The following is a 144,179-nucleotide window of genomic DNA, read 5'->3' on the forward strand; positions in this document are numbered from 1 at the left end:
GCACACTTGTTAACATTTAATGTGAGGTGTAAACTGCTCAACCAGTGCTCAAGAGGACTCAAATATGATTGCAACTGATCATAGAGGGAATGTATATCAGGCGCAGCCGCAAAAATGCTATGTCGTCCGCATAGACGTAAGTGCGAACATGGTGGTGGAGAGGAATGGAGCTCAGAAGAATATTGAACAGCACAGGCGAAAGCACAGCTCCTTGCGGAATACCTCTCGTCTGTTTGTACCTCTCGGATTTTACCCCATTATGGACGCAGAAGAATTCCCTGTTATAGAGAAACGCAGATATTCAAGCAACTAAATATTCTGGAAACTGGAGGGACTGTAACCTGTGTATTAGGATGGAATGCTCTACACTGTCATAAGCTTTAGAGACGTCGAGCGTAACCAAAGCAGCATACTGGCGTTGACGACGAGCTAGAAGAATACGACTCTCAAGATCTATATGTGCATTCCATATCGAACATCGCGGCCGGAAGCCGAGTTGACACGGGCTCACAGTCAGGGGACATTAGCTGAAAAGATACCTTAGCCTTGTGGCAAAGTTTTGAAGAAACTAACGTTAGCAAACCCCCTCCTCGTGACTGGCGACACGGCAGCCAGCCAGCCAGCGCGAGACACTTCAACGTCTTCAACGTCTTCAACTTCAACGTCTTCGAGGACACTTCAGCGCCACCTGAGAACACGAGGTGGCCATATGAAAGTTCCTTCACTCATCAACTCATCGATGCTTGTATAGTTTTCGCTGCAATTAAACTCTATTCATTTCACTCATTACAACTTCATTATCTCCGGTAATAACTTATTTGAGGTGTGCACAAAAATTTATCACGGAATAAAAGCAGAACTAACAAAAGGTATGCAAAGTAAAATGCTGGGGAACATACTAATGTAGTAAACGCTGACTGAAAGAGGGCGCCCTCGGCAGAGTCTAAGAAGCAAATCGTCCAAAGTAGCATCATGATGTTTAGTACGTCTACCCGCCAACAGCAGCAACTAACGCTTTATATTTTTACTATTTCTTTTACATTAAATTTATAGCCTGATTTTGGTATGACACTGTAGTAAGCTGTCTTCTAAGTTTGAGACACAGGGCTTCTATCATTTTCCACTGATTTTTCTAAATACTGGCTTTGTCCTAGCGCCGTCATTGATGCCTTGCACCGTTCTGCATTGTTTTCTTGTTATTCGATAAGCATTTCTCGCTTCGAACTAATCTCTTCACCTAACATTATTATTGACGTGAAATAAACCCGTAGACCTAACGCTAACTTGTATTTCACTTCCACCGCGTGAAATCTTGCATGGTAGCTTGCGGAGAAATCCAGACTGTTCGCTGCTTGCACTTGACACAGTGAATCTCGCTAAATGGGTATTAATCCGAACGACACCGCCCTGCAGCTGTTCATTCAGTTTCACACAACAAATAATTGTCGACCGAAATTCATGTTAGCTATTGATAAAAAGAGGTGATTTGGATGTATTAGGTTGTGTTCTAAGAAATAGGCCACCTAACACTAAAAACAGACAGAGCGACGTAACGACATAAAACAAGATAACCTTCTTGGAAGGAACGGGAAGGCCAAGAGTTTTCGTTAGCGTAGCCCAAAAATATTTCACAATGAATACCGTTCCATTCAACTCCTTGTCCGTTTCATCGAACAGATTGATGTGTTACATATAGATTCCTTACCCTAAAGGCATCCACTGGATCGTCACTCTTCTCTTCATTTCCGGTGGAGTACTGGAATGCAAGTGATCCCAAGATGCACAGCAGGCCGAATGAGTTCATCTTGTCCAGTCGCGGTTTGTGCGAGATTTGTCACAGCGCTCTTTAATATAGCCAAAGAGAAGTCGAAACATGTGGAGCAGCTGTGTGTGCCGCAAATCAGCGAAGCGTTTCAAAATTTAATATTTTTTAAGCCACGTGTTCTGACGCCAGCCCTCCAATATGCAGAAAACACCGGATATGCGGGGCAATGGCTTTGAGGAGCCATATTGTACCTTCATGAGAGAAAAATATAACCAAGCTTCATTCCATGAGCTATACAAACTTCAGTGCATAACTTCACTACATAAACTAAAACAATTTGAGGCAGACAGTGGTCCCCCATTCCCATACATAAAAAAAACACAACTTGTCGCCTTCTAACGTGGGCTGCCCTCTTGGTTCTACTAGCGTCATAGCCCAGTTATCTATTAACGAGACCCTCTCCAGGCTGTCTCTCATCAAAGTGCACGCACTCTAAATGTAGAATGTTCAATAAAAATGTGAATGTGAATGTTAGCTTCATCTTCCAGTGCGACAACGGTATATGAGTGAATATTCAAAACCAGTGCAAAGAATAGCTTAATTGTAGACACCTAGTTTCATTCCCACATGCATACAAACAATGGTACAAACCAACTTTTCATTCTCCTCGTTCCAAAACAACCTGCCAAGTTTATAACGGATTTACTAGTTGTTTTTTTTTGGGGGGGGGGGGGGGGGACAAAAAAATTGCTGAGGCTCAGCTTGGCTAAGCCTGGGGAATGCGAGCATATTAGTGGCTAGGCTTGGTAATACATGGCTTTCCTTGGTTGAATACTTGGTCATTTTAATACAACCACTACAAGCCTTCGTCGTGGGGGAAGACAACTGCATGGCTACAGCGGAACGCCGACTGACCCCGAGACGCGCGTTGGGTGAGCGCCTGGATTGCCACGGAAGCCGCGTCTCCCTGCCCGGTGGAGCGAGCGTTTCACCTACACCGAGTGTGAACGCACGTTCGAAATGCGCGGGAATGCGCGGGTGTGACGGCTAGGGGTCCCACGGCGACGGCGCGAGGTGGAGGCCGGCTCTCTCATCCGATGTCACGTGGTGTGACGTCACGGTGTCACGTGGCGTGACGGCTAGGGGTCCCACGGCGACGGCGCGAGGTGGAGGCCGGCTCTCTCATCCGATGTCACGTGGTGTTACGTCACGGTGTCACGTGGGGGTCCCACGGCGACGGCGTGAGTGGTAGCTCTAGCAATATGCTTCGCATAAAATGTTGCTATCAATCTTGATATTATCAGAGGGGAAAGTGACACTAGAGACGACACATATCAGAATGATCCGTTCTTATTTTTTCATCGAGGTCATCACGGCTTTGACGGCCTCAACCTATTCCTTTCCAAGTGTCCCTTACGCGCAAAATTGTGCGCTGCCAGTTGAATGTACCAGCATTGTAGTTAAGCAGAAATTGATAGAAAAACCAGATAAAACAAAATATGATTAGTATTAATGAGAAACTGACAGGCGAGCCCTGAAGCCAAAGATGTGTGCTCTCAAAGGAAAATTGCTTCCTGTGAGAGTATTACAAGAGTATGAAAGGCAACGCATACTTAAAGCTTCAAATATAACTTCAAAACACTTCCCAACTTCACCAGTAAGGCGTAAACCGGAAAAGGTAGCCTGAAGGTCTCAGACTCCGTTCACAGATCCACAATGCCGGTAAATCTGCAATGGGGGCAAATCAGGCAGGTAAGGGTACTGGAATATCTATTAAGTGCAGAAAGACAGCACAAGAAGGAACGAAGTTGAGAGGACATAGCGGTCTTCCCTTTCAACTTCGTTTCTTCCTGTGATGTCTTTCAGAGCTTAAAACCAATTCCATTAATGCACCAACAAGCCTTGAAAAACGTCATCGTAGGTAACATTGCGCGGTAATTTATCTCATCCTTTAGTAAAAGGCATAACTTCCTCTAATAGAGCGTACATCATGCGCATATTAGTAAGAGCAGATGCAAAAGGAAACAACAACGCAGTTGGAAATGAAGGACAAAACATGTTTTTTTTCTCAAAAACAAAACAACAAAACTAGCCGGTTGCGTTTCCTGGGAGATATTTTTTCACGCGGTGAGGAAGCGCTGCAAAACAGGAGATGTCGTGAGATTTCAGAATTAACGTAAGCGAGTTGTTCGCCGGAAGACTGGGCTCAAGTTTATGAATGATTACTTTATGGCTGAATAGGAAATGCCGGTGATCGACTATATATCGCCTGCGTAAAAAAATGTACCGGACATGTGGTTCCCTCTTGTTCCGTTCTGTACGACCATTTTGCCATCCTCACTGCTCCAAAACTCGCGAGCATCAGAGAAGCCACTATCCTCACTGATTTGAGCCCACAACTTCGACGGGTGCCACTAGGGTACGACTGCGCGCTTAAGAAGCAAATTTCTTTGCCTGCTTACTGTTGACAAACTAATTTTGAAATAGTGTTGCATAGTTTTGACATAGTTTTCCACATAAAGCAAATACAAAGTAGCGCACAAACATTTGAATGTTGAGCCCACGGTCGAGGTCGTTATGCCTGCAAACCAAAAATATTTGTTCTTTATATTCTTTTATATATATACGCACAGTGGTAGCTATGCGAGTACAACCCCCAGCGTGTATTTGAAGCGGTATGCAAATTCCTTGTTTTTTTGCTGCCGTCTAGTGCACAGTGCGTGTGCGAACGAATGAAAGTTTCAACAAGATAAGCCACCTCCAGCCTCACGCACGCAAACGGCATCAACATGCTATCACAATCTTCTCTCTTTGGCTCCGGATATGTGACCTTGCAGCCAAGTGCATGCCAGGTGGTACATTATGCACAGCGGACGAAGGCAATCACAGAGCGAGTTTTAGACTTTTCCTATATACCGACTGCATGCAACGTGTTCCTTGCCATCCAGTAACCGCCAGCTGCGAAATATTGGTTGCAAGTGGCATATTATACAGAGTGCTTAAAGGAAAGCATAGAGCGAGTTTTTAGAGTTATCCTTTTTACCGACTGCATACAACTTGTTTCTTGCCATCCAGTAACCGCCAGCCGCGAAATATTGGTTGCAAGTGGCATATTATACAGAGCGCTTAAAGGAAAGCATAGAGCGAGTTTTTAGAGTTATGTTTTTTTACCGACAGCATGCAACTTGTTCCTTGCCATCCAGTAACCGCCAGCTACGAAATATTGGTTGCAACTGGCATATTATACAGAGGGCTTAAAGGAAAGCATAGAGCGAGTTTTTAGAGTTATCCCTTTTAACGACAGCATGCAACTTGTTCCTTGCCATCCAGTAACCGCCAGCCGCGAAATATTGGCTGTGAGTGGCATATTATACTGAGCACTTAAAGGCAAGCATAGAGCGAGTTTTTAGAGTTTTACTTTTTACCGACTGCATGCAATTCATTTCTTGCCATCCAGCAACCGCCAGACCCGAAATAACGGTTGCAGGTGGCATATTCCACAGAGCGGATAAAAGGCAAGCATAGAGTGAGTTTTTAGTGTTCTCTTTGTTACCGACTGCATACAATTTGTTTGCCAGCCAGTAACCGCCAGCCCCGAAATATTAGTTGCAGGTGGCATGTTATACAAAGCGGATAAAGGCAAACATAGAGCGAGTTTTAAGAGCTCTCTTTTTTACTGACTGCATCCAATTTGTTCCCTGCCATCCAGTAACCACCATCTTAGAAATATTCGTTTACAACCGACGGTTTCATTCGCGGTTTGATCGAGAATTGAAATGCTGGCTTATTCTCGCGGCCCTTTTTTATAAACAATGCTTCAAGACACACGCTTGCCCAGTGAGATAGGGGTCCTTGATCACTGCTGACACGCACTGACGTCATCATAAACAAGATAAAAACGAAACCACAATAACTTAAATATTAAAACTAGTGAGTTCTAGCTTATTTACTTCCCTAGAAAGATAAAACTGTTTGCTTTGTTTCTATTTTTAACTAGAATTTTAGTGAATCTCCTTGGTTTGGGCGACTACGCATAAAGGCGGGAGTCCTCGCCACCGAAGTACAAAATGATTTTGGTCCGCACCGACGGTTCGAAGACAGTTAGTTCACCCATACGGATATTGCTGTTACTGCACTGAGACTGCAAGACCTGAGGGACGCACACTATGCAGCTGCTTTTTCGAGCAAGCGTACGGCAACGTACCCCATTTCGTGTTTTTGCCCATGCCTTTATTTCCCTGTCGGACATTTTATTTCATTCCATCTTAAAGGTGCTCTTGAAGAGTGGTTTATTAGCACGTTGAAGCGCCGGCAACGAAGACCCGGGCGCAAGTCGTCTAGGAACCAGCGAGGCGAGAGCCCGGCACACAAGCGGCAGTTCTCCAGCACGAGCCTTTTACGGGCGGCGCTAGCGCTTCGTCGTCGTTGGTGGCGATGCTGAATCATCATCTTCATTCCAACTGCCCCGGCGGAAAGAGGGAGCCATCCTGGCGACTCAAGGCGAGGAGACGACGAGAGGGCTGTAATAAGGCTTCAAGCGGCGGACATGAACGACGTCGCGACCACGGCGGCGATGGTCCAAAGAAGGTGTCACCGGTTCGATGATATAGTTCACTGGTGACGTACGCTCTAAGATGCGGTAAGGACCAATGTGCTTGGCCGAGAATTTGGACGCAGCCGGAACAGAGAGCCAGACCAATGATCCAGTGGAGAAGTGTGTAGCGGGCGTGTCTTGGTCCGACTCATGTTTCCGGAGCCCTTGACGTTCGGCGGTGAAGGAGCGAGCCAACTGGCGGCACTGCTCAGCATGGCGGGTAATGTCAGAAATGGAAGTATATTCTGAGCTGTCGGGGTTGTAGGGAAGGATTGTGTCCAGCAGACAGGAAGGCTCGCGCCCAAATAAAAGAAAGAATTGATTTGGTTTATTCGGGTTTAACATCTCAAAGCAACTCAGGCTACGAGGGACGCCGTAGTGAAGGGCTCCGGAAATTTCGACCACCTGGGGTTCTTTAACGTGCACTGACATCGCACAGTACACGGGCCTCTAGAATTTCGCCTTTATCGAAATTCAGCCGCCGCGGCCGGGATCGAACCCGCGCCTTCCGGGTCAGCAGCCGAGCGCCATAACCACTGAGCCACCGCGGCGGGGCAAAAAGAAAGAATGGGTAAAAGCCGATGGTTGCCTGGGATGCGGTGTTATATGCATAGGTCACGAACGGAAGGACTTGATCCCAATTAGAGCTGTCGGAGCTAATGTACATGGCGATCATGTCCCCAAGAGTACGGTTGAATCGTTCGGTGAGGCCGTTGGTTCGAGGGTGGTAAGCGGTAGTGGTACGGTGGACTGAGTGGCACGCATCGAGAAGCTCGCGAACAACTTCTGACAAGAAAACACGGCCGCGGTCACTGAGAAGTTCTCGCGGAGCGCCGTGACGCAGGACGAAGTGATGAAGAAGGAAGAAGGCGACGTCGCGAGCAGTAGCCGCAGGTAGGGCAGCGGTCTCAGCATACCGAGTGAGGTGGTCCACGGTGACTATAATCCATCGATTCCTGGCGGTCCTGAAGGGGAGGGGCCCATATAGGTCGATGCACACACGATCGAAAGGGCGAGCCGGGCACGGTAATGGCTGTAACGGGGCTGTCGAGGGTCGAGGTGACGACTTCCGCTGCTGACAGGCTGTGCAGGAGCGAACGTATCGACGAACAAAGTTGTACATGCCCCGCCAGTAGTACCTCTGGCGTAGCCGCTCGTAGGTTTTTAGCGATCCAGCGTGAGCGCTTTGAGGGTCGGCGTGGTAGTGCGCACAGATCTCAGACCGAAGATGGCGGGGAATCACGAGGAGCCACTTTCGGCCGTCCGGACGATAGTTGCGGCGGTACAGGAGATCGTCGCGGATGGCGGAATGGGAAGCTTGGCGACGAAGGGCCCGAGGGAAGGAGGACGTACAGTGCGCACGAAGGGCATCCAGCAAGGAAGAAATCCATGGATCCTGGCGTTGTTGATTGGGCATGTCGATAGCAGTGAGCGCTGCGAGTGGGGAATCAGATACGAGGGAAGAGGGCGCAGGAGAGGGCAGTGGCGAGCGTGACAAGGCGTCGGCGTCGGAGTGCTTGCGGCCCGACCGGTAGACAACGGTAACATCGAATTCCTGAAGACGGAGTGCCCAGCGGCCAAGGCGTCCTGAGGGATCTTTGAGGGAGGCCAACCAACACAAGGCGTGGTGATCAGTAACGACGGTGAACGGGCGGCCATATAAGTAAGGGCGGAATTTTGTGACAGCCCACACTACGGCCAGACACTCCTTTTCAGTAACGCTGTAGTTCGACTCTGCTTTGGTGAGAGCACGGCTGGCGTACGCAACAACGTATTCAGAAAATTCGGGCTTGCGCTGGGCCAGGACAGCACCGAGGCTAATTCCGCTTGCGTCGGTGTGCACCTCAGTAGGAGCACTGGGGTCATAGTGCCGAAGAATAGGGGGTGACGTAAGACGACGATGGAGCGCAGCCAAAGCTTCATCGCAGGCAGAGTCCCACGTAGACAGGTCGGCGGGACCATTGAGGAGTTGCGTAAGGGGCGCGACGATAAAGGCGAAATTAGGGACAAAGCGCCGAAAATAGGAGCAGAGGCCCAAAAATCGGCGCACCTGTTACGTAGAGGTGGGTTTAGGGAATTCAGCCACAGCCCGGAGTTTGTCAGGATCAGGTAGGACGCCATCTTTGGATACGAGGTGGCCGAGTATTGTCAGTTGCCGGGCGCCAAAGTGACATTTCTTGAGGTTAAGCTGAAGGCCAGCACGGGTGAGGCAGCTCACTATCTGGCGCAAGCGCTGGAGATGCGTCGGAAAATCGAGCGAAAAGACAACATCATCCAAGTAGCAGAGACAAATGCTCCACTTGAGCCCGCGCAATACATTGTCCATCATTCGTTCGAACGTGGCGGCAGCGTTACACAGACCAAATGGCATTACGGTGAATTCATATAGGCCGTCAGGGGTAACGAATGCCGTTTTAGGACGGTCGGACTCAGACATCGGGACTTGCCAATAGCCGGAACGGAGATCCAGAGAAGAGAAGAATTCGGCGCCTTGCAAGCAGTCTAGGGCGTCGTCAATACGGGGTAGCGGGTAGACGTCTTTGCGCGTAATTTTGTTGAGTCGGCGATAGTCCACGCAAAATCGTATCCAGCCATCCTTCTTCTTCACCAGCACCACTGGGGATGACCAAGGACTGGCAGATGGCTGAATAATGCCGCGTTGTAGCATGTCGTCCACTTGCTCAGCGATGAGGCGGCGCTCGGGAAGTGACACACGATAGGGGTGCTGGCGGAGAGGAGTATGGGTACCGGTTTCAATGTGGTGCTCGACATTGGTCGCACGGCCCAAAGAAGAGGACTGGTGGTCAAACGATGAGCGAAACTGGTTGAGCAGGGCAAGAAGCTGCGCGTGTTGAGCTGTGTCGACGGCGGGGTCAATAGAGCGGTCGAAAATGTCCGAAGGCAGTGGGTGATCGGGAGCAGGGGCATGTAGGGTGAGGGCAGCGATGTCGGGACTGGAGGAGGTCACATCGGTGTCTGTCGTGTCCGGTCGCTGTGTTGAATGCAGCGAAAGACGCACACGGTACTTTAAGACTTCGTTTATTTAAAGCCGATGAGGGTGCGACCAGCGTCGACCGAGGCAGGAGCCGAACTGGCCGCCCGAAGAAAGGAGGGAGCGGAGGCGTCCACGGGAGGGAGTGGCTTCCCAGAACAGGAGGAGGGTGCGGGGGCGCACCGTGGGGGGGCATCCGGCGACAGCGTGCGACGAGGGGCAAGCGGTCGTTAGGAGGAGGATTGAGTGGTCGTTAGGAGGAGGATGCGAACTGTCGTTAGGAGGAGGACGCGGGGGCGCACACACACAAAAGCAATAAGGGGACACAACACTTCCTTCCCCCTTAGAAAGTTGCCTGGTATCGTGCAGGGGGTCGGCGCTCACGCGTGGAGGCGCGCTGGCTTTGTGCGCTCGGGGGAGAAACACTTGTAGGCTGGCTGTTGTTCGCTGTGTCTCCTGGGTCTGTCCTGGGCGAAGTCTCTTCTTCCGGGAAGAGGTGCCAGGCTATGTGGGAAAATGGTGCACGTGTTCTCTCCGCTGGCGGACAGCTCTCAGACGGCGTCGTAAATCTACGCAGCTGGTTGAGATGTCGGCGTGCTACTGTGCCATGTATGTTGACGAGCCAAGAGCGCAGGCCTATGCGTCTGACAATTGTAGCTTCCTCCCAGCGTGGCTTTTTCAGAAACTGTCGGGCGAGGACGCGCTGCCTCTCATTAAGCGTGCCGCAGCGCGGAATTGCTTTTTCTTCCCGGAACGTCTCTGCCTTTGGCTCGGGGAGGATGGCTGTGAGCTGGGTTCGCATTTCACGCTCGAACATCATTTTCGAGGGGGTCTCGCCTGTTGTGCTCTGAACCGTCGTGTGCTGCTTGAAGAGAAAGCGCGCAAGGCGGCGCTGCAGCGAGCCTGTCTGATCTCTTTCAAGGGCGCGTTTTAGCTCGGCTACGTAGCGCTCGGCTTGTCCGTTTGTCGCTGGGTGGTAGGGGGCCGATGTAACTGATGAGATCCCGTTGTCGCGATAAAACTTGAGGATCTCCGCAGACACAAACGGTGTTCCGTAGTCCGACACTACCTTGCGCGGCAGGCCGAACGTTACAAATAGTGATCGGAGGTTGTCAATGACTGCTGCCGAAGTCGTCTGTCCCATTTGCCTTATCTCAAGCCACTTTGTGTAGGCATCTACGACCACAAGGAAAGTGCAGCCCTCAATTGGTCCTGCAAAATCAATGTGCAGTGTGTGCCATGGTGTGTCTGGCTTTTCCCATTCTGGGACAGGAGCTTTCGGCGGGGCGCTCCGGCTGCTCTGGCAAGGCTTGCATTCTCGCACCACTGTTTCGATGTCGTTGTCAATGCCAGGCCACCACATGTAGCTTCTGGCACACTTTTTCATTGCAACGATGCCCCGATGTCCGGCGTGGATGAGAGACATAGCTTGTGCGCGTAGTTCTCTCGGCATCACAACTCGGGACCCAAATATGATGCAGCCGCGATGGGTGCTCAACTCTGTAGCTCGCCTGCGGTAAGCGTCGAAGCCCCTTTGAGTTTATGCACGTTGCCTTGTTGAACAGCTGTGTAAACTAGCCGGAGAGCTGCGCACTTCTGCGTAGATGCTGCAACTGTGCCTGCTGTAAGCGGAGGTTCTGGCAGTGCTTCGAACATCAGAACGTCTCCTGGTGGAAATGGTTCGTCAACAGTTGCGTCTAGTGGCAGACGGCTTAGCGCATCGGCGTTTTGATGTTTACTCCCATTGCGGTAGACCAGAGCGTAGTCGTACGCTGAGAGTTTGATGGAATGCTGCGTCGGCTCGATGACACCTTGCTGCTCCAGTTTGTCCAACTCTTTTTCAACTGAATCTCGGAGAGCAAACGGCACCGGCCTGGCCTTCAGAAATTTGGGTTGCGCGTTGTCCAACAACTCCAGTGTGACCGGGGGCCCTTCGTTTCCTGGAATCTCTTCCGAGAATACTCTTTCGTATTTCTCTTGCAGTTGCTCAACCATGTTCTGGCTCGGCGTCTGGTGTATGCCGCATATCATCACGCCTAGTGGAGAAAACCAGTTTCTCCCTAGAAGGCTTGATCCTGTGCCCTTCACAACAAGCAGAGGTAGCGTATGGGTCTGGCCGTTGTAGTTAACCTGCACGTTGGCAGAGCCCAATAGTGGCAGATTCTGTCCTGACCACGTTCGCAGGTGCGTGTCGTCTTGTTGCAGGGCGGGTGCGTCAGATGGCCATGAAGTTCGGAACGTGTCCTCACTGATCAGAGTACAGGCTGCGCCGGAGTCCACCTCGAACTTAATCAGCTGGTGATGTACGCTTACTTCTGTAAAAATCTTCGGTCGCGTGCCGAGATTCATGGTGTTCAGGTCGTACAACACAGATGGTGTTGCTGATGTTGTTCCATGGAGATCAGATAGCGGCGTATTCTCTGAGGCGTTGACGCTGTGATTAGGCTGGGAAGGTGACTTTATCTTGGCAAGTCTCCGTTTCGTAATGCATGCTCTTTCGATATGCCCTCGCTTGTGGCAAAAATTACACGTGGCTGACTGGAATCGACATCCCTGGGGGTTGTGTTGGTCGTCACACCGCCAGCAGCGTTGTGCCTTTTTGACCGATTTTACAACAACAGAAGGCTTGCGCACCTGGTTGCTTGTCTGGTGTACCGGCTCGGTGTTCCGGCGAATCCCTCTCTGCTGGTGACCGGCGCTCTCCGCTCGAACGGCGATGTCGTAAGCTTTGCTGAATGTGAGGTCCTTCTCAGCGAACAGGCGCTGCTGCAGTGACTCGTCACTCAGTCCGCACACAAATCTGTCGCGTAACATCACGTCCAAGGGAAGCATGGTGGTGTTAGCAGAAGAAGCTGCGTCTCCCTCCTGCCCGGTAGCTGTTGTCGACAGCGTTCCAAAATTGCAGTCGGCAGCGAGCTTCTTGAGCGCTGCTACGTAGGCGCTCACTGTTTCTCCTTCCAGTTGATCTCGTCGTTGGAAGCGAGCCCGGCTGTAGACCTCGGATGGCCTTGGGTCGTAGTGCTTTTGCAGCGCTTTTACGATGTCGTCGTAAGACACTGCCGCTGGTGTGCTTGGCTGAATAAGGGCGCAAACAGTATCGTAGGTCTGCTCCCCGCACAGCGTCAGCAGGTTGGCCCTCTTCAAGGCTGGGTCTGTGATGTTGTTAGCTTCAAAGTAGAACTGAAGGCGTCCAACCCACGATGACCACGATGAGCCGTTGAACTCTGGTATCTGATTGGGAAACCCTCGCGTAGCCATGGCTTGTCAATAGCGTTGCGTAGCGCGGGTCGAATCCACTTTCTCGTCGCCACTGTCGTGTCCGGTCGCTGTGTTGAATGCAGCGAAAGACGCACACGGTACTTTAAGACTTCGTTTATTTAAAGCCGATGAGGGTGCGACCAGCGTCGACCGAGGCAGGAGCCGAACTGGCCGCCCGAAGAAAGGAGGGAGCGGAGGCGTCCACGGGAGGGAGTGGCTTCCCAGAACAGGAGGAGGGTGCGGGGGCGCACCGTGGGGGGGCATCCGGCGACAGCGTGCGACGAGGGGCAAGCGGTCGTTAGGAGGAGGATTGAGTGGTCGTTAGGAGGAGGATGCGAACTGTCGTTAGGAGGAGGACGCGGGGGCGCACACACACAAAAGCAATAAGGGGACACAACAGTGTCCAAGGAAGTGATCAAGGTAGCGGTTTCAAAATGGCCAAGGCACTCGCCACGGAGCAGGGAAAAGGCAGAGAAGGAGGTGTTAGAGACGAGGATGGCGGCAGTACCGTGTTGAATGTCGATGACGGCGAAGGGAACAGAGAGGCGTCGGCGAGAAGCAAGGATGGGGGAAGGCGGGAAGAGAACGGTGGCGTCAGAAACAGAGGCGGCGCAAACAGGGACAAGCACAGCACTGTCAGGGGGAATGTGAGTGTCCTCGGCGACAACAAACTTAGCATCACGGCGAATCGAAGGCTCGTCGAAAGGCGCATCACAGAGCGTATGAAAGACGACATGCGCACGGGCGCAGTCAATGACGGCGCTGTGGCGGGATAGAAAATCCCAGCCAAGGATAACGTCATGGGAGCTTGCACGGAGAACTAAAAATTCGACAACATATAAAACATCGGCGATGACTACGCGCGCTGTGCAAGCGGCAGACGGATGAACGGGCTCGGCGCTAGCTGTACGGAGGGAGAGTGCAGAAGATGGGGTGGTAACTTTTCGAAGCGAACGGCAGAAGTTTTCGTTAATGACAGAAACGGAGGCCCCAGTGTCCACAAGCGGAAGTGTCTTGACGCCGTCTACAAACACGTCAAGATTCGGCGGTGAAAGGCGAGGACTTAAGCAGGGCGATGATAGCGCAGTTCGTGCCCCAGGAACTGCTGCTGCTAGTTTTCCGAATCGGCGGGGACGGGGCGACGCCTCATGGGCGACAAGGAGCGGCGGCGAGGGGAGGGCGAGCGGTGGGAAACGTAGGGCGGGCGACCAAGCGCGCGGTCAAGTGAGGTCCCCTGATGCGGTGGTTCGAAAGGTGCGCGAAAGGTGCGATCTGTATCGCGGTAGTCCGGCAGGGGGTGGAGAGGCGCAGGCAGAGTGCGTCGACATAGGCGAGCGACGTGGCCTGGAAAACCGCAGGCGTAGCAGATCGGTCGGTTGTCAGCCGTGTGCCAAGGATTGTAGGCAGCGGGCGCGAAACGCTGTCGGGAAACAACAGGCGTAGGCACCGCAGGAGAAGCATAGGCATAGGCCTGCGGCCGCGGTGGTCTTCTGACAGCCTTGGCATACGTGAGAGGCACGGGTGCGGGCGCAGGCGGCACGCTTACTGGAGGGTCGTAGCTTAACGGGGCGGCAACTGGGGTGGGCTGGATCGGGAGTAGACCGGCCTGGGGAGCCAAAGGTGCCGGTTGCCGAAGACTAGGAAGTGCATCGGCGACCTCCTGCGTGATGGCACTCCGGATCTCAGGACTGAGGACGCGCGGTGACGGGTGTGGGTTAGATATGAGCGATAGCTGCCGGGCGACCTCTTCCCGCACGAAGTCTTTGATTGTGGCTAGCAAGTCGTGGTTGATGCCCAGGCCGGAGATGGACTCGGCAGGCGGGGGAGGGCGACGAGCGCAAAGACGTTGCTTGCGCAACTCGTCAAAGCTTTGGCACAGTGTATAAACCGAGGCGACGGTGGTGGGGTTCTTCGCCAGCAACATCTGAAAAGTGTCGTCGTCGATGCCTTTCAGGACATGCTTAATCTTTTCAGCTTCGGACATAGCCGGATCAACACGCTTGCATAGGTCAACTACATCTTCAATGTAGCTCGTGAAAGTCTCGTCCTTGTGCTGAGCTCGGACACGCAGGCTTTGCTCAGCGCGCAGTTTCCGGACGACAGGACGGCCGAAAACCTCCGCAAGTGTGCTCTTGAAAACGGTCCAGGTGGGGATGTCGGCCTCGTGGTTTCGGAACCACAGGTTCGCTACGTCGCTCAGGTAGAATATAACGTTGGTCAGTTTGACGCTGTCATACAAATTGTTATGGCGGCTCACCCGTTCGTATGATTCCAGCCAATATTCAACATCCTGGTCTCTGTGGCCGCAGAAAACAGCGGGGTCGCGCTGCCGGACGGCACCGGAGCAGATGAAGGGCTGCGGCGGGGGGGGGGGGGGGGGGGGGGGGCAGGCTGTTGACTGGTCTTGGACATCGGGATGGTGCGACTGCGAAGGTCCACGGTGATGGGGAACGGTGAACGCAGCAACCTCCACCAAATGAAGAGTGGTTTATTGGCACGTTGAAGCGCCGGCAACGAAGACCCGGGCGCAAGTCGTCTAGGAACCAGCGAGGCGAGAGCCCGGCACACAGGCGGCAGTTCTCCAGCACGAGCCTTTTACGGGCGGCACTAGCGCTTCGTCGTCGTTGGTGGCGGTGCTGAATCATCATCTTCATTCCACTCTGAACAGCAATCTGAACTCGTCTTTTTGCCAGGGGAACTCGACCTACACGTTCGGAGCATTCTTAAAATCGTCTAATCAATGCCCTGTGCGGCCGATTTCTTCCATTTAAATTGAATTAACGTGCGGTTCCCGCCTTTATTTAATTCCCCGCAGACAGTGGGAGGAGTCGATCAATGCATGGAGCGCATTTCAGGCAGTCGCATGGCGTCTTTGCTTTCGCTTTTAGATTGTTTTTTTTTTTATGTTTCCGTGAATAAATACATCTAGTCAGAGACTACATAGCTGTAAATTAGGCCAAAGAAATAAAGATACGCGTGGACTCTTTGCTTTCGCAGATCACTACGTATCACTCCGCCGATGGCCGAGCGGCAAGCCGCCACGAGACTGGTTGAAAGACTGGCTCACTCCTCTCACCGTCTACGGGGAATTTTTAAAAAAAAGGGAGGGGGGGGAGCCGGCATGTTTAATCCGATTTCAATTAGGGAAACCGGCCGCACAGGGCAATGATTTGCCGTTTCTAAGAACGCTCGGAGCGTGTAGATCGAGTTCCGGCGGTAAAAATACGAGTTCAGATTCCTCTTCAGTGCACCTTTAATGCCGTAAACACCCAGTGAGGGTATTACATAAAGGGGTGGGTACAAAATATCAACTCAAACATGCGTTAAAATGTGGTCGGTAACAGCTTCGGCGAATGTGGATGGGCACGAGATGGTAGTGATGTCGTAGGAGAGGCCGTAGCAGTCTACTGAAACACGGTAAAAAAAAAAAAAAACGGCACAGGCAACAGTACGGGCACAGGCAAAACACTTGGAAAGGCTGAAGAATATGGTGAGAGTTGCCGGCTGGCGGGAAAATGTAGGATACGCAGCGCAGTGAACTATGGAAGAATTTATTAAAGGGGTGGAGACACCAAATTTGTGGGTCGCGCGTTCTTAGGTTCAAACGCTTCTTATGGCTCCAGGAAGCATGATACACACTCAAATATTCATATATTCACAGTGAATAATTTATTATCGCATTTTTAGGTGAATGATTTTCGGTTTCGGTTTCGGAACGCCCAGTTGTACAGTGACGTCACAGAGGGGGAAGATGAACTACTTCGCCTGGTCACGTGGGCCCACAAAAGTTGTAACGCACCTACTGCTGCATCGTCTGCTTTCTCACACACGTGCTGACCAGCGCGTGAAAAAAACAACGGATGGCTAGCAGCTCGGATTCTGACGGATCTGATTGCAATGAGTGAGGACATCGACTTTTTTTTGCTCACACGCTAATATCGCCTTCGTGGGTTCGCGTGAGGATGCGAAACACTTTGCAAAATGCCAGTCAGCATCGCTGCGCCGCTCTACCCAAGCTGCGCCCACAACCGGTGTCACACTTCGCCGCCGAGCGCTGCTTGGGATGGTGTACAAATATCACAAGAAAAGACAAGATCACCTTGTTATCAGAACTGCCAGCTATACTCGAGCAGCGACAAAGCATGCCTGCTTATGTTCGGAGCTTTCGGCAACGGCACCGCTAGCGGGCGCTCCGGGCAACGATTTCTGCTGCTGCCTGGCTGCCGTGGTCGTCGCAAGGCCTAAAGCCTGTTTCGCAAGCGGCCGGCGCTTTGGAAGTCGCCAGCGCTATAATAAAAGGCCTACTTTTCACAAATAGCCTTAGTGCATCATCTCACAATAAAATAACAGTATGGTCAATCTCCTCGACGCCTTCGGCAGCGGAGCTAGCGGGCGCCAGGCGAGCCGGACCCGAACGTCGGGCCAGCGGCAGCTGCGAGGCGGTTGTAGCAAGAAATTTGCTTATATCACAGTTGTTACCTCTACCAGCAGCTCAGCTGGTATTAGTCAGCGATCCTCAAAAATGACAATTTTTTCACATTTCTTGTCCCATGGTTTATTATTTACGTCAAGAACGCCCTTTAGCTCGCTTTTATGACGTCGGCAGACGGTATCCAGGCTGACCTACCGGCCGGCAGACTCGGACTTCACGTCCGCACAAGAAAATACAAAACAGCCACTCTACCAGAAAGGACGCTTCCTATAGATTCGAGATACGACAGCATGACTGTGCTAAAAGTGCATCTTCGGCAACGACACTGCCTGCGGCAACGTCGGGCGACGACCTGCGCGCTGGTCCCAGACTGCCCTAGTCGTCGCTAGGCCTAGATGGTTTCGGATCGACTCCGCAGCTGAGGGCGCTTCGGGACTGGCCAGCGCTCAGAAACGTGCTCCGCTCGGCACACCTTTACTGTGAACTCGTCGCATAATAAAAGATATGTTCCATTTCCACGATGTCTTCAGCAACGCATCTAGCAGACGGCAGGCGAACCGCACCAGGTATAGCAGCAGCACAAAACCGGCTATGGGATGAAATTTGCTTGTATCGCAGTCATCACTTCTATCAGGAACTCGGTATTTGCCAACGATCGTCAGAAACGATGCATTTTTGATATTCATATATCCCAGGCGTTCTTCAGATGCCGGCGGTCGGCACGAAGACTGGCAGAGGCCGCTCGGCTCCAATGAGTGCGCCCTATGTCATCATGACGCTGCCGCTCTCCGCGCTCGCATTGGCTGCCGCTTCCCGTCGTTGAGTTTGCCGCGAGCGGCCCGCCGTTGACATCTAGCAGGCCGGACGCAGGCGGCGAGCTGCAATCGGACGTTGCGACGCTGTTCGCAACGGCGCGCCGGCAAACCGAGCGAGGGGCGGTTAGCAGCAAATGAGGCTCGCTAGTGCTACAGTGAACTAGAATCTAGTGCGTCGACTGCGCTCACGCGGCTGTGCCCCGCTCATAATACGTCACTGTATTTTGATATGACGTCACTAAAACTTTAATTTTTCTTCCCACCTAGTGACGTCAGCGTTGATGGCGCTAGCGATGGGTCTAGATCGTGAGAGTGAGCATTTAGGTAATCTTTGGAACCGAATTAAAATATTTTTTTAAACGTTTGTTGTGTCCAACACCTGGCTGTGAGTGCCCTTGCATACATAGGAATCCCATAGCAGGCTTTTTATAGCTTCAAAATTTGATGTCTCCACCCCTTTAAGTAGGCAAAGGCTAGAAATACAACAACGATGTGAAAGGGCACCAAAGTGGATTCCGGCTTGAAATATGTCACACTGTTGTATTAATTGGAGCGACTAATGATTCTGGCCGCTATATTTTGAACTGAATCGAGCGCATTGATACGATAAACTTGGCGAAGGTATCAAATGGGAAATGCATATTCTAACTTGTGCCCTAGAAGAGATTTATACGCTGGTAATATTATCTTTCGAGGGGTGTGGCGAAGATGGCGCCGTAAAACCCCAAGTGTTTTATTGGCAGAAGAAATAATGTTAGCAATGTGCGTGGCCCATGAGAAGTTGTTAGACAGCTTCACGCTAAGTATTTGTGTGATGAAACGGACTGCAAAGGTACGTTAGCGATTACATATGGAAAATCAAGCGGTTTACACAGGCGGTGGAAGGATAGACGCTTAAGTTCCATTAACCAACGATCGCACCGTACCTGTACGTGCTTTTGGTCATCTTGGAGGTATGTTTGGGCGGAGGCGTTAGTTCCATTAACCAACGATCGCACCGTACCTGTACGTGGTTTTGGTCATCTTGGAGGTATGTTTGGGCGGAGGCGTTAGTCCCGGCGCTGTAAACAACGCACTCATCAGAAATTATGCGAACATAAAAACACACGCTGATCAGTAAGTCATTAAAATAATTTAGGAATAGAATTGGGCCTAGGACAGAACCTTGAAGGACGACTAATGTCTGAAATTCTGCTATCCATTTTATTATGTGCAGGGCCGGCTCAAATGGGAAAGTTTTAAGAGTAAGCGTTTATGAGGTACCTTGCCAAATGCTTTTGCAAAATCCTGAAAAATGGCGTCGGTCTGTTGGTTAGAACTGACATTAGGATGTGAAACATGAACAACTACAGCTAGCTGCGTTTCACACGAAGAACCTTTCCGAAAACCGTGCTGTGACGAATGAAAAAAATTGATCGAGTGCAGGGAGTTTATGAAATTATTATAGATTATGCGTTTCATGATTTAGCAGGATACGCTAGTAAGAGAAATGACACTGTAATTTAATTGCGAATCTATGTTACCTGATTTGTAGAAATTGTGGATATGTAGACCTCTCCAGCTTTCCAACGTCAGGTAGTGTCCTGAAGAGAATGGCTGCGTAAAAAATAAGCATAAATCTGGGCACGAATATCTCTACTGTTCTGTAGAGGTTTTAAGTAAATTTTGTCTACACCGGATGAAATTCCACAAAGCACTGAATATCCCAAACGACACAGCACTGCATATCCCCAGAGAGCGCAACCATTCACCGCCCGCGCCATGGAAGTTAACAGTGCGGTCCAAAGAAACATAATAGAGATAGTTGCACCCGTATCCACTAATGTCATTGTGGGCACACTATCCACAAGCACATGTACCATGTTTTTCAACATAACAACTAAGGGAGGAATTTCCATGCGCACCGCAGAGTCTCCAGCGGCCTCACCTCCAGCGGCCGCGCTGACTAGTTTCTCGGTGAAGGCGATGGGAAATGTCGCCGGGGTGACGACGAACGGCGCGCAGTAGAGGAAGGCGGTGGTGTGAATCTTCGGTCGGAAACGGGAGAGCGACCGCTTTGTCCCTCGGGCAGGGGATAGTCGCTCGAGGTCAAGGGCCATTACTATGGAAAGTCGTAACTTACGGAGGAGGATGGACGGGCCACTCGTATCGAGCCCATGGACGGCGGCGGCAGTAGCGAGCAATGTGTTCCTCGATGCCGCAGTGGTGGCACACCGGAGCGATGTGACGAAGACCTTCTTCCCTAGAAGACTGTTACGAGGCAGAAAGCATTGAATACCCACGCGCGTCTTCAGGCCTTCTGGCTGGCCGCCAGAAAGAGCTTGCAGGCGGTCGTGAACGATGACCGTAATCGGGATCTAAGTGCAATTCTAAGTCAGCCAAGCATGAGCAGTAGTGAGGGCAATGATTAGGGCCACCGAACCTGGGCGTTAGGCCATCGGGACAGGCGCCAGTGTGTGCAGCATTTAGTGAACATAGCCCGGGCATCGAGGGGACTACAGATGGAGAACCTTTATAAACGGGAACGTCAGACGGCACGGATAGTGTGCACCGTGCATCAGGCACGAATCGCAAAAGTTCCTCGCGAAAGATCTAACGGATCGTCGTTGAGAGATCCGTAAAGCGCTCTTCGATGCTGGCCGCAGATGGGACGTTGTCCAGCCGTCCAAATTTTGGCGTAATACGACGAGTCTTCAATGTCTCGAATATGCTGACGTGCCGAATGGCGCGTGAGACGGCTCCAAGGTCATCTTTCATGATCAGAAAATTTTAAACAACTTCTGCAATGCCCTACAGAAGATGTACTACTTTGTCGTCCTCAGTCATATTAGCAGTCGTTGTTTTGCACAACTTGAGGACTTCCTCTGAGTAGATTGTGCAAGTTTCTCCCGGTAACTCAGTCGTGTGTGCAAGCCTTCGTTCGCCGTGCATGCGGCGCTCGAGGCCAGCGCCCAAACACTGTCGCAGTCCGTTTACGAAGCGGTCGTGGGTGGTGAGGGATCCTCGTGGTTTTGAAACCGGACCAACGCCGCATGGGTCAAAAAGAAAGAAAGCTAAATGGCGGCATCCCACCGGTTGTAGCGACTCACCCCTTGATAATGGGTCAATCGCTCATCGACGTCCTCGTGCCCAAAGAGGCCGGCAAAATACAGCAAGCAGGCAAGGAGAACGTACCCAACGACCCAATTAGCATATGGGCGCCCGCTCATAGCGGACTCACAGGGTACGAGATCGCCAACGAGGTCGCCCGAGGACTCACACACCGATCCCCAGCGTATTCGGCGCAGGCAGGCAAATAGCGAGACTTAACTTACAGAGGAATTCTAGAACACTACAAAATGGGCAGAACCCTCTCCCCCATAGATCTCTGAGAAAGAAGGGAGAATTAATCTGGAGAAAAATGCACACAGGTACCTTCATAAACCCGCATATCCTACTCAAATGGCATCCTGAGGTGCACTCTTCTAAATACAAAAACTGTGAAGGAATAGCGACCATAAATCACATGCTCTGGGCTTTCCCAGCGCAAAATGATCTACATGGTAACAAAGAGTCATGGGAATCCGCCCTCCATAGCCAGGAAGAACAAGCCCAAAGACAAGTCAACGGTCAAGCCCAGGTCGCCGCCGGAAGCCAACTGATTCCGGCCGAGATCTAGGGGGTAGATAGACGGTGCAAAGGGGAGCTGCGTCTCACCCGATCATCGATGCTCTCGGACGGGTGCAAATAAAGGGCTTTCTCTCCCTCTGTGTCTCGCCTGCTGCTCCGGCGAAACTTCGATGCTCCCGATTGTGCTGCGAGACACCGGTCAGTGCGCTCACAGGCCGGTGTACAGGTTGGACAGCAGCGTCACTTCGTGTTGCAGAAGGCTCTTCGGCAGGTTGCATGGTGCCGGTCAGCGGTTACAGGCCGGCAAGGGGACGACTCCGACGGGGCTCCGGTTACAACTGCGCCGATTGTAGCAGAGATCATGCCCCGCACCTCCACCACAACGTTGCTACTGTAATCTCGCAGGCGACGTGTACTAGCCGGTTCAACAGGGCAACGGCGAGTGGTTCAGTCGGTGAGGGGGAAGCCGCGTCCAACGAGACACAAAACTCCAACTTCTTTCTTTCTCCAACTTGCTCTTCCAAGCCCCTCTTGAAACCCGTAAGAATATATAATGCGGAGGTCGTGGGTTTGGTTTCCACCAGAGGCATGTGGTTGTTTTCCCCCCTGCTTTCTAAACATTTAGCTTTAAGCGATAACATATTCAGTAATATTCTAAATTGATCAACACCATAAATAAATCAGTTAATTAAAATCCGCTGCGTCCTTTGGTTTCTGTGGCTGTTGGCTTCTCTCAAACGTATAACGAGCCCCTCATCCCCTTCCCTTGTTTGCTTAATAGCTTAGCGAGGGCCTCGGCTCTGGCAGTGTTGACGCCATAGGAGGCATAAGAGGGTTCAAAACAGCTTCCACCCTCGCCGTTCGATGACGTACCACGTCACACGAGCGCTACCTGAGGACGTACTACGTCCGCCGCTTATGAAAGTGGGTGGCGCTGATGAACACTCTCAAGGTTAGGTCACTTGTAAACATAAACGCCCCCGAAATTAGAAGATTTCACAGTCGTCGCCGTAGCTAAGTAGGTAGAGCACCGGAAGCGTAATTCGGAAGTCGTGGGTTCGGTTCCCACCGTAGGCATGTGGTTGTGTTTTCTTCTGCTTTGCTAATCAATTAGCTATAAGAGATAACATATTCGGTATGTGGGGTTGTGTTTGTGTGTGTGAGAGAGAGAGAAGCCGACAGCCACGGAAACCAAGGGACACAGAGATTTTTTATTTAATTATTTTGTGCTGTTGATATATATATATATATATATATATATATATATATATATATATATATATATATATATATAACAAGGCAAGGGGAATGAGGGCTCGAAATATATATATATGAGAGAGAAGCCAACAGCCACAGAAACCAAGGGACACAGGGGATTGTTAATTGTTCTTTTTATTTTGTGGTATTGATCGATTTAGAATATTACTGAATATGTTATCGCTTAAAGCTAGTTGATTATAAAAGCAGAAGAGAAAACAACCACTTGCTGCCGGTGGGGTCCGAACCCAAGACCTCCGAATTATGCGTCCGGTGCTCTATCGCTGGGCTACGGCGACGGCTGTCAAATCTTCTGCTTTCGGGGGTATTTATTTTTAACAAATAACGTCAACTTTAGAGTGTTTATCAGTGCCACCCACGTTCTTAAGCGGCGGACGTAGCACGTCCCAAGTTACCGCTGATGTGACGTAGAACGTCATCGAACGGCGAGGGTGGAACTGTGTGAGAACCCTCTTATGCTTCTTACACTGTAAACAAAAATATACCCAAAAGGGAGCAAAAATGGTGGTGGCCACAATTCTTACTCCATTTGTGAAAACATTTACTCCATGAGTGGGGAGTAAAAAGGTGGACTGTCCTCCATTTTACCACGATGAGGGAGTAAGGGAGTAAAAATGAGGATTTACCAGCATTTACTCCAGTCTAGAAAGGGAGTTAATTGTGCCAAATACTCCATCTCTGCCGAAATGGAGAAAAAAACACCATTTTGTGCAATCCACTCCGCCGCCTAGCGTCTCGTCTGCTTGTGGTCAGTTGTCGGATAATGGCGGTGAGTGACGACCGCTTCGTTGCCGTCGTCGCTGAATCTCTGCTGACTTCTGCTCCTTCACGGGCGCCTGCCGCGGTACAAGATATCTACTTCTCGCCGTTTTCCGCTACAGTACGTTACATAATTGAATTGCTCCTGTGAAGCCTCCAGTGCTCTAAGGATACCTGACTTTCCATGGTTTGTGTCACCGCCCGGTTACAGCAGCCGCTTAGGCCTAATACTCGCAGGCTTTTTACAGTGTGATTCTCGCAATGTGTTGCAGAAGATTATGTGTTGCATTAACATGGAACTGTGATAGAACATAGTGTGAACGCTGAGCTCTTGATTGAGCTCATGAGGCCACATTTTTCCTCAGCCATGTTCAAAATCCAAGCCTTAATGAAGTGAACATGAAAGCAAATACTGCCATTCCAAACTACCATCAGGTGTATTTTCATCTTTTCTGCTCTGGTTTTGGATCAAATATAGCGGGATGCATGACCCTGAAAACTACCCAGCGTCTCCTTTTCAGTTTTGAACTACTGATTATAATGTTACATCCCTTTATCTACGAACACGGCCAACCAAACGAGCTCGTACAGCGAAAGTAGACGACAAGCAAACGACTCCTGCCGCGTACGCCGCCGCCGGGGTAGTAGACGCCGGAAAGTATGCGTGACGCGGGGTCACATTAGGGCAGCGCAGTTTCCCAAGTTGAGTTGCCGGCGGCCCGCAGAGCTACTGCCCGTTTTCGCCGCTGTCACTGCTGTAAGAATGAGCCTGAATGAGGATAAATAAACCTGACGCCATTTTTTTGGCTCCATCTCTGTGGGTAGTAAAAAATTCACTCCCTTTTCACTTCAAAATAACTCCCTTTATACTCCAAAAAATTCAGGGGGCACTTTGACTGTCTAAAGTGGGTAGAGGCGGAAGCGTTTTCCACACCACCTTCGCTGTTTCAGTGGCACTGGTGGCGTCACATATAATTGAGTACTAATTACTAAGTGATGACAAATCACTAATTAATGGTTAATTACTGATTAATGCCTTAATACTAATTAGCTGTTAATTAATGACGCTTAAGCTTTGCCTTTAGGAGTGGAACGCGACAGCGCGTTGTAGCGCTGCCAGGGAGTCCACGGAACGCCACCACCCGTTCGGCGCGATGCTTTGCCCTTTGAACGCAACGCTTTTTGAGGAAAGGAAATTACGCAGTAATTGTCTCACAAAATTCAGGGGGGGCACTTTTTGACCTAAAGTGTGGTCACTGATATGTGGTTGAGATGTTAAGCTTCGCCCCTAAGAGTGGAACGCGACAGCGTCTTGCAACGCTGCCAAGGAGTCCATAGAACGCCATCGCCCATTCGGTTCTACGCCTCGCTCGTCGGTAAATTGGTTTTTGAGGAAAGGAAATGTATCTGTCTCTCATTTGTCGGTGGACACCTAAACCTCGCCGGAAGAGAATGGAGGAGGATGAGAGTGAGTGAAGACACCGTATTCACTAGACGCGCCTATGTTCATTCCAAACCATCGAGCTGGCATGGCAGAGTGGATAGCATGCTCTTCTCTCACGCCGAAGACCGGGGTTCGATTCCTGAGCTCGACCAATTTCTTAATCGGTTTTATTTATTTATATGGCCTGACTGGTAAAGCTAATTAGGCTAATTGGATAATTAAGCAATTAACTAAGCTCAGTCCTACTTGGAGCATCAATTGGTTGCATGGTTACTAGCCAAAGTGCAATTGGCCCCGTTTGAAATTCGCGCACTGTGACGTCACGACTGTTTCCACCAACTGAACAGCGTGACATTTTCTGACGACAACTGCTGCTTACAACGATGAGACATTAAAGGCTTCCGCCTTAAAATAACTCCCTTATATAAGGGAGTAAATAAAAACACCATACATATGGAGTAAAAAAACCTCCTTTTGGTTGTGCGTTAGAGGACAAGGCATTTACTCCCTTTTGGGTGTTTTTTTTGCTAACATTGAACGGTGGTAAGGCCGCCAGAACTGAGGGCCTCGCTAAGCAATTAAGCAAACAATGGGGGAGGAATGAGGGGCTCGTTATAAATATGAGAGAAGCCAACAGCCAGGGAAACCAAGGTACACACGGGATTTTTAATTTATTTAATTTGCGGGGCTGATAAATTTAGAATATTAGTGAATATGTTATCGCTCAAAGCTAATTGATTAGAAAAGCAGAAGAAAAAACAACCACATGCCGCTAGTGGTATCCGAACCCACGACCTCCGAATTTCGCGTCCGGTGCTCTACCGTGGGTGGCGCTGATGAACACTCTCAAGGTTAGGTTATTTGTAAAACACTAATACCCTCGAAAGCAGAAGATTTCACAGCCGTCGCCGTAGCGCACAGGTAGAGTACCAGGCGCGTAATTCGCAGGTCTCGGGTTCGGATCCCACCGGCTGCATGTGGTTGTTTTTATGTTCTGCTTTTCTAGTCAATTATATCTAAGCGATAACATATTCAGCAATATTCTAAATTGATCAGCACCACAATGTTAATAAATTAAAAATTGCCTCTGTCCTTTGGTTTGTGTGGCTGTTGACTTCTCTCATACTTTTAACGAGCCCCTCATTCCTCTCCGCTCTTTGCTTAATATATATATATATATATATATATATATATATATATATATATATATATATATATATATATATATATATATATATATATATATATATATATATAGCACAATAAGGTAAACGTACTTGGTTGCTAGTTTAAAATAAGATGCGAAATTGAGAAACGCTTCGTTTATTGGGAGTCGACGTTTCGGACAGAGCCTGTCCTTTTTCAAGACTTGAAAAAGGACAGCCTCTGTCCGAAACGTCGACTCCCAATAAACGAAGCGTTTCTCAAATTTCGCATCTTATATATATATATATATATATATATATATATATATATATATATATATATTAAATAGTATTTCTAAATGGTATTCTTGAAACTCCGCGGGCTTTTCTTTTTCCCGAATAAAAATGGCCACGCTAAGTCTATCTGGTTGGAAGTGCCTGGGTTGAACAATATTTGTGGAGCTCCACAACTATCCTATTGACGCTTGAACGTTTCAAGCTATATTTAAAAAGTTAATTTATTTATCTCGAGTTATTGTCCGAATAGGGTGAGCGAAAAAAAATGCTACTGTAACTTTAGATAAACTCTAAAACATCCACGCGATTTCAGTTCTGAAGAACACTTAATTTTTTTATAAAGCTTGGTCGAAGTTAGCTGGGACACCCTGTATATTTTTGCCTCAAAGATTATTATTCTCAATTTTGTTGTTTATTTATAGGGACATACTGTCAGTCCCATGTGGAATTATAACAGGAAGGGCATAAGTTGAACGTCGTATTAAATAAGCGCAATATGGGAAGCTAGCATAATACGAAGGTAAACACACAGCGTTGTGGGAGTAAGATGACAAACAAAGAGCTCAAGAATAGAAGTAACTGGTGTTGTGCCTCAACCCTCATTCCGCTTGCCATACCTCTCTGGAAACCAGAGCCGTGGGCCCGCCGTCGCGAAAAGCAAGCCCGGATCACTAATGGTCTACTGGACAAGAAAAAGTTTAGGTGATGTTAAAAATCTCGCTGGATGCTTAGATTTTACTTATGAGCTGCCGAAGGGAAATAGTTTGCAGTTTTTAGATATTGACAGCACCATTACTGACGAAAGCGCATGCTGGAAGTATTGCCCCCGTGCCCGCAAGGAACTATTGCCGTACGGCTCAACGCATTCGAAAATGGTAAAGCGCGCCGTCCCCATGTTGTGCCTGGAATCCTCTCTAAAGAAGTCGTGTAGCCACAAAGCGCAGGAAAGCTTTGACGCCCAGATTCAGAAGCTAAAACAGGCGGGCTTCCCACCTTCGGTCTTGATCTCCGTCAGCGAAGCTTTGCTAAAAAAGATGAAGAAAGTACGGAAAGAAAAAAAGAGAGGAAAGTGGAACCTCTGAAAAGAAAATTAGAGCAGTAGTGATCCCATATTCGCATAAAGTTGCACATAATCTTAAGCATGTTGCTTCCAAGTACAAGGTGCTATTGGTTTTTTCTGCCCCCAGGAAACTCGTCGCATTGTGCCGAATGACTAACCCGGATAAGGACAAAAAAAAGTTTGCCAAACGAATCATGCTAATCGCCGCCTCGGTGGCTCAGTGGCTATGGCACTCGGCTGCTGACCCAAAAGACGCGGGTTCGATCCCGGCCGCGGCGGCTGGAATTTCTTTGGAGGAGAAATTCTAGAGGCCCGTGTACTGTGCGATGTCAGTGCACGTTAAAGAACCTCAGGTGGTCGAAATTTCCGGAGCCCACCACTACGGCGTCTCTCATAGCCTTAGTCGCTTTGGGACGTTAAACCCCAGAAACCAAACGAAACCAAACCGAATCATGCTAATCCTTTTGTAGATTGTGCGGTTGGAGTTGTGTATTGCACCCCACTGACATGTAGACAAACTTACATCGGCCAAACGGGGCGATGTATCAATGACCGTTTGAGAGAACACAGTCTGTCATTAAAGAATGGGACTGGGTCAAATCTGCCGCTTCACTGTAAGGATTGCTGGAAAGAAGAAGGAAAACAGAAGGCATGTGGAGCAAAACTTCTGGAATCAATTGTAATCTGCAAAAGTAAAGACACAATCGCACGCGAATTGATAGAAGCGCACCGAATATGTAAAAGTGGGAGTGCATCTGTTAGCACCCCGTCGATCAAGATATATAAAAAGAATGTCAGTTTTTAGATATGGCATAGTATCTGCGGAATCACCTGTTCTTGTTTTGCCACATTCGAGTTTCTACGCACGAGCTTTCAACTGTATTCTCCCCTACCTGTCTTTACCCCCCCCCCCCCCCCCCCCCCTTGTGTTTGATATTATACGCGGCGGTTTATGAAGACCGTAAAGTCTTGCAAGTTTGCGCCTGTCCTGTCGTTTTTCCTCCTCCTTTGTGTCGTCTTGTAGCGCTTTTATTCTTGCCAGCTATGAACCAACGTGCCCCGAGAATGTTTTACTGGAATTCCAGTGGGTCTGTCTTGTTTATAATACTGCAGGCATTTATATTTAGGAAGCTTATTTGAGACGGTTCGCTTGGCGACGGGTGCGCGACGCCGGTGCATCTGCCTGTTCCGTTTTTTAAGCATGAAATGCTTTTAGCTCCCGTTTTCGGCAGTGTGGTGACGTCACGCCGAGACCGAGAGCCAACATCCGGGCACTGAATTGCACTCATCCGGGCACTGAAACGAGAACATCCGGTCACCGTACGGTATTTATTGAGACAAGACGAGAGCAAGAGGGGAGCTCCAGGGCGAAAAGGGCTTTTGGCTGAAAAACTGCTTCCGCGACATCCCCAAGGATGGCGCTGTGGTCCCACACTCACGCATGTAAAAGACCGGTCGCTTGGCCTTCAGACGCGCTGCATATACATTCTTGTCAGTCCTGCGTCTCATCGTGTCCGCGTACGCTTCTGCATCGTCCTGCATTCCAATACCACCGCCGTCACTGCTGCTTGCTTAAGCCGAGCAATGGAGCCTGATGAAAGGAGAGGTAGTAAGCGTCTTGGGGAAAGCTATGGCTTTGCGAGCTATATGCCACAGCAGAAGACTGCTAGCCCCTGTCGACAACGCCATGATTATGCGGCTGCTCCCGAAAGCGACAAGGCCGCCACGGTTCGCGGCTGCCTACCTAAGCCCGCACTATTGCAGTCGATCGCTTCGACGCAACAAGAAGAGTGTGGTGTGGTGTGTTGAACACTAGACCCATTTCAAGATTTTGACTAGTACCATCTACAACCAATGTGTTCGTGCCCCCGGATAACAAGAATCTTTACTACCGCCTCCTATGCACAAATGGTTCGGCTCCTGCTATATACGGTCTACCGAAGATCCACAAGCCTGGAGTGCCCCTACGCCCGATAGTGGACTTCACAAGGTCGCCACTGTATCGACCTTCGGAGTACCTCCACGAAGTGTTCAGCCCTTTATCCGGAAAGACTGGGACGTACATTGGGAACTCTTGAAGTTTTGTTCAGAAACTGCATGACTTGGAATTGGACGCAGACGACGTAATGGTCTCCTTCGACGTCACGGCACTCTTCACCAGTGTACCGGTTGACCTAGCCGTTTGCACGTGCGAGGAAGCGTTGGAGAAGGACTGCAATCTGGCAAGTCGTACACCCTTCGACGTTCCGGAGCTGAGCACACTGCTACGGTTCTGCCTAAGCAATACGTATTTTTCCTTTAATTCAAAGTTCTACAGACAGACTCAAGGCACTGCGATGGGCGCTTCCATATCGGTCACCACAGCAAACCTCGTCATGGAAGCACTAGAGGACAAGGTATTGAATGCTTTCACTCCAGAAGCCAAGGTCTTCTACCGGTATGTCGACGACTGTTTTTGAATATTAAGGAAACAGGACGCGTCGCGGTTTCTACATGAACTAAACAGTGTCGAACCAAGCTTGAAGTTCACGGCCGAGTTTGAGCAAGAAAACCGCTTTCCCTTCTTGGATGTCCTGGTCGAGCGGAGGGACAATCGCCTTTCGTTCTCTGTGTACAGAAAACCTACGCACACAGCCCAGTACATAAATTTTCATTCAAATCATCCAGTTGCGCACAAAGCCTCCTTCGTCACATCACTGACCAAACGTGCAACACGTGTCTGGAAAGGCCAAGAAAATCAAGAAAAGGAGTTAAAAAGAGTGCACGAAGAACTGTCAGCCAACGGTTATCCGAGCCGCTTCATATCAAAGATACAAGAACGAGCTGCACATCCAGCTACCACTGATTGTAGGACGTATCGAACACGAGCAGGCACTCCATACATGCCTGGTATCAGCGAAGCGCTGTCTCATGTGTTCTCAAAATACGACTTGCGCGTGGCCCACATGCCTGCCAGCAAGCTGCAGAATCAGCTAATGAATGTGAAAGACCAACTACCAAATGAGCAGTTTCCACGAGTCGTCTACAAAATACCATGCCTGAACTGCAATCATGCCTACATCTGTGAGACAGGGAAGTTCTCAAGACGCATAAAGGACCACCAACGTGACGTGAAAAACGAAAAGCATGCCACAAATGCGCCGGCGAGTCATGCTCCCGACACTGACCACCAGATTGACTGGGGCAATGCCTCCATTTTGTCTAAGGAGAGAAAGCTGACGACGCGCCTTCTGCTGGAAACGCTATTCATCCAAACAACACAAGCAACATTAAACAAGAACGCTGGCCCCATGCCAGGCATCTACGCCCGATCTTTACGTCACATTCTCCGGATAAAAATTCGCCACCGCTCTTGTCCTGCTCACTGTGAACAAGAAACCCGTACGGGTTTCGAAACGTCTTTCTTTTTCGACTATGGTCAGTGACTGCTACTTCACTTCATTGCATTACTCTACTCTCGGTTACGGGAGAGGCAGAGATTTTTTTACTGGGGCGTGAATCTGGCTCCTGTGGATCCTGTGAATCTGTTTCAATGAGTACCTTATCATTTGCTGTGTCATCCCAACGATTAAAGGCTTCCGTTTATGTGTATTTTATCACATACCAAATATACTTTGTCTCCACTATCCGCACTTGGTTTCGCTCTCTGCCATAGTTTCCTCCTGATGTCGGGTACACGTACCGAGTGGTCTTCGCCAATTGAAAAGTCACTCCCTTTTAGTTTGTTGCAATTTTTCAGCACCCGAGCTTTATGCCGGAATCCCAGCAGTTTCATTATTATTAGTCTGCTCTTTTTCTTTCCTGGCTTTCCTAGCCTATGTAGCCTCTCGATTGTTACAGGTTAAATTGTGATGAGCTTGTTAAAGATTTCTTTGTTCACTAATTTATCAAGAGAGTCACTAATTTATACTGGTGTGGCACCAGTATGAATTCGTACCAACTCGCCCAATTTTCAACCCTTTTCACTAATTTATCCTCCGGGACACCGCAAACTGCTACATTGTTCCTTCTAGAGCGATATTGTAAATCGTCAAGTTTCAGTTCAAGGTCTGAAACCACCCCCTGCAGGCTGACTGCCTCGTTCAAACAGCGTGAGATCTTGTTATCGAGGATAGCAACATTTTCTAATTTTTCGTCTATGAAAGTTGGACGTTTCTCCTTGATTTCTTTGAGATCCGTCGCTATTTCTTGAATTTGTTTCATCACTTGGGCCATGTCGGGGCCAGCGCTTGGCTCGATGTCGTCAGCCAACAGAAGTTGCTTTCGTACATAAGATGCCAAATCATACAGCAAAGGACGCAGCACCTTTGGGCACGGCAGCACTACCAAGAATGGATCATCTGAACGCACACATTTGCCAAATTTTTTGTTCACCTGCAAAAAGTAGACGAGCGGATTATCGTACCGCATGCTTCCAATGCCGCCGCGCCCAATGTTGCCGTGATGCCTGCGGTGTTCTTTTATACCCGTCCGGTTTGCCGCCAGGGGTGTGCCGAATTCTGAGTCTGCGCTCTGTGTTCCTGGAGATGGGTAGTCATGGTCGATGCCGCGGCAGTTCAGCTTTGGTAAAGCCGTCAGCACGTGGTGTTCACATACATCCAAGAGTCGAGTTAATGATGGTTTTGTCGCATAGCCTTGCGGTCCGTAGGTTGCTGGCACCAGCAGCAAGGTGACAGCTATCTGCAAAAAGTAGACGAGCGGATTAGTGTACCGCATGCTTCCAGTGCCAACGCGCGTATAGGCCTCCTAGAAAACGTAAATTTGCTCATATGCCCTATTAATGTTTCACATACAAACGGCTAAACCTGCGTTGGTATGTGTGTGAATTCACTAAGAAATACGTGTGGTTTTCCCAAGACAGAAGTATAGACTTCAGCAAAGTGCGCATTTGAACGGAAGGGGACAATTAAAATCACACTCCGATATTTATATTCGATTACTTCGGCACTTTAGAGTGCGAACAGCAAGATAAAATTCAAAAGGAACAATCTGTTTATTGTGATGGTAAGCTGTTTATTATACATTTTCATACCCCAACTAATATCTCCATAAGAATATTCCGGAAAGGCGTTATAAGTGTGGAGTTGTTCTCATATGGCAGGATCTGAATGAAGTTTTGGTTTGGTTTAATGGGGTTCGACATCCCAAAGCTACTCAGGCTATGAGCGACTCCGTAGTAGAAGACTCGCGATCTTTTTGAACACCTGCGGTTCTTTAACATGCAAGCACATCGCACAATGCACAGATACCCAGCATTTTATTTCGATAGAAATTCGACCACCGTGGCCGAGATCGAAACCGCGTCTGTCGAGTCAGCAGCCGAGTACCAAAAGCACTGAGCCACGTGGCGACTTGATTGTGGAATAAGCACCTTATCTTTTTCATCTGCCTTTCACATTCAAGGAAGGGTCTGCTGTTGCGAGTGCCGTTGTCTTTTATACGTGTTAGGGCCGTTTCACATGCTGCGACTAGAACAAATATAGTCGGCCTAGTCGGTGACGCCGCAGTGCGATTTGCGCGCAGTGCTTTCACACGCAACGCGTACCCAGCGAATTCGGTCGGAGGGACACGCAAGGTTGCTCGATGTTCGCATAGGCAACCCACGATTAAACGCGACAGAAACGCTGCACGGAATGTGTTGAAGATGTTATGACCAGCGTGTTTTTAGATGCAAGGCAATATTTCGTATGTTTTGATTAGAATAAACAGTTTTGCTTACGTCGCGGGAACAGCTCCCACGTGACCCCACGCCGAGACGGCGTGTGACGTCACGTCACGCGCCGTATCGGCGTTGCCAAATGGTCAGTCGCAGAGCGAGCACACCGACGCTGCGACTTAATTCCAACCGGACGAAACTTGGTCGCAGGCCGTCTGCGGCTAGACCGACGGCCCTCCCCAGTCGCGGACCGACAGAATTCGCAGCGTCGTAGGCGAGCATCGCATGCATGTGAAACGGCCCTTAGGTGGCATATGCCTTAAGAAACAGGCAAATGCCTCAACAGCTTTTTGATTTCCTATGATCTAATGCCAATTTCTGACACCTTTGTGAAGATGGTTTAAAGCTGACTGATGAACTGTAGGGTGTCTGCTTTACCATGCAATGTAAGTCGTCGAAAATAACACTAGATAAAGACTACAATACAACAGAGGTATTGCACTGAAAGTGTACTAACAACGAGATATAAGTAATCAAAAAGAAACCCAATTGGTTCACCGGTCCTTGCGGCATTCCGAGAACCGGGGAATCGAACGGGGCCTTCCAAAGACAGGCGCGTGCTCCCTCGCTGATCCGTGGCTGGGAGAGAGGTGTCGAAGCGGGAGGCATTCGAGTGCACTTCTCTAAGGCTTCAACGGCGGACCGGCTCACTGATAGCATCCTTGATATCCAGGGTGTTTCATCTAAGACATTACAGATTTTTTTTAAAAAACGGGCTTTCTTTATAATAGCGCTTTTCTGGGCATAGTGATGTCAGCAGTGCAGTACACCACAATACAGCGCAGACGTGCTAACAGCTGGCTGGATACCTGAAAGTCAATAGTTAACTTTTAAACCATCACTTTGAGGCTTCTTAATTATGGGGACTCTTGTAGACCACAACAAGTTATATCCATACCAGTTTTATTAAGTAAGCAATATTACGACAGGTTTCAGCCCTTGGCGTCGGGGCGGCCGCGAGGCACGCTTGACATTAAAGGGCGGCGCGAGGTGCGGTGCACTACAGCTGTCGCCGCGCCGCTGCCGAGTGGAGGGACCTCGCCGCGCTCTCGCCAGCTGCGTAGTGTGGAGAGGAGGCTGGAGAACGAGGGGGGGGGGTTAAAATGCGTTCGCTCGCTTGCTGGCTCCGTCGTTATGCCAAACCGGATATAGAATGGTGGAGAAAGCTGGGCCCAAAAACGGTTTAGCGCGACTGCAGCACAGCTACTTTGGGGGGCCGAAACACTTATATAATGAATTCAAAAGCACAAATAAAAACGCCATAAAACAACAAAAAGAAATGAATATTTTAATGCCACGTTTAATAAAATAGGTAAATTATTTCAGAAAAACATTAGCCGATTTTTTTAAATTTTTAGCAACGCTCTAGTTGCGCCCCCTGTTGATGAGTGCGCGGTGCATTTGTAGCGCGACTTTCCAGGCCTTGTTTCGGTACCCGGCCACAGCAGGAGCTTACGAAGCGATTTCTTATCTCAAGCTGTCTGCTATGGCGCGCCTTGGAAGGCGTGAAAATTAAGCTCGGCGGTCTCGAAATGGCCCCTTTAAGAAGTTTTGTCGTCCTTGCTCGGCGCTTCTCTGTCACCGTTTGGCAAGATCTGCACCCCGCTGCACCGCTGCAGCAGTTTTATTGGTTCTGTCGTTTCCTTCGATGTACAGGGTCAATCACACTTCGAGGGAACACAGCTCCGCGTGGCCACGTACCTGCGGAGTGCCATTGCGTCTAACCCTCTGATGAATTCATGTAGAGTGGGACACGAGAAGAGAGACCTCAGTGTCGTGCTTCGTGCCATCTGCCGCTTTGCACAGGTTTGCCAAAGGCTTGGTCGCAATGGTGCTTTGCGTGTGCGCAGCCACGCGGAGCCGTGTTCCCTCTAAGTGTGATTGACCCTGTACGGCCGGTGCGAAACCTTTTCCCGGGGCTTCGCGCTCATCGTTTCAAGCGCTTAGCTGTGCATTTCAAGATGAGGTTGTGGCATGTGAAGAAACCTTGCTCCGTGGCACATTGTGACAGCGCGGGTTGTACCGTGGGTGTCTTACCAAGACTACACCGCTTCCCTCTGGACTTTCGCAAGTGGAGCTCTTGCCGTTGTCGTCTGCTCGATACTCCGTTTCCTACATCAGGTGCAACGCTGTCGAAGCTAGCGCTCTTTTTTGCGCAGCCTGCATCCGTGACAGAAAATAGTGCGCTGCTTGTGTTGAGCGAAAAATAACAAATGTATTGGCGTTAGGCTTCCTGGATAATACATTTGTCATCAGCGTGACAAAAAACGATGTTATTGCAAGCGAATTGGTCGAGATCTGTGATTTTGTATTTTGCGTTTGTCGTCTTTTTCCATTTCACGTTTTCGCTGTCCCCGCTGGCCGCCGTGTTTACTCTTTCCGTCCGCCTCCCTTTCACTTTTGAGAAAATGGCGTCCAGCTGAGCGGCCGCGTTCAGCTCTCCTGTACGCATTTTCCCGAAGGTTCGTGCACGCCAAGCAAGTAAAAGCGAATGTGTTCGGCCGCACCAGGATCCGTTTTCTGGAGCAGTCTGTTCGGGAAGTACTGAGTGCTGTGAGCGAGGACACGGGAGTATCTACCCGTAGCTTTGCCAAAATCAAGGCGGAGCGTCTGTGCGGGCCTTTGGCGTCTCAGAAGAAAAGACCTCGCGACGTGAAGATTTCAAGCTCGCGAATAGTCAAGAATGACAACTTCACAGTCCATGCCATCCGTCTGAAAGTGCACAGTATGTACGCGAAGAGGGAAGTCCCAACACTGCGCAGTGTGCTAAAGGCTGGCAATGAGGACGACGACCTGCCGAACTTCAAGAAAACCACATTGTGGAGGTTGATTCACATTTCATAAAAGAAAACGGAATCTTGCTCTGATCGAGCGAAGTGACATCATTGCCTGGCGTCGCAGATACCTGCGGGCGATCAAGGAATTCCGAGGACAGGGCAGGTACGGGTCATTCCTTGCTTATTTTCTTACGCAGCACGTATAGACTGGCTTCACATAGAGCTTGATGTTAGTTTTGCAACCTCGTACTCGGAACAGTGAGTGCTGCTTCAGGATAACACGTTTAGAAGAAATCGTCTTAACCACGTTGCTGTTGCCGACCTTTTGCGTAGTGGTGATGTTTCACGACCAGTTTTGCGCTACGTTTCGGTGGGGCTCGTGTCTGCATGGGTCAGATTAAATCGCTAAATCCCAATTGGTGCGGCAAGCAAAAACAGCTAAACTGCCAAATGTGTAGCACTGCAATGGGTAGCGCAATCTCGTCGTCGCCGTAGTAACGAATGGACACCCACTGTACACTGCCAGTTGCTCCGGTGGTGCGAGTTACTGGCGCTACTGCTGCGAACGTTGGCAATTTTTGTTCGCAGTCGCCGCGAGTGAAGAGATTTCAAACGTTTCCGAATTAGTCAAGTACCCCATGCAAGTAAGACATGATGTTGGGCTAGTCGGTTCATGGTTAGGGCGATACAAAACTGCGCGAAGACGACGGGACAAAAGAAAGGCACGAATACACACACACAAAGCGCTTTGTGTGTGTGTATTCGTGCCTTTCTTTTGTCCCATCGTCTTCGCACAGTTTTGTTGCACCCCATGCAAACATACAGTGAATGTAAACTGGCTACCAAATGCCGCCTGGGCGTGAAATATAAGCCCGAACAAGGGAGCAATTAAGCTGAGATAATCCTTTTCTCGAGTGTTTTTGAGCGGCTGTTTGTGAGACAGGGGTCAGCAGTGCGTTTGTTGCAGTGCATTGCCTACTTACATGCTGCAGCGTGTTTGTTTACTTACAAGCATTGACTCGTGTACTCGGTTGTTTTGCATTTACAGGTACATCGTATACCTAGATGAAACCTGGGTCAACGCAGGTCACACAAAAGAATACGTCTGGCAGGCCAAGACTGTAAAGTCATCTCAGGATGCCTTCCTGAAAGGTTTAACAACGAGATTGGCTGCGCCTTCGGGCAAATGGCCCCGTTTGATCCTTGTACATGGTGGGAGCAGTGCAACAGGATTCGTGGAAGACACTGCTGACTTCTTCAGAGCAAAAAAGGGAAACCACGCTGACTACCACTCTGAGATGGATGGCAACTACTTTGAGAAGTGGTTCACCGTCAAGTTTTTGCCAAACAATCCGGCCAATAGCATTGTCGTCATGGGCAATGCTCCATATCATAGCGTGGCTCTTGAAAAAGCACCACTGGCTGTTTCCAGAATAAACCATTTCTCGCAAACACTGCGGGGTCAGCATCTTTTATTGTCCTGTCTCATTTATTGTTTGCTCTTTCGAAATATTTTTACATAGCGTTGTACAACTTTTTTTTGCATTCTTACTTGACGCTCTTGGAACTTACTTGGAACTCTTTTTACCTGACTGCACGGGAAACCAGGCCATATCGAGGTGGTGTGTGTAAAAATAATTTCACCGGAAAGTTACTGACGGTCACTTGTTAATCGGGCCACGGCGGAGCACTCAGCACTGTGTTAATGAATTAAACCCGACGAATGAACGTCATCTTTAGCACAAACCTCTCGCTTGCATCTAACAATGCTGCATCTAACAATGCTGCATCTAACAATAGTAACAATGCTGCAGAATCGGGAAGGAAACCGCTATTGGTGACTAAAAGCCGGTGCGAGCTCATTGACAACGAATTTCGGACAGCTCACATTAACGCGTTATACATCAAATGAACAGATGCATGGAGTTCATTTCAGAACACGCCATAATACTCAAGCGATTCTAAACAAAACGAGTTTTCTCATTCAAGTCTCGCGAAATTCAACTTGCGATGAAAAAAAAATGTGCGAAAAAAAAAAAGTTTCACCGCCCGGGATTTGAACCTACGCACCCCCACTGCCTGTCGACTCCCCGGAGCGACGCGTTAGACCACCCGGTCACAAAACAGCGCGGAGTGATACATTTCTCTTTATTTTTTTCTGCGGACTACTTCCGTAGCCTTCACAGCGTTGCACATGATGTATGAAACGGAGTAAGATATGCTTTTGCCGGGCTTTTTGCGCCTATTCGTAGCTGTGACCATTTCATACGCACTTGGCTTCATGTTATCGGGATATTTAAGTAGACTGCAGGGCACGCAGTTGCAGTCATAAGGTGTGCAAAAGAGACCGCTCATTTGTCTTATTTATTGCTAGTTTCGTGCAGCCGAGTGTCACCAACGTGAACTTGATGCCGGGCTCTCATGAGCAACCACGTGCCCTCTACTTGCCGCATGGTCAATTTAAAACCAACTGCGCTGCCTAACAGCTCTGAGCATGACATTAATGGGTTTTGCAGCACCGTGAAGCCAATTTGAGGATCCCCTCGCAACTGACAGTATCGAAACTCAACCATTTGTATGTGCGCCGCATTGAATGTGCCTTAACTGAATTCGGCCAGCAGCAGTTATTGCCGTTCTACGTATACATGAACGTCAATGTAGTTTTAAACTAACTTCGCTGCATCGCTCTCGCCACTCTTTGAGCACAGAAAAGCAGCTAGCCGCGTGGTATCAGGAGAGCGTAACCGCACTCTGAAGCGCGGAGGCTTGGAGCGAGCCTGTCATAGTTATAACGTACTGCATTTAGGTGAGAGGAATCATGGCGTATGACGTTTGGAGTATATGGTATTCATTTGGGTGCAGTTGTATAATGTGGACGCTGCATCATGTCCAGGTGCAAAACGTGGGTGCAGTTCTGCCGCAACCTCAGCCTAGAGAAGACGTCGTGACAGGTGCGAAACCTGAGGGTTTCTTCAAGCACTTCGAACTGTCAGCGTATCTGCGGCCAGGATGGCTGTGTCTCGATGCAGTGCCTACGCGAGGAAGGAGTGGCTGTATTGAATGTCCTTGCACTTTACTTTAAACTGAACTTCATATATGTTTTAGTTTGATTAGAATTGCTTCAAATTATTTCGGTTAGCGACAAGGAGGAGGTCTGGAGGTTGTGCGCAGGCCCTATGTATTATGTAATGCTCTAGCGTTGACCAGTTTTGTTTATGCTAAAACTTGTTTTTAATATTGTCATACATGTGTAAACGTAGCTGCTATATTCTTTCAGTTGAAGAAATGAAATGTGAAGAGTAATACCAGTGTGCTGCATGGTCTATGTGTTGATGCGCCTACTTATGTCATGTCATGTTTGCCTCAATGAACGCTGTAGTAGCATTGTTTTCTATACTTTTCGATTTCGTACCTGGCAATGTTCGTGGAACTTCAGGGCTTTTTCCTATCCGCACTGAGACCATTGAGATCAATTGCCAGCTTAAAAAAACTACTTCTTGAGCTGACTGTGGCGCGCATTTTTTGTTGGTGTGCTTTATTACTTAATTCGTTTGGTTGCTGTAATAAACCATGAATATGAAAATCATACTTGCCGTACACTGTAATGCAAACTGTGCACTTGAGCCTTTGCTTTGTGCAGCATACCCTGATGAACTCAAAAGTACTGGCGCCATTATCTTCACCAAGGTTTCCACTAGGAATCATGCATGCTTAGCCAGCGTCTGAAAGTGTTGCTGCCTTTCTACGCTGCCTTCTTTGCCAGTCACTTTAATTGAGTTCTGAATTGCACTTTATCAAGGCCATAACTAGCAGGAACTCGAGCACATTTGACAGGCAAAGGTTGGTGCGCGCTGAAAGGCAACCTTCAAGAGATACCGGTTCGAAAATTCGGGTTCTATAAAAAGACCACTTTATAATTCGCGCCGAAAGCATACGTATGCGTGACGTCATTCAACGTCACTCATACGAAGGTTGCCCCCAAAAATAGGGGCGCTGGGGTGCCCCATGAGCCGCCATTTTTTGGACCAATGGGCGTCTACGGAGCCCTCCCTACCATGGTATATCTGCCTTGATTATTGCGCCTGATAAACAGAAAGGGAGGCTACGTCGGCTTGACGAAGCCAGGAAACGACAACGGGCTTCGTAGACAGCCGAAGAAGGCGAACAGCGCCTTGCTAAGCGGCGCACACAAGACGCTGCGAGACGGGCGCACCGCGCCTCTATCGAAATCGAATCGTCTACAACCGGTGATGATCCCGAATGGAGCGCTATGGATGCTTACGCAACCTACCAGGTTTAACGAAAGCTAAACCCCAGCAATTTGTTTTAGACTTTCGAACAAGCGATTGCCCTCGGCGATGTGGCGCAACAAATTGTCCCTACCTCGAACCAGAATACATGCGGTTTCGAAAAGCTTGCAGGCAGCAGCCTCTCCAGTGCACATAACTCGTTGCAATAGTCAAGATTTGCTGGGCCCCAGCGCCCAGGATAGCCGCGTATTCTAGATTATAAAAGCTTATATTGATATTATTTACGGTGTGCTACACGCCTCTCAGTAGTTAAGGAGCCTAACGGTAATAGTTAAAAAAGTTGACTATTCAATATTAGTCAACCAATATACTAATTAGCACTCCTTAGCTGTATTCTGATGTACTACACCACTGACAATGCTATGCCGCAAACAGCGCTCTTCTAACTCGATAAGCCTGTTAAAATAAACTGTTTGAAGTCTTAGGTGAAACACACTGTATAGGGGCACGCTGCGTCTTTTCGTTTAATTGCGCCAAAGCAAGGCACACATAGACACAATATCTGCCTCACAATTGCACTCTCACACTCGCGCCGGTCCTTCGTCACCATTGTTCAGGCATGGAAACAGGTTTCCAGAAAGTCCGAGCTCTTTCATCCGACCCGCGCCGCCAGTGCGCGAGCGAAGTGCAGAGCGCACCAATCAGCACGTCCAAGGCTACGCCATCTCTGTCTGCAATGAATAGCATTTACTCCAAACTTCTCGAATGATCGACAAAGGGCGTGGTGTATTTCTCGCCGCGCCGTCAAGCGAAGGAAATGGGGTATTTACGTACCTTTTTAGATAGGTACTACGTGAATAGCCCATCCCCTTGGCTTCAATCTTTCACCGACAGACTAAACGCTGGCTCAATGACACGACTGTTCGTTATGAAAAAGTGGTAAAGAGCAGCTTGTGTACTGACCACTCCTTTGGTTAAGCACACAAATCGCGTGGGGGCTTGGCTGAACGTGAACAAGGTACCGTTCGAAAGTTTTAGCGCATAATACTGTTTATTTGAGATCAACTGTTAACCCTTTATTGACGAGACTTGAAATAATGCGTTTAATTGTTTATTTTTGTGAAATTCACATCAAATGAATAAAGGAGAACGCAAAGAACCAAAAACAAAAACATTTATTTCGGTTGTCTTAGAGATATAGCTTTGTTGCCTGTAGGCAACATCAGGCAAAATGCCAGAACTTGGCTTTGTCACACTTTCTTGAGCGATTCAGGCACGAGTGTGAAAGTTATAAAAGCAGTTTTTTGCCGGCGTGAAGCATAAGTGCACGTGGCATTTTGTGCAAAACACACGTGTGATGCCAGAGCAGTTTGGGTACTTGCAGCGCCCTTTCTTCTCAACAAACTTCGTAAAGTGCCCGACTGCATCGAGGCGTACCTGTCTGCATGGGACCGGTGCCGCCGGTCCCCTGCACTTTTTAGCTTGAAGGCTGTTCTCAACTTGCGAAGTCCCCAGTGGTCGCCTCCTTGAAGGTGTCAACACTTTCCCTTCTTGTCTGAGAGCACAGGCGATCTCAGCCTTGAAGGCTAGCAAGGGCATCTGCTCTTTCTTGGGAATGTCGGCAGTTGTAGCATCTCTCCTGTAGATTATACTACCACAACATCTAGAAAATGAAAAAAAAAAAATTTGCGGTACCATTTCTTTGACCTCAGCGTTATCCTGTAGAGGGCCACCAGCATATCGGTAAGGTACACTCCACCCATGGACTCGTTGTACATCGCTATCATGGAGGGACAAGGGATCATGACACTTGTCTTCGTTTTCTTGTCATAACGCTTCACAGGCTGGGTTGGCGAAGCAGAGGCGAAAGTTGACAAGAGTGTAACATGGCGGTTATCGAACCACTTCACGGCTCTGAGCTTGACCCCATCCACAGTTGCTTCCTTCTCGCTGTATGCTCCACGACCTTTCTTTTTCAGTTGATTGTCAGATGGGAGAGCGCAACCCTTCAGACGGACTTCGCGGACTGTACCGATGGGGCTGATTCCGACCTTTTGCAGCACCACTTGCAGGGCCAGGCTTGTAAACCAGTTGTCGAAATACAAGATATAGCCTTTGTTTTGTGGCACCTCATTTGCCATGCGGAGGACAACATTGCCACTGGCGCCTATGTCTGGCATGCCTGGCTGTGGTGAAATCTTGCCTGTGTACACTTCAAAGTTGTACACGATCCCGGAAGCGTCGCACCGCAAAAATAGCTTGTATCCCCACTTTTTGGGTTTTTTGGGCAAATACTGTTTTAGAGAGCTGCGGCCTTTGAAAGGCACTAGCTGCTCGTCTACACAGAGCTTCTGATTTTTTGGAATGTCGCGGCATTTCTCAACGAGGTGGTCAACAAGCGGTCGAATTTTGTATATACGATCCCGATCTACGTCGCTCAGATCTGGTGCTTCCGTGTTGTCATTGAAGTGCAGAGACTTTTTTATGAACTCCCAGCGGTCCCTGGGCATAGTGTCTGCTACTTGTTTTACTCTGAACTCCACAGACCAATACATTCGTGTCTGAGGCAGTTTCATTATAGACATAGTAAGTATGGTGCCCATAAACTGCTCGAGCTCTTTACTTGTCAGTACCAAGACTTTGTTGGGGTTTTGCTGGGCACTGTAAAGGGTGGACTGCTCACAAATATGCTCCAAGATCGCTTCATCAAAATAGCTTCGAAAGTAGCCAATTGGTGATTGCACAAGTGACGTGGAAGGTAGCGTATCTTCCCATGTTGGCTGCTCTCTCCCCTTGCTGTCATGAATAGTTCTCCATGACGCAGACGGCTTTCTTGCATTACTAGGGGCATGGTGCGACGAGGAAACAGCGGTTCTCACAGTACTTGTGCCAGTGCTGCCTTCATCTCGATCATTGGAGTCGCATAAAAAACCTACGCAAAAATTAGGCAGCGAATTATTATTAGGTATTACCAGAAGAAATTACTGATCGCTTACCAGTGGAATGTGTGCCTGTGGAATCCACTTCATCGTCACTGGAGGACGCGAGGTCAGAGTCATCACTGTGCTCCGGTGGGACTTTTGCTTGTATCTTCCCATAGAATATCCCAGGATCCATGTTTTCAGCCCATACAATTGACCAGGTAACGTCTGAGGGAGCGAAAACATACCACAAATTAAAAGAGAACTTATTCAGTTCACGAACGCTAGCATAATGCATACTGCATAATGAAATACCGCGTATTGCCTGTTGTTGCCCACAGGCAACATACAGAAAATCGCTCATTTCGATAATAATTCACCTCTTCAAAGAGAATCCATTCTATCAGCATACCATGAAGAACTACTACAGCTTCTGTTAAAGCCGCAATAACCAAAAATGAGCACTAACCTGTTTTTTAGCGTGGTGAAGTTGACGAGACAGCTCCCACGACGAAACACGATTTGCGCGCCAAACTTCTTCTTCCTGGTAGTTTACTTGTGCATTCTAACACCAGATGGCGCTAGAGTAAGACTGATAATATTGTTGCCAGACCAACTGCTGAAAAAAACCGCACCGAAACCGAAACTCTAAAAGGAAAAAAAAAATTATTCCTGGTTTGTTGCCCACAGGCAACACCCGTCAATAAAGGGTTAAGTATTTTTTTTTCACAAGAGGCATAATTATTACCCTTAGCGCCTCCGCGCCCAACTGTTCCATCCAGCTGGGCGGGAAAATCTTCCAGCCATTCTTCAAGTGCACTTATTGCCCAGTTGTTCGGAGAGAGCTTAATCATTCAAATACTTGTGTGCAGCCCAAGCAATCAGCAAATACAGAGCGCGACTCATATATTTACATTTTCGTCCATCTGTCCTTGCCAATAGTTCAGGGCATCAGTCCTTATGATGCCAGTGCATCAAACAGCGCACAGGAAAACCATGCTTTGACGCAGTATCACATTCATATTGTCAGGATATGGTGGGCGGCTTGATGTTGGGTTGGCGCCGAAATTACAATTAATCGGGCCAACCTGCCCACTACTGCACTCTCCGTAAATTTGGAGGGGGAGGAGCGACAAACTTCTCCACCCCGCGTGCAAAAGACGAGGTTCGACTGCTGACCGGCGATAGGGGCCACGCCTGATTAGCCGTTGACCGGAGGCATGAAGCGTATAGGCTAGTTTCTTTAGCAACCCTTTCACTTGGGTAAGAACAACAACAAACGGCTACAAAACAAACCAAGCAATATTGCGGAAATACACAAGCGCGACGCAAATTACAAACACAGAATGAGAAAGCAACAAAAACAACTATTAACAAGACGAGGAAAACATCAGAGTGAGAGCTATACAGCAACGCTACACGATTAAAGCAATGTACAAAGAATTGGACGAGAACTGCGACAGAACAAAGAAAAGAGCAGAGCGAGTGGTGAGAAACGGTGGCTTAGCTGCGTAGTGGCAAGGTCCGGTCGCAGGTAGCGTCGGGCTGCGGAAGCGCGCGGTGCGGATGGGGGGTTGCGGATACGGGCGAACTTGGGCCACGGGTCACGCGTCTTCCACACGTCTTTCGGGGCCGCCGTCGCCGCGCTCTACACGTCAGACACCCGCCTAGGCTCGCTTGCCGACCACTTCCCTGGCTGACCTTACACACGTCCGCAAGCACCGAAATCTCCAGGCCAACTCCCTCGGTCGTGATTTTCCCGCCACCGCGTTCCCGTGACAAACAACAAAAAACAAACAAAAGCAAACAAATCCTCTCGGCCCCGTGCACCAACGATTTACAGATAGATAGATAGATCTTTATTTAGACAACAAGGTCTCGGATGCAGGGGCAAAAGGCAGATGCACTCTGCCTGACCGGGCCCAAGCACCCGACACAATGCTCACGACAAGCGGCAAAAGAAGCAAGAGCTTCATACACTCTCATTAGAAAAAACAACACATAATTATACAAGGTAAAAGTAGGAGGAAGGTGCATACTTTTTCAATGACATAATTAAAGTAAATATTTACAAGACACATCACAACAAGAAAAACACGAGAATTCAAAGAGTTGATGGAAAAACAGGGACATCAAGAATTTTAATCATTCGGGCGAGAAAGGAGGTAAGCTTTAGCATTTCTATAGAATGAATTTTGGGAAACAGATTTCTGAATAATTTCTATGGCCTGTGTATGTTTATTTAGAAGACTGGGAATTAAATATGAAAGCATTTCGGTTCCATAGTTAGTCCTTACAAATGGTACTCTGTAACTGACGTGCCTTAATTTATAAGGCGCGTCACTACTAGAGTTTAATTGAACATATTTAGTGGGATGATGTTTGAAATCGTTAAACACATAAGAAAGCAGTTTCAACTCAAATAATTCATTGACTTTTAGAATAGAATGCTTAGTGAAGTACAAACCTGTATGATCATTGTATGCAAGGTTTTCGACATATCGTATTGCTTTTTTCTGTAATGTTATCAGCCTCGTGAGGTTAGTTTTCGTTGTAGATCCCCAAACAAGTAAACAATAATGAAGATGTGATTGAATTAGGGTATAATATAACTGCCACTTCAGCCATTTCGGAACAAGGTCTCGAAGTTTATATAATACACATAATGACCTTGATATGCTGGCATGAATCTTATTAATATGCAGGGTCCAACTCAAGTGTTCTTCAAAGATTATGCCTAAAAATTTGTAGGAAGAAACACGGTCAATTACGCTATTTTTGAATGTAAGATTAATTTCACTGTTATCAGGCTTGTTACGTGCCTTAAATACAATAAGCTTTGTTTTATTAACATTTAACTCTAGTTTATTTATATTCAACCATAAAGACAATTCTTGTAACCATGCATTTGCCTCAGCCTGAATATTACTAAGATGCATGCCAGAAAAAAATACACTGGTATCATCTGCATATAAAATTATTGTGGGAGTTCGAGGGATGGCTGTTATAGCGTTGATATAAAGAATGAAAAATACTGGACCCAAAATAGACCCTTGTGGGACACCGTATATTAATTGACCAGGTTGTGATTGATGACCATTCAAACATGTATACTGAACGCGACCGGAAAGATAAGTACGGATCAGATTTAAGGCAACTCCTCGAATGCCGTAAAAAGGTAGCTTATAAAATAAAATATCATGTTTAACTGAATCAAATGCCTTCCTGAAATCTAAAAAAAGTCCAACTGTAAATTGTTTGTCATCCATATTAGAAAATATTTTTTCCTTTATACTAAGCAATGCCATTTCTGTTGACTTCTTCTCACGAAATCCGAACTGTTCGTTAACAAAAATTTGTCTGTCGTCAAAGAACTTACACAGTCTGATTTTGATCAAATATTCCAGCAGTTTAGAAAACAAAGGGAGTACAGATATAGGTCTGTAGTTGTTTATATTGTCATAAGGGCCACCTTTGTGTAAAACAACCACTCTGGCAATTTTCATACCATCTGGAAAAATACCTTGAACTAACGCGTTGTTACATATATGCTGCAAGGGCAAGCTAATTAGATCGGCAACAGCAATAATAGGCTCGGCCTTAATTTCATCTGCGCCTGCCGCAGTGGATTTGTCTAGGCTTCTAAAAAATGTGAATACTTCATGTTCGCTGCAAGGATTCAAGAATATGGAACTACCAATTGGAGAGGCAATATACTGAGCAATTTTATGATTTCTATCCTGCTTCTGAGATGATTCGCCAGAGGATAGGAAATGAGCATTAAACTTGTCTGCCAAAGCAGCGCCACTGTATTCAACACCATTGAATGTTAATGTGCTGGGAATATGGGTTGTCGCCCTTCCCATGAGGTCGCTCAAACAATCCCATATTTTCTTAGGGCAATTGGAGACTGCTGAAAATTTATTCTGATAATACTGTTTCTTAGCTTTTCTAATATCAGAGCCTAACTTCTTTCTAAGTTTTTTGTATTCTTTAAGTATGACTGGATCTTTTGATTGGATGAATTTGTCAAAAAGCCTGTCACGGGTTTGAATTCGTCGATATAACTCTCTCGTAACCCACGGCTTTCGAGACTTTTTGTGAGTTTTTCCCACTGTCAAAGGAAATGCGGTATCATATTTGCTTTTTACTAACTGAAGAAAGATATTGTACGCTATACTAGGATTTAACTCATTGTAAACTTCGCTCCAGGCAGTGCTTTCCATCATGGATCTAAACCTAGCTAAGTTTTCTTGATTGAAACTGCGATATACTATCTGGGGAGTTGGTACTTGCTTCCTTTTTTTATCGCCCGAGGAAAAAAACAGAATATAGGCAGATGGTCGCTCAAATCAAATGTAAGCACACCTGATAGCACTCTTGATAACTCATGATTTGTAACACATAAATCTAATAATGAGTCCCTCTCTAAGGTTATTCTTGTTGGTGACTGAATAACATTGGTGCAGAGAAATGCATCAATGGTTTCACAAAAAAGACGTCGCGGGGAGCTGTTTGTAAAAAGATCAATGTTAAAGTCTCCAACCAAAACAACAGGGATATTTACGATACAAGCATATTCAAGAAGATCACGCACAAACTTGATAAATTCGGTACTTTCACTAGATGGGGGCCGATAAATGCAAGCGATCAGTGTTCCATGACATTTTATAGCAACCGATTCGTAGTGGGTATCGACAAGAGAAAAATCTGATAAAACTTCATAGTCAAGGTTTTCTTTAACATACAATGCGACGCCACCTCCTCTACGGTTTTCTCTGAACACGCCTTCAAACTTGTAGCCACGAAAGAAGATAACATCATTTTGATTTGTGAACCATGTTTCGGTGTACGCTAGTATATCAAATCTGTGATTCAGGGAATCCAAAGCTGATTGCATTTCAAAGTGCTTATTTTTTAGACTTCTAATATTCACATGAAAGACTGACATCCTGTCATTTTCGTGAACAAGACAACTGCGCACCGCAGAGTTAAAAGATAAAGCATTGTAGTAAAGAGGCTGTGTTTGTGACGCCATCAAAGAAAAATAATGAAAAAAACTGATCAGTAAGGCGAAGTAGAGGCGGTGCCTGCTCAGATGATATTTTCCAGGTCAGCAACACACGCGATCCGTATTGCCGTTTCACCCTGGCACTTGCGTACAAAAAGCTTTCCATTACTGTGCCAAGCATATTCGTACTGCTTTTCTGTGGCCCTTGTCCTCATCATCCACATGAGCTTTTTGTTCTGCGCTGTTAAATTGTCAAGAAAGTACACTGTGGATTCAGCTTCCCGCATACTTTGCTTCTTTGCCGTCCATTGGTCCTTCATTACACGTGAGGAAAAGCGAACCAGAACTGCCGGGGTTTTGCCACGTTTAGCGGGCAGTCTATGAAGGCCTTCAACGTCGTGCTCAGTCAACTGAGGAAGCTCTAGGTCCTGGGCTATAGCATTGATTTTTTGGAACAAGTTTTCATTTTTGGTTTGCGCAAGTCCATGTACTTCCAAGTTATTCCGCCAGCTGTACTGTTCCAGACTGTTTATTTGCTGTCGTAGTTCGCAGACTTCGGTGTTAGTGTTCTCTGACTGAATCTGTGCCTCAATCTTTTCAACCCTTTTCGATAAAGTGACAATCTTAGTGGACTGAAGCTGCATTTTGGCCAGCACTTCATCATACTGATCTGAAAGATGCTGAACAGACTTTTCCATACTTTCCACTGTCTCTTTTACCTGGAAAAGGATATCTAACTTCTGTTTGATTTCCGGTAGTTCACAGAGCTTTTTGTTGATTTCCATTAGCATCCTTTCTGTCAGAGACTGCTCCTTCTGTACCTTTGTTACAATGTTTGAGCCTCGAGCAGCTGAAACTACACATGTTTGACACTTCCAACTTTTTTTATCGATATCTGTCATTGCTTTGTAGGCAGATTTCGTCGTATTAGAACAAGCGCCTAAGTGGTAACCGTATCGGCATTCTGAGCAGGTAAGGGACGAGCCCTCTGCTGGAAGTGGCTGATTACAAACCAGGCATATATCACAAACAGGATCACCCATAGCACTCGCGATGGAAAAGCATGCGGCACAGTATAAAAGAACTACAGCAACAGCACAGACTCAAGCGGCGGCGGCGTTTGGCAGAAGGTTTCTTATGACTTCAATAAGTGAAAGCACACCAACCTGCAAAGTGAAGGATTTGCAGTTACTCTGTGCCGCTGTTGCTTCCGCCACCGCCGCTGAGCAAGTGTGGGGGGCACAGGTGAGCCTTGTCCTTTTATATGCTCCTGGCTGGTGCTGCTTGTGTCGTTATCTTGCGGGGCCGATCGTCGTCGCTCTTGCCACTTTAGTTCACCACGTGTATCGCTGCAAGCCTGGCCAAGAACTGCAAAGTGAAGGATTTGCAGTTACTCTGTGCCGCTGTTGCTTCCGCCACCGCCGCTGAGCAAGTGTGGGGGGCACAGGTGAGCCTTGTCCTTTTATATGCTCCTGGCTGCTGCTGCTTGTGTCGTTATCTTGCGGGGCCGATCGTCGTCGCTCTTGCCACTTTAGTTCACCACGTGTATCGCTGCAAGCCTGGCCAAGAACTGCAAAGTGAAGGATTTGCAGTTACTCTGTGCCGCTGTTGCTTCCGCCACCGCCGCTGAGCAAGTGTGGGGGGCACAGGTGAGCCTTGTCCTTTTATATGCTCCTGGCTGGTGCTGCTTGTGTCGTTATCTTGCGGGGCCGATCGTCGTCGCTCTTGCCACTTTAGTTCACCACGTGTATCGCTGCAAGCCTGGCCAAGAACTGCAAAGTGAAGGATTTGCAGTTACTCTGTGCCGCTGTTGCTTCCGCCACCGCCGCTGAGCAAGTGTCTGAGCAAGATGTTGAGAAGGGGGGAGAAGAAACATGAAGAAACTGAAGGGGGCGCGAAGGAGAGCTACGGTCCTAACGAGAAGCCTTCGAAGTTCGGGAATAGGGGGTGGGGGCATTCAACCGGCCGCTTCCCGTCTGTACCTCGTGAAAGCACTCGCTTCCCGGCGATAATCCTGAGAAGGGGGCGGCACGGCCTTAACCCTCCAGTGTCGCGAGTGGTGAACTGGCCCCGCGAGGGGTGCAAAATTACCGCCGCCGCGTCGCGACATGCCCGCATACAACCGGCGCCGTGGCCAGCCGTGGCCACCTCGGTCGGAATAGAAAAAAGAAAAATAAGGCATGCGCGCACTTTGTGACACAACCCCCACAAAAAGAATGTTATTCTTAATAACATTTCAAAATCAAATGCACAAATGTCGCGCGTGCACAAATGCGTCTTGCCGAGCAAGGAAACACAGATAAAATACGCACACTTCACAGTCACCAGCGCGCACCATCTCGTCGCCTCATCTGTTTTCCCCGACGGCTCGCCGGATCGCGCACTGCACACCTCACGCAGTCACGTCACAGTCACTGCAGACTGTACTACACTGCACTTGGAATATAAACAGTTCAACACTGCACACAACATACGCACATTTTGCGTTGCCAAACATTCCAAGTCACTAGAACATCCACAAAATACGGACACAAACAAAAGGAATGGCAGCCCTCGTATCACATGAACGTCTAGGTACCGGTTGAGGTAATTAGCGCCGGCCTCGTTTATTCCCTTGCTACAGCATTGAGGGGGACTTCTCCGTACCTCTTGGTGCGGAACTTCCCGCGCAGAAATTTTCCTCCGCCTAGTTCGACTGTGCGGCAGTTGGCGCGAGAGATCGCTCGAGCGTCGACAGCATGAGGCCTCCACGGTAGTGTTCTAACGCGAACGCGTCTCTGGTCGTCTGGCTTTATGGATAGCTTTGTAGGACACATGCGAGCGTTTCGCGCCTTTTCTCTGTCGCCTTTGAGAAACCTTGCATCGGTTTCTCCTCCTTCCAGCCATGCAATAAATAAAACCGGGCACTGTCCTTTACCGCTAGGCTTGTTCGTCTTAGGTGAGCAGAAGACGGCCAGCGTATTGTAACCTGACCGCTCGTGGGAATAGCCACCCTGGCGAGAAGTTATTGACTGTACGTCATTTTCTGGTTGTGCCCTTAGCTGTGCCGAAACGGCAGTCTCGCTGCAACCGGGTCGCCCAACCCCCACGCATGCCTGTACTGCCACGTGTACCGCTGGCTCCTGGGAAAACGGTCCCTGCGTAAAAGTGACCGACCCTGTATCGGCCGCTTGCTGCGGTTCTAGCCGCGCAGGAACTGTGGAATCCCGATGATTCACTGATTCCCTCAAGCGGCACCACTGTGCTCCCTGCTCCCTGTCAGGCTCTACAGCCGACGCGTCCGAGCAATGCTTCTGAATTCGGCTGAGGTTACCGTCCAGCCTCTTCACTTCAGGCGTTCGCGAGTTCTCCTCTACTCGGACCGCACCGTCGAGCTCGGCCTTTCTTTCCTCATCATCATGAGGACCGGCGCATTTCACAGCCCGTTTCTCGGTCTGTCGCTCGGGAGCCGCGACATCGCCGGGATCTTTGTTCCCGAAGGACCGCCCCAGTGTCCCATTCTCTAGGTCAGGCGACACTGTTGCCTCCAATGTGACTTCTGAGGGTGGTGCCGGCACTCGCCTGAACCGCTCTTCCAGCGTATTCGCTTCAGGTGTTTCCGGACTCACCTCTACCCCGATCGCATGGTCGAGCTCACCACCTCGTCCTTTGACGATACAAAGTTCCGCCCCTTTGAACGTCTGCTCACCATGAGCGGGAGGTGTCCGTAAAACCACCTGGTCTCCTGCCGGTGCCATTTCTGCAACCGCCCTGCAGTCGCCTTGCCGGTAATTCCGTTCTCCGGCCTCAAGCACCTTCCGTGCTGCCTCACCTGGCACTTCGCTTCCGTTTGAAGCGTAAGCAGAGCCTTCGCTTCTGCTAAGCCTGCTCCTTCCTCGGAGAGCCTCAAGTTCTTTCTGCATCTCCAGCGGCCTGCGCGCCGAGCGCGCTTTGTCAAGCTCGTCCTCCTCGCGACGACGCTCGCGTAGCGCTATCCGCTCGTCGCACACAAATTGGCGAAGGGCTGCTCCCTCGAGACCTAACGCCTTACCGCGCCCGATGAGTCTTTCTAAGTCCTCCATCGCGGACCCACTCTCAGCTGGGACAGCGCGCGCTGTCTCACTTGAGCGCTATGCCTCGCGGTCAAGGCCAATCGTGGTCAGCAAGTGCTGTCCGCGGACGCCAGTTTGTCATGATATCGTGGGCGGCTTGATGTTGGGTTGGCGCCGAAATTACAATTAATCGGGCCAACCTGCCCACTACTGCACTCTCCGTAAATATGGAGGGGGAGGAGCGAAAAACTTCTCCACCCCCCGCGTGCAAAAGACGACGTTCGACTGCTGACCGGCGATAGGGGCCACGCCTGATTAGCCGTTGACCGGAGGCATGAAGCGTATAGGCAAGTTTCTTTAGCCGTCCTTTTACTTGGGTAAGAACAAGAACAAACGGCTACAAAACAAACCAAGCAATATTGCGAAAATACACAAGCGCGACGCAAATTACAAACACAGAATGAGACAGCAACACAAACAACTATTAACAAGACGAGGAAAACATCAGAGTGAGAGCTATACAACAACGCTACACGATTAAAGCAATGTACAAAGAATAGGACGAGAACAGCGACAGAACAAAGAAAAGAGCAGAGCGAGTGGTGAGAAACGGTGGCTTAGCTGCGTAGTGGCAAGGTCCGGTCGCAGGGAGAGTCGGGCTGCGGAAGCGCGCGGTGCTGATTGGGAGTTGCGGATACGGGCGAACTTGAGCCACGGGTCACGCGTCTTCCACGCGTCTTTCGGGGCCGCCGTCGCCGCGCTCTACACGTCAGACATCCGCCTAGGCTCGCTTGCGACCACTTCCCTGGCTGACCTCACACACGTCCGCACGCACCGAAATCTCCAGGCCAACTCCCTCGGTCGTGATTTTCCCGCCACCGCATTCCCGTGACAAACAACAAAAAAACAAACAAAAGCAAACGAATCCTCTCGGCCCCGTGCACCAACGATTTACAGATGTTGAGAAGGCAGGAGAAGAAACATGAAGAAACTGAAGGGGGTGCGAAGGAGAGCTACGGTCCTAACGAGAAGCCTTCGAAGGTCGGGAATAGGGGGTGGGGGCATTCAACCTGCCGCTTCCCGTCTGTACCTCGTGAAAGCACTCGCTTCCCGGCGATAATCCTGAGGAGGGGCGGCACGGCCTTGACCCTCCAGTGTCGCGAGCGGTCAACTGGCCCCGCAAGGGGTGCAAAATTACCGCCGTCGCGTCACGACATGCCTGCATACAACCGGCTCTCTGGCCAGCCGTGGCCACCTCGGTCGGAAAAGAAAAAAGAAAAATAAGGCATGCGCGCACTTTGTGACACATATGTACATAGGTTTACAGAGCGCATGAACGTTTGGAGAAAATACTAATAAATTAAGAAGAGGTGCGTACAGTCGTCAGCATTCGAAATATTTATGTGCGGAACTCTAAAGATTAGAGATTAAACCATGTAATTGGTAGGCGGCAAGATTTCAACAGTACACAGAGATGAAAATATAATAAAAAATTCGCGATGGACATAAATACAATATTTTAAAAGAAGTAAAAATAAATACAATAAAAATAGCTACTAGGAACTTTCTACAGCCCGGCTAAGCCTGGGGGCGTATGGGGATCAGTATGAGAAGTAGGTTTTGTGGACGGGAACCAAAGACATTATTTTTTTTTATTTATTTATTAATACTGCAATCCCAGGAAGGGGTTTTCGCAGGGTGAGCATACAGAAAATAGGTAAGTACAAATATTAAGTACATTACATCTTTAGTCACGGAACATTGAGGCAACCACAGTTGTGAACTCAGGCTAACCTCATTAGTCGGAAATTACATTGAATTTGCCGCCTGAGAGGGGGCTACTGCAGTTCCTTGGAATTCAGTCGCTTCGTAGTGCAATTGAGTTACTTATTCATCATCTCCCCTCGTCTCCTCCAGATTCTGCAAATTTCAAGGGGTTAAATTTCAAGTGCATAGCCGGTCCCGTAATGAACCATTATACATTGTGTTTGCTCATATGTTACACGATTTAAAACAAAATGTCACAAATTACTTCTTTAATGAAAACGGTCGCAAACGGGAGAAGGACGATTCCTCACATGTCAAAACGCGCTGTGAAGGGCCACGGACTACGGCCAGCACAGCTACCCTTCTAGATTCTAATTTCGATAAGGCGTCCATTCAGACAAACCGGGATGATGAGCCGAGAGATCATCACCGTATGCCGAAGGTGGTAGCACATTGATCAAGCCAACGATGAGCGTGTACGATCCTTAAAGCGCTTTCGAAAAACCAAGCACGAAATCTCCAGAAGCCGGTGGCGATGTCCAGATAAGTATTATGTGCCGCAGCTGGCGTCAAGCTCTGTCACCCTCCCCTTGACTTCTCGAGAAGGCTCGAACCATCTCGAACCTTAAGCTTACGGGTGCCGCTTCGCCAAGGCCGTGGAGAGAGCAGAATAAGAGCCCTGAGTAGAGACGCGCTAGCGAGAGGCCGAGCCTTCTACCGTGCGTCAGAAACTTTTCCATCGTTTTTCGGCGTCCGCCGCCATGCGTGACCTGCCTTCTCACTAAGGTTTCCTGCTGGTGCTCTCTGCACTATCGCCCTCTTTCGGCATCGTCGATGCTCTGCGCTCTCTCTCTTTTGTCATTCGACGCGCTTGTTTGCGCGGTTATGCCGAGGCCGGCTCCTAGGCACGATGCCCAACGCAGGAAGGGGCACCTTAGAGCTCCGCTCTGAACTAATGCACCACCTGAGAGCGAATGTGGTCCCCCGGAAAGCTGCATCTTCGTTGAAAACCTATCCGGAGTCTAATTTGAGGGATCTGTGCAAATTTTTGCCGGCTATAATAAGGCCTGCCAATGCTTTCACTCAACCGCTAGTGCCAGACAGGAGTTGACATCCCTAGACCATTCCCAAAGTTTCACATTTATCCCCACGAGTCGTTGGTAGCACCCAGCCCCGTCAGGTGTAAGTTTTTGCCCCTAAGGAGGAAGTTTTTTGCGTTTATAGTAAGTAACCGAGGGCATGCGCACGAAATAAAAAGTCTTTTGAATGCCGCAATCATTTTTCTTTCGTTTTATTTCCCTGAAATATAATCGGGCGCTTTGCTTGTAGTGGCTGTGCTCCGAAGGCTTCAGATGTCAATGGGTCGTTATTTTATTCGCAGGTTTCACTCTTGTACAGCACCACGCTACCGCCACACTTCTCGTTGAAAGCAGTGCTGCATCCTTCGGGAACATCGTTCACTGTTTCTGGTGTCACCCACTGAAAACATACTGAGAAAAAGAAGAAATCGGAACGATTTGGGTACGATGACTGTTTAATACGTTTGTATAGTTACTTTTTTGCATTAATATTTTGAAGACGCTGATGATAGAAGCTTGAAGTTTAACGAAAAAGCTTGGCAAAAAGTAGAAAACAGCGGAGATTTTCCTCTTAGGGAGATATATACAGATGCTCATTCGAACGCATTTTCAGCGGATTCTAAAAACACATTTCAGCATAACTGTACAACATGAACTGATCGGCTAGTTTGTCATAAATAATTCTTAGTGAACAAGAGCAACGGCACGAGGACAAAAAGGAGCGGAACGCTGAGTCTTGCACTCCGTCTATTGCAGTTGCTCTCCTCTTTGGAATCATGAAGTTTCGTTGGTTTTCTAAAAAAAAAGCATAATTGTGATTCACATTTCTATAAAGGGGTTTGCCCCGAAAACGTGTGCGTGGTATTTATATACCTGGGGTCTCTAGAAGTTCAAGACACTTTATAGGGCCACTTGGCAAGCGCTTATAGGACGCATGCCTTCAGCCAAGTCGTCGCTGTGCATTAAATGTCAACCAATGTCACGTTGCGCGTAGAGCCGTTGCGTGCAAGACGGGAATTAAGAGGAGACGGGAATAGCTACATAGATTCGGAGGTTCGTGGAGAGACTGCCCGGAAATCAGGACGTTTCCCAAGCCACCTTATGTCATCGGCTCTTTTGGCACCCTAGTTCGCTACTGATGTGGTGCTAAATTTGAAATTGAGACCCAATGAAAACCAGATAAATTTCTATTTACCAATCATGTACTTTACACATGTTTCAACGCACTGAGCTTGAGAGGCATTAAAAGCTATTCAAGAGGAGCGGCTAAATTTAATCATGGGTCTCATTCGGCGTACTCTATTTTATGCTTAAATTGTCAGGTACTCCGAAATAAAGCCGTTTCACTACAACGAATAGGCCGTCCAGTTTATCGGCCTCACACAGAAGTGCAATATTTGCTGGCAACTTTTGCAACAATAAATAGTTGTTCGATCACGGGAGGTGAAGCGTTGCTTCATATTATGATTCATTTCAGATTGACATCATGCAGATTTTCTCCGTCATAAGTTTCTGCCTCTTAGATAACCGTTTTGGTCCTGTTTTCTCGCGTTCGTTCCTAATTACGGAAAACAGGAGCCATGCAAGTAGTGAAAAAAAAAAAGCCTACGGCAGTTGGTGATGTCTTTGCGCCTGCTCTCATTTTATTCTATCATAGTTGTCCGCAATACTCGCTTCTATAACATCTCTGTGACTTTTCTTTGAGGCGATGAAAAGATTATTGAGATTGGAGCACATCTATACTAATTTCGAAGAATGCCACCAGATGTATGTGGAAAGCATCGAGCACGTTGCACGAAGCAGAAGAACACATCCGCTATTATGTCTATAGAGATCAGACATATAGATAAACCAAGCTCAAGAGTGCAGCGTGTTACACATTCGATTATCGTCCCGAAGCCGGCTAGCAGCCAAAGAATTTCCAACTCAGAGATGACAAACTCCAGTCATCGCAGAGCTCTTCGTATCCCCTACTCGTAAAGCAAAACGTTCGTTGTCTATTCAAAAAGCGATAAAGCTTCATAGGGAAAGCAGTGTGCAGCATTTCCATGAAAAGCAGCGTAATACAATCGAGTTAAAAATAAGTCTGAATCCTTAAGAAGTTTGGTAAGAAGAAAGGCAACAACGGCACCAACAACAAACAACACACACATTTTGGCCCCGCAAGTTTCAAAACAGCAAACAATGTTAAAAGAGTAGAAAACTGAGCTAGTTGGTTCATACTTCTTGGTGGGAACAGCCGAAATAACAAAATGCGGACACAAAGGAACACACAGAACGTAGACGAAGCTTCGTCTACATTCTGTGTGTTCCTTTCTGTGTCCGCGTTTTGTTATTTCGGCTGTTCCCACCAAGAAACAAACAATGGTTTCTTGAGAGCATCATGTCATCATAAAAAAGCTCACTGGAACGAAATTTTCAGCTCTTCGAACAACTGCAAAGTGTCGCTAACACATTTTCTTCCTTTTTCACTAGTCAAAAAAGCCTAAATTATTTGGCCTGCCACCTGGTCGCGACTCCTGCCATTAGTCTTAAAAATACTTGTATCCTTTGCAGTGCTGTGGCAAATTGGGCCCAGCTCAAGGAGCATAAAAAATCACTAGAAATCGGACGCGGGTCGAATTTCTAACCACTCTGATAATAATTAAATTGTGAGCCAGTGCTAAGTGGTACTGGGATTCAAGGCAGGAGTCATGATGAAATGGCCCGCGGAATACCTGCAGTTTTTAGATGCAAGAAAAGGCAGCATATGTGTTAGCGACACCTGTGCAGCGTCTCGAAAAAATAACATTTCCTTTCTGGTAAACTTTATATCACGATATGATTTGTCAAAAAAACTATGGTTTTCGGTTGTCTAGCTGGAAGGAGGGGGGGGGGGGGGGCGCAGCAAAATGGGTGTTATTTGTTGTTGCTGGCGTCGCTATTATTGGGAACCTGAGTTTTATTCTTAAGGGTCCAGAATACTTTCGATTCATTTCTAAGGCTCTGGCCTTGCTACAAATGCTTGGCTTTGCTTTTGCTAAGAAGTGTCCTCGGTTTTCATTGAACAACAATTGCAGTATCAACATAGAATAGTGGGCGAGTTTGTATTGCATCCTGAAAGAACAAAACAGCACAACTAAAACGTTCAGCAGGGAACGCAACGACAAGTACAAATATAGAGCTTACAATTGACTGTTTAATCGGAAACACACCGTTAAATATGTAGCTGCCGCTGGACAAGCTCAAGTCACCTTCAAAAAAATAAAAAAAATAACAATAACTTTTTTGCTGATTCGTAAACACCGACACGCCTCCATCTCGTTCAACTGCCCCATCTCACTATTAGCGAAGGCCACTGAAGTGATGCGGATGCACGAGTCTGCTTCTTGGAAGATATGATGTGACTCTAATATTTAAAGAGGACATAGTAGTAGCGCTAAAGAGCAGATACGAAGGGAGCCTAGCGTTTGTGTTCATCTATCATCTTTCATCTATCGCTACTACTATGTCCTCACTATATGAGCTCCAACTAACGAAGCTTTCTGCCTTAAATACCTTCACTATTTACCGCATAACGTGGTCTTTCTGGCGATACGTTTCAACAGTGATGTCGAAATACGGTGTGCGTTGGCAGGTTTTGCAATGTGCGACTAGTTTCAACAAACCGGAGCGCCGCAACGAATTTACGGTTCTGCTAGACGTTCGTTGACGCACCTGCCTGTTTGGTCCACAATAGAAATGACCACGCGAAAAAGGATCCGGTATACCACACCGATATTGCTCTGCCCTCCTTCGTTTTAGTTACAACGTTTCGTCGTTTCAAGTAACAATAGCTGTGCTTTACGTTCCGAGACAAAAAGGAGCTGCGAGACTGGACGTTTTTGTATCTATGGGTTCAAATTATTTCTAGCTGACGTTGTGTTTCGGCCAATTATGCGACGTCTCACATGATTTAGTTTGGTTTATATATATGGCTCATCGCTATCGAGTAAAGAGTTGGTATTGTGCGCTTGTGATCTATTTCTTGGTCCGTCGTTGCGCTGACGTTCTCTATCAACATGGACCATCTCGCCCAGCAGTTTGCTATTCCCGACATCTAGAACAGGGAGATTTCAGAGAACAAGCCACCTTCCTTAAACTTCAGCGGCGCCGTCCAAAATAACATTAATTTATTTCTTCGTCAGCACAGCTCCACTATCCTGATATGTTTAGAGATGTCTGCCGCGTAGACCTAGTGGACGGGTGAAGACTTCATGACCGAAATATTCCGGTCCCATTCACTGCGACGACTCCATTAATTGCGCAGAGATCCGCGAATCGTCTGCTAGTTTGGAACCTGGCTTGCTAGCGGCAACTTCTGCCACTAACATAGTCAAAGAACCTACTTTTCAAAATTGCAGCACACTCGCTCACCTTCCTGCGAATCCAAAACCAGCGTCAAAATTGAACAAGTCGCGTAATCGCTGTACACTACCTGCCCGGGTATGGGGTTCGAAGTGTCTGAAAAAGAAATTAAAGGTAGGGCGTCCACGTTCAAGGCCATGGCGCGCATGGGAGAGCAATAACGCACGTTCAAAATTGTGCCTTTCTTATGTATTTGCCGAATATATTTATCATAAAAAAATGTTTTTGTGTAATCTTCGACTCCGAAAAAGATTGAGAATTGCGGCCTTGGCTGTCAATTCTGATTTCCTATCACGATACAAAAGATTAATCCAGCGCGAGGGAACAGGCACGTGGGAAAGCGTACAACACGCGACGGGTGCTGACTACCAGCCGTTTATTGTTTTATAAGCCAAGCACGATATACAGCCAGTCACTCTGTAACACGTGACGCGGTTGGCCGATCGACAATAAGTACAGTGGGGCGAACTAAAATAATGAGAAATAACAGACCCTGCTTGCACCACGTATGTACAACAGGCTTAATCCAACGGTAATATACAAGAGGAGGCCCAAGAGCAACTGTGATTTTGCCACCCGGAGGTGGAAAAAATAAAGGAAGAGGAAGAGGAGCTACTAAGCGATGCACCGCTGGGAAAGCGGTCCCGGGAAGACACGTCTGATCTCCCCTGGGAAGAAGCGTATGGGGATGGAATATAGGAATGAGGTTATGAAAATTAGGATGGAATGGGAACTGGCGAATTTTTTTCTTATTTCTCGTCTCTTTTAAATCCTTTCCAGGCCTCTGGAAAGGGCGAGCACTCAGTATGTAACCTACAGGGCGGCCCTCGGCCTCCAAGCAAACTTTCATACCTCAGAGTACATTGCCAGGGTCTCCGGCCGTCCAGGACAGGTTAGCCTAACAAAAACTGGACTGAGATCCATCCCCCAAGCCGATTTCCGGCACACCGAATGTCCAATAGTACTAAGATAGCAGTTTTCGACCGCCCGTTCAGTCTCCGGTTCTACCTCTAAGGTAATTGCGAACCCTTTCACGGTTTTCGCCGGCGTCGCACAACCGGCCTTCACCCCCTGACGGTGAGAATTAAGCCTCCTAACGCTCGACGATATTTATAAAGCGATCAACAAAGAGCAAGAGTCCCCGTGCCCATGCGCTTACACGCTATATAGCAAAACCAAAGTAAAGACAAGCGAAGCTCGTGAGTTCACGAGCTTCGATCGGTGAGTGTTCGCATTGTCGACTGGGAAACCGTATCACCTGTCCCATAGTCACAGGTATATGTCGTGCTGATTTATGAAATAATCAAGAATTTATAGTCAGCGCCCGTCCTGTGTTGTGTGTTTTCTGGTGTCCTTCGTACGTTGCACTGGATTAATATTTTCTACGAATTAACCAACTAGCCCAGATGAAAATCCTGATTCATCTTAAACAGAACATCGTGTACGTTATGCACTGCGCACAGACACACTTTATTACTTATTTGCGAACATTTCTCACGCAATAAGTTAGTTACTACTTTCGCTGCATTCTCGCATAGAAAACAAGGATAACGAGAAAGCGTATGCCACGAAACATCGTACGGTAGAATGAAATATATTTTGAACAGAATTAAACTTGTTGCCCCTGAGTCAATTTGCATATTCATTTAGTGGTAGACATCTTTCATTGCGTTGAGAGAAATTTAAATCGTGCTGTGTTGTTTGTAAGCCATCGAGGACAACCAAAAAGGGTCTGACTTAGGTCACAAGCAAGAATTGTCTGAAACTGTGTTTGTATCTAATAGCATTTGTACATATGTTTTGGAGCTTTATTTTTTCGCCTCCGCGCAACTTGCTTGGTTTCAAGATAAAATTTTGGGTGCGCCCTCTCCTGACAAATATTAGGAAACGTCCATGCCCCACTCACCTCTGAACCTCTAAAGCTCTTTCCAAAGCTTGTATCAGAAAAGTAGGTGGTCGCTTAAGCTTCGCCTTAAGAGCAGACGCGATAGCGCCTTTTACTTCTTTTCCTCTTTTTATTCCTTTCATTTCACATCTCTCAACGGTTATAAATCCAGAATCACATTACCAATCGTGGTCTTCAAATACAATCACAATTACCGATCACATTGCCGATTACCAATCACCATTCACTATTTAGGTTACACTGCACGACATACTACACATAGAGACCAATTGTTTCAGTACAGGTAAACGTCTCAACATTGTCTCTTAACTCCACCCAATTTCCGACGCCTAATTAGCATAATATTATGTGGTTCTATTTTTTATTTTTCTATAAGATCAGTACACATCCCAAACAGACCTCAATAAACCATACACACCCCAACCCGTTCACTAGGGCTGGCGCTGCGTGCACGCCAGGCACGGAGAGGGCCTTTGTTCGAACCCCAATGTCGGCTATTTTATTTTTCTGTATTAGAATTTTTAGAAATTTTGGGATTTTTCCCGACTGACGCCGCACAACAGGCTACACCGGGTTTTGAGCAGAACGGGCTTCTTGTGCTATAGAGTAAAAATATAGCGCTCAGAGTCAATGCATCGCATGGGTCGTGATGTATGCTGTGGCGGAATAGCGAAGACGATCTGGGGTTCTTCAACCTGTTTTGAAATCGCATAAGACAAGGATGTTTTTGCGTTTCACCAGTATAAAAATACGGCAGCTGTAGCAGGCATCGCACACGTGACCTTTACCAAAAGCTTAGTGCAAAATCCACTGAACCTCCACGGAGCGAGCTAGGGCCTAACCCACGGGCTACAGAAACCTACTGGCAGTGGACGCCGGAAGAACTGAGTTAAAAGCGCGAAAAACAGTATGTGCTCTGGAATGGCCCCTACCACTGTGGCTCCGTTTTTGTGCATTCATTAAGCTTCAGAGCTGAGTTTCACTTACTGTTATGAAATGGTCTTTAACCGTCGCCATTAGCGAGAAGCTACGCAAAACGTTCTCGCCCTCGCCGTTCCTGAAATTACACATTTGCGAATGGCGCACTACATGAGCCCTTGCGAACTCCTAAAGCTCATGACTCTGATTTAGATTAGTGTTCTCTTTCACCTCTCCAGTATACACCCATTAAATTATACAGCATTAATATGTGGCTTAAAAATGGTTTACTACATTCTCTACATCGTGTACATGTAGAGAATTTAGAACTGCGGTATATTGAGAAAGAAAATACCGCATATTTCACACTTAAAGAGAGTGCAGAAAGCACGATATCAACAGCCTAAAGGTGCGCAAGTTGGATTCTCATGTCTTAAGAAAGTTTCCTGCTGGTCTAGTACGTAGAGCATACCGAAATATCAAGTACAGACAAAGAACAGCACAACAGGACGGCCAAGCTCTACTCGCAACTAGATTTAGTATGCGGCGAACAGACCGATATTAATATTCGAAGTCTGCATAGACTGACGCAACGTAATCGCCGAAGGAAGAACAAACAAAGCAAATACATTGCCAAAATGAAAAAAAAGGAGTGATATTACAAATGTGAATCACTTGATATGATAACATAGTGCCTCTGAGAACCACCAAACCTTTCCGCAGGTAAAGGTTTATCATAAAAAAGAGGAGACCATAGTTAGTGCACTGCTAAATAGACCATTCGTGCACTTCAGAACGTGCGTACTTTGGCCAATCGGTCTTTGTGCGAATGACCACTTGAGTGAGTAGGATGCATGGATGCGGTCATCACTGCCAAGATTTCATGAATGCACGGTCTTGAAGAAACATGGGGAGCAGTTCTCGCGTGATATTATTTAGGCCTTTGCAACCGTGCGGATTGCGTATGTGCATTACTGTCATCTTGCTAACGACACCCACAAAGTGAAAAAGAGAGGGGAAAGCCTGAGGGTGCTTCTTAACGTTTCGGTAAGAGGACTTGCCTTTGTGTGGACAAAACATCCATCATTGGTGTGGGTTAATTAGGGCCTTCACTTCTAGTAGGAAGCCCGATGAGGAAGAGAAGGGAGTGAGGTGCATATTTTAGTTTTAGATCTTGTCACCAGACGAACGCTTTGTGCTGACACACAAGCAGCTTCAGAGTGAGGTGCATATTTTAGTTTTAGATCCTGTCACGAAACGAACGCTTTGTGCTGACACACAAGCAGCTTCTTGCTAATAACACAGGCTTTGACTGTGTAGTTTGTTTCTGGAACTTGCTAAAAAAAGGAAACAAGAAATCGTAGTTAAAGTGATCATTGCGCAGACGATAGCCACAACTTAAACAAAAATGAATTTTTTGAGGGGGGTCCCGCATGTAAAATATATTCTCATCGCGAAAGTTTTCTATGTTACTTTTTCTAGTCATCTTAATTTGTAGCCACAGAAACATGGCGGTCGTTCAGTTTCCTTTAGCCGCCACAATGGCTCAGTGGCTTTGGCGTTCAGCTACTGAGCGCAAGACTGCGAACTCGATTCGTGTCCACAGCGCCCAGATTTCTGCGGTAGCAAAATTGAAAAATGCTTTTTCGGCGTTACCTGTTAGTGTACAAAACAGAAGCCCCGTTGGTCAGAATTAATCGGAAAACCTCCGCTATGGTGTCAAGTTCAAGTTCATTATGAATTTAAAAGTACAAGGCCTTGGGGATGTACAATACTGTATTGTCCAAGATAGCCCACATGCAGCTCCTGAGCGTGAAGCCCAATAAACGATAAACCTCCCTTTCTTTGTTTGCCAACAGTCTCTGCTGACCGCCCAAAAAAATTAATTGTTCATATTTTGCTGGTTAGTGCATTGTGTTAAAAATGGCGATTGTTATGGCGTTTGTCGTTGTACCTGGCAGTGTACTTTGCCTTCCCTTTGTTGTGTTGCCTTTGATTACGTTTTCGTTATATACCCACCCTGTTAAAATCTCTTGCGGATTGCAGTATCTGTAAATAAAAATAAGAAATAAATAAATAAAAATAAAATTCTGCACTTCAGGACAGCACAGGCCCCAGGCGTACCCACTAGGTGCAGCGGGGTCGCTGCCCATGTATTACAGTGACGCGCCGATGATCGTACGATCTTCGTGGTGGTACTGAAAGTGCTAAAAGACTTCGAGTCATGTGCAAAAAACGCGTCTCCGACAGCAAAGCCCATTCTTGACCCGACGGCAGGCGTACTGAATACTCGCGGGGGTCTTTTTTACGCTTGTGCGCATTGGTTCCTATTTTGGCTGGCGCTGTTCTGTGCTCTTCTGAGCCTGGTTGTCTCCCAGCGATATCGCCCCGTTAAAATTTCCTGCTTCCATATTTGTTCCTAAAGTCAAAACGAAAGCGATAAGCAGTTAAACCTATTACCGTGAAAATTAGCCCATTAGATAGGGGCAAAGTATAGCTTACCTGAATTTAGAAAACCAACAGCCATGTCAGGAATGTCTTTGCTAATGATGTAGTCGACGGGGAAGACTGCGCTGTAAAGAGAAAGTACTTCTTCAGCAGCTTCTTTCCAGTTTGCATAGATATAAGTCATTACAACGGTCTACGCCAGTACCGTGGCGAGCTTCTTGTTTTACTTCAGGGCGGTCAAAAATCATGAATACTTGGTCACTTTTGTGTTTGTTCCGACTGGTATTGTCATACATCTGGCCTGATCTTTAATGCAATAAAATTAACTTAATGAGAAGTCATGTCCTTCGTGATGCAACAGGCTTGATGCGGGCGACATCTGCGCTTCTTGTCCATGAGATTGTAGCTAGTCACGTATTTAAATTACTACACCTGTGAACCCAGCATTCTGCGCAGTACTGTGGTGGTGCGTGTTTTAAGATTTCGCCAGCCTAGCTTGTTAAAGAATGCGAAAACTGTGGCTTCCTGCAACAGACAAATACTGCTACCCCTGTAAACTTAATTGCTAGTGCGTAAACCTGAAAGGCCGCACAAAACACTCGCAGTGCTACTTCCACCGTTATTTACTAAAATGCATGCAACAATGCCGTCTAATACATTCCCTTAAGAGTTGAGCGTAGAGTCTCTAAATAAACCCAAATAATAGATGAGCAGTCCTAACACTGGATCGGTGCTCGGCGGCGTTGAGAAATTAGAAGAATGGATAATAGTAAGGAAACTGGGAGTGTCCACCTATTCGGGGGTGACGAGTTGGACGCGCTCACGAGAAAGTATGTCGGTGTCTTTTTGCTAATGTGCAGAATTATAGACGATGGTGAGGTCAAACTCTTGCAGGGGAAGGCTATAGCGAGCCAGGCTCCTAGATGCGTCACTTAGGTTGGCCAACCAGCAACAAATTTTTGGTCAACCAACAAATTACGCAGCGGCCGAAGTAATGGTGAAGCATTCTTTTCTGAGTGCGGCTGCCAGTAGACCCGTTCGATGCCATCTTGTCGTTGCGTGAGAACCGCGCCAAGCCCAATGTTGCAGCCGTTGGTGTGTGTTTCAGTGTTACCCTGCTCATCAAAATGGGAAAGAACAGGCAGCATATGAAGAAGCAGGCTTAGCTTGGCGGAAGCCACGCCATGCTCGTGGGTTCAAACAAAAGATGCAGCGTGGCCGATGAAATGTGTCAGTGCTTCAGCCAGATCCGCGAAAATTTCGACAAAACGCTGGCAGTAGCTACAGAGACCGAGAAAGCAGCAAACACCTTTCTTTTCACTTCGGGTTAGAAATACCGCAACCGCTGCAATGGCATGGCCGACAATATCGCCGAGAAATTTCATCTCTTGGCAGCCGAAGTGGCCTCAGTTTCAGGTCAACTGAATGGAGGTCTTCAAGAACCGTCCACAGGCGTTGAAATATTGAATGAATGATGCAGCGAAACCACCACGTTGTCAAGATATATACAAGGCAACGCCGTCATTTAAGACAACCGAGGACAGTGTCCGTCATCCGCTGAATTGTGGAAGGCGCAAAACAAAGACAAAACGTAGAACTTTGATGCGCGAAGGCCGTCGGGATAGATAAAGGTCGTCTTCTTACCACCAGAATTTGCCAGTATGTACTTTTAGGTCGATGGACGAACAATTCCGAGCACGCCGAAGGTGGTCTAGAGAATCGTCAGTGCGCGGTAATGGATTAATGTCCTTCTTGGTGGCTGCCTCCAGCCTCCGGTAATCGACGCAACAATGTAACGTGCCCTCTTTCTTTTTAACGAGGACTACCGGCGAGGACCGTGGCCTGTTGGAAGGCTGGATAACCCCATCTTTAAGCATCTCCTTAAAGTAGGACTTAATGACGTCGCGCTCCCCTGCCGAGACGCGGTAGGGGTGTTGACGGAATGTGTGCTCGTCATCAAACACCACAATGTAGTGCTTGGTTATGGTTGTGCACTTTCGACGGGGAGGCGAAACCCTCACTGATTTCGAGCAGCAGTGCACACAGCTGTTCCCATTGGCTGGCTGACAGCGCGAAGCTGACGTCGAGACTGTCGACGGACATGGTAGACTGCACTGTTTCTTAGGAGAAGCACTCGGAAACATTGGAGACCGGTTCGGCACATGTTACGCAAGTGCCACGAGACGCAGAAAATCGACGCTTACGATAACGTTTCGCGAACAGTTGTTGTGAAGAAGGAAGCAGACCACAAACGTGGACCCCTGAATTTGAACTCGGGCGGTGCGTATGTCGAGAGGGGTAATCAGATCATCACTCGCGGTGCGAACGTGTGCGCCAGCCCTAGGTGCGAGTCCTTTTTTGCAACTGCGGTCAGGTGGCTGTTTAGAATGGAATAATCAGCGCCAGTATCTATACGCTCTGACGTGACGACCATCGAGTATCACTGGTATGTTCGAGGAAAGCAGCTCGCAAATTTCAAGCTGCGGAGGCGGTGATCGTTCACAGGTGTGGTTAACTGCAGGCCTTTCCACCGGTAACTCGTGGGCGATGCGTGGACGATGTAATGGCTTCAATGTGTTGGAGTGATCGGTGACCACGGGCCTTGTAATCGTCGATGCGTCGACATGATGTCTCAGCGTCGACTTGTCGGAGTGGTCGGTGACTGCAGACTTGGTTACTGTTGATGCATCGTCATGTATCCGCGTCGATGAGGGTTCCTCACAACCATGTCCAGCTAGCCCTGCCCCGATGTTCACTGGCGTCAGTACTCCCGCTATGGGTCGGACGACCAGCGCGGCGCTGCTCAGAAAAAAACTCGCGATAGATGATGAACACCGACCCCTGAGGCTTGAAGATCGAGGTTGTAGGCGACGAGACTGAAACAAGCGCACGTCTTCAAGCAAATGCGCGATGGCATGGGGTCGTTCCTCATAGCGGGGTCGAGGAGAAACGGCGGGAAAACCTTCGAAGGCTGGACGACGGCAGGGGCGGAGCCGATAGAGGTGACCTGGTTCGCTGCAGTGAAAGCAGAATGGGCGTCGCTCCGGGCGCGCCACACGTCCGCTTTCCGCGCAGAGGGTCGTGGATCTCCACGTACTGCAGCATGGGCGTAGGCGGTCATGGCACGTCAGCAGGAGCCGGAACGAAGGACGCCAAAGCAGGAGCAGGGCACCGCAGAGCTTCGGCGTAAGTGGGATGGCAACATTCAGGCGAGACAGGAGAAGGGGATTGGTGAGGCTCATCGGCAGGCAAGGGCGGCCGGAGTGCTTGTTGCATCTCGCGAAAAACGCTCACTAAGCTGTTGGTAGCCGTGGGAAATGTAACGTACAGCTGCAGGAGTTCGTGGCGCACAATCGAACGGATGAGATGTCGCATTACAAAGACGTTTTTGCCGTGCAATGGTAACTCGCCGTAAACGGAGGCGGCGGCCACGGTGCGATTGTACGGGGACGCTCTTTGCTGAAGCACCTTCTCTGTAGTGGAAGACACTGCGAGAAACTCGGCGGCAGTTTTTGGAGGGCTTTGGACAAGACCAGCAAAAACTGGTCTTTCAGGCTGCGCATGAGATGGCGCAGTGTTTTGTCCTAAGACATGGGAGGGTCTACGTGCTTAGAGAGGTGCGTCAAGACTTCGACATACGCTGCGAGATTCTTATTTTAGATCTGAACGCCAGAATGCAGCGCGTGTTCTGCTCGTTCGCGACGATCCGAACAGCCGTAAGTTTTGAGGAGACTAGGAGACGAAGCCTGAACTTACTCCAGGAAGAAAACGTTTGTCCATGCCCGATCACGTCCGAGCGCCGTCGTCAAGGCTGAAGCAGATGATCCTGAGCTGGGCGGCATCATCCCGCTTGTGTAATGCGGCAACTCGCCCGTAGTGCTGCAAACCAGTCTTCCCGACTTCAAAAATGTCGCGGTGGAGCGACTTCGGTATTCGGGCGTTATTTAGCGTGAAGTAGCGGATGTTGGCGCCAGGAAATTGGGCGGTCCCGTCAAGCATTGAGCGGGCGCCATATTGTTCTATTGACACACACGATTGTGAAAGCTCGAGTGGTAAGCCTCGTAGCCGGCGGCTGGTACAGTGAACTGGTGTCTCGACGTATATATATAGGGTTGGAACTCGGGCTAACCGTTGGAGTACGGGATATGGGATCCGACCTCCACCAGATGTGTCACCGTGTTGGCGACAATAAATAGACCCGTCTGCTTGGCAGCACGCCTTTCAGGAGGGAAGCCGGGGAACTTCAACGTCCATCAGTCCTACGGCCATCAGCATCAACGTCTTTCTGCCTGACCACCATCTGGCAATATCAATAAAGATAGTTGACGGTTTCCTAGGAACTACAGTAGTCGGTCAATTTGTTCTCAACCTGCAATCTGCTTGCTTTCCTCTGTCAGGGACAGGCGCTGTCTCCAGTAGGTTCCCCAACCAGCACAAATTTACAACCTGAAATTTAGGTCAAGGCTGCGCAGCTTTCCCCAAGTTTAGGTGGATTGTAGTGCGTAAGTATGACGGTTTTTAAAATCTACGCAACTATGGCGGATACTACAAGACTCCACCCAATTTTCTGCTGTACTCAGAAAAAATGAAGCCTTAAACACAATGCGACAGGAGAATCAAACTACAGCAATATTCTTCATCGCCTTTGTCCCCAGCTGTTCGCCAGCGCACCCTTAAGGCGCCTAGTTCGTAAAGCGTTGGCTGAAAGCCATCAACTTCCAGTGGCAGGATTGCTTCCAATGGTGAAGTGGGGAAGCTTACGGTGCTGCATCGGCGCTGCTTACTGTCTTCTAATGCACAAAATTTGCAATATTCGCACAGACAAGTCATAGAGGAATTGCACATCACGTAGCACACATTTTCTTTTCTTTCTGTTTCCTTTCGGCTGTTTTTCTGGCCGACGTTCCTCACCAGGCAAAACATGCTTAACAATTGAAACTTACTCTGGCTGCCCATTCTGTGCTTTTACATGCCATGTATAGGTTAACGTCTTAGCAGAGGCATTTAATGCTGTGAGATCAGCCGTCACACAGTGCAACATTGATATATCTGTCGTCGCTGCTAGTAGAACTAGATGGGGCATCGATTCACATGCCTGCAAGAAATAACAAGACTTTAATGCGCTGAAGGATGTGCTCCTGCATTTGATGAGTACTTGATAAGAAAACTAGAAATTGCTGAGGAAGTTCACTGGTCAACGCCCATAGTCGAAGAAAGAATGACGTTTCGGGAGCACTGCGGTTTCTTCGCAATAAGGCACCCTGCGGACGCATGCGGGTTTTTAAAGCACCCAAAAGAATTGTTGGTGATTTAGCGTAGGCAGAATACAAGGTGCCATCGTTCTTGTTAAATGTTTCAAACGTTGTCTGGATGGTGAGTGAATGATGGTTTTGGCGGGCTGATACATTTTTTCAACTATAAGCATCTGAGCTCCGTCCCAGTTAATCTCGCCGCCAATTGGCATGTTGGGCGATTGCGTTAGCTGCTACATTTACAGCGGTAGCTCTGCTCCCCTCTGAAGTCGCTCACTGTACCGTGCCTGAGTTGACCTTGGTTTAACCTTGAAGATCCCAGCATGGCAACAGATTGATTTTAAAAGATTTACCTCGGCCCATTTGGAGAAAAATTGATGTCCAACCATGACTGACCGTTCCCGACACTATCTCGACCTCCAAGCTAGGCCATGGTCATTCGCAAAATTTTCTCCCCAATCGATATTTGTACAACCGTTACTGACGGTGCCAGAAAACATGGGGAACATCCAAACATAATCTGGGTCATTTTAAAAATTTGCCACTCCCCAAATTTGACCTCGCCAAATTTGGGCGAAAATCGATATCTAACCGTAATTGCACCGTAGTGCAGTTTGAAGAACTCCAGGTGGTCGAAATTTCCGGAGCCCTTCACTATGGAGTCCCTCACAGCCCGAGTCGCTCTAGGACGTTAAACTCCCATAAATCAAGTCAACCATAACTGAGCGCGACCTACAAGTGAAATAATGGCATGAAAATTGTTTTTTGGGGAAAGTAAATGCCGCAGTAACTGTCTCACATCTCGGTCGGCACTTGATTGGATTGGATTGGATTCTAAAACATTTATTGCATCGAGAGCAGGTTGAGGAGGCACGTACTAGATGGCCGCTAGCCCATGGCTAGCGGCGACCTCGTTGGCCCGCTCGATTGCCCGCACTTGGATCTTGGGGTCCGAGCTGACCAGCACGGCCTCCCACCGCTCGGGAGAAGGGAGCTGTATCAACTCCGCCGGAGGCGGATCATCTGCGCAATTCCACAGAATGTGGTCGTGGGTGGCCCTTTCACCACATTTATGGCAGTTTCGATACCCCTCCGTTTGGGAAGAGAGAAATGGGGGTATTAAGACAAAGATGAGGAAAAGAGATGCCGTAGAGAGCGGCCAATAATTTCGACCCCCTGGTGATATTTACGTGTACTTAAATCACACAGGACACGCGCCCTTTTGTTTCGCCTTTGTTAAAATGCAGCATCTGCTGCCAGGTTCGAACCCCGGAACTTCGGCTCGGTAGGTAAGAGTCGTAGCCACTAAGGTACCGCGGCGGTTAACGGCCATGTAAGTGGCCTCAAAATTTGGCCCGCACAATTGCCAAAATGCTATCGCTCGATCTTTGGCTAAGACCGTCGTTAAACTCTAAGTTTATTTTTATTATTGCATGCCACTTCTGTGTGCTTTCAGGCTGTACAGTGGTGAGCACCCTTGTCTAGAGCGCTCGGGCGGTGCAGTTCCTTGCAAACAAATCCAGATTTTGTGGCAGCCTCTAGGGTCCAGCTGCAACGCTTGCACGGAAGTAGCGCCAGATAGCCTCGTAAACAAAGCAGGCACAAAAACTTTGCCCTGTAATGAGGGGCTGCTCTTTAATTTCCGTTTTTGTTACCAAGTGCGCACTGCTCAAGCGCTCTAGACAACGCTGCTCACCGCTGTACGTAAAGTGCTTCTTTCGGCTATGTGCATTCATGATGAACTGGCGCAATAAATTTATCTAACGACACAAAGAGACTTGCCACGAAGGATCTGGTCTTTAAGTTACCGAGCTCAGTCTCATATCTCGCTCTAGAACAGTAGCGATATTGACCCCTGCATGCGGGAAATGCGCGAAAGCGCCTCGATGATTTCTCTTGCATACAGGACAGGGGCTCTTTAATTTTCGTTCTTTTTGGTTTTTTCCGCGTTCCTAGGAAGCAGGCAGTTTTGGTCGTTTCATTCTTGTTTCAGTGTTCCGCTTGAATAAAGCAGATTAGCCGTTTATTCTCAAGTCGAATTTTATCGTTTTCATTTCATCTTTGAGAATCCCATTTTAATTGTAGACATCTCTGGCACAGTAGGTTACAGATAAATCACTGACCACCTGTCATTTATTGGGTGCGATCATTTAAAATCTAGGCATTTTCCAGAATGCATTCGTTTTTGGTCGACACCTTACAATGGTGTTAACATGGCGTCGAGGAACGGAAGGCAACCGTCCGTCTGTTGCGCAGCAGGAAAGTCGAATGAGGGCTGAATAGCGTTGAGGCCGCATAGAGAAGGACGAATGTGGTTCCGGTATGCGACACCGAAGCAGTAGTCCGCCGAGTTGAGCCGTTCGTACACAGTAGGTGATAACAAACTCTTTAATTGATGATGCAAGGGCCTCGAAAACTTTCAGGACCATTTTTTGAAGAGCTGTCTGTACCTTAAACATGCGGCCTTTTGGGAGCCGGCAATAAAAGCTCTTGTCTTGTAGCAAGGCCTCCATTTGTTTCTTGGTATAAAGATCGGTCATAGTCAAGGAAGGCAAGCCGGAGCCTGCACGCCAAAAAGGACATAGCCAGCCTAGCTGCGAATAAGGAAAATGTCACGGTAATACTTCGCCGATCATACTAAGGAAAAACTGGGACCATGCTACAAGACAAGAAAACTTCCTGCCCGCTCCTGAGAGACTATGTGCCTGCCTGCCTGCTTCCGCAAAAACCGGAATTAACAAAAAAAAATTAAGGAACATATGTCCCGTATGTACTAGGAATCGTCAAGGCGCTTTCGCGTATTTTGCGCAAGATGGGCTGAATATCGTTAATGTTCCAAAGAGAAAGATAGAGACTGAGGTTATTAACTTGAAAGATCAGGTCTTTCGGGACAAGTTTCTTTCTGCCGCTAAAAAAAATTCACTGCGCCAGTTGTTCAAAAGTGCACATAGCGGAAAGACCCTACGTGACACCTGGGAGGATACCGGAACGATGGGAGAAACTAAAAAGGAACAATGAACTCAATCGCCGAACATGCGGAGAAAAGAGGCCATGAGTAGTTAGATCTTATTGATGTTTCGAAGTAAGAAATTAACTATCAGGGGTCCTCCCGATTGGTCTGCAACAAAATGTAAGAGTCAGTACGTCGCAAATGATAAAAATAAAGCATGAGCAAACCACCAAAAACGGACGCCAACAAAAGAAAACATCGCATGAAATTAATATCATTACAAAAACGCGTGAACTGCGTTTTAATTCTTGTTCTGTCATGAACACCAAAAAGAAGGAAAAAAATTTGGCTCGAAAGTTGCATATAATACAGACTACATGCAACTACAATCCATTTACCGAACTCATGAAAGCATATAAAAGTTCATTCACTCATCAACTCATCAACACTTGTATAGACGCACAGCGCCGTATCATGGGGGCTGCCATCTTTGATGACGTGATCACTCCTCCATTACACGCCTGCTGACTGCTCGGCGCGCGCCTCGTCGCGACGGCTGTTGCGTCTGATGGTTCAGTTCCGACAGGCAGTGTTTCAGCTGATACGGTTGTAAAGGAGTTGGCATACGACAATATGGTTTGGCCAAAACTTGGAAGGACATGTGAGAACCCTAATTTGATCACATGCGGCGTGAAAACATGAGCGGCTTCATGTCGTGGAGAGCCGCAGAGTTCTCTGCCTCTTTGAGTCAATGGATGGATCGTCTTAATATTTGTCTTTGCATGCTTTCAAGGATTTGCTTGATGATTTTTATTGTTATTATCTAAAACGGCAAGCTTTAATGCTCCTGCGGCCGCGCAGGTCGTCGTATTCTGTACGTGCATGCGGACACCGCTCTAAAACGCTCTAATGCATATTGTACGCATTTGTTGACACCCTGCTCAGGAAACTTCAAAAATTTCCTGCTGGTTTCTTAAGCTCAGAAAGTCCACAAAAGTACACACGCAAATGTTAACCAACCATGTAAGCAGTACCATGCATCAAACAGCCTTCACAAGCTGGCGTTCAATCGTTTCGAAGGATTCCGCGATATAATTGTCATAATGCGCGCGTGGAAGCGCTGTCGCATACACGAAGCTCACAATTATGTCAGCCTCACATATAAAATTGTGGTGTGCTCCACGTCGATATGCGGACATGGAAATGCTCGAGGTCTCGTTGGTTGTAATTAATCAGCTTCACTCTGAGCGTGCGAAGTCGCTTTTGTGACTGTCTCGCATGAACCGCCAGCAAGTGACAACCACCCAGCACAGCAGCCGTAAAGCAAATTCTTCATTCCGAACATGGTCCACGGAAACCGTGCTACTTGGAGCGAAGTTCAACAGTTCCACCAAGACGGCTTGTAATACGCGGACTGACAGTAAGCGTTGTCCATTCGCCTGGCTGTGCAGTGCATATTGAACAGTAGCAGTATGCAGGAGCGTAAGCCGTCTCTTTTTTTTTTCATTCCTAAGTCCGCCTCAGGCGCTCCTTTTCCTAATGGCCGCTCACCTTAACTTACGATCAATGGGGTCTCAGCACAGCGTACAGCAACCGAAAGCACGAAATAACGGTTTCGGTGGAAGAACAGCTTCTTCGTGCGGCTGTGTTGTGCACTTACCCTCGCAGATTTTTCAACATCGAAACCTTGCTTTCCATATTGGCTATCTAGCTCTGGCGAGCGTGTTTGTTGCGTTCGCCCGTTCAGAAAGGCTGCATGGCGAACGGGTGCTAACCTTGGCGTTACCTCTTCGTAGAGTTCGGTTCCTTGAAGCTCGCAAACGATCGCACCCCGCACCTTTAACTCTCTGTCGCAATTCTTGCAAGCCACAACACGGCACGTATTTCCTCTGCCCTTTCGCATCTGAGAGCACATTCGGAAGCCACCCGCAATATTTCCACTGTTCCGTCGAGGCAGCACGCCGGCGACTTACGAGGCCCGTAATGGCGCCGGGTTCCAAGCGCACGTGTGGCACCACCTGGTCTCAAACGGAGGAACTGTGCGCTGTAAATGGTCTATAGTTCTCGTGAGAATTCAATTCTATTCATTCGACTCCTTATAACTTCGTTACGTCCCGTAATTTCATTTCCTCTTTATTTCCTTTCGTCTCAAAAAGGTAGGAGCCGGGACTAAAAGCTGTAAAAACAGCCTGACAAGGGCCCCGGCCGACTACATGGTGGCACTGCAGCGTGTCGGAGACAACATCACCATAACAAAGGAAAAATAAACACAGATACATATTACAGAGGCAATATAGCTAAAGCGCAAGAAATAAATACAAGTTCAACATCGCAAGGCAACAGCAGTTTGTAACGCTTCGGACACAAGACAAATTAAAAAAAACGGATGAAGTACAATGAGTTGGAAATTTCGGACACACTATATAACAAATTGAAGCAACAGTAAATTTCTACAAGGGACATGTGTACAACAATTACCGCACAAAAAACGCCTCACATTACAAGATCTAAGGAACCTGTAGTAATTTCTGCCGACAGAACAGACTGATGGTATGTTTAGGTTCGTATGCTGGATCGAAATTCGACGACTGTAAACTACTGAGAAATGTGGGAGTAGTACATTTCAAAGACTGCGTATCGTATGAGGTGCGAGTGCAGCTACAAGCCATTTTTTCTTGTGCCTTCTTGTAGTTGGACTAAAAATACTAAAAAGTTACGTTTTTCTTTAACAAAAGATTTATATATTAGCATTAACCTATAGTTATGTAGACAAAACACTGGGAGAACATTATTTATCGAACATTAATAACTTAGTTAAGGTGCACACGAAAAGTTAGCACGGAATAAAAGCAGAACTAACATAAGGTACGCAAAGTCAAATGTTCAGAAGCAAACTAATGTAGTAAACGCTGACTGAAAGAGGGCGCACTCGGCAGAGCCTAAGAAGGAAATGGTCTAAAGTGGCATCATGATGTTTATTAGCTTCAACGGCCAACTGCAGCAACTAAAGCTTTAAATATTTATTTCTTTTATATGAAATTTATAGCCTTTTCTTGGTATGACACTGTCGTAAGTATTGTTCTAAATTTGAAACACAGAGCTTCTATCATTGCCTACATGCCTACTGGCCTTCAAAGCCTACTGGCTTTGTCCTAGTTACCTTCATTGATGTTTGCACCATTCTTTTTGCGCTATGTGATGAGCATTTCTCGCTTTGCACTTATCTCTTAACCTAGCATTAATATTGACGTAAAATGAATCCGTAGACTAAAGCTAACTTTTATTTCACTTTCATCGCGTGAAGTTTTCTGTGGTAACTTGCGGAGAAGCCCGGACAGTTCGCTGCTTGCACCTGACAGTGAATGTCGCCAAATGGGTATTAATCCCAACGTACACCGCCCTGCACCTGTTCACTCAGTTTTACTCAGCAAAAAAAATTCAACTGCAGGTCATGCTAGCAGCTAACAAAACGAGGGAATCGGGAGGTATTCGCTTGTTTTCTCACCGATACGCCACTTAATTCTTAAATACAGAGAGGGCGGCGCAACGACACAAAATGAGATAACCTTCTTGGAAGGAATAGGAAGGCCAAGAGTTTTTCGTTAGCGTTGCCCAAAAATATTTCACAATAAATACCCTTCCATTAAACTGCTTGGCCGTTTCATCGGACAGATTGATGTGTTACAGATAGATTACTTACCCTGATAGCGTCCACTAGATCGTCGCTTTTCTCTTCATTTCCAGAGGAGGACTGGAATGCAAGTGCTCCCAAGATCCACAGCAGGCCGATCGAGTTCATCTTCTCCAGTCGGGCTTTGTGCGAGATTTGTCACAGCGCTCTCTAATATAGCCCAAATGAACTCGAAACATGTGGAGCAGTTGTGTGTTGCAGATACGCAAAGCGCTTCTGAATTTATTATTTTTTAAGCCGCGTTTCCGGACGCAAGGCTTCTAATATGGTGAAAGCACCGGATATGCGGGGCAATAGCCTTGAGGAGCCTTGGCGTTCATGGCTTGTACCTTGATAGGAGAAATATATAACCACACTTCACTGCATAAACTATAAAAACTTCACTGCATAACTTCACTACATAAGCTAAAAAAAACTGAGGCAGGCACTGGCCCCCATACATGAAAAAAAAAAAAACTTGCGGCCTTCTGACGTGCGCTGCCCTCTTTTATGTACTAGCGTCATAGCCTAGTCATCTAGTGACGCGACCCTCTCCAGGATAATGCCTCACGTCATAGTGCACGCACTATGAGGGTAGAAGGTTGAATAAAAGTGTGAATGCTACTTCGTCTGGAAGTGAGACTCTGCAGCAAATATTCAAAACCAGTAGTGAGAATAACTTATTTGTTGACACCTATCCATTATTACATGCATACAAACAGTGGTACTAACAACCTTTCTTATTTCACTCGCACTAAAACAACTTGATATGTTTTTAACGCAATTAGTAGTTTTTTCGGGGGAGTAAAAAAATATTCATATGAATCTTGATAGTATCTGAGGGAAAAGTGACACAAGAGACGACACAAGTCAGAGTGATTCATGCTGGTTCTTTCAGTGGCGTTGTCATGACTCTGACGGCCTTCTTTTCCAAGTGTACCTTAGGCGCAAAATTGCGCGTTGCCCGTTGAATGTGCCGATATTGTAGTTAAGCAGAAAATGTAGAAACAAAACAGATCAAAGAAATGATGATTACTATGAATGAAAAACTGGCAGGCTAGCCCTAAAGAAAAAGGTGAGTGCACTCCCAGGAACATCGCTTCTATAAAAAAAGTAAAAAGGAAACACGTACTTAAATTTCCAATTATAACTTGAAAACACTTCCAAACTTAACCAGTAAGCCGAAAATGGGGAAAAGCGGTTTGCAGGTCTCATACTCCGTTTACTGATCCGCAATGCGGGTAGGAGACGACGCAGAAACGAGGCAAGTAAGTTTACTGAAATTTCTTTTAAACTCAGAAAGACAGTACAAGAAGGAACGAACTTGAGAGGACATAGCGGTCGGCGTTGACAACTTCGTTTCCTTCTGTGATGTCTGTCGGCGCTTAAAATTAATTCCATTAACGCAGCAACAAGCCTGCAAGAACGTCATCGTGGGTAACATTGTGCGGTAATTTATCTCATCCTTACTAAAAGGCCTAACTTATTCTAATGTAGCGTACGTCATGAGCGTATTAGTGAGAGCAGATGCAAAAGGAAAGAACAATGCAGTTCGAAAAAAAAACAAAAAGTGTTTTTGTTTTCTAAAAACAAAATAACAAAACTAGCCCGTTTCGTTCTCTGTCAGATAATATTTCACACGGCAAGCAAGCGCATCAAAACAGGAGAGGCCATGAGATTTCAGAATCGGGTGTCTGCGAGTTGTTCCCCAGAAGAGTGCGCTCAAGTTTATGAATGATTACATTATGGCTGAATAGGAGATGAGGGCGAGCGGCTAGAAACCGTTTGCGTAAAAAATGTAGCGGCCATGTGGTTCTCTTTTGTTCCGTGGTGTGCGGCTAATTTGTCATCCTCATCGCTCCAAAGCTCGCGAGCATCAGAGAAGCTATTATTCTCACTGTTTTGCGCGCACAACTTCGACAGGTGCCACTAGAGTACGACTGCGCGCTTAACAAGCGAACTTCTTTGCCTGCTTACTGTTGAAAAATTAGTTTTGCCATAGTTGTTTTTACATAGTTTTTCAAATAAAGCGAATACAAAGCAACGCGAAAATATTTGAATGTTGAGCCAAAAGGCAAAGTCGTTCTGCCTGAAAACCGAAAATATTCGTTGAAGTAAAACAGTTACATCCTTTTACACACACACTGGCGGCTATGCGAGTACCACTCTGAGTTTGTATTAGACGCGGCTAGCAAACGCTTGCTTTTTTGCTGCGATCTAGTGCACAGTGCGTGTGCGAACGAATGAAACTTGCAGCAACCAGACAAGCTAGCTCCAGCCTCACACACGTGCTGTCACAATCTGTGCTCTTTGGCTCCGGATAAGTGACCTTGCAGATGCAGGTACGCCAGGTGGCATATTATACAGAGCGGATAAAGGCAATCGTAGAGCTAGTTTTTAGAGTTTTCCTTTTTACCGACTGCATGCAGTTTATTCCCTGCCATCCAGTAACCACCAGCCCCGAAATATTGGTTACAGGTGGCATATTACACACAGCGGTTAAAGGCAAGCATAGGGCGAGTTTTTAGAGTTTTTCTTTTAACCGACTGCATGCAATTCATTCCTTTCCGTTCAGTAGCCACCATCCCCGAAATATTGGTTGCAGGTGGCATATTACACAGAGCGGATAAAGGCAATCGTAGAGCTAGTTTTTAGAGTTTTTCTTTTAACCGACTGCATGCAATTCATTCCTTTCCGTCCAGTAACCACCAGCCCCGAAATATTGATTGCAGGTGGCATATTACACAGACCGGAAAAGGCAAGCATAGAGCGAGTTTTTAGTTTTCCTTTTTACCGACTGCATGCAGTTTACTCCCTGCCATCCAGTAACTGCCAGCCCCGAAATACCGGTTGTAGGCGGCATATTACACAGAGCGGATAAAGGCAATCATAGAGTGAGTTTTTATGCTTTTCCTTTTACCGACTGCATGCAACTTGTTCCTTTCCATCAAGTAACCACCAGCCTCGAAATATTAGTTGCAGCTGCCATGTTATACAGAGCGGATAAAGGCAAACATAGAGCGAGTTTTTAGAGCTTTCCTTTTTACCGACTGCATCCAATTTGTTCCCTGCCATGCAGTAACCACCATCTCAGTAATATTGGTTTCAAACCGACGGTTTCATTCGCGGTTTGATCGAGAATTCAAATGCTGGCTTATTTGCGCGGCCCCATTTTATAAACAATGCTTGATGACAAGCGCTTGCCCAGTGAGGTAGGGGTTCTAGATCACAGCTGACACACAGTGAAGTCATCATAAACAAGATAAAAACCAAACCACAAAAAACAACTAAAATGGTAAAACTATTGAGTTCTATATTATATACTTTCCTACAAAGATACAATTGTTTGCTTTGTTTCTATTTTTAGCTTAAATCTTCGTGCATCTTCTGGGTTTAGGCGGCCATTCATGAAGCCGGGAGGCCTCGCCATCAAAGTACAAAATAATTTCGTCAGCACCGATGTTTCGAAGGCAGTTAGTTCGCCCATACGAAGATTGCTGCTACTGCACTGAGACATCAAGACGTGAGGGACGAACATGTGCAGCTGTTCTGTCGAGCAAGCGTACAGCAACGCAGCCCATGTTGGGCATTTAGTCATGCCTTTACTTCCCTGTCGGACATTTCATTTAGTTTCAATTTAATACCTTAAAGGCCCACTGAGGGTATTCACAAGGGGCGGGTGCAAAAAATGAATTTGAACAAGCGTTAAGAAGTGATCGGTAACAGCTTCGTGAATGTGGATGGGCACGTGAAGGTAGCGATGTCGTAGGAGAGGCCGTAGCGGTCTACTGAAACAGGGTATCAAAAAAAAAAAAACCGGCACAGGTAACAGCACGGGCACGTAGGCGAAGCACATGGAAAGGAAGAAGAATATGGTGAGATATGCAAACTGGCGGGTAGATGTAGGGTGCGCAGTGCAGTGAACTGTGGTAAAATTTATTCGAATAAGCAGAGGCTAGAAATGCGACGACGAAGCAAAAGAGTCAATAAAGTGGATTCCTCTTTAAATATGTCACACTGATGTGTTAATAAATGAATCTGCCCGCTCTGTTTTGGAGACATTCGTCGCATTGATAAGGTAAACTTGAGGGTTTGTAATGGATGATAGATATTCTAACTTTGAATTGCGAACAGATAAATATGCTATTAATTTTACCTTGTGTGTGGCGTGGCAAAATTGGTTTTATAAAATCCCAAGTGTTTTGTTTGCAGAAGCAATAATGTTAGCAATATGTGCGGCCCATGACTAAGCTTGTCGCTTAACTGATGAAATGATGAAACGGACTGGAAAGGTACGTTAGCGACTACGTATGGAAAATCAAGCTGCTTACGGGAGCGGCGGAAGAACAAACGTTTATATTTATGAGGGTTAAGTTCCATTAGCCAGCGGTGGCACCATACCTGCATGTGGTTTAGGTCATCTTGAAGGTGTGTATTGGCGAAGGCGTTAGTAACTGTGCGATAAACAACGTAGTCATCAGCGAACATGCGAATATTAGAGCACACGTGGGTCGGTAAGTCACTAATACAATTTGGTAAAAGGAGCGGGCCTACGGCAGAACCTTGAGGGACGCCTGATGTCAGAAATTTGGCTATCCATTTAGTATATCGCGGGGCTTGTTTAAACGGCAATGTTGTAGGAGTAAGCGCTGATGAAGTACCTTGTCAAATGCTTTTGCAAAATCCGCAAAGATGACCTTGGCCTGTAGGTTATAGTTGACATTAGCATGTAAATCATGAATAAATACTTTTAGCTGCGTTTGACAAAAGACCCATCCGAAAACCGTGTTGTCAAGGTTGAAAAATTTGAACCAGTCGAGGAAGTTTATGATATTTGTATAGATGACGTGTCGCGTGATTTTGCAGGGTTCGCTAGTAAGGAGAATGGGACAGCAATTTAACGGTGAATCTTTGTTACCTGATTTGTAGCTGAAAGGACCTTTCCAGTTCTTCAATCGTCTGGTAGCTGTCCTGAGTAGAACGGCTGTGTAAAAAATAAGCACAAAAACTCGGTACAAATATCCCTAGTGCTCAGTATAGATTTTGGGTTCAATTTGTCTACACCGAATGAAGATGAAATTTTGGTATTTTGTATTAAGGACCCAAACCCCGCTGAGGAAAATGCGATTTCCGGCATAGCATGCTCTGGGAATAAAATAGGCGCAGGAAAATGTATTTCTGTTTCATTAGTAAAGACGGATGAGAATGCTGCGTTGAATGAAGTAGCCCACTCAGAGTCGGTTATAAATGCGCCAGATTCATCTTTGAGGGTAACTGCGTGCTCATGATGAGAGGTAGCGGCTCCCGAGACCATCCTGGCGTTATCAGTGAGCATATTAGTAAGGTATTGATAAAACAAAGGTGTTCTTCGCGTCATGGATAGTAATTTGATATGATTTTTCTACAGTGCAGTATTTCGCCCATGCGCTATGCGACCCATGAGATCTTTCCGAGCGGAATAGACGCTTGTTTTTATTTTCAAACCTTTTAGGAGTTTGGTAAACCAGGGATTGAGTTGATTAGAGTGAAAAGTTTTTAGGGGAATAAAAGCATTGACTACGGCGTCCAGTAGAATCTTAACTTTTAGCCAGTTCTCATGAATTTTTCGTAAATAAAACGAGAAAAAACTTTCGAAAAACTTTCCACTCAGTTAGCCTCATTTGAAAAAAAAAATAAAAAAAATACACTCCCTACCTTTAACCCAACTTTCAGTACTACTTTGTTTTCTATCTTACAGCTTGTCCGACAGGTTGCAAAGTTGGAGCTGCGGTCCTCGAGAAAACCCCGGTTCGCTCACGAGGCCACAGAGACAGTGCAGCACAACAACCAGGACACAGAGGAGTTCGGTGGCAGTGCTCTCGGAATAAGGGACTCAACTTTTTTTTACGCTTGCTTTTTCAGCCTTCTGTCCGCCTGCATCTGCTTTCTTCGATGACGGCGTTGCTTCCATCTCAAGACAGCTGCGTACAAGACCTGCGTATCGCCGACTAATAAGGACCGGACATCTCGCCCACTGCGCGAATTGGGACGACGCCCACTATAAATGTGGAAAAGTGCCTGCAGTCACTTCAGTTCGGTGGCGGTGCGCTCGGAATAAGAGACAACTTTTGTTACGCTTGCTTTTGCAGGTGAGTTATATTTTGAATTTCATTTCCATCCTTCATTTGTGCACCGCTGCCGAACACAGCAAGTGATATTGTGCTATATTTGCTATTTTAGTGCCAACGGTTGCAGTGATGACAAAAGATGGTAAAGACATTGCTAAACAACTGGATGAATTTCGAAGAGAGATGCGAGCTGAAATGCGGTCTCTGAAAGAAGGCGTGAAGATTTGCTCGGATGCGTGTGACGGTGTCACAGAAATTCAAAAAGATGTAAAAGAGCTGAAGCTAGACATTAAAAAGCTTCTTGAGAAAAACCAGATGCTTGAACAGGAAAACAGTTAACTGCGGGATAAGCTGGATGAAACTGAGCGGTAAAACCGGCTCAATAATCTCGAAATCATGGGTTTGCCTGGGAGTTGTGATGAGATATCAGTCGTCAAGGAAATTGGTGAAAAGCTGGATGAGGTAATCGATGACACTGACATTGATATCTGTCACAGAGTTGATGTACCAAACTCAAGGGCAAAGAATATAACTGTCCGTTTCACGCGCACAACTAAGCGTAATGCGGTTTTGTCCAAAGCAAGGAAGACACGGCTAACGACTGAAAAGCTCGGTTTCGAAGGGACAGCTAAACCGGTGTATATAAATGAACACTTGACGCGGAAAAACAAGCAGCTGCTCGGGGCTGCTAACTCCCGCAAAAAAGATGTGGAATGGAAATTTGTGTGGCCAAGCAATGGAAAGGATTTGGCCCGTGGAGCCGAGGCATATCAAGTCTTGCATATCAAGTCTTGCATATCAAGTCTTGCATATCAAGTCTCGCATATCAAGTCGGTGGCCGATGTGGATCGCGTGACACCGAGCTCGCCTATCGCACAATAAAGTGATAAATCTGGAGGGCAAGAAAATGGTGGTTTCTCGCCGGGCGGTTAAACGGCTGTACCGATCACATGTTTTCATTCCATGTACACGTTGTGTAACTTGATCTAACGCCATGAATGGAAAGATGTGTGATTCTAATAGCTTTAAGGAAAACATTTCGAAGAAGGCCTGGGTGCGTAGATCACTATCTTTGTTTCACTTAAACACCCGCAGTCTCCGAAATAAGCAAGACCAACTAGCATTGTATTTGATGTACTTTGCTTCACGGAAACTTGGTATATGAATTATTCTGATGTTTATCATTTTGACGGTTACAACCACATGGGTTTATTTCGCTCTGCAAAGAGAGGTGGTGGGGTTTCTTTATATACAAAAGTTGGTTTAAATTGCAGTTTACTGCGTGACTTTTGTGTGATGACCAATTATTTTGAAGTACTGACAGCAGACTGTAGAGATAACGTTATTATTGTTGTATATAGACCTCCTTATATATATAGACCTCCTTATATTGTTGTATATAGACCTGAAAACAAAGGATTTTTTGAATACTTTGATGGAGTATTAACGCAGTTGTCAGTTTCTGGTCGGTTTTAAATAGCTGTTGGAGATAGTAACATTGATCTGCAAAGCGTTAGTAGTGTACAAAATGAATTCTATACTATGAGGCTTTGTTATGGCTATGAAAATCGTATAGGCAGTGCCACACGTGTTACTGCAACATCGTAAACTGATTGATATCTGCTTCACTAGTCTTGTTTCAGGCTGAATTGTTTCTGGGGTCCTTGCGGCAGATATTAGTGATCACCTGGCTATTTTTTTGTATTTTAGAACATCTTTCGTCTGAGAAAGTTAATGAAACACAATTTAAAACGAGAAAGATTAATAACGATACCTTGCAAGCTTTCAGAGAATTAGTTCAGGAGGTCGACTGGTCTCAGATTATTAACGAGCAAGATTCAAACATTAGTTTCAATCTATTCTACTCTAAGATCAAAAAGCTCTACTCAAAGGCGTTCCCAGTGTATTTTTGGCAAAAACACAAAAGGGCTCGAAAGCCATGGATGTGCCCCGCGCTGTATGGTAAGATCAAACAAAGAAATAAATTGTTTGAAGACTGGCTGAAACACCAAGATGAATTAAAATTTAAGGAGTTTAAAATATATCGCAACAAAGTTAATGAAGAGCTAAGTGAAGCTAAACGTGAGTATTACAACCGTAAATTTCACAGCGCGGATCAACCTCAAACATTTTGGAAGGTCTACAAAGAAGTCACCAATATGACACCTGAATTCACTTGTCTCTCGGAGTTAAACACGCAGGGTGAAACACTGTCTGGTGTTGAACTTTGTGAAAGATCTAATAGACATTTTTTGACAGTTGCGATGGACCAGATGCGGGATAGATCAGATTTATATCCAATAACTTACATTAATACTTGTACACAAGGCATACTTTTCTTACACCCTACTGATGACGTCGAGATCAAACAAGTTATTGATTCTTTAAAAAGCAATAGTGCTTTAGGTCCTGACGATATTAAGCCAGTGCAAATTAAGTCAGTAGCCTCAACTCTAGCCTTCCCGCTTGCACATATATACAATAGTATCCTGCGCTCTGGACGTTTTCCACATGAGCTTAAAATCGCACGGGTAACAGTGATACATAAAGGCGACTCAAAAGACGATCTTAACCACTACCGCCCCATATCGCTATTAAGTGCTTTTGCGAAAATATTGGAATGCCTTTACAAAAACGACTTTGTGCATATGCAACTGATTTTTCACTTAATCTCTCCTAAACAGTTCGGCTTTTCCAAAAGTAAGTCGACTGAAACAGCACTAATTCAGATTAAAGAGAAGATAATCGAGAATATCGAACAAAAGCTGTTTACAGTTGGTATCTTCCTCGACTTAAGAAAAGCATTTGATTCCGTAAACCATCACATACTAATCGAAAAACTAAATGCTCATGGAATTCGGGCACATGCCAATAACTTAATTCAAAGCTACTTAAGTAGTCGAAAACAGTTCGTTAAACTGGGCGATTTTGTGTCCGAATTGAGGACTATAAATAAGGGTGTACCACAAGGGTCAATTTTAGGTCCACTTCTCTTTTTTTTCTATATTAATCATATTGAAAATATTCCTTTCACCCAAGACATACTCTTGTATGCTGATGATACAAATGCTTTTTTTTCCGGATCAAAATTGAAAGAAATAGAAGACGCAGCCAACACTCCGCTATGTAACTTATCGAAGTGGCATATTAGTAAAGCCCGCCGCGGTGGCTCAGTGGTTAGGGCGCTCGGCTGCTGGCCCGAAAGATGCAGGTTCGATCCCGGCCACGCTGGCTGAATTTCTATGGAGGCGAAATTCTAGAGGCCCGTGTGCTGTGCGATGTCAGTGCACGTTAAGAACCCCAGGTGGTCGAAATTTCCAGAGCCCTTCACTACGGCGTCCCTCATAGCACAGTTGCTTTGGGACGTTAAACACCAATAAACCAAACCTTATTAGCAAAGATTTGCGGTTAAACATCAAGAAAAGAAAATATATCTTATTCAGAGCGAGAAACACACCTATTGACTCCGAGATTAATCTCACCTTCCACACTGAAAGTCTGCCACAAACAAAAAGCATTGAATTCCTCGGTGTCCACTTTGAAGAGTTTCTGAGCTAGAATGAACATGTACATCATTTGAAATTAAAAATGTCGAAACTAGTTGGAGCATTATGGAGGGTGAAAAACCTGATTCCAACTAGGTACACAATAAATACATAATATGCAATCGTCCAATCCCACTTAACTTACAGTCTTTTGATCTGGGGGAAAACAACTCGAAGGTAACTTGCAAATGTTAACAATGATGCAAAAGGGAGCCATTAGGGCTCTGGAATGCTTAAATTATAATGAGAGCACAAGGCCTTTTTTCAAGAAACATGGAATTTTTTATCTTCAACAGCTCTATTTATACAAACCTGCACTCTACATATACACCAAAAGGAAACAAAATTCTCACAGCTTTGATAATAAGTATCTCATGAAAAATGACAGCTTTTAATTCAGGAAAATAAATTACATATTACCACGTGTACGGGCAAATTATGGATTACAAAGTATGAAATACCTTATTCCTAACGCTTTAAACGAGAACGCGGTGTTAGCTGAAGCTATCAATTATCCTTCTGTTAATACAATAAAAAGATTTTTGCACGAAATGTTAATTGTGTACTTGTATTTGAGCTCCCAGTCTTTGTGAATTTCTACAATGTGTACTTTCGTTTCGAGTGACTTTTCTGTAATGACTTCTTTTGAGTGGAATGAACTATATTTGATTTATGTTCGCCATACTTATTTGTTGTACATTATTGATTATAAGTGTCTCTCCTGATGGATTCTGTATTTTTCTGATGGTTTCTGCACAGGGTTTTGCTCAAAGAGTTTATATTTTGTTTAAATATTGGCACGAGTGTTGTGCACAACTTCAAACATCATGTTAAATTGTTCTCGTTCAAAGTGCTTTGTTTGTGTTTCTTCGTTAGTTTATGATTTGTTTATTCGGAATGCATCGCTATCAGCTTTGTTATGGGGTCAGGGAACCCAGCCAGGTACCTGTTTCGTACCTTTTGTTCCCGGCCTTTAGTTTTCTGTACTGAGAACTAAAATGTTATTGAACTCAAACCGAAACACAAATATACGCCGTAATTATTTTCTGCACAAACGTGACCGCAATTGAACTAGGATGTTATCTTCGTGCGCATAAGCGGAATAATATGAAGACACAGTGAAGCACATCATAAGGCTTGTCCATTCCCTTCTAAGTATTTTCTATCTGACCAGGTGAATCTCAAGACTTCATATCAATTGGAACAAAATGTACCTAGACCATTGATTCCAATGAGAACCGGAAAATATAACTTATTGGAAAAGTTAGTGAAAAATATAACGGTAGTTTGGATCACGATATCAAGTTTTTCTCGCGTTTTGATAACGGTTGAACATGACACCTCAAAGGAGCAGAAGCGTTATTGCGACTGCCCACAAGCGCGGCTGACATAATACGATATGATAGGGTACGCGGCACTGGTTTTAAGCATCAATGCCAAATCAGTTGTAATTGTGTCTTATTCTCATCAAACAGCAAGCAGCATTGACTTAACCACATTGTATTATAGTGTTGTTGAGGGCGATATTCGGGATCGCGGGTCGACGGAACCACGGTCAGCACGACGCCCGTTCCCACCACCAGGAGAGGATTGCCGGTGAGCGAAGGAGTTCGAAGGTGGCGAAAGAAGTCTGAATTTATGCACATTTATACATGAGTCAGGATCAAAAGTGGGTCTTCGCCTGCATTCGTCGCCGAGTATTTTAGCGTCCTTCTTCTCCAATTAGCCTATGTCGCGGATGCTGTCGCCAGGATGGGAGTGGCCTGTAACTTTAACTCGTGGGCACAAACTCACACTCCGGCATTTGTGTACACGCCCCCTTCACGTCTTGAGCCTGGGAAAGGAGGATGCCCCCGGTGTAAAGTCGACTGCTGCAGGCTACGTTCTCGGATCTGCCGATGGCTCCCTAGGACTGGCGACACTTATCCGTCAGATGACATCCGTTGCGAAAGGCGTGGAATGCGAGGTCATGAAAAAGGCGGAAATAGTCCTTTGTCCTGGGGACGTCCGCGAAGGTTGCGGAAGTCCCCCGCCAGCCCGCCGCGGTGCTCGGTACGAAGAAGAGCCACCGTAACGAGGGTCGTTGACTTCCGCCATGGTCGCTGCGAATTGGGAGAGGTAACGTCCACCTGCTCGATGTCCACCCGCACCTGAGCCGACTCCGGAGAATTGGGCGCTTTTGTGTGCAGTTCTTCTTTTGGGTCCCGCACGGAGACGCAGCAAAGCTCTTTGGCTACGCCTCGCGGCCAATTCGGCACGCCTTGAGGCAAACGTCGTCGAGTCGACAGGGGTTTCTCGGAACCACCCAGGTGAAACGTGCGTGCTGGCTTCTTCCTGCTGACGCCGTTCTTAACAGCTCCTCCGCAGCCAGGATAATGTCGATCAGACAGTGGTCCCAATGACTTGCCGAGGACAGATGGGCTTGGGTTGTAGAGTTTGATGCCTGTCTTGATTTTCTCTGCGAGCACACAACAGAGTGCTAAACCTCGCACAATGGAGGCACTAGTCGAAACCAATCACTCAACATAGTGTCACTCCCCACTGCAGTGCTCTAAATTCAACCGAGATCCGCCATTGTGTTATGCGGTAAAATGCGTTGTAAGCATAAAATTGAAGTCAAAATTTTGCAGTTGACAACAATAATCGAGGCCATAAAGCGATACTACAGGCAACCTCATAACCGCAGGAGTCAAACCGCCACGTAGCACGATTTATGCGCGGTCTCTCAAAGCCTTGTCCCACAACTAGAACTTCGATGACCAAGGAAAAACTGAGATCACCCTAATATCCCCTGTCAACTAAGAGAATTTCCGTCAGTCCAAGAGCTTTCTCAGTTTTTCCTTACACGATATTTCCGAGGAAATGATGTCGAAAAGCCTGCTATATCGAAATTGAGACACTACCTGGAAACGAGCAGATATAATTCTACATCTTGTTATTCAAGCTACGTGCCCTTACGCTATGCTCTGTCGGCTTCCTTCCGTTAGAGTCTATGTACACTGTCGGCTAACAATCTTAAAACAGTCCTGTGCAAAAGCGCACCTCAGACGCCCTCAACAGAAAAATTGTGTTTTACATTGTATTGCCGGTTATCACTAACTGGCAAAACATCACTTACCATGACAGCTCACTACACATGTGACTGATCTAAGCACTTGGCAAAATGAACTAACTGTACCTTTCCCTGTTGCCTGCTTTTCTTCCTAAGGCAAAATCGTAAATACAACTAAAAAGAAAGCTATTGGTCCTAACAATTTACTCTCCAGGACCTAGCAGAAACTTTCACTCAGTTGTAGCTTCTCATCACGTGTTCAAGCCATGCAACGAACTCCTTCAAAACGCTCACAGAAAAGAAAACGACAAGCATAAGCTCTTTTTTGTGCTCAATGATTAATATTGCCCCCGTGCCCTTCGGGGTCACGTCCGTCTGACCTTCCCTCCAGCTGATGAAGCGTGACGAATGAAGTCACTGCTCACGTTAGTCATTCCTTGACCATTGTATTCGTTACTCTTTCCTGTCCAGACACCGCGAAAGCCTCGATAGCGCGTGTAGTACCGGACCCTACTATAAAACAATGGTCTGCGGTCAAGGGAATTCCCTGTCCCCCTTCCCACTTGGAGCCAGCTGCACTATTCTCCTTGTGACCCATCTGCTGACACAGCAGACGCAGACGAGTTTGCCGTGCTCTTGCCTGTAGCCTGGCGCCACAAACTTGCGCATCGTGGCTTACGACGAGTCAAGATTCGAAGCCGCTTCCCAGCTCGCACCCGCCGTGCTCGTCGCAAGAGGCGGTGGTCTTTTGAGCTTCAGGCCTTCGAAGAGGTCCTCTCCTCACCCGCCGTGCTCGAACTCGCTGACCGGCGTTCTGTTGGGGTGTGAATGCCGGGCACCTTAAAGGACTACTAGGGCGCTCTACCAACAGTTCTCACTCGTTTACGCACTTAGATATCTCCCAAAACACCAAGACCAGTCATGAAATAGCCTCGCCAGACAAAGAACATCTAACCTCGCCAATCAGGCGCGAGGTTCATGCATCTGGCTCCTCAGTCAGTTTGATCACGAATCCCCGAAATCTGCAACCCCTCTGAAATCGACAACCCGTCCCAACCACTCTAACTACCCAGCACCTATTATCATCACAACATCGGAGAGTGCAACCGCGCGCTCACGTGCAGGTGGCCTTCTGAAATCACCCGTCAGGCTAGCACAGCGCTCCGAACCCTACGAGAAGCGTGACGGCTCCCTCCCCCTTCACAGTTTGGTAGTGGAACTGCAGGGCCTTCAAGAGAAAGTGCCAAGCCTTAGAGCACACCCTGCAGGCCCAGCCGCATACCCCCCAAATCATCGCCCGTCACGAAACGTGCATGGACTTTAAACTTACCAGCTACGCCGCATATAGCGAAGAAACGACACCGGACCTGCGCCCACACACGGCCATCCTGGTACAACGAAATTTAGCAGCCAATCAAATAGACCTAATTGGCGTTGTCGGCGTTGTGATACAGGAACCTCCAAACGAAAAATGCTGTGGAGATAAGGATAATCGAACGGAGATCTTTGAAATTGCGAGGCGAGCACGCGTACAACACGCTACGAATGCTCTCTTTTTGTCTTTATTGCCTGTTTTGACAGATTACAACAGATCACAAACATATGTTCTGCGCTGCACTCTCAAACATCAAGAGCGGACGTGTGTTTCACAACTTTCCAATAAACTCGATCACTCGATAGGCCAGGATGCCCGGAATAACTTTGCCGTTATCTTTAGGATACCTTTATATGTTAAGAAAGTAAGGCCATATGTTTGTCTGGGTGAGCTGGGCTCTAGTGCGGTATATTGAGTTCCCTTGCTGTCGCATCGGCATGGATGTGAGTGTCAGGATTGTCAGGCACACACACACACGCGCACGCACACACACACAGACGCGCGCGCACGCGCGCACGCACGCACACGCACACGAACACACATATGCCTAGAACCCTGCCGACATTGTCAGGCAGCACCTCCTCTGATCGTGAGAGGCTGCTCGGGAGGAGCAGCCTGGGTCGCAACCCAACCTCCAAGCAACCCAAGTCCCACAAATGGCAGCACGACCCATAGAAGTGCAGTGAAGCTGCCGCGGTGGCAAAGTGTTTACGATGCCCGGCTGCTGACCCGAAAGACGCGGGTTCGATCCCGGCAGCGGCGGCCGAATATCAATAGAGGCAAAATTCTAGAGGCCCGTGTACTGTGCAATGCCAGTGCACGTTAAAGAACCCCAGGTCGTCGAAATTTCTGGAGCCCTTCACTACGGCGTCCATCATAGCCTGAGTCGCTTTGGGACGCTAAACCCCATAAACAGAACCATAAACCAAGAAGGGCAGTGGCGTATCGCTTGACTGCTGCAGCACTGCGGCGGGAGGGGTAGGAAGACTCCCGGTGATTTATGAATGGAGAGAATTACATTGGATTAGAACAGCTGAACCGAAGGTCTTGTGCACCTAATTAGCAATTGGGTTAACTATGTAAACCGGCAATGATTTTTTGTTGAAATATTTTTATCTCAGTGAAAAAACAAAGGTTTCGAGAAGCGCTGCTTTCTTCTTAAAAATATTATGTGTTCTTCTGTCTACATTGTAGTTAAGGTGTTCGCTTTCATTTGGCGCTGCTGGGGAAGAGGAAAAATATCGCGACAGGTGGAAAAGCTAGATTTTCCAATTTTACAGAATGGCAGATTTGAATCTCTATAGAATGAAAAATAAACATTGGTAAAAGGAGAGTCAGTTTTCAGCAATTATAAATATATTTCGGTATTGGTAGCAGCGCAAAAATTTGCACCTTTGGGACTTCAAGAAATAAATCGTGAACATTAAAAATATAATGCTTCCCAAGAATTGCGGTTTTCAAATGCGATGATATGACTAGAAGTATGAGGTCGTTAAGAAAGAGTAGACTGAGAGTGAAAGTATTTTCTGTTGACCTTAGGATAAATTTTTGTTACGTATTCAGCAGTCATTGTTGTTAATGCCAGAGAAATTTGTTTTTTTTTTAAGGGGAAGTTAAATTTCGTTGCGGCAAACTGATCTCATCGACCCTTGGCTGCGTGCGTGGTGTCCCGGAGACACTTTAGCGCTGCGGAAAACGACATCGTAGTCTAACCGATTGCATCGGTGAAAGGCTGCGTTTCCAGCTAACCGGGCCAAAATTTTCACACAGCCGTTGGCGGCGGAGAGCAGCTGACATCCCCAGACCATCTATGGTTTCGCCATTTGTATCACCAAGCGTGTTTACCAAGGCCCAGCAGCGGTAAGCTTCATCGCTGAGAGCCGAAGCTGAAGAGGGTGCTAGCTCGTCTTCGATGCCCAAGAGAAAAATATAAATGAACATGTCACTAAATAGAGATAACATATGTTTCGTCCAAGCGGCTATAGGAAAATACCGGGTGTTTCAGGGAACACTTTCAAAAATTCTCATAAGTAGAATTTTCTCGGTAAAGATATGGCTTTTGCAGCATGGTATTACCAATGTTGGCGGACACCAGAAAACCGGTAAATGATAAAACGTAGTAAACTGGTTCACTAATTTTTAATCATTAACTTTTTAACTATTACAGTTAGGCACCTAGTTGCAATTAGATATTTGCAGCCGGTCGTTAGTAATAGCCACATCAGTTTTTAGAATTTCTAGAACGCAATTACCCTCACCGCTGTGGCTCGACAAAGCCTGGCTGTTTCGTGCGAAAAATACAGGCGCTATCGAAAGCATGCAGGCAAAGCAGCCCCTCCAGTGCACGTAACTAGTCGAAAAAGCCAATTTTTGTCGAGCCACAGCGCCGAGGATAATGGCATTTTCGAAATTCTAAAAACTGATATGGCTATTACTAACGACCGGCTGCAAATATCTATTTGCAACTAGGCGCCTAACTGTAATAGGTAAAAAGTTCATTATTAAAAACTAGTGAACCAGTTTACTACCTAATATGATTTACCGGTTTTCTGGTGTCCGCCAACATTGGTAATACTATGCCGCAAAAGCCATATCTTTACCAAAAAAATTCTACTTATGAGAATTTTTGAAAGTGTTCGCTGAAACACCCGGTATGTTTAGCCGCAGTAAATCTGTCGGCACAGTTACGGAATTAGCTTTTATTGATTTGTGAGACCAAAGAATCCCTCATTTTATTTCTAAGTGTGCAGAAGGCGAAAGTGTCCTTCGGGTAGGTATTTCATTTGCAGGTATCCTCATTGTACAGCACCACGCCACCGCCACACTTCTCTTTCATCGCCGTGATGCATCCTTCCTGAACAGCAGGCACCGTGTCTGGGGTAACCCATTGAAAGCATACTGAAAAAAAGAAATCAGAAGTATTTCAGTCTCACATCTCTTACATGGGTCCTTCTACAATTGTTTTCACAGCACTAAGGTTTGGTTTATGGGGTTTAACGTCCCAATGCGACTAAGGCTATGAGAGACGTCGTAGTGGAGGGCTCCGGAAATTTCGACCACCTGGGGTTATTTAACGTGCACTGACATCGCACAGTACACGGGCCTCTAGAATTTCTCCTCCAAAGAAATTCAACCGCCGCGGTCGGGATCGAAACCGCGTCTTTCGGGTCAGCAGCCGAGCACCATAACCACTGAGCCACCGCGGCGGCTTCACAGCACTAAGGCCGACTTATTATTATAATGGCGGAAACGTGGAGGTTAATGAAAAGTGGTGAAATTGAGTTCAGGACTGTGCAGCGAACCATGGAAAAGAAATGATTGGTGCTGGAGAAAAAAATAGGATAAGAGCTCATTTCATCAAAAAGCAAACACAAGTGTATGATAACGTAGCTGAAATGAAGAGAAGAAATGAGCATGCGCACTTCATGTCATGCGAAGCCGCAATACCATGGCCTTTAAGAGTGAAGCAATAGCTTCCAAGGGAAGGCAAGAATAACTTGTTGCAGCAGAAATTCAGGCGGACGCATAACATTGTTATCTTCGCTAGGACGAGCTGTACACCGCTGGCGCAAGTTAGATAATTATGGGAATATCGGAGACGGTTTTGTCCTGCGCTGGATAGTATTTTGGCTGACGGTGATAATACTGAAGATCTCCCTGCCCGAGTGTACGCCGGTGTCCCACAGTAAATACTTTCAAGTTTCTACATGAAAACACAAATAGTAAAGCAGTATTCACTCAACCTCCCGATACATTCGGCAAAGTGACAAGCTTCTTTCTTTCCCACTGCGCTGCGCGTTTTGCAGTTTTCATTCATAACTGCATTGAACACTTTGTTTCTCCTGACAACCCGGCTCCTGAGAATTAATCTATGCTAATTAAAAGCTTTCTCTCTCTCTCTCTCTCTCTAGCCTAGTGGGAAACGTGCGGAGTTTGGGGCCGCGAAATTTAGTTTTCTGCCAAAAATGGGGCGAAAAAGTTTTTCTACCTCTTCTTAAGGCGATTTAGAGATATATTCATTCAGTTCCATCTCCTGCGTCTCCAATAAAAGACGTTTAGGCATAATTCTGCTTGGAACCATAAAAAATGCTTTTCACTACTTTTAGTAATTACTCCCTTATTACAAACCTACTCCACCATGGCGGATTCCCCTAAACATTTGGTCAACACTGTTCCCAGTTCGAGTTATTGATCAATTCGCCCTCGCCCTACCATAAGCTTGCCGTCCCGGTTAGCTCAATTGGTAGAGCGACTGCTCCGGTGAAGCGGTGGTCCCGGGTTCGATCCCCGCACCAGGACGAATTTTTCATTAACTACAAAGTTTCTGAGAAAGCTGTACAGCTTTCCTTTGTAGCCGTATGGCTGCGCTCGGGTGGACGTCAATGAGTAATTACTCCCTTATTACAAATATACTCCGCCTTGGGGGATTTCCCTAAACATTTGGTCAATACAATGATCCTCTTTGCAGCTGAATTGAGAGCGCTAATTCAGAACGACTATCTGGGAAAGTTTCTTAGGTGCACTAAATAAAGGCTGAAGGCGCATTCGGCTTTAGGCTAATGCTCACAGTAAGAAAACAAAAGACGGCAGTTTGCAGTGCGATTGCTAGAGAAATGAAGACAGTTTCTGAAATTGCGACATTTCCCTTGGTATATTGTCACGACCCAAGCAGCCGTGCACGCAGGCGTTGTGGAGAACTTAAGATATACGTCGGTCTTTTAATCCCAGAGCCAAGTCCACCCTGAGCGCTCCTGACACCGCAATGCCCAATTCGTCATCTTTCCGTCTCAGCGCAGAGGCTGCTCGGTGCTAGGTGCTAGGCACGCGTCATGATTTGAGCAATTTTTCTAAAATGTTAGTACCCGACACACGCCTTCACAAATTTCAAGTTAAGAGGCTGTGCTTATGTAACAACACGTGGTTTGCTAATAACGCACTTTATATATTATTTAATGCTTCGCGTTCGAAACCCTCGCAAATCAATTTGAAAAAAGAGTGGCTTTGCTTAGTGAAGTAATATGCCGATAAGAGGTTCTGTCTTTTTGTTGCGTAAGTTTTGAGGTAAAGTGACACACCGGTCCTCAAAATTAAACTAAGTAGAAGGCCACTGGGTTAATGACATCTTAGTCGAAATGAAGAGGAAGAAATGGGCTTGGGAAGGGCGTGTAATGCGAAGGCAAGATAACCGCTGGTCCTTAAGGGTAACGGAGTGGATTCCAAGAGAAAGCAAACGTAGCAGGGGACGGCAGAAAGTTAGGTGGGCGGGTGAGATTAAAAAGTTTGCGGGGATACAGTGGCGGCAACTGACAAAGGAGAGAGGGTTAATTGGAGAGACATGGGAGAGGCCTTTGCCCTGCAGTGGGTGTAGTCAGGCTGATGATGATGATGAGAAGGCCACTTCATCAAAAACAAATAATTTGTTTGCATAATTTTCGACCAGTCGCGGAATTTTGTAATATTCAGAACCGCATTGAGGCTTCGTATGACTCTATTTAGGAGGCATGAAATGAAAGCTCTGATATGGAACTGCTTTGCTAACGCAGCCTTCCATCGACATTGGAATGTACCTCTACTGCGGACGAACTGCTACAAATTGGTCTTTCCACGTACTAGTTGTTCCGCGCGGACAAGTCTTGCTCGCCGCGTTTACAATAGCCGCAGGTAGAGCCATCGATCTTGTGATAAAGAGACATGACAATCTCGTGTTTGCCGGCGTTCATTGCCCTTCAGCACGGGTATCGGCGTGTTAACGGCAATGACGGCTTTGTGGTGACGATTAATAAGCTCTGCCACACGTAAAGGCTGCTGCAAGAGTTGATCACCTAATGCAATCTGACAGCACAGTCTGGGAAACAAGGCTATTCGAAATACTTTTATAGGCGGTGTTAGGGATGGGAGATAGAGACGGCTCTAACTGTAGCCTTACTCCCAGCGCTGAAGCAATTAGCAAGAATTACTCAAACTGTTCTGTGAATATTTCGAATGCCGTAATTAGGTTACCATGAGAGGGTACAATATCGGTATACCATATTTCAGTTTGGAGTGAATAAGTCTTCTGTACAGCAACAACTTAAAATAAAGACAGCGCCAGTAGCGGCTGCTATAAAGTTTCTACGATGTGTACTTGTGTTGCTGTAATTCAAAGAGTTGTTCACGAATAGCAAAACATTGCTTCAAACCATTCAAGGCTCTTGAAGACCGAACTCGCGTACACTTTTCAAATCCATGATTCTAGCGTTTTCGATATATTGGCTTGAAGAATGAACCGTACTTTCTACCGGTGCGCCAATATTGATTATGTTTGTAGCTTAGTATTGCCAACGGAGGAAGCGTTCAATCTACTTCATGTAAACATATGTAGCTTGCGAAAACATTAGAATGAATTCTTGGCTGTTGACACTACTAAGAGTACTGCTGATGTACTCGTACTTACCGAAATTAATATGCTTTCTGTACTTCTCTCTTTCCTTACCTAGTTATTGCGGTTTCTCTTTCACACACTCAACTCGAATATGTGGCGTTGCTTTTGTTCATAGCAATAGAATACCTACCATTTACAAAAAAAACTGCTTTGCTGAGTGCGATGCATTGCTGATATCATCCTCAAGCACGGACATTACTCTTCTATCAATTCAGCGGCCTCCTTCCCAGAATGTGAAAGAATTACCTTCAGAGCTCTACCATATTTTGGGCTCCGGACTGCGAAATGATACTATATGCCTCATTGGAAACATGGGCATTGACATCTGGTCCACGGCACGTTCGTCTGTGTGCGAATACCTAAACACCTTGGCTAAACGTGATATTGAACCTGCGATGAAAGACTACTCAAGAGGAGAATACCAGGGAATACCAGGAGAATAACTTCCTGTATTGCTAGCTTTAATATAAGAGCTCCATTTGCCCAGTCCCTCTCTTCGGTAGTTACAAACTTTCTGATCCCTGCCTTCTAAGTTGTCATATCCTCCTTAAGATAAATCGCACCATAATCACACCATAATTCCATACACAGACACTGCCACGTTCGATAACTTTATAGCGGACTTTAACTGGGGCTCTCTCCTCGAGGAACCTAATTCTTTTAAAGTGCATGGAAGGTTTGTGCAGGTTATCAGTTCTACAACTGCCTCATCACGAGCGGTCAAAGTGATAAAAAAACGCAACCCTTATCTTCCTTGGTTAACACATAACATTCTAAATGTCATAGCAGAAAAAGACTCCATTTGGACACGTTGCAAGCGTAGGCTCAATAACATACGTCTCAACGATTATTTCGAGGTTGCTTAGAAATAAAGTTACTGCTATGATTCGAGGCTGTAAATGTAACTACTTAAATACGGCTTTTGATAAAATCCAACACTTTTCGCCTAAAACTTGGTCAACAATTAATAGTCTTTCTGGAAGAAACCAAAAGAATTCATTTGCGAATCAATTACTGGATCCTTCAAAGACTTTCCCTCTGCGGCCTCTGAGTTTGTTTTTTTCTCAGGTCTCCAGGAAGTTCCCTTACCCGACTATGAGCTTCCGCAATTTTTGTATTGTATAGCCTCTTCAGCAATTTCCCCACCTATTCCACCCCAGGATTCTCACAGCTTAATCTTTGGCTTGCTTCAATAGCAGAAAGCTGCACACATTTTAAAAATTGCTACAGTTAAATCATTCCAGAAAACTGGCTCGTTAAAGGTTAAATTCGAAATCTTAGGCCTAATTCAATTTTACCTCCGATTGCACAAATTCTGAAAAGGCACCTATTTCGAGTTATCTAGAGTTTTTCTCTCACAAATAATATCCCATTTAGGCGTACAGTTTGGCTCCATTGAAGGTAAAGAAACAGTTTTTTTATTACAAAGTTTTGCTTATATCATTTACTCATGTTTCGATAATAATGAAGTCTCATGTGGTCTGTTTTTGAACGCCAGCAAAGCTTTTGTTTGTGTTCGGCATCACCTGATGCTTCGAAATTTCATGTCATGGAATTTGGGGTCCTTTTTATGATTTGCTGAAAGACTGTTTTTCTAATCGGGCTCAAATTGTCGAAATAGGCGGGCATCGAAGTGCAGTCATTTTTGTCCGCAGGTGTTCGACGGGACTTTGTTTTATCGCCTTTGCTTTTCAATATATTTGTAAATGATTTATGAAATGCTGTAGCAAAATGTTATATTTTTCAATACGGCAATGACACGCTTTTGTTAACAAATGCTTCGCTGCCCGTGGCCGTGGATGCTCTTGGAACGGTTGTGGTGCATGTTATGGACTGGTTTTTTAATAGTTCTATTTCAGTTAATCAACAAAGAACTAAACTCCTCTCTTCGTAAAAGCACCATAAAGATCTTCCCTTTGATGAACCTTTGTTTTTATATTTTTCACGACGTCTGAATTTTTGTTGGCGGCCGCGGTGGCTCCGTGGCTATGGTGCTCGGCTGCTGACCCAAAAGACGCGGGTTCGATCCCGGCCGCCATTTCTAGAATTTCTTTGGAGGAGAAATTCTAGAGGCCCGTGTACTGTGCGATGTCAGTGCACGTTAAAGAACCCCAGGTGGTCGAAATTTCCGGAGCCCTTCACTACGGCGTCTCTCATAACCTTAGTCGCTTTGGGACGTTAAACCCCATAAAACCAAACCAAACCGAATTTTTGTTGCTTTCTATTTATTTTTCAAATAGGGTAAAATACCTTGGTATACTTTTTGACCTAGATATGTCTTGGAATAGTGCTCTTATTTTAGTACGTAACAAGCTTCGTTGTTTATCATGTGTACTGTACAATTTTCGATATTTATTACCTTTTCAGGCCCGCAAGCTTATTACAGACTCCCTTCTTTATGCTATCCTCAGATATGGAGTCATTGTATTATATCACTGCTCAAATACTTAGAGAATGAAAATAAATGCAATGCTCAGGGAGATTCTTCGATCCCTGGCATACAAATATGGATTTTTCACCTGACTTCAATTTATTTTCGTTCTTCAATTGCCCTCTTTGATGCCCATTTTCATCATGTAGTTATGTGCTCCCTTTTGGGAAGTCAATGATTGGTGCCTTTCATTTTTGCCCATTCTTTTAGACATCACCCTCGTTTTACTGTCCCTCGCTGCTACACTTATTATGCCACTTCACCCGTAATTATTACATATCCTAAATTTTTAATTAATTCTCTGCCTGAGTCTATCTTTTCCGTTTCTTCCCTGTGAAAATTAAATACTTCCTTAAAAAATCCCGTGTCGGTAACTTTAACAGTCTCGTATTCTTGTTTAATTTTGGTATTAACACTATTTTTGTTTGCTTGTTTTGGCACGCCTGATTTTCAATATCTCCCTCATTCACCGGCTGCCGGCTTCTGCCCTACAAGCCTTTATGGCTTTGTCAGAGCTGCCTTGAAAATTCAAAAATATTTAAACAAGGAATAAAACGACTGAGCTCGAAATTGCTGTTTTTTTTTCCTTTTTACTTACCTTTATGTCCTGTTGAAGCATAGATTTAAGTGCTATTTTCTCCTTTTTGTAGACCCACACTAATTGGATGAACCACGCATGTGTGGTAAAATCCCCAAAAGTTCGCTATTGTATTCACTGCATGTACCTTAATCCTATTGGATTCAATTGATTCTCAATGCTTTCCCCTCTGTATCCGTCTGACTTCGATGTTTCATTCCTAGGAGGCAAAGCTTACTCGGATGGAACGCCAGTATAATGGCTCAAAGAATGCTGCCTGAGAGTTGTGCAGGCCAGGGAAGTATAGCATATGGCACTTTTAGCGCGCGAATTACCGTTATCAGATTTCCACGCACTGCTCCAAGATAATGCTTACGAATATATGTAGGGAGGCGCTATTCTGGTATTCTCGTGGAAGGAGGGCAGGCGCGATTCAACCAGCAGATGTGCGAAATATTCATGATCGATATGTTTCAGTTGCATCCGCTGTGGTGAAATCCGTTATTGCAGACACTACGATGAAAGCTTCTTGAGTTTCAAACATATCTGGATAGCATACATTCCTGCCTAGTTTTTAAGTCAAAGTGAACCGGAATCTCTTTTTTAATCACAGAACATTCACTCACCTTCTTGTGACCCCATATACATCTTGTTAATCACGCAGCTTTTGTAATCACAGTAAACTGCCTGTGCCGGTATCGGGTTAGAGGTATCTGAAGAAAAAACATAAAAGCATGAATGTCTACATTGGACATCTTGACGGTAAGGAAACAAAAACACTAACGCATGTTCCCGAGGCATGCCTCTCTCGTGCCTCGGTGGATAATTGAGGCGGATATTCCAGAGTTCTCCATTCTTGGCCGCAGTCAAAGTGAAAGACTCGGTACTCCCTCCCACTTATTACTTCCTGTAGAGGCACAGCGTGCGTTGGGCATTGCAATGTAGAAAAAAAAACCCTATTGCACGCACAGATAACTTCGGAGATTTCTGAGTGATTACTCTTAGTGAGGTTTCGTAGCAAAAGCACAAGATAGCCACAAAGAAATAAAACGTAGCAACAATCAAAGAAATAAATGTTTCACTGAACTGTACTTTCTTTCCCTAACTTCCATTCGCAGAATGGCAAATCAGACATGAACTCTTGCATTGGCAGACTGACAATTGTCCACCGATGTTTCTCCGGCAATCCGAAAAACCAGCAATGGTTGTTCATACATTATGACGACCGCAAAAGTGGCGTAGTCGTTTGAACATCCGCCTCGCAGGCGGGAGCAGGGGTTCAATCCCCAGTGCCGCCGGGTACCCACCGCTAACTGGTGATACGATTGCTACAAGCTTTCTGGTGCCTGGTGCTCGTCTTTTTTAGGATGAAATGCTTGCGAAGGGAGTCTTGAGCATAAGATTAAAAACCTTATGCCATGACATTCTTTCGCAATAGGTGCCCTTTCGCCATAAAAATGAATCATCATCATCCGGACGAAACTTCAAAATACTATAGTTGTAAGTGACTACACTGATCGGCGTTACTGCTCTAGCTATTCTCAATTTCTATGAACTTTGACCTCCTCTTACTTTCTAAAAACTTTGTGCGCATGCACTTTGACACAATTTCGCAATGATCCAATCTCAGAAGTCGAAACTGAACCTAGAAATTTGTTCACTAAACTAGAATCAAACGTACTGAAACACAGAAACCTACTTGCAGCACAAGTTGAGAGCGCTCAGCTGAACGCGAGAACTTCATGTGTAGACGAGAATGCTAATATCATTCACGCTTTCATTATGGCCTTTTATTAAGCTGAAGAACCACCTATTCTGTTTAAAAGATCGTCAACCATCGGCATCGGCGAGGAGCTTGGACTCTACTTGGGCCTCGGTGCTGTCGCTGTTATATAGCTGTGGATGGCACTCATTTGAGCGAAGACCTAATTGAGCTTGGCTCTCAAGCAATCAGTCGTGTTTTGCATAAGGCAACCAATAAACTCTGATTGTATCATACGCAGCGTGACATCCTTTTTTTTTCATAGCAGCTTTCTGAAATACCTTTATCTTTCATTCACCACAAAACCCAGTGGTTCATGACAAAAGCATTAAAAGCGCAGCACGTAAAGCTGCCATGTATTTTAGTTTCTGAATAACTGAAAAACAAAGAGTTGGTGCTGAAACAGAAGCCTTTTTAGGAGATGCCGGCAACGTCCCTCTACCTTCATTCAGGCATGTTCCCTGCGAAAGTAGAGATGGCAGGGAGAAGAGAATATTTGCCTAGGAATAGCCTCAATAAAAACCATTATTACCAATTAGGCCGCCCATGAAAGAATACATTGATGCCACCAATTACCCTTCTCTTCCTTTTTACCCATTTTTACTTATCTCGCCTGAACTCAGCTGTGTAATTCCGCAAGCTGTGGTGGCCCAGTGGCCTTGACGCTCCGCTGTTGAATGCAAGAATGGTTGGTTTATTGGGGTTTAATGTCCCAAAGCAACTCAGGCTATGAGGGACGCCGTAGTGAAGGACTCCGGAAATTTCGACCACCTGGGGTTCCTTAACGTGCACTGACATTGCACAGCACACGGGCCTCTAGAATTTCGCCCTCATCGAAATTCAGCCGCCGCGGCCGGGATCGAACCCGTGTTTTTCGGGTCAGCAGCCGAGCACCGTCACCATTGAGCAACCGCGGCGGGTAGAATGCAAGAATGCGAGATCTAATCCCAGTAGCGGCGCCCTTTCGCCATACAAATGAATCATCATCATCCGGACGAAACTTTAAAATACTATAGTTGTAAGTGACTACACTGATCGGCGTTACTGCTCTAGATATTCTGAATTTCTATAAACTTTGAACTCTTCTTACTTTCTAAAAACTTTGTGCGCATGCACTTTGATACAATTTCGCAATGATCCAATCTCAGAAGTCGAAACTGAACCTATAAATTTGTTCAATGTTGCAATATTCGTATACAAGGCACGACAAATTCAGTATAGTCGATGGAGCCTTTTTTATACGGCCCATTTCATAGCCAAAGTGCAGTGACGGAATGTTATACCTCGCATACTTCATGCAACATTTTTCTCTTTTCTAAGGACCGGAACAGCCGCCTTCCGTATGCCGAAGAGACTGTTAGTAAAAAACTGCAGTGACGCGGTGTGATTCTACGGTGTTCGTCGCCCATTCTGAAAGCTCAAGGATGTTTGCATCTGAAAACACAACCAACGAGTCAGTGCAGTTGAACCAGATGATAGCTGTGCTTGTCAGCGCCTCCGCTGTCGAGATTCTTTGCTACATTTGTTATCCTCTATCCGCTTAATACTTTTTCCACCTTTTGCTGCCTTCGTTCTCTGTACGCCTACGGCTGCTGCTGTACCGGCAACGCCATTGCATGTCAATTTTTCCTGCTTCTGTGTTTGTTCTAAGTCAATAAGGATGCATGCAGACAATTAAGCAGTATAATATCCCTTACCCGAATTTATGAACGCCACACCTCTGTCAGAGTCTTTGCTGAGGACATAGTCAACGGAAATATCTTGCCTGGAAAAAAGAAAATGAAGCAGTAGTAGGTTCCTACTGAGTACAGGAATCAGCCATTAACTACTCTTGGCCACTCGATTCGTTGGCTTTGTGCTATAGAAGACGCATGTTCAGTAATTCACAACACCTTACCAAGCTCCTCCCTAAACCACCTGAAGCCATTTATGTAGATTTCTACGCTTTTCAACCCACTGCTGCGCGCACTAACCTAAAGCAAGCTCAATTAATCCATAAGAAAAGCACTTTCTCAGCAGCGTACACACAGTAAATTCTGCAACAGACTTATCTGCTGCTTGCAGAACTATAGCAACGTCACAGACCGTGTCATTTTAAGGCAGAATAATAAAAACCTCCTTATGCAACGGCTACGACATTAACTTAGAAGTCATATGTTTTGAAAATCTTTGTATTGAGCATTGTTTTTCAGCCGTCTTATACTATTTCATTCATCGAGACGAATTTGGCACTGATTCTTGCAAAATTTCTATTGGGTTATTAAATAAACTTTCCAAAAAGTTCATTGATTTACCTTTCTTGCATATCTGAACAAATATGCAACCCACCTCCACTCTCTTGAAGCAACCGCTGAGAATCGTTGTTCCCTAATTAGGGTTTTGGTTTTTGACGTTTCACGTTCCAAAGCAACTAAAGCTATAAGGGACGCAGTAGTGGAGGACTCTGAAAAACTTGGACCTCTCGGGGTTCCTGAATACAAACTGACATTTCAGTCAAGGGTCACATGCATTTTGTCTTCATCGAAATGTGACCACCCCGGCCGCGATTGAATTCTCGTCTTTCGAATCAGCAGCCGAGAAACATAACCATTGAGCCACCGCGGCGGCTGTTCCTAATTAGGACAGACGCAGATACAGAAAAGAAGATACGAAAAATGTGAATTATTTAGTTCAATACTTACGTGTAGTAGTGCGAATTTAACTTGAATGAGGCCAAGGATTTGTGTGTTTTTAAAATGACTCCCTACACCTCTCAATTCTGCAATCTCAGTGCTGTTTTCGTATTTCAGTCCGTGATTGATGCTAACGCCACGATAATTTCGTGCGATTGCTATATCCAATTATAAACGGCCTGAAGATTTCTTCTTGAATCGGTAGGTTGTGATAATTAACGGTGTTTGCAAATAATGAACTCGACATTTGTTCTTCTTAAATTTCGTTTACAACATGCGACCATAGAAACAACTCCACTTTCCTCAAATGAATATGAAATGTATTCTGTAAACTGCGGTCGATAAAACTGCATTATTTGGCGTCATAATTTTTACGAGCCCCTAATTTCAACAGCGGATTTTTTTTTCTCTAAGGAATACTGTAGCTGAAAATACTGGAAATGCAGAAGACGCACGCTAGTTTACGTTTACAGCTCACTAATTTGCACCGATGTCCTCTGCTGCGTTAGGTAAGCTGTTAAAATATTAATTATTTATCTGAGGCCAAACAATATCCAAACCTAAGTCATCAAAATCCTCCACATTGCTTCATGCCTAAAAATTCGTCTACTGTTTGCGAATGAGAAAAAATGGCCAATATATTGTCGCGACTGGAAGAAAAAGACGAGGAGTGTTTGCCGCGCGTAAGTAACATCTGGACACTGCCTTCCAGAACGCCTACTCCACATGCTGTTGTATCGGCTCGGACCGGCAGGAAAACTGTCGACAACGGCGGCAAGTGGACATGGTCGGCATCAACTTTCATCGCAAAGCCTGTGGCCCGGGGCGGTACTGGCGATGAAGAACGTGCGCGGAGGGTCAACCTGTTCTGCCCTATGTCGATTACGGCGCCATATTCACGGAGAAAGTCCATGCCCAGAATAACATCTTTAGAGCAATTCTCCAGTATCACGAAAGTGGCGGGGCACGTCTCACCGTGGATCTCGACGCGGGCAGTGCACTTGCCAACAGTGTTTACGATGTGGCCGCCCGCGGTACGTATGGGCGGTCCGTCCCACTGGGTGGTAACCTTGCGAAGACGCCGAGAGAAACTGCCGCTGAAGACCGGGTAATCAGCGCCGGTGTCCACAAGCGCCGTTACGTCGCGCCCGTCGATCAGAATGTTCACATTGCTAGAGGTTACAAAACGGTTTGCGTTTCCAAGGATACCATCGGTCGAGCTGGGACACACTAACGTAGTCGGAGGTTCTTTGCTTCGTGCGACTCCGGCAACGCCACCTCCAGGCGTCGCCGTACTCAGTTTTCCCGAAGTGGCGAAAGGCTCTCACGGCGAGACCCGCGAGAAGGGGATGGTGGGCGGCGAGGTGGCGGCGACCGAGAGGTGCGAGGAGCAGCCGTAACCGGTGATGGAGAACGTCGAAGGTAGTCTTGTATGTCGCGGGGCTGCTCACCGTAGCGGGGGCACGGATCGGCCCGGTGAAAACCCCTTAGGCCGAGTTCGCGGTATGGACAGGAGCGATACATGTGATCAGGCTCACCGCAGTGAAAACACAGTGGGCGGCGGTCCGCAGTCCTCCAGATGTCGGTCTTCCTGCGTCTCGGCGGTCCCAGGCGTGCATCAGACGAGTGCAGGAACTCACGGCGTCGAAGGCCGGAATCGGAAGCGCTCTGGTCCTGGCGATGGGCGGGAGGAGGACGACGAACTGCGGCGGCGTAGCTCAGAGCTGGTGGGTCGGCTGCAGCTACAATTGGGACGTCTTCTGGCGCCAGCGCGTGTCGCAGTTCTTCGCGAACGGCCGACGCGATGGAGACAGAGGCGGGCTGCTCAGAAGTAGGGAAGAGCTTTTTCAGCTCCTCGCGGATGACGTCGCGAATTATTTCTCGAACATCGGCGAGACCAACTCCGCCCAGGTCAGACGAGGCAAGACTTGAGACGACAGGAAGGGCGCTCAGTCTCTGAAAGTGACTGGTTCTTGTCGCCAATGCCTGCTCGATGTTGGTAGCTTCGGCGACGAATCCGGCCACTGTGGTCGGAGGATTGCGGATGAGGCCTCCAAAGATGTCATTCCGGACACCCCTCATCAACGCCCGTACCTTTTTCTCCTCAGTAGCCCGCGGGTCGGCGCGGGCACTCAGACGCAGCACGTCTTCGACGAAGCTCCTGACGCTTTCGGTAGGTCCCTGGATGCGAGCGTGGAGCAGATCTTCACCTTGCTGTCGCCGGTGCTGGTTCGCGAACGTGCGTACCAGTTCGCTCTTGCACGTCTCCCATGATGTTAACGAAGCCTCATGGTTCTCAAACCAATACTTCGCTGTGGCTTCCAGGGAGAAGTACAGGTTTTGCAGGCATTGGTCTGGAGTCCACCCGTTATGTCGCGCTACTCTTTCATAGTTTTGGACCCAGTCTTCAACATCGTCAAGGCCATCGCCACGGAACGGCACGACAGATCTTGGAGTGAGAGGCACGTAGACGATCCTCGATGCAATCGCGGGGTCGGTTTGTTGTGACTGGGACGCCATGGTGACGTTGGCTGTCCTAGATGTCTGCGATCCCTCGGGCAAGAGTCCGAATTCCGGCGCTTGGCCTTGCTGGCGTCGGCTAGAGCGAGTCTCAGTTTCCGCCGAGGGCTCCTCCAAGAAACCTCCACGGCCAGGACTTAGGACGGGGCTCGAACTACGAGGCGGGGTGCGCTGCATGAGATGCGTTACCCAGCACCTGCACCAAATGTCACGGCTTGACGTACAGGCCGGCGGCGAGAACGGGTGAAGACAGGGAGCACAGAAAAACAGGGAGGTCCACCAGCAGCAACGTCGTCGTCGGCGCGCGGCAAACACTCCTCGTCGTTGTCTTCCACTCGCGACAATATAATTTGAATAGTCATTCCCTTGGAGTAGCACCATGTGTATATCACGAAACTGAGTTGCCGGTTTTCTTAGCATTAGAGCTTCTGGCTTGTAATTATTCCTACTGCCACCTGTAAGCTTTCCTGGTTAGCTGAGTTCATGGAGCAGCTACCCATACAGCCGCTGCTGTCCGAACCCCGCATTAGCTCGTTTTCTCTTTAACTAGGATGTTTTATTAAAGCTGCATTGCATTTTTTTGTAAATTGACGCCACTTATGGGCATCTTCCCATTCATATTGGACGAAACTAACACTTCTTGCAGTTTCCTGATGATATCCGTAAAAAGTTTTTCAACACGAAGGGATTACAGGATCACACTGAAGCAGAAGTCTGCGACGCGAGGACTCCCATCATTCACCAGCACGCGTTAACAGCGCCCAGTGGATGGAACCATAGCTAGTGGCAACATTGAAAGCGTATGTGACATGGGTGACTTGTGACATGGAAGAATTAGCTGCACCTTATCATAGCCACTTACTTGCTTCTTCGCCGACAGAGTTATAATATATGAAAAACAAATGACTAATCGATGACGCATCATGGCAGTACTCATTTTCTCTTCATTTTAAACCATGCATGCTGGTTTCTCATCCAATTTTCTTCTCGAGATTACGGTTTGCCGAAGGGCACTCACTTTTTTTGGCCATCCTTTCCTCTGACATGCCACGCGTAGGTTGCTGTGCCAGCAGAAGCGTCGAATGATGTGAGGTCAGCCGTCAAACACTCCAACATCGGTATGTCTATCGTCGCTGCTACTAGCACTAGCTCTGGCAACGAAGCGACAGCCTGCATTAGAAAAGTAAATGGTTAAAGTGCGGAAGGAAATGGCTCTTCTGCAATCACGACCACTTGACAAAAAAATTGGTGAAAAAGGCCAAGTTAAGCTTAGCCACGGTGTGTTGGTGCAGGAAAACAGTAACTTCAAGAATTTTTCGGACAAATCTATGCGCGCCGAATGCCATAAAAGCGAAGGTAGGATGACAATAAAAGTTTCAGGTCTGGCAGAAATTTAGAAAGTACTAACACCAAAGACAACAAACAAAACACAGTTATAACCTGTGAAGAAACTGATCACTTAAACTTATTAGTTTATCTAAATGCTGGGCGAAAAAGTTAGAGTTCAAGTTTGTCATGCGGTCTTCTTAATAATTCTAAGCACGTACCGCGGTTGTTATGAAATCAGTAAATAACTGACAAATAACAAAATTCTAGCCACCACAAACGAGACTGCGGCGCCTGCAATACATTGTAAACTGTTTTTGTTTTACGTCTCGAAGGGGCGCATGGACATCTTTGAGGGCCATCGCAGTGGAGGGCTCCGGATTAATTTAGCCTCATGGGGTTTTTAAATGTCCTCTGACAGCACACAGCATATGGGCGCTTTGCACGTTTCGCCTCCAGCGAAGCGCGGCCGCAGCTGTCGGGATTCAACCCGACTTCTCTGCGTGCCTTAACCACTGTGCCACTGAGGTGGGCTAGCAACAAAATTAAGTACATTCTTATCGAAGGTAGAACTTGTTGAGAAAAAAAGAGGAAGCGCCCCATTTTTGTGCGAACTTTATCAAGCTCATTTACGTTACTGTGAGTACGCGCCTTCTAGAAAAAGTATATTTGCTCATATGGCTTATAAAAGTTCCATATACTGAGTGTTTATCCCGGACTGGCATATGTCTGACTTTGCTGGCGAATAAGTGCGGTTTTTCAAAGACAAGTCATGTCAGCAATCTGAGTATTTGAACTCAAGGGGCTTGTTAAAATCCAACCCGAATGTTTATATTCAATCACGTCTGCTCATTAGACTACAAAGAGAAAAGGAAAATTTGAAAGGAGGAATCTCTTGTAAAATTACGAGAATTTGTTTAATAGGATTTTTCACTTCCCACCTAATAGCACAAAGTCACCATCCATATCTATCCAATTAACCTTGCCCTGTGCTAGTCGCGGCCACTTTTCCCCGCAAGCTACATAATCTCGTTCGCACACCTAACCTTCTTTTGCTCCTACGGTGGTAAAGTGAATCTCGCTAAATGGTTTATATTCCAAAACACACCACCCTGAAGCTTATCAGTCAGTTTTTCAGCAACTCCAAATATGTGCCAGGAATTAGCGTTAGACGATCGCAAATACAAAGGTTCTGCAGGCATTCGCTTCCTTCCAAAGGCATATGCCGCCTAGCAGGTACAACAGACAGCTATATCGGTGTGAGCACTCAGAACAGCAGACCCTTTCTGGTAGATTAAAGGAAGATGAAAAAATTGTCCCAAACGCTGTCCTATATTTCTTGTAGCGGCTTTACAATTCCATGAAATTGATTCCTCACCTCTCTGACGAACAACACTGATCTGTTATAGCATCATTACTTACTTTCATGGCATTCACTGGTGCGTCACTCGTGGCTTCATTTCCGCCGGATGACCGGAAAGTAAGCGCCGCCAAGAGCCAGACCAGGATGATCAAGTTCATCTCGTGTGCGGTCGTTGTTTGTCCAGGCTTTGGCACAGCGTTCTTTTATAGAGCATTGCAGAAGGACGAACATACTGACCAGTAACGCGCGCCTATTGTCAGAAAAGCGGGACAAGAATGGAGTATTCTTTTCTGCAATCAGTTCTTTCGAGGCACGACCTTTTAGAAGCCGTAATTTACCTCTACGAGTTAAACATACCAGTACAACTTCACTTAAAGGGGCTTTGTACTGTAATGGGAACGCACGTGGCTGAAAAATGAACTACAAAGCCTTGGCGTGGCAGGCAATCAGTGTTACAAATAAAGTACCCCTTGTGGCCTTCTGACAAGCGGATCGCTCTCGAACGAAAATCAAGCCTAGACATGTGTCCTGGAGATGCTTGTCTGGATGAATGCCTGACGTGAAAGAGCACAGAATGTTAGAAAAGATAATTGCACAGAAATGTTAAATGTTATCTCTCTCTTTAAATAAAAAGGTATGCGTGCAGAGGTTCCTCACAGTCAGTGCGGTTAATGCCGTAGTCCGTTGCCATCTGCTTCAGTCGACAAGGCCATAGCAATTGTTGCGCATTTTGTTTTTAATTTTACGCGAATGATACAGCCGGTTTATATCAACAACCGCAGTTCTTTCGCTTTTACGACTAAAATTTTTATAGGGTGTCTTGCTGTAACTGAAGTTCATAGGATGATGGAGACTCTACAAGCCAGTGAGATCCCTGCCTATTCTTTTTTAGCATCTATAAGCACTTGGCGCTCTCTCAACTCATTCTATACATCACTGGCTTTTTGTACAAGTGCAAGCAATGCAACACATTGTGTACTGCAGGACCAAGCCCCTAGAATAGCAGTTTTCTTAAAACTGGAAGAGCAATAATGTCTGTGAGAAACTGACGATAATGAATGAAAAATTGACAGGTTTCTCATTATTCACAGTTAAATATGCGTACAAGGAGTAGTGAAGGTATAGAACTAGTAGATACCGCGCCAAAGCATGCAGCCTTGAAATGGAAAGGAAATGGCAGTTTAAAAGTTAAACGAAAACCACTTGAGCTGGTACAGCAGTGTGTACACGTAGTGTTGCCTGTATAATAGAATTGTGAATAGAAGGCGACGCAGAAAGGAGGCACGTAAAGATGTGCGCGAAATTGAACTGCTTTTAGCAGCAGATTTTCATTTTCATAGTACAGCCTACATGATGCACGCAGCGCAAAAATAAAAACGATATACGAATGCAAGAACAAGAAAGCAAACACTGTTTTGTTTCCTCCATATAGACACGACAGAAACGTGAAGGAAACATTCGCGCGCGGAAAGCAAGGACAGAAAAACACGGAGGGAACTGAAGTTCAAAATTGGATGTTGGGTGTACATCTCTAAAAAAGGAGGTGCAGCTTTATGAACGCGATCACTGGGCATGTTAAAAGATGCACGCGGTTATCTGCTGTCCGGCATAAAAGTCTCCAGTACGAGGCAGCGGCAGCTAAAGCGATTAGCTATTATTAGAAGGTGGTTCGAGGTCTCTTTTATATAGGTTAAAAGTTCTCTTATGCACTCTTATTGGCGGCGACTAAATGAAGTAGTAGTTGAATCGAATTAGTAACAATCGTGTAGCTAGGTCACATTTTGGGTGTCTGGAAGTCTACTGTCCCCGGCAGTACATTAAGCGCCAACAAAACAATAAAAAGAACTCGCCGATTAGGGCACAAAGCAAGTCGCTAAGCCGGCCATCTAAATGCAACTGAAGTAAAATCTTTGTATTCTCTTAAAGGCAACGTTGTGGCTGTGCACGTCTGCCTCAAGCTGTAACTGCCACGAACTTTGCTGGTTAATAGTGCGCACTCATGTGGCAACAAAGAATAAAGTTCAGAGTGCAGACAAGAAAATTTCAGTCACATGTAGCTAAATATACTCCATGCTTTCACTCTCTATCTTTTATTCGCTGGGCAGTTTGAACTGTAAAGCTTTTCTGTACGGCACGTGGTAGATTATACAACGCTAATAAAGAGCAGAAATTCCTCTTTGTTTGTCCTATTTGACCGACGGCACAAAAATTGCTTCCATCAGACCAGTATGCTAAGTACCTGCATTAAAGATTGCTGACTGAAAATTCCGTTTCATTCTTTCACACGGAGGTTCTAACGCTGGCTTAATGGCATGACTCCCCCCGTTTTTATAAAAAAGACTTGTAAAGTGTTGCTTGTGCGCATTACCATTCCTCTTCTTAGATGTAGAGATTTCGTTCGGGCCTGGCTTAATGTTAACAAGATACCATTCGAAGGCTTTCGTAAACTGTTCATGTGAAATCGTTTGTTGCGCAGTGTTTTCCATAGAAGACACACTTTACACATTTCCAGCGCTTCCACCCATTATAGGACACTGTAAACTGTACCGTCCGGTTCGACGGGAAAATCTTGTAGCCATTTTGCAAGTTGTTTTATTGTTTACATTTTCATCATAATATTCACAGAAAGCTTATGCAGTGAAATAGTTGTGTGCAGCCTAGACAGTCAGTCAGTGCCATGCGCGGTTTTCATATTTACATTTGTACAGCATCAGTCCTTGCCATTTGTTCAGGATTACAGTGAATCAGACAGCTCAGCGGGAGACCGCAATCTGATTCAATATTGTCACGTCGTGGTGACTGCTGTCCGGCGAACAGGAGATCAACGAGGATGTCTTCGAAACGGAACTCTATTTGGGCTGATTTGCGCCCGCAAAGAACTGAATCACTCGGCGGCGGCGTAGCAACTAGCGTGCTCGGTGGTCGTCGAACAGAATGCCCTCCGCTGTCGGCCGTGCTCTATTTAAAGCTGATAGCGAACATTCGCGCTAAAGCTTGGAAAGTTACTAGAACATTCTGGCACAAAGTAGAATCGGCTCCGCCGATTCTATCAGTAGATCAATCGCGATAACTCTAGGCGCGTCTTGCGTCACAAACGAAGCGATAAAGCGGCGTACCGGCAGCCTTGAACAAACAAACACTACAAAGATTCGCGGCAATATCATACTTGTGTATATGCAAGTTTACGGCAAAGCTAGACAATTAGGAAAAATATTGACAAAATAAGGAGAGGCACGAAATGCAGTCACCATTCCAAATATTTCACTATGGAAAGGTAAAGATTACAATTGAATCCGTATAATTTATTCTCTGCAAGCTTTCAACTGTACGCAGAGCAGAAAATATAATGAAACGTTCACGACAAACATAAATACAACATTTCGAGCGAGCTAGAAATTGTTATCAGGAATTCTGCAAAGTCTTGCTAAACCTGGAGGCATATGGCGCTTCAATGTGAGAAGTGAGTTTCGTGGAGGGGAATAGAAGAAATAACGCGGGAGATGTTTCGCTGAAAATGGCTCACACTTGATCCTAGGCTACCCGCCGCGGTGGCTCAGTGGTAAGGCACTCGTCTACCGAGGTGCAGTACCCGGGTTCGAACCCGACTGCGGCGAACACGTTTCGATGTAGGCGAAACGCAAGATGCACCCGTGTGCTGTGCTGTGTCATTGCCCGTTAAAGATCCCCAGGTGGCAGAAATTATTCCCGAGACCTCCACTACGGCACCTCTTTCTCTCTTTCTTCTTTACCTTCCACCTTCCTTCCTTTACGGCGCAGTTCAGGCGTCCGCCGAAATATGTGATACAGACACTGCGCCATTTCCTTTCCTTAAAAAGCAATTTTGATCCTAGGCACACGTCAGACTCAGCGGCTACTCAAGCCGTCACGCAAAACTAGTTTACTAAATCATTTTAAAATTGAATAACCGGAGAGTGTGGAAACCGCCACAATTAAGAGCCAGACTTGCAGACAGTAACTTACGTGAAACTTTATTACATTACGAGCTGAGAATTCGAGCGCATTAATATTCAGGCTTCTCCCATAAATCTTGCATTAACGCTGTCTTCTGCCAGCTGCGACCACCTTATCCTCGAAAGCTTCGTAATCCTATCCGTTGGCTTGTATGAGATATTCTATGAGTACCGCCGTCGTAGTCTAGGGAAAATAGCGCAAAAAAAAACGACGAAGGAAAGAAAGGAAACAACATGACCCGAGATTCCTGATCAGCAGTTCCGACGCATCCTTTGAAGAAGCCCAAAGATCTACAGCTATCTGCACTTAAATTGCCTGATGGGTTAAGGCACGTAATATTAGTGACCGCTCATCGCCAATAATTGTGTGACTTACAGACCTCAGCATATTTTTTATTTATTTATGAATACTGTCAACCCTCATTTGAGGGTCATTACAGGGAGGGAAAGTGAAGAGACAAAAAAAAAGCATATATAACCATGAATGAACAAGCTTCTTTGAGCATACAATACAAGAGAGCATTGAAACGCAACACAGTTCACACCACTGTAGAACCACCTGCTATACAAAAAGCAATATTGGACAATCAGTTACGCGCCCATCTACAAGAATCCCATGCCTAGACGGAATCCCCAAGTGCATTCAAGAATGCCGCTACACCTGTAGACTCAGCAACGTGAGCGGGCAGTTTATTCCAGTGCTCAATAGCATCCGGAAAGAATGAGCAGCGAAAGACGTTAGTTCGTGTCAAGTATGGCCGAATCGTTTTGTGGTGGTTAAGGCGGGAGCTTAGTTTACCTGGAGGCTGCAGATATTTTTCTTTATTGATGTTAATTTCTCCGTGAATAAATTTGGTAAAGTATTTTTAATCTCTGCTTTTTACGTCTTTTTTCTAATATTTCTAGACTACATGAGTTTAACATCTCCGTTACCGAATCTGTTTTCCAGTATTTTGAAGAAATAAATCTCGCTGCACGTCTTTGAATCTTTTCTATTTCCGTTGAAAAAATCTTCTGCCGAGGAGACCATACTACAGATGCATATTCTAAGGAAGGCCGTATGAGAGATTTGTATGCTAAAAGTTTGACATATTTCGTTGCTCTCCCCAACTTTCCTCTTAGAAAACATAGTTTTCTATGTGCCACCGCACAAACATTTTCGACATGATTGTGCCAACTTAGTTTGTGAGAAATTGACACCCCCAGATACTTGAATGTACTAACATTAACCAAATCGTGACCTGCAATACTGTACTGAAAAGAAATTATGTTTCGTTTGTTAGTTATATGGGTAAATGTGGTGTTATTGAAGTTGATTTTCAGTTCCCACTTCTCACACCAAAGTGCAAAAGCCTGCAGGTTTTGGTTAATGTTAATCTGATCTCCTTCACATGTGACAGGTGCATAAATGAGGCAATCATCCGCAAATAGTTTCAGTTTAACAGAATTTCCAACAGCACATACTACGTCATTGATATAAACTAGAAATAGCAATGGCCCCAGCACAGAACCCTGTGGTACACCAGAATACACATCCAAAAAGCCAGACTCGCAATTGTCAACACGTACCGCCTGTTTGCGTTTCGCCAAGTACGCTTCTATCCATCTAAGGATGTCTCCATTAATGCCAGCCCTTCGCACTTTCAGGAGTAATTTGTCATGAGGAACCTTATCAAAGGCGTTTTCAAAATCTACACAAAAAGCATCAATCTGTCCCCGGTCATCTATAGCTTTAGAAAGGTCATGTATTGTCTCAATTAACTGTGTCACCGTTGAAAACCCTCGACGGAAGCCATGCTGACATTCAGAAAGTAGTGTGTTTGTTTCCAAAAAAATGATAATATGTTTCGCAACAACATGTTCCATTACCTTACAGCAGATTGAAGTAAGTGACACAGGCCGATAGTTCTTCATAAGTGTGCGATTGCCACTTTTAAATACGGGTATAACAATGGCAGTGCGCCAGTCTTGTGGCAGATAATGAGTTACGTGTGATTTTCGGAATATAATTACCAAGTAGAAGGACATCCATTCAGCATACCGTTTCAAGAAGCATGTAGGTATTCCATCCTGGCCGATAGCTTTTTTTTTGTTCAGTTGTATCAGCTGCTGAAACACGCCGCTCTGAGTAAAGCTGATAGCATCGATAGACGTTTCACGAGAATGTGCTTCGTCGTGTGCGTCGCTTTTGCTCGTGTTTCTTGCGAATACAGATTGGAAATATTTATTGAAGTGGTCGGCCATATTCGTTTTATCTACAATAAGTTCGGCTCCCACTGTCACCTGCTTTACTCTTTCCTTTCTTTTATCAAGATAGCGCCAAAATTTCTCTGGAGAATTTCGCAGAAAACCACTGAGAGTGTGATTGAAAAATCTTTCTTTTGCAGCCGATAGCAACATTTTTATTTTTTGGCGTAAAACCTGTATGTCGTTGAAGTCGGCTTTCTTTCTACGCAATCTTTTCAACTTCCGTTTCGCGTGAATGATATCCCTGGTGACCCATGGGTTGCGCTGCTTTGTTTTCTTAACTCTAGTTGGAACGCACTGGTCGACACAAGTACTGCCCTACTGAAAAATCCGGTATGAATTTTAAACCGGAACCGCATACCGGGTTATTGTACAGGATTTGCGATACCGGATTACCGGAATATCCTGTATAAAACAGGACAGTCCTGTATAATACAGGGCTCTCCTGTTTTGTACAGGATACTCAGGTAATCCGGTATCGCAAATCCTGTACAATAACCCGGTATGCGGTTCCGGTTTAAAATTCATACCGGCATACAGGACAGTCCTGTATTCTACAGGCTAGGCCCGTATTATACAGGAGGGCCCTGTATCACAGGACAAAGGCAGGAATAAAATGCTTCAAATATATCCAACTTGGACTAAATCTGCCCAAAAACTGGGGCCATAAGTGTACATGCCAAATGCTGCAATATACAGAGCCTCAGAAACTGGTAATCTGCGATTATCAGCGACTCGTATTGCAGTCGATGTGCAATTGTGTTATTTGCTTCCAGCTTTTACCAAGTATTGGTAGCTTGGTGAGTATTATAATGCATCAAAAAATCCAAAAGATGTTTACTTTTTTCGCATGTCTTGAACCAGCTCACTGAGGTAAAATTTAACTCTTTGCGACGATCTACCAGCGCTGGGGTCTCTACAGGGTGCTGGCCAATGAAGTAGTCAAAAGCACCTGCTTAAAAGTAAATATGATTGGTAGTACAAAATGCCCCCAGCTTATCATTTAATTGCTTATCAACACACCTTGCTAATTGGGCACTGACACACAACATAATGCATTGAGCACTGTGACTTGCACCTTACGGCCATTATTACTTTATTCATTGCGCAAATGCATAGAATCGCTTCAATTACCTAAACATACTGAGCATTCTTTAGCCAAAACACTACGCACACTAAATATAGTCGAAACGTTGAATCAAGATGCAAGAATATATCTCGTTAGTGTATGCTCTCTGCAAAATTCGATGATATTCATAGGCATATTTATTTAACCATGACATGAACGCCCGCCCTGAACTTGAAAATTTGTATCTTTCAACCACACAAGAACACTGCCTGGTACATAAGAGAAAAAGATATATTTACTGATACCAGCAGTCTAGGGCAAACATCGCGTCCCATGAATTTTAGAACCGCACCTTGTCCATATTTTAGCACCGTGATAAATTATTAGACTTCAACGATTGCTTCGATGCGCAGACACAACGTACAGTACCTTAGAATCTCGCACAGTCCGTATGTCGACGTCGTCGCGGCGAACAGCACGCTCCCACGTAATCCTACGTGAGTCTTTTGGGAACGAAAACACAAGCACTTTTGGCCCGTTGTCATAGTTTCCTCTACAGATGGGCACGCAGCAGCGACCCATTGCTTCAACAGCAGGTCACGACACGCAAAGATTTAGGTATCACGATGACAAGCAATTTCCTAGCCAGCACTCACGAACGCAACAGCAATAAAACGCAGCAGCGCACGCTGACATGTCCGGCTACACGACTACGGAAGGGTGCAGAACTTGTTGAGGGAAGAAAGGAGACGTGTCAGTGTCGGAGGAATGCGGAGGGGTCAGCGGCCGAAGTGGCTGACGTCAGAGCGGGGGGAAAGGAAAGCGCGCAGGCCTTGAGAATTCTCAGACCCAGGAAAAGCAGAGAAGGCAGTGATGAGAGAAAAAAAAAGCTTTAAAAAAAATTGCGAAGAGACGGGTGGTTTTTGTTTTTATTTTGTTCTCTCGAGCGCTGTATCTTTTAACTAGCACGGAGCGTCGCCCTTAAGGGAACACCCAAGCAGCTGGCTCCGTTGAATTAACCTTTTCTTCGTCGATAGAAATGTTCTGGGCGATTTGTGATTAGTATGTCTTCCTGATGGAGTGAAGGGTGGGGCCGCTCGCGATGGCGCTTGGACAAGTTGCGTTATCAATGGACTATCACTTGATGAAGAAGAAGTGCAAAGAATTCCTGCACGAAAACCAAGAATTTTATTTCTTCACCGATGCGTCGCTACAGACTGCCGCTAGCGAGCATTAAGAAAGCTGCTGCAATGAACGCGACAGCAACAAACCTTTTGGAGCCTCTGGCGCAGTCACCGGAGGCTCGCCATGTTTATCAGCCAGTCGTGAAGTTCTGCACTGTGAAACCCAGAGTAATCTGCGCAGGACTTACGAAGACTGCTGGCGGATGTATACTAGCCGTTTGCCCGCACACAGCAGCCCTGGCTTTGTCAGGGTGCTGCACGGGAAGCCAATATGGCGGTTGCGCGCGCCATTCACCTTCATGCAGCCCCCGCCTTTCATACACAAACTGCATGTTTTGCCACGCTTAGCCCTTTTCTTTTCCTAACCCTTTCAACAAAACCGTGTATGTGTTGATTATCGCACTTATGCGCACGCTTACCACCCCCCCCCCTTCCCCTTAAAAATATCTGCTGGCGTACAACAGTCAATCTGCAGACCAAGCACCAAAACCGCAGCACATATCGCTCTGAATACAGGCTGGTATGTCCGGTTTGAGCTCCGTACCGGACTAGTCTGTCCGGTTTGAGCTCCGTACCGGACTGGTCTGTCCGGTTTGAGCTTCGAACCGGGAATGGACTGTCCGGTATGAGCTCCGTACCGGAGCGGTCTGTCCGGTTTGGGATCGATACCGGACCGGTATGAACCGGTATAGCGATCAAACCGGACGGGTCTCGCCGGTATGAGAGTGATACCGGACCGGTATGAAACCGACATGTTCCGGTAAAATCCGGTTTGCCGCGATACCGGATTTTTCAATAGGGTGATGATAACTTTAAGACGCTGCCATAACCATTCAACTGATGCATATTCAGAGGCACTTTAAAATTCATCAAAACAAGTTTCCAGGTAATCCAGGATGGATGTATCATCGGCCTTCCCGTACTCTTTGATTTCTACTCGAACGATAGGTTCCGCAGGAACGTTTGCAGAAGGAAGCACTTTCACGAAAATAATTTTGTGATCAGATATTCCATCAGTGACATTTGTTTCAATATCTCCTACATTATTATTTGAGAGGAACACCAAGTCTAGTAATGACTGTGACTGAGGCGATATCCGTGTAGGTTGTCCAACTACTTGTCTCAAATTGTAAAAGAAAGCAATATCCAGCAATTTTTCAGCGCTAGAAATTTCTGTATGCCCAGGCGTAGTCAATTCCCAATCAATATGCGGCAAGTTGAAATCGCCAGTCATTACAGGCGGGTGCTCCTAGTTACATGACTGAAAAGAAACTCATTTAACTTATCGAGAAAATAGGGTGAAGTATTCGGTGGCCTGTAAATTGCTCCTATGACGTACGCAGCACCAGCAAACATAATTTTACACCACACTGACTCCGGCATTGCGCTCGTAATCGAGGAAACTGAGAGCGATGACTTCACAATAATTGCCACACCACCCCCACGGGAATCTCGATCCCATCTGAGCATTGTGTAGCCAGGAGGAACAATGCAATCAGAAGAAACATCACTGTTGAGCCATGTTTCCGTTATGCAAACGACATGCGGGTTCTCTGAGAGCAATAAAAATTCCAATTCTGTGACCTTGTTAAGAATGCTGCGAGCATTCAACAGAACTATCCTGAGCTATGAATTACTTTCACTTCTGGAAGGTGATCCATTATGGCTGTCATCTGCTGTCTCCGATTCGTTGTGGGTGTTTCGAGCACCCTTACGTTGGGTCCGGCAGAGCAACCGCTCGTTTCGAGTGTCGTTCCAAGAGTACAGACGGTCATCTATCTTCAGTTTATCGTGAACCAGCGATACCTTTTGTCCATTAGATCGTTCGACAGCAGCAGACTGCCACAAATTCCTCCGAACTTTTACAATATCTTTTGCGTAGTCATTGCTGACGCTAACAGACGTGCCTTTAAGTTTGTGGCAGTTTTTAAGAACGCTGTCTTTTTCCCTGGAATCATAGAATTTCATAATTACTGGTCTAGTAGCTCCTGTTTTCTTTCTTCCTAGGCGATGAATTCTTTCGACTGAAGTAACCTGAACATCAAGATCCTTGTGGAAAATATTGTCTACAACCACTTTTCTCAGATCTAACTCTGACTCAGTGGCTTGTTCAGGGAACCCAAAAACTAAAAGATTGTTACGCCAAGGTACGACAAGGTACCTTGTCGCCAAGGCGACAAGGTACTGTGGGGTGGTGGCAGTGTCATGCGGCTGAGTTTGTAGAATGTTGTAATTTGATGATATGTATACAGGACCGATGTAGCCTCTTTCGCAGGGTTGGGCGCCTGATCATCCGGGGTCCGGGAGGAGAGTTCTCGGGCCAGCGCATGAACGCGCTCATTACCGGGGATCGAGGCAATCCCAGGGACCCACGACAGAGTAACCGTTCCGTCGAGAGAGGTGACTGTGGCAAGAATACGATATGTTGCCGGCGTCGCCACGCCCTTTAGGTAGTGGCGGTACGCGGCCCTTTCTTACATGCTGCAGCGGAGGACATCCTCTACGACAGCTGAGCTTCACGGCATTAAGGAAGATGTTTCTTACATCCTGCGCCGAACCGCCGACCGTTGGGTTATCTTCAGCGATTCGAAAGCATCTCTCCAGATCCTGGCCAACCTGCTGAAGAAAACGAACTCCAGCCAGTTTCCCTGGACATCGGATATCTACATCATTTAGCTATTGCCGCAGGCCACTGCATAACATTTCAGTGGGTACCTGCTCACTGTGGCATTCAGGCTAATGAAAAAGCAGATGAAGCGGTCCGTAAGGGCCATCAACATCGGAGATACATTAGAACTTTTTTTACGAAATCTGATGCGTCCCAGGTGGCCAAAAGTTTTGCTTCCGAAGAAATGTATCGGCTTTGGAGTTTGCCGACATATCAGTACCAATTTCTTCACTCAATCGACCCGCATCTTAGATCAAGACTCTCACCCAGAATTCCTCGACATCTTGAAACACTTTATCATGGACTTCGCCTTAATGCTGCATATACAAACGGCTTACGATACCGTTTTAGACAAATGGACAGTCCGCACTGTGACAACTGTGCCGCGATAGAAACTGTGGAGCATACCTTGCTTGAGTGCCCTGCATATGCTAACGAGCGTGCGTACTATGAACATTGCATGCAGAAGCTCTGCTCAGTGCCCCTTACAATGGACAACGTTTTAGGTCCCTTAGCCTGCCTTAGGCAACAGAGACTTGCAATGACTTTTCTATTCACATATTTAAAAGACATTGGACATCTCGATAAGCTTTAAATTCACTTGCCCGTCACCTTCATGCATTCTTCATGCAGTGAACTTCGTCAGCCCATTCGACGGACTATGCACTCCATCACTCCATAGGTTACATCAATACTCGCCATTGCATCCTTAGTACCCATTTCATGGCCGCATTTTATCTTCGTTTTTTTCTACCTCTTCCACTCTGCTATCCTTCTGTCTTTATCTCCCAAATTCCCCTCCCTACGCAGAGTAGCATGCCAGCGATTTTTAAACGCCGGCTAAATTCTCTGCTCTTCATTAAAGAGTTTCTCTCTCTCTCTCAAGTGCGATGGCGGCTCCTTCCGCTTCTGCAGGCGAATTAGTCCGGATAGTGGCGGCGGCCCCCACTGTGCCGTCTTCATAGGCTGCGACTGCCGTGAAATATCCTGGTTTCGAATTTTCTGCCGCGTCAACATAAAGGATATCGGAGCGGTTGCTGTATGTTTTCGTGTAATAGCTCGCTCCTGCCTGCTGCCTACCCTGATGGAGAATAGCGCTCATATTGCGCGGTAGGGGCTTCTGATATATGTGATCCTGAGTGCGCAGAGAGATCATGTAAGGTGTAGGACTTGTTGGGGTGGGAATGGGTGGATTGAGACGTAGCTGTCGCAGTAGACGTTGTCCTGCTTCTCTGCGACTCAGGCGGACTAAATGGTTGGTGCGTTGAGCCTCTATTAATTCGGTCACTGTATTGTGGGTACCAGTGGCCAGGAGACGTTTCGTGCTAACCGTCCATGGAAGACGTAGGGCGGAGGTGACAGCAGTGCGTATTAGGATGTCTGCCTATTGTGTTTGCCGCTGAGTGAGTATGTGGTATGGGAGGTAGTATATAATGCGGCTAATGATTAGTGCATTTGTCATATTGAGGGTCTCCCGTTCAGAGAGCCCATGATTGCGTGCTGCCACCCGCCTGATAAGTGCAGCCACCGGTTTGGTCTGTTTTTGCAAGAGCTGAAGGGTGGTGGTTACATCGAGTGTGTTGCTAATGAGAAGGCCGAGAATCTTCACCTGAGGCACAATGGGAACTGGATTGCCGTACTTGTGTAGTTAGATCTGGGGGTCACTGGGGAGGGGCTTCAGTTGCAGGAGTTCCGATTTATTTGGAGAGCAACGGAGGCCTGTGTTTGCTAAATGAGTGGTGGTGATGTCTAAACGTTAATGTACACTGTGTCAATTGATGCACGCCGCTGAGTGTAGCTGGATTAACAACTGCACAGCAGGCGTTATTGCAGATGACGAATTCGGTAATTTCGTTGACATGACATACTTTAGAGAACTTTTCTGAAGAAACTACTTCGCTTAGAGCAGTTTCGTTTGGTATACATGTAGAATAAGCAATTATCTAGGATTGTACGCTCTCAGAATATGCATTCGTTGTACTTCATGTGATAGGCGGGCTTTCAAATATAGAAATATGAGGTTACTTTGAGAACGAATATCTGCTGTGTATAAGGATGCAAATCATCAATATTTATACCACTTGGGAAGTATGATATAGCAGTGCAGTGCTCGAAGCTTAATCAAATTATCTTCATTAGATCGTTTTTGATTGCTTTGCAATTTTTTTATTTCTACAGTACTGCCTCCCGATCAGGACAAATAATTGCAAAACTGCTTGTTGTAGCCTAGTAATTAACCATGGGAAGAATACAGTAGTATTTCTAGAACTCAGGCTGAGATATTTGGCTTGAATAATTGGCACAACACCACTGAGCCTTCGCATTTGATATTTTTTATATACCATTTGTACCATAACCTCCTTTAAATACATTCTGCGCCAAAGACCACTGCATGTATTTCTGCCTGTTTTCTTAAAAAACGAAGTCTGGTGCTTATACTATGAGTAAAATTAATTTAGTTTTTTTAAGCGACCGATTTTAACCCAGTAATTGTGGTTTTCATGGTCGGTGGGGATGTTGCATTTAACTCTCGCGGGTGAATAGTGAATAGTGGCACTTGAATTTGGCAGCTGAGGGGTGTTATGATTCGCCTTCGTCCGGAGGAGGAGTCGGCGTGGTTGCAGCGGAATGCCGACTGGTCAAGATGAGCACGCGAGGTTAACGCCTGGATTAGCCACGGAAGCGGCGTCAGTAATCCACCTCGAAACTGGCCAGCACAGCTCTGCCGTGCACCCGGGGGTCAGCTGAGTCCAAACGGACAGCAGCGTCCGTCTTTCAGGAAGAAGTTTTCATCGAGCGTCTCCCCTACATCGCGTGGACTAGCACGTAGCCTGGACCCTGCACGTGCGAACGCATGAAATGCGCGGGAACGCCGCTCGTAGACATTCCAGCGTCTGCGCGACGTAGATGACATCTTTCTCCTCTCCCAACACGTGACGGGGGCCTGTTCTCTAAGGAGAGTGTGTGATGGGTGCCACAGTGAACTTTCCAGGACACACCTTCCTCGGTAGGTCCAGCCCCGATCTAGGGAACCCAGGGAAAGGAAATTATTTAAAACCTCGGCAGCGAGTACGGCCGAGTAGTGTCTCACCATCGAGCGTCTCACCATTGGGCGTCTGATCATCGGGCTTCTCACCATCGAGCGTCTCATCGTCGAGCCTCTCTTCATCAACCTCCTTGTCGAGACTCTGTTTGTGCATTACGTAATTTAATTCTATAAAGTTTTTCTCCTTGTCTTTTCCGCATCCTCGTCTCCTACCTCCCTCATTCCCTCTCCGGCCCGACCATGCTACCGATCCGCAACAGGGGCTTGTTTTATATGTAACGAAAGGCATGGAGTGAATATTTCAGTTACTTGATAACTGTACATGAACTGCTGGTTTATTTCTAAACAAGTGTACAGAGTTGGCATCTGCTGCAGCTGTCCAAGGGCAAAAAAATCGCGCGCGGGTTCTGTGTTGCCGAAAATATTTGGCGTTTGAGTTTGGCGCTCCTCCTAACGTGTTCTATACGCTTTGAATCTCGTTAGGAATGAATCAGGAAAACACACAACCTTTCATCCTTGCAGTTGTGGCACAGACTCTCCGTACGTTGCAGCGGCAGTTTGCGTCATTGGGTGATATACACCTTTCAGCACCAGCGGCGCTTGGCATCTTGTAATATTGTGAGCGAGCGGGCACGTATTGATGCGAAATTGTACAACCGCACTCCGAACCACACCTACTGTACATGCAACGACAATGACGTAATTCAGTAGCCTGGTCTGCAAGATTCTATTTGTGAGTACCACAGTACTAGTATCTTGAAATGTGTTCGGGAATGAATATGGTTCTTAGCGTTCTATCGCTGCTTTGACTCGGCAGCGATTTTTTTTTCGCCGACAGGAAAAGAGAAAGCGACAAAGCTCTTGGGGCGACTTCTGTATGCCAACTCTCTTTGCGGAGTGTCTAGCGCAAAGGAGGGCCCAGAATGGTGACAAATTTATTTTTCGTCCTTGGCGAATTGTATTTACCGAACGCTGACTACCTCTGGAATCAGCGAAGTGGAGTGTCGTGTGACGCGACTCATGATGCGTTCATGACGACATTGGTCGTCTATCATTTCTGCAAGATGAGTATCAGAACCGCTTATTATTCCGCTGCAGCAGGCTTATCAGGGCACGTGTAATGTTTCCTTACCGTGTCTGCCTTGCCCACTTGCAGGCGTACGAGAAAATGCGGAATTCCTGGTTCCATAGAATTTTACCCCATGTTGTCTAATAATTATTCACCCACGGACTATCGAAGAGTGCTTTGGTGTGCTCTTGGTGTGCTCTTGGTTTGGTGTCTCGCATGCTACATGCATGCGAAGGGATATCAATAATCCGCTTACTTAAAAAAAAAAGTGTACTCAGTCTCTTGCGTTCAGTGCGTTTCGTAAAACTACGCAAGCCACAGGGAAGAGATGATACCACGTGGGCGATAACTTTGCTTGAACAAAAAGGCAACAAACTAGCTCGTACTTCAAAGACACAATTTTGATATAAATCTAAACGTACATTAATTCATTAAACACTATATTTAACTCATTATGGGACTTTTAATATGTATTTCAGTGTGTGACACAGGGCAAATTAGAATCAGAAATTATTCATACGGCGGAAGACAAATTTGATAAATTCGATTCCGCATTTTAAAATTAATGTGTGAAAGTTAAAAAGACAGTTTAGAAATTATGCTATAAAGACATGTTGCGAGTATCTTGTCGCACACTATGCGCCACAAATTTCCCTGTTATTTTAGTTCTTGTTTTTTTCCTGCGATGGTCGTACATACACTGATGATCACGTCGTGCATCTGTTTGAAGCTTCGATGTGCAGGGAGGTCACCATGCAAGAACCTGGCGAGAAATTTTTTTCAAGGCAGCTCAAAAGTTCTATTACAATAGGAGTGCTACGATTAGTGCCGATATGACTGAACAGGTCAACGGCTGCAGGCACAATGCATCTCACGATGTACTGGCACCATAGATGCAATAAATTTTGTTCCGTGAATCCTTTATTGCTTTATTTTTCAATCCTGCTGGCTGCTTTTGTCTAAAATGCTACATATACAAGCACCGCCTGCTCGAAAACAAGCAGAATAAGTCTGCACTATTGTTGGCGAGTCCACATGTATCAAATGGCTGCTTGGCGTCTTGCATGAAAGCTTGGGTGTGTTGGCAAAAAAATTGCAGAATACACAGCAAGAAGTCCGGAATAAGGCCAGCAAGATCCCCCATCGCATGCAATTTCCAACTGGCCGTGCAAATAACCTACCTCTAAATGATATTGGCAATGCATTGCGGGTGAATCTTGAACCAGGGAGGAACATGACACGCAGGGCCAATATTCACAGACTGGCTGAACAATGGCATAGTCCTGGCGCCAACGTCAGGCCATTATTTATACATCGGCTGAACATGGGCATAGCGTCGGTGCGAACGGTGGGCCATTATTATTCGGCTCAATATGGCCATAACCCTGGCGCGAATGTCCGGTCCCTGCGCATAGATTGGCTGCATATGCGCGTAGTCTTGGCGCGAACGTCGGGTCATTGTTGACAGACTAGCTGCACATAACTCTGCCCGGGCGTGTGCGGTGGGCCAATGCCGATAGTAAGACTGCCTGAGGATAGGCCCTGTCATGGCATGAATGAGAGGCCATTGTTAAAAGAAGTCTGGGATTCCCCAAACGTTGATGTAGGACCCACATTCATGGCGATTTTAGCCACTATGTTGCCACTGCAGGCCCAATCTTTTTTGTGCTGCTTGAGATAGTTGTGGCTGGAAACAACGTCTTTTTATTTTTCGGAAACAAAATCGCACCAATTTTCTTCTAAACAACCATTTATCTTTTATAAATGATATTGCTTAATTACTGTTTTTACGCTAAGTTTTTACCATTGCTTTTACTGAGTGCTTTGAGTATTGCAAGCATTGTGTGCCAGCATATTTGAGGTGAATAGAAGAACTACGCTACGGCATTGGCAATACACGACGATAAACAACGTTTTACCTAGTGCTGCATGCCGTTCTCATGGCCATTCTTTGCGTCTTTTTTTTTAGGCCAGCCCGAATTCTCCATAATGTCTCTTGAGTCGTGGCGGGTTTGTGTCTACTTTAATGGCTGCCGCTTGCCGCTTCATTCGGAATAGTTTATGATGATTTGGTGCCTTCGCGCGTTGGCTGGCGAAAAGCGGCATCTGAAATAAAAGATAGCCGAGTACGCATGTTCATATGCACGTTAATATATGCTGAAAAGAAATTATGGGGGACCAGATACTTCGGAACAAAATATAGGTGTTGTAAACACAGGCATATGCTGCGCTTTCATATGGTGTGGTTTCACTGAGGCCAATTATCTGCTAACTTCATCCCTATAACAGAATACTGGTAGGACTAAAAAGCCCGACAGTGGTCCTTACGAGGAGATATTCGAGGAAACATTTTTTTTTGCACTTAAGCTTTCTACCGGAGGCCTTCAATCGTGGCGGCCAAGGCCTGCATTCGAGTAGATACTAGCTAACTCGGTCAGGCAATTATGATACTGCATATATTCGCAAGGCTTTGTGCGTGCTCTACAGGACACAAAAAAGTTGAACTCTCAAACAGTGCTCGGGCGTATTAATGATGTCAATAGTAATAAAAAGAAGAACACAGTATTGAAGCATTTGCTGCTGATCGATGCGGTGCAGTCTTGCAAATTCCGCAATCTTTAGAGTGCACGCCTTTAGTAGCTATAATCGTTGGTTATTCATAGCATATGTGCTATGGCATAACCAGGGCTGACACTATTAAATAACATGTAGATTCATGTGTCGTCTTCAGGTATAACATGTAGCGTCTTGCTGTTTCTTTTTGTATGATGCGTAGTTGCATCGTTATGCAGTTACTACATTGATTTTATGCAGAATTGGTGGCACGCACGCCTATGTACTGATGCGTGCAATAGTGCGAACACCTCCAAAACGCGAATTATGCGCAATGCGCATTTAAACTGCACTGACGCCTTTCGATACCTGTCACTACATTCACCGTCTTACAGCTCGCAATGAACGTGCGTTCCACGTTCGTACACAGTTCCCCATGTCAGACACAATTGGGACATCCTCCTTTTGGCAAAAAAGGAGAAAGTCCAGCATGGTGCACGCAGAGCCTTCAGAAGCAAACCTTATAAGTGGTTAGGTGGAAAAACAATTAAAGTTGAATTTCAAGAGATATTTATGCAATACGTATGTTGGTACAGCAAGCCATGGAACAGAGCACGCGATGTTTTGAGCTCAAGTTTTGACCAAAGGTGCACGCGACTTCCCAAATGGGAAATTAGGTTGCCCTAGTCCAAGGAAGCCTGTTTCAAGTGACGCTCAGCAAAAATGCTCTGCGGAGAGCGAGCAAAAAGCTACCAGTTTAGCCGATTAAAACAATATATTGTCTGACCTCCTGGCCTAAAATTTCTCAATGGGAAAAAAAAACTAAACTTGGCTTTTGAGGAAAGGAAATTGCGCAGTAACTGTTGGAAATCACAGTGTACTCCCGAACCGCACCATAAGGGAAGGGCTAAAGGAGGCACTGAAAGAAGAAAGGAAGAAAAAGGCCGCCGCAGTGGTGTGCTGCGGAATGATTTCGAACCTGGGGATCTTTATTGCGCAGTGACATCGCACAGAGCACAGGCGTCTTTTGCGTTCCGCCTTAATCGAAACGCGGTCGCCGCGGCCAGGATCAAACCCGGGATGCCTTCCCCGTACTGCACCCATCTTCTGGGCACTCCACAATCTAACCCAATCCAATTCGTTTATATTTCGAGTTCGGCCCCGTTCACTTCCTTCGTGGCGCTGTCGCATCCAAACAATGTGAAGCCTGCAGCACCGCAAACACTTTTACTCCTTGTACAGCGGTGAGTACTCCTCGGCGCAAGAGGTAGCGTCAGTGTTTGGAGCCTGGGCAGCCGTGGAATGGACCGAGGCAGATTACGTGCAACCGGCAGCTTAAGCGAGCTCGGTACGCTCGCGATAGCAGCATCAATAAGAAAATGTTTCAAGATGACGACTCCGACATTGCTAACAGAAGCAGAAATTCGGACAGTTGGCGGACAGGCTACCCAGCAGACGATTCTCGCTCTTTTGATGGCAGTGAAGCGCCTGACAATTTTTTAATTGCCAAGAAGAGGCAATCGGCCATGTTGGTCACCCTGTCGAATCCGAACCAGCGTACATGTGCAACAACCATCGACCTGCGAGCGGAGACGAGTTGGCGTCAGTCAGCGAGGTAGGCAAAGGTGTCGAAGGCGGCCTCCCAACTTAGATGAGTCGACACCGCTGAGTGACGCAGGCGAGCGGTGCGAAGGCGACACTCCCAACAAGGATGGATCGACATCTTTCAGTGAGGCTGGCGACGGTGGCAAAGACAGCCCTCCGAACGAAGAAGGGTCAGCTTCATTCAGTGAACGCGACGAATACTTCTGACGCTACATCAAAAAAATGTTCCACAAAAAGCCTGCCGAACCAGACCATAAAGAAGGCGCAGGCCATTGTCCTCATTTTGACGTACAGGGTCAATCACACTTAGAAAAAACACGGCTCCGTGAGGCCACGTACCTGCGGAGTGCCATTGCATATAACCAGATCATGAATATATGAAGAGTGGCGCACGAGAAGAGGGACCTAGACGTGGTGCTTCATGTCATCTGCCCCTTTGCACGGGTTTGCCACCGGCTTGGTCGCAATAGCGCTGCGCTTTTGCGGAGCCACGGAGAGCCGTGTTGCCGCTAAGTGGGACTGACCCAGTACGTTGTGTGCGCAGGCCTGTCTTGGATCGAAGTGGAGGCGCTGTTGAAGCTGATCAACATGTCAGGTAGCAGTGACGTGTTGCCTGACGCCACGAACCTGTTTCTAAAGATGTAGGAAACCGCAGTGGATTTCCTTCGGGTCCATTTCTTTTGCATGGTTTGTTTTGGGTACTTCGGAAGCAATAAGACGAAAGAAACAGCGCACGAATTTACTTTCAAGTATTGCAACAACACGAAGACGGTGTGGCGGCTGATAGCGAGAGGCAGTTTATTTCTCATCTTCAACCTGAAGAAGCAGATCAAGGACATCGTTTCGCCGTGCTCTGGGTTACTTTTTGAACGCTTGAAGCAAATGTACTCGACTACGCGTATACCTTCCATGTATGCAGATACCACAGATTAACTGCTGTACCGAAGACGAGAAGCCAACTGAACGCAGAACGTAGTGGCCTGACAGTCACTATGAACGCGGATGAGTCATCAGTGTTTAAATCAACTAAAGCAACTGTACGGCCTGTTCATCTACTCATAAATGAGCTGCACTTCAACATTCGCTTCCATAATGTAATGGTGGCGGTGTTGTGGTTTGCCAAAACCTATTCTGCTCAAAATCTGTTGATGAAGGCATTCATTTGTCAATGCGTTCAGTGACATTTCACCATAGTTTAGAAGCATGCGACTCAAACCGTACTGTCTAGCGTTACCGTGCAGTGCTGCTGCGTCTACTCGCCAACCAGGATATCCTTGCTTAACGTGAAACAATTAAATGGATATTTCGGGCGCTCCTTGTGCTTGCTAAAGGGAACTCCTGGCGATGGTCAGTCCATCCTTTTGGAGAATGAGGCTAGTTTTCTTATTAGCTTGAAATGGTGTGAGTCAAATGGTCGCAAAGTAGGGAGTCTTTGGCCTGCATGTTGAGCGTTATGAGTTTGGTTAACCTGCACATAAGTATTTTGTTGTTGTATTATGCAAACTAGTAATTCTATTGTTTTGTAAAACAGTTTGTGCATGGCATTGGTACGTGTAATGAGTGCGAGATGGGTACCTGCAGGAGTGGTATTGGCAACATGATCTCTTGTGTGTACATTGCCTATAACCACGGTGTCTTTTTTGTGCACTCCTCTTCACACTTACTAGTCTTTTTATGAGGATCAGATATAAAATCAGTGTCATGAGAAAATTGCTGGAAATGTTAATTGCAATGGTTGGCAGTCTCTGCGTGTGGTACACTTTCATCAACTTATATCAGGGCTTTTATTTGTTAAGCCTGATAACATTCCACTTCACAAAGATAGGAAAGTAACAGTAACTATTGGTGTGATCTCAATGTGGCTCAAGAATGCAAATAGGCTTGTGGACGCGTCATCAAATCTCTTGCAGAGAAAAACCAAATGGTAAACATTTTCGACGTGTACACAAATAACTGGCCCACATGCGCCAGGAGCACCACTGCGATCGATTCACCTGGAGGACGCCTTTGCTGAAAAGTTCATTAGTCATTATGGAGAAGTGCCTGCCATGTCACATTATGCTCGAATAGAGATAAATGGTATCACCATTCACAGTACTCTATACAACAAGACTGAAAAGACTTGTTTCTACTGCGTAAGGATGATTAATGGCATTTACTGCCTTGTGATAGACATATCCTCTTTCAATATAAGCGGCCCAAAAGGTTGATGTATTTTGCCATGAGTTGGTAATCTGCCAGCTAGCCTACGACAATAATCACATGCATATACCCCTGTAAGCGTGCACCTGCGAGTCGGTATCGCTGTCTGCACTAATCTGATGTTGCTGCCCAGTGAGTACTGCTTGAAACAGAGAATGTTTCTCATCTTTGCGATGTTGGAAACAATGATAAGATAGATTGATTGAAAGAAGGATTTCGATGCTTTGGTACTGTCAGCTTTAAATGGGGAACAGAGGCCTAAAAATTTTATTAGTGGAGCCGCAATTGTGAAGGGATAAAGGAACCTTTATTTTGGATGATTATTACAAATATCCTTTTTCTGTAGCATGAAGTTTTAAACTGTACAGCTCAATAGGTCTTATGCAGGATGATAATCTTACTCTTACTGCATTCCATGCTGTCAGGAGAAACCCGTGGCATGCATTTTAACACAATCATTGCAGCAAAGTTCGGTGAAAGCTGTTGCCAAAAACGTTACATATCTCTTCCCAAGGACTTGAGTTAAATGAAATTAAATGGCATATTTGAACGCAGGACACACAAATACATGTTCTGTGACAATTACATAATTGTGACTAACCCAACCGTGCTGGCCGCATTTCGATACAGGCGAAATTCAAAGTCGCTAATATGCTATGCTCTGTCAGCAAGTGGTAGAGAGTCACAGGGGGTCTGGATTATTCCGGGGCACTCCAGTACTGCGCCCCTGAACTCCCATGTGTAACTTCTGGACTTTAAACTCTGGAAGGTAAATGATAATATCCGATTCAGTTAAATAAATTATCAAACAGTTTTGACCTCCTGCTGTGATACTTAGTGTGCCCAAGGCGCACATACGCGTGCGTGTAAAGCCTAGAAATCTTCCAAGTAAAGCAAGAAAGCTTATTACATATATTTATTAGTGATGACGTCGCATTGGCTATTGAATGCCTTGAACAGCCCATTAGTGCTCGACTTGATAGTTCACGCTGCCATGTGTTAAAGCGGTAGATGCAGGGCAGGCACCTACTGTACGGCAACGATTTGACTTGGTGGTGATCTCATCAGGCTTAATATACTCGAGCTAAACCGCTTTGATCTGGTGTATCGTTGGAAGAATGCAGAAAGTAAGATACAATATTAGTTAGCCGAAGGATTTCTCTACCTGGCACCAAAACTGTTACGTGAGAGAAAATTTTGGATAAAACGTAATCTTCTAATCAAGCAAGAAAGTAAGTACATGCCAGCGGCCAGCTGCGTCGACCATGTTTCATTGTGCGCATAGCGTAAATTGCACACATAGCTGCACTTTCGCGTCAGTCTTTTTCCCAAAGGCACACCGTTCCAACCGCAACTGTCATTGCGCCTATTCACATCGCACGCCTTAGTTAGCTTGCACGTAGCACCCACAATGCGGGCAGGCGAAAACGTTGCTTTCCATCCGCGTAATCACATTTACATAAACAACACATATTGCTTTCACTGAGAATATTCTATAGAAAAAGGTCTACAAGGTGTGTGCTCCACCCGGTGTTGGGGAGAATATGAAAGAAGAGGCCGACGCGGGCTTGTCTTGAACGTGGCGCTAGAAAAACATGCGATGCAGAAGATCAGCAAAAATTCGGAACTGTTGCTTATCTGCCAGGTAATAGATCTATGCCTCAGTTTTCCCCTTGTCCCTCCCTCCCTTCCGCCTCAATTAACGTCAAATTGTAGCTACAATGGAGAAACTTACGGCAGAATAATCAAGGCTAATCCTACTAGTAGCCTGCAACAACCTCAGCTCAACGTGACCTAGGTTTCCCTGGCACTCCTGACTCGATGTCCGCTTGGCTGGACCGATCCGTGTTCACGCCCAAGGCCACCAGTTGCGGGAACCCGTAGCCACACAACCCACTAGACTAGGGCCGCGATCGCCAGTTCGAGTAACGACACTCTGGCCGCCACCGCCACCCTGGGCCGAGAGAAGCGGCTGCTCTCGCTGCCCCGAGTCACTTGAATGTGACAGCTCTCGTCATTTCGGCCTGGCAAAGCGGTTTCCCTTACTCTCTTATACGGCGCTTCAGTAGTTTAGGAGGCGGTGCCACAGACCACACAGCTTGTTGGCCGATGTGCCTCGGTGCTGTATCCATCCGTCACCATGGCATCTCCTCAGCAGATACCTTTCCAGTGCATCGCTCGCGACCCCTATCGGTACGAATGGTTATCATTTCGTTGGTGCTATCTTCTCCTGTCTGTTGGCGACGCGTTCTCGAGTGTTGTTTTTCCCTCTCCTTCATATAAAAATATATTTTTTTCTTTTCAGCCATCGTTGCCTCTTTCTCTTCAATGCCTATCGAGGCACCACTTTCATATAGATATCAAGCCTCTGATTTTAAGGCGGAAGCCTTTAATGTCTCATCGTTGTAAGCAGCAGTTGTCGAAAGTTAAGAACGATAAGCTTCAGGGCTTCGTCCTTCTTTCTCTGCATCCTGAATGATCTCGCAGGACAACAGCCAGTTTTCAATGTCTTCACTGTCACTGCCATTGAAGACTGACGGGTTGCGATGGCGAAACAGCCCCGGAGAAAGCAAGATAGGGTCGGGAATGCAAGGCCCGGGATAGTGGTGGCGTGTTCTGTCACTTGATTTGGTACCATATGTTGCGGAGCTTCAGAGTGTTAGGATCCGTGAGAACCACGGTATATCTACAGACTAGAACGGAGCTTATGGCCGATGATGGTCGTTGGAAAACGGAGTGATGGTACACTTGTTATTGGTCTGCGGATTCTGACTGACACGTTTGACGAGGTTGAGCTCGCGGGTTACCGTTCAATCAGCGCCTCTCATTTTTGTCTGCCTCATTATTGTCAGCCTAATATGTCTTCACTCAAAGTGACATGGCCGTTTACTGATCACCTTGTACTCCAGCAGAGTCGCACGCCGACAGAAGTAGTGTACGCAGCTTTGTACGCCGACGCAAGAAATGTACGTCTTGCTGTAGAAGGGGAATTTTTGATGCGTGAGACCGACTAACAAGGCGAAATCGTCTTAACAGCGGAGGCTTCAAAAAACTGCGTTGTTTTTCCTCTCGTCGCGTGGCTGCACGCCGCAAAATCTCGCGAATACATGTACTTATTTTATTGGTAAGTGCAAGTCTCAAAGAGCGAAAGTAGTTTTATTTTTCATCGTTTACAGCAATGAGATGAGAACTTGAAGTGCTCTGCAGAAAGGCCCGAATGATGTACTCTACAAGAAGAAGTAAAAAAGAAATAGTGGATGTATTGCACAGAAGGAACAAGCAAAAAAAAAGTGAAGATTCGTTAGGAGATTATTATGTCTCAATTCTTTCAATCATGCAATATGCTATATGGCTGAAATAAACCGGAACAAAATTTTCACGGGGCCATTACCAGTGTGCGGGAGTCCACAGCCACGGCATTCCAAGGTTACACCTTTATTTCCAGGCGTGGATACTAAGTCCCGCACCAGTAAGGTTTAGCTCTGACAGGCGAAGCGCCTGCGGACGCTATCTTATCAATGAGGCCCCAGCCTCAAGTACACTGGCGTGCACGAGAAGGTGTGTGAATAACAAACAACCATCATAGGTGCACGCGTTTAAGTTTCGAGGGCATGCGCGCAAAAAACGTACTTCGTATAGAGTGCTAATTTTTCTTTTGTTTTATTGCCGACAAACACCATCTGGTAGTTCCCTTCAAATAGCACTGCTCTGAATGTACGAAATCTGTGTGAGTCACCACATCATTTGCATGCGTCGTCATCGTAAACCAACACTCCATCTCCACACTTCTCGTTGAATGCAGCGTTGCAAGCTTCGGGAACAGCTTTATCTGTTCCTGGTGTAACCCACTGCAAGCATACTGAAAAAAAAATCACAGCAGTTTAAGCACCATGACTTTAGTAGGTCCTTTTGTGGCCACGTTTTGAGCACTGTTGCTTCTTAGAAACATGAAGGCTGACAAAACACTTTAAATTAGATTGGAAGAGCGCAGGTTTTCATTTTTAGGGAATTAAACACTCATATCTTCGGACGCATTTCGAGCGCCTCCTTAGAAAACGTTTGAACAAAACCGTTCATCATAAACTTAAAAGTTTTTTTTCACAAAACCTTGACCCTGGTTTTCGGACACCTTGTATTACTCCGAATTCAAGAATCCTTTTACGGTGACTTCGTAATGGCTATTTTAGAACACCTGCATTCCGACTAGTTCCCAGGAAGCACTGGGTATCGACCGAACACAGTTTGCGCGTAGCTCCAATGTTGACAAGGAGACCACTAAAGAGGGGAGTATCTACTGAGCTAGGAGGGTCATGGCGTCTAATTCTTAAAATTATGACGGTTCCCAAGGCACTTCAACAGGGTTGTTCTTCTAAACTGCTAGTACCAAACTCTTGCCCTGCGCAATTTTCAGCTGCAACCCTATGCTTACCCAACAACCCATGGTTTCACCACTAATCTACTTGTTTCCTTTTAAATTTTTTTAGCTTGACAGCCTTTAAAAGCGATCGCAAGAAGAGCGGCTGTTTTTGTCGAGTTGTGCGCCCGTTACTGCGAGCTATATTTTAGAGGGTAACTTCTATGCAAAACCAAAATAAACGGGAGAGCTACAGTTGATCGCTCGTCCACTGTACGGCATTTCAACAAAGGAACAACGTTTGGCTCATCAATTTTACAGCAATCGGTGTTGAAAGCGGCGTCGCCATCGGTTTGAAGACTTATGCGGCACCGTCTTGAATTCTGGCGGCACTCTACATTACGCAAGGCAATGTTTCGTTTCACACCACACTAACTTCACATTGACATCGTGTAGAATCTTCCCTGTATAGGTATGTGCCTCTGAGGCAGTTATGTTGTTTCAGTTTTCTTTTGGTGGTTGCCAAACAGGAATTATATGGGCACTAGAGTAGCTTAAAAATAATTATATGATAGCTAATGGTGTCGTTTTGCGGACTCTTATCCACCGGCAACAGAGCTGTCCTCAGTGAATGCTTTTATAAACTATCCGCAGAATACGTCTGGGACAATGTGGGTCTTATCAAGGATGGAATACAGCGTTATTAAAGAGGAAAGCAGACATTTGGGCTAGTTGGTCTGAATTCATGGTGGAAAAAACAGCGCAAACTAAGACAGAAAACACAGAAAAGAGGGGAGACACTACAAGCGCTGACTCGCAACTAAGGTTTATTAGAAAGAACAGAACAGAGAACAGAACAGAACAGGCCGGCTGTCATTGCGTACGCTCACAGGATTTCCCATGGGTTAAACAGCGCGGCAAAGAGGTACGCTGTTAGGGTGGTGTTCTCGGCTCCTAAGCAGCTCGCTGCAATTTGCCCACAAGTGGACAAAAAACTGGCGGCTGGTGTCCACAAGAATAGCAAGGCCTGTACAACAAAACATGTGGCGCCTTTCATTCCTTGCAAAAAAGGGTGTTGTATATCGGTTGCCACTGTCTTGCGGTAAAGAGTACATCGGGCAAACGGGGCGCTGTGTAAATGTAAGGCTCTTTGAGCACCGCAACTTACTTGGCAGTGACTCGCGAGACAACCTTCCCGCACACTGCCGGGTTTGCAAATGCACGCTCCTTTTCCCGAAAACTAACGTGCTTTTTTTCCACCAAGATAAGGTGAACCGGGAGCTGATGGAAGCGTTCTTTATCCGAAAAAACGGCAAACGGTGCGTGAGTGTTCCTTCAGTGGCCTTGTCAGATTTGGAATTTAGGTACTTAAATAACCGGGTGCACACGCGCGATGCTCCTGTTTAGATCATCTTGCACGCCTTGCACGTAATCTGTTATGACGTACGCAGTCGTGGGTGGTTATTGTATATATTCTGTTCTTTTCTTTCTAATAAACCTTAGTTGCGAGTCAGCGCTTGTAGTGTCTCCCCTCTTTTCTGTGTTTTCTGTCTTAGTTTGCGCTGTTTTTTTCCACTATTTTAAAAGGGACCGTAGAGTATTATTTGAGGTTAAAGAACACTCGAGTGATCGGTACTTAATCATTCATCATCGCATTGCAAAGCTATTAAAGTTTTTTTCATTGCGCCGAAGATATCGGCAATAAATATGATGCTCCTCCTAATCCGCTCAACTAATACACGCCTTCGCGCCAGAAAAACAAAACACTTAGAGACTGCATTCTCACGCGCCGCATTTCACTGACATAACTTGGGCGCGGCCAATGGGAAGGCTCAATCAGATTCCCAATTCTGCAGCAGTAGCGAAGGAGCGTCGAGTGCCGCCCTACTCGGTTTGCGAGCAGACATTTTTAAAAATATATTTTTCAATTATGGGGTCGTCGCATGCCTGTTAAATTTTAATCTAATTATTAAGATATACACTACTACATATGTGTTGGGTTAGAATATAACCATCAAAACCATTTCAGGGGCCCATTTATTTAAAGAAATGCCACGAGCTGTTTGTGATGGGCCAAAATATTGCCAATGACGCTTTCGGCGCAGGAGCTACCATTATCAGATTTTATTGTTCCCGTGCACAATAGTGCCTTAACTTGATTTAGTTCGGGCAGTGGACCCATATTCTAAACCTGTTAGAATGGTATGCACGTGTGAGGTAACGCCGGTGCGGTGTCTTCATGACTTAAATGCTTCCGTTGCATTCACTGTGACCACTGCAATGACTGAAGATTTTCCTCAAATTTCGACACACTGACTCGCGGGCATTTTTTCCATCTATTTGGACGTAGTAAAAAGAAAGTACGTTTCAAAATCACAGCCTAGTTCATTCACTCACTTGTCTGCGACTCCAGAAACATCTTGTCAATCATGCAACTCCTGTAATCGGTATAGACCACCTTTGCTGGTATTGGGTTTGAAGTATCTGAAAAAAGAAGATAAAGTGTGCTATTTCTGCGCAGAAGGGCATTACGCCTAAGAAAACAGTAACGAATGATTTTAAGCCGTGTCCCTTTATGCATGCGCTGATAATTATTACACAAAAATACTCGTTGTGTATTCTAGGCTCAGAAAAAAGTTGTCGATTCTGGCCTTGTCTGTTTTGATTTCTTGTCAAGAACCCGGTGTAGGTTAAAAACAGCGTAGAGAAACGCTATTTTTTTAAGGTACGAAATTTCTCAGGTGATTTTCGTAAAGAACGCACGGAAGAGTAAGAGAGCACATGCTATGAAACAAAAAAGTTGGACGGAATGAAGCTTCTTTCCCCTGAGCTAAATTTGCATCTCCGAACAAAAGCACCTTTCTTCGGAATAAGATTAGTTAAAATTGTGCTGTACTGTTAGTCAGTGGACCTGGAAAATGAATTAGTGCCGCAAATAGCTGAAAAAGAAGAATTTTCTAACATCATACATTTTCGACGCGAGCCCTGCTGACAAGCTTCAAAGAGCTGATGGCAACAGACAGAATTGAACCCGAAAAACACTACTCAAAGCTTGGATCTCAAATTATCGAGTTTTAAATCGTAAAGCAAAAAAGAGCTTATAAGAGACGCCGTAGTAGAGTGTTCCCAAATATTTTCGACCACTTCTTTAGCTGCCTCCGGCATCGCACAGCGCACATGCGTTTTAGTGCTTCGCCTCCATTGAAATCCGGACGCGGTATTCAACCCGTTACCTTGGGATTATAGGGCGAGCGGCAAATCCACCGTGACCCCACATTATATTATGGTATAGCCCTGCAAGGTCGAAACAGTACTTACAGTGCAAGCCGCAAGCTGAGTATAAATCGAGTAAAGTTCGCATGTGCACGGGAACCTACCATTCAATCGTGATTTAGTTTGCGTTGTTTTGATTTAGCTGCAAACCAGAGCATCACTTATCTCTAATAAAAGATCAATAAGCGACGGTATTAGCGAACAGCTGCGTTATTTTTATTTGTGCTCGTAGTTCCATTAGTTCTGTATTTTCCTATGGGCCCATTGATCTAGCCCTAACGAGCGCTTCGAAAGCGTGCATGGCTGTCATTTCGAGCACTGTATTCCATAAACTTTCCCATCTACTGCCTAAACCTGCAGTATACGCCGAAAAGGTGAAGTTTGGCTGAAAAAAATGATTTTTTTTCATCGATTGTGCGCATCTGGCACTCAAAATCCTCTTTTATATTTTATGCAATATTAGGTGGTATTGACAATCAGATAGAATTACGAAGTCTTCGGAAACTCTAGAATAGGCGCAAGGAACAAAATAAAAACAATTTCAAGAAATATAGCCGGGAAGGTATGACTCGAATATGATGGTTAATGGCGCTAACAGCTTAACGCGGAGAATTCACACCAATTCTTTGGTGCGAATTTGTTTATATTCATTCGCTGTCGTTTACTACAGTGTGTGGTAGTGTAAGGTACATCTATTAACATTATACCCCTGTACATTTTTGTTTTCAAGACGATTAGAGAACAAGCGATCGGTGCTGATGCACAAGCGGATTTTTTACGATAACGCTGAAAGGTCTCAATGCTTTTGTTCAGGCATTTTCTGAGGGCAAACGAGACATCGCGGAGACTCATAGGACATCAGTCAGAAGAAAAGGTTTTGAATGGAAAAGCTCGTTTCTATAGATTCGGTCAGACGCGCAAAACATATTACCACGGATCTGGTTTCATACGTTGGCAGTTGCGAGCGTTGCTTTAATTTATGGCCGCCGAAACTTGACTGTATTTTATTTTTCCGACCTTTTATGATGTGTCACTTGTTCTAGCATTCAGCGATTCAGTTCAAGAGGACTCAGCAGCTGCACTGCCGGAAAAAAACGCCCGTGTGACGTTAGATCAAAGAAACACAGGTCAAGGAACGACTGGTGACCAAGATTATTCGAAGTTCCTCTGTTACACCTTCCCCCATAGCCCACATTCATCTCTAGGACGTCAAGTCCCGTGTGCCACATGCCTCATTTCATTCCATTTTTCACGCTAGCACAGGCGCCCGGGTATACCAACAAGGTGGAACAGGGTCGCTGCTGTAGTACTGCAGCGACGCGCCGATGGACCGCTAGCGATCATGGCCATTCTGGAAGCTCTGGAAGGCTACTAATTATGTAAAAACTGAGCATGCCCCATAGCTAAAGCAAGTCTGGATCGTACGGCAGCTGTGCTTGCCACTTCAGAGATTTTTTGCCAATGCTGTGAGCATAGGTTCCCTCCATCTCTTTTGTAGTTTTACCTGGCTTGGTTCTCTGCTCTTCTGCGCCTGCTTCACTGCCAGTGGTGACAATGTGGAATTTCGACGTACATTCTTCAACTTAAAAGCCACGAGTTAAGCTTTCACATCTATCTGTTAAGTTTAAAATATGCCCTCTGAAATCCCTAACAATATTACTTACCGTTATTCATGATAGCGACTCCGCTGTCAGGATGCTCTTTGCTGATGACGAAGTGGACAAGGATGTCTTTCCTGTGAAAAAAATAGCAGTTATTTAGAATTATTTTCCAACTCCCATGTAGCCAGCGCGGTGGCTCAGTGCTTATGGAGGTCTGAAGCTGACCGGGGAGAAGCGATTTCGATCCCGGTCGCGGTGGTCATATTTCGATGGAAGCGAAATGCTAGAGGCTCATGTACTGTGCGATGTCAGTACACCTGCAAGAACCACACGCGTTGAAAATTATACGAGCTCGCCACCATGATTGTCCTCATAACCTCAGTCGTTCTGAGAACTTAAACCCTAAGATTCAAGTTGATTAGGCACAAAAATTATTCAATGAATCTGTCGTCGGCACTCATGCCACCTGATTTTGTTCTACGTTTGTAACATTAAAGCCCCCTTAACTCTAAGCCACCGTAATATTTGTTCCAGCTACTTTTGTTGTGCCTTTTACTGGGTCATCCACGTAATTTATTGTAATCAAATGAACAATCCTGACGGTGTTTCGCCGTGCATCATCATGTTTGCCCTGCCAACGCTGGCGTCGTCCGACAGAGAGACGCCATTTTCTTGCACATGAGGCTGCCACCAGCCACTTTTGTATATTTCTATTTCTCTGGATCTCAAATTGTGCGCAGTACCCTGAAGGCATCTGGATTAAGATTTGGTGAGCCTTCCTTTAAAAAAAATTAAAAAGCTCATTTGGGGTAACCAACCAATACTGTCATTGTTTTCAGCTTCATTGCGACAGTGGAAACCAGAAAGGACGCACGAAATACGAGTAATGATAGTATTCTCTCCATTTATCTCTAAAATATTTTAGAACTAACATTATTTTGGCTAACAAAATGTTTACCATATTAATAATCATCATAATCATCCTTACTATGCCCTCTGCAGCTCAAAGGTCTCTCCTATGTCTCTCCAATTAACCCTGCACTTTTCCAGCTCCGGACACCGTATCCCCGCAAACTTCTTAATCTCTACCACCCACCTAACTTTCTGCTTCCCTCTGCTAGCTTTCCGTCTCTTGCAATCAACTCCCTTAAGGAACAAAGGTTAATCTTGCTTTCACATTACATGCCCTCACCAAACCCAATTCTGCCTCTTGATTTCGACTAGGATGTCATTAACTCGCGTTTATACCCTCAAGCACTCTGTCCACTCAGTGTCTCTTAATGCTACGGATATCATTTCTCTTTCCATAGCTCGCTGTGTTGTCCTTAAGATGAAGCCTAATCGTTAGCCTCCACGTTTCTCAGCCATAGGTGACTATACCGGTAACATATAGGAGTTGTATATTTTTGTCTTGAGGGATACTGGTAAACTGAAATTCATGATCTGAGAGAACCTGCCACAAGCCCTCCACCCGATTGTTCTTCTTCTAGTTATTTCCCTCTCATAATCCGGATCAGCGGTCACTACCTGCCCTACGCAGTCGTATCCCCTTACCACTTCATGCATCTTGCTATAAATTGTGAATTTCAGCTCTCTTGTGAAAATATTTGAGCATTGATTTGGTTTTTTTCATGTTAATTTTTGGATCCGCCATACTGCTCTACCTCTCTAACTTTTTGATCATGCTGTGGAGGTGATCTCTTGAGTGACACAGTAAGGCAATGTCATCAAGGAATCGGTAATGTATTGTCCATTAACTCTTATCCCGAACTGTGCCACATCGAGGCCTCGAATTACCGTCTAGAAGCATGCGGTGAATATACATGCGGCGAGATCGTGTCGCCCTGCATGACACTTTTTCTTATTCGAATTTTATTGCTGACTTGATCGAGGACTATGGTGGCTCTACAGTAGTTATGTAAGACTGTTGTGCGCCCATATTCCGCAAAACCTGCATGACTGCTCAGGTTTCCACTCAGTCGAATGCTTCCTCGTAATCAATAAAGGCTGTGTACATAGCGGTCGGTTATGTTCTGCTCATTTTTGTATCAATTGACTGATAGTGTGAATATGGTAGATTGTAGAGCATCCGTTACGAAAGCCTGCCTGATCATTCGGTTGATTGAAGTCTGAAGTTATCCTGATTCTATTTGCCATTACCTTAGTAAATACCTTGTAGGCAACAGACAGAAATCTGATCGATCTGTATTTTTTCAAGTCCTTGGCGTCTTTCTTTTTATGACTTAACATAATATTTGTGCTCTACCAGGCTTGTACGCTCGAGGTCGTAAAACATTGCGCATAAGGGGTCCCTAGCTTTTCTAGCACAATTCACCTCCGTCATTCAAAAGATCTGCTGTTACGTGATCCTCACCAGCTGCTTTACGCCTCAGCATTGCGCCTAATGCTTTCATTACTTTCTCTTTCGTTGCTGGTTGGATGTCCCGTTACTGTGCTCTACTGCCTCTATCATTAACGTTCTGATTACACTAGCTACTATACAGATTTGTATTCAACTCTTCGGCTCCTTTAACTAATATGACTAAATACAATGCCCTATTTTTTTCTTAGCGCATATATCTCGTCTTTGCCTATACCTAGTTTGCTCTTCGCTGCTTTTAAACCACCCCCGTTTTTTAGAGCATGCTCGATTCTCTCCACATTACACTGCCTTATGGCGGCTGCCTTGCTCTTATTAATTAATTCTGATAGCTCTGCCAGTTTTACTGTGTCTGTAGGCTTAGACGCTTTCATGCTTTGGCGTTTCCTAATCATATCTTTTGCCTCATGAGATAGCTTGCTGATATCCTGTCAAACCAACCTATTGCCTACTTCTACTGCGCACTTTATCGCAGATTATTGTTTATTGTTTGAACATAAGATCTTCTCAGTTACAGACCAATATCCGTTCTGCAGCAATAGCCTGAATTCCTCTACTTTCCCTATCCCCGCTAACTCAATAATGGGATTCCGCTTCACTAATTTCTTCTGTTCCCTCTTCAAGTACCGGCTAATTCGAGACCTTACCATTTTGTGGTTACTGCACTGAAGCTTTCCTAGACGCTCCCCATGCTGCACGATAACAGAATGAGCGCATATACAGGTATTTAATTTTTATCTGACAATTGGGTTCTTCCACGTCTACTTCCTGTTCCTTCGTTTCCGGAAGAAGGTATTCATGATCCGTAAATTATGCTTTCCTACCAACTCTACTAACTCCCCCTGTTATTCTTGTAGCCTTTGCTTTAGTCGCCTACCGCCTGGTCTCCGGCTAGCTTCTTGCCTGCCTTCGTATTGAAGTTGCCCGTCAGTACAGTGCATTGTGATTTTAATTTGTTGATTGCCGATTCCGCGTCTTCTTAGAAGCTTTCAATGATCTGGTCACGATGGCTGTATGTAGGGCCGTAGGCGTGCACCACCTCCTGCTTATACCTCTTATTTAGACTTTAACAAAGCAGCTCATAGTACCATCTTCTCGCTCATGACCACAGGCACAAGGTTGGATACATTCGTTGTAACACATACACATGCTTTTACACAGCTTTACCACGTACATGCGGCGGCTGGAAGCACCTGCCTACCTGAATGACTACGCCCTTTGGAGAAAAGTTTTATCCGCCTTTATATTTATTGGTGACGTGGCCTTAGTGTTGCAA

General features: G+C 46.3%; 3 protein-coding genes across 3 annotated transcripts in view; all 3 read right to left on the reverse strand.

Annotated features, from left to right (window-relative positions):
- Nucleotides 1-55,292: 55,292 nt before the first annotated feature.
- LOC149325579 (uncharacterized) lies at nt 55,293-76,659 on the reverse strand. The gene is made up of 5 exons (XM_089564338.1): nt 76,561-76,659; nt 69,602-69,753; nt 64,713-64,783; nt 59,396-59,482; nt 55,293-55,411 (listed from the first exon to the last, which is right to left on the reverse strand). The coding sequence occupies exons 1-5, from the start codon at nt 76,657-76,659 to the stop codon at nt 55,293-55,295; spliced, it is 528 nt and encodes a 175-aa protein (XP_089420464.1).
- A 16,729-nt stretch (nt 76,660-93,388) lies between these two features.
- Nucleotides 93,389-109,896, reverse strand: LOC149325580 (uncharacterized). The gene is made up of 5 exons (XM_089565084.1): nt 109,741-109,896; nt 108,011-108,162; nt 103,498-103,565; nt 100,665-100,751; nt 93,389-93,507 (listed from the first exon to the last, which is right to left on the reverse strand). The coding sequence occupies exons 1-5, from the start codon at nt 109,837-109,839 to the stop codon at nt 93,389-93,391; spliced, it is 525 nt and encodes a 174-aa protein (XP_089421210.1). The 5' UTR covers nt 109,840-109,896.
- A 25,139-nt stretch (nt 109,897-135,035) lies between these two features.
- Nucleotides 135,036-144,179, reverse strand: part of LOC149325581 (uncharacterized) — an 18,588-nt gene continuing 9,444 nt past the window's right edge. The window contains exons 3-5 of the mRNA XM_089562325.1: nt 140,587-140,657; nt 138,047-138,133; nt 135,036-135,154 (exon numbers count right to left, since the gene is read on the reverse strand). Of these exons, the coding sequence (XP_089418451.1) occupies nt 135,036-135,154; nt 138,047-138,133; nt 140,587-140,657 (277 nt within the window). The remainder of the gene's footprint in view (nt 135,155-138,046; nt 138,134-140,586; nt 140,658-144,179) is intronic.

Source organism: Amblyomma mixtum, chromosome 10, assembly GCF_055824585.1.
Source record: "Amblyomma mixtum isolate Tamu chromosome 10, ASM5582458v1, whole genome shotgun sequence".
NCBI lineage: Eukaryota > Metazoa > Arthropoda > Arachnida > Ixodida > Ixodidae > Amblyomma > Amblyomma mixtum.

Excerpts from the sequence above, each read along its gene's own strand:
- LOC149325580 (XM_089565084.1), bottom strand. The coding sequence starts at position 109,839 with ATGAACTTGATCATCCTGGTCTGGCTCTTGGCGGCGCTTACTTTCCGG. Across the intron at positions 103,566-108,010 it reads GGAAAGGATGGCCAAAAAAA|GCAAGATATTTCCGTTGACT; the intron begins GTGAGTGCCCTT and ends TCTTTTTTCCAG. Across the intron at positions 93,508-100,664 it reads GTATATGGGGTCACAAGAAG|TATGCTTTCAATGGGTTACC; the intron begins GTGAGTGAATGT and ends TCTTTTTTTCAG.
- LOC149325579 (XM_089564338.1), bottom strand. The coding sequence starts at position 76,659 with ATGAACTCGATCGGCCTGCTGTGGATCTTGGGAGCACTTGCATTCCAG. Across the intron at positions 64,784-69,601 it reads GCACAGAATGGGCAGCCAGA|CGCAGTCTTCCCCGTCGACT; the intron begins GTAAGTTTCAAT and ends TTCTCTTTACAG. Across the intron at positions 55,412-59,395 it reads GGTTTTGGATTCGCAGGAAG|TATGTTTTCAGTGGGTGACA; the intron begins GTGAGCGAGTGT and ends TCTTTTTCTCAG.